Raw genomic sequence first — 121896 nt, forward strand, 5'->3', positions numbered from 1 at the left:
ATTGGTTTTGTTTTTTGTGTTTTTTTAAAGAAAGCCTTTCCCTGGCTGCTTATCGCCCCAAGGTCAGCTGTGCTGGCTGCTGCAGGTTCAGTTCTGGGGTACCCAGGGCAGTCTTCACCAGGCAGGAGGAGCCCTCGGAGTGGGGCAGGGAGAGATGGCAAAGAGATCAGCAAAGCTCATGAGGGTGTTTGGAAATGCATTTGGCAAAGAAGTGACGGTGGAGTGAGCTGAGATGGTCTGTGCTGGGCTTCCTTGGGTGGGGTGGGTGGGAGAGGGGAATGAGGGTGCCTGGCCTCAGAGGCCAGGTGGACAATGAGTCGAGTGGGGTTGGGGGGCACCAAGTAGAATTCTGGAGCAGGGAGGAGGAAGGCCGCGGAGAGGCTGTCCAGTGAGGCAGGACCAGGATGGGGGCACACAGGGGACGGGAGAATGGAGGGAGACTAAGTCTGATTCAGGAAAACAAAAACAGAATCTGGGACGAAGCAGTGGAGGAACTGAGATGGGATGTAGGCCTTCCACAACCTTTCCTTCCCCATCCCACCACGTCCTCTGTTTTCCCAGCTCCACATCTTCATACTCTATATCCACCCAGCACTAGATTTTCTTTTTGATGTCTTCTTTTTCTTCTCCTCTCCAACAGCTGTTCCAGTTCCTGCAGGCCACCGCCCAGGAAGAAGGGATCTTTCTTCCTGGTGAGTCCCAACCAGTCAGCCCAGGCTCCTGCAGGCAGTGGTGTTTGCTGGTGGCTGCTGCCCCCTGCCGGACAGTGACAACCCAACTCTAGGAAGGCGGGCTGCAGAGTACAGTCTTCTGTCCAGTCGGAGCTCTATCCCTCCCTGGGCTTCTTTAAACAAGAGGAGAGAAGCCTGTGCCCAGTGTCTCCTTGTCCTCCCTACCTAGAGCCTTCACTTCTCTCTTCTTTCCAGAGTGTGCAGACCCAAAGCTTGCCATCAGTGCTATCTGGACCTTCAGAGACCTAGGGGTGAGAGGAGCCAGTGTCACCATCTTGTCTCCCTGCTCCCACCCCAATAGAGTGGCTCAGGGAAACCCAGCTATGTCCCCATCACTCCACAGGGCTGGCCTGATGGTGCCTCATTAAGACCCTGGGATTTACTTGGTGTCTTCCAGCAATAGATGTGGTGATGGGTTGGAGAAGGTGGGATGGTTTCCTGCCTCTTGGTCTCCCAAATCACTGGCTCATCCTTCTAGGTGGGGTATTGGGGCTGCTTTGAGGCAGCATTTGCACTCAAACACTGAGGCCTAAGGGGTCAGAGGTCTCAAGGCAGGTTTCTGGGGGACAGGCCTGGCCCCTGGGCCATGTGGACACAGTCCCTGTGGTGAGTGCACTCACGGCCCATCTTCCATGGCCCAGGTTCTGCAGTAGACGCCGAGCCCTGCAGGCCCCAGGCTCCACCTGTCCCCTACTTTTGCCAGCCTGGACAATCAGGAAAAACTAGAACAGTTCATCCGGCAGTTCATTTGTAGCTAGAACTGTGAGGAGGAGCCTGTGCCGAGACTTCTGAGCCCCAGAACACAGCTGTGTCCTAGAGCGAGAAGATGGAGAGGAGGCTGCAAACCCTTAGCTGCTCTATAAATATAATCATTGAGGCTTGATTGTCCCTTGCCATCTCTTGCTTTTTCCCTTCTTTGATGTGATAAACAAGGGGACGAGACGAGTTGTCTTTTCCCCAGCCCAGCAGCATCTTTTTGGCGTACGTGTGTGTATTTGCTCTCTTCTTCCCCAGTCCCACAAAATGCCCCAACTTGTCCCATGAAACAAAGCCCAAAAGAAGACAAACAGCAGAAGCCAAGCTGCTGCTTTGACCCGACAAATTTATTGAAGAGAGCTCTGTCGTTCTCCTTTCTACCGAGAAGAGGCGGCTTGCAGGGCTGGCACCTGTCCACACCTGTCACTGGGCCTTTCCCTGGGCTAGGCTGAGTGGGAGCAAATGCCCTCATCCTATGTGCAGGGCCTGTGCAGGAGCCATCACACCACCTTGTTGATGATGACACCTAGTTCTTCAATCTCACACTGGACTTCATCCCCCTTCTGCAACAGAGCAGGCCATAAGAGTGTCAGCCCTTCCGTCAGACACACGTACACAAGCCTCTACTTCTCAAGTCTGAGCCAAGCCTGCCAGGCCTTTGGGGCCCTTGCTCTCTTTGCTTTTCGCTAACCTACCTTGAGAAAGACAGGAGGTTTCCTGAATACACCGACACCTGGGGGGGTCCCAGTTAGGATGACATCCCCTGGATAAAAGGTAACAAACCTGGATCAAAGCAGAAGGACCCGGTGAGACCAGGGGCTGGCTGAGGTGGCCACAGCCAAAGGTGGAGGGCTCAGGTCAGCCTCCACATGTGTGGCAGGTGGAGCAGGGCTGGCAGGACAGCCCCTGTCACTCACTGGGAGACCCAGGCTATCAGGTCCTCTGTCTTGAATACCATCTGGTTGGTGTTGCTGCTCTGGACCACTTCCCCATTCACTCGGCAGCAGATCTTTAAGTTGTGTGGATCTGAAATGCAAAGATGGTACCTTGGAGTTATCCCTTTTCCCCTTCAAACCCCCCAGTATTTTACAAACACAACTGTAGGGGTGCTTCGTGACTTGGCAGGTGAAAGGGCTTTAAAGTGCCCACACTGACTCAGTGCACTACATTAGAACTTTCTGTATAGACATTGGCCTTCTCAGGCCTCCCCGCATCCCCACCAAGAGCACCAGGCAGTAGTAACAGGGATGGGTTGAGAGGATGTTCCAGACTCTGAAGGGGGAGAGAAAAATGGCTAGGGTTTTTGCCTTGAAAAAAATAAGGGCATCTGTCTACAGCATAGGATGACACGTGTAGATTGACTCGGCAGGGCCAAGCATGGTGGCTCATGTCTGTAATCATAGCACTTTGGAAGGCCAAGGCAGGCGAGAACTGATTAAGCTCAGGAGTTCAAAACCAGCCTGGGTAACTTAGTGAGTGCTTGTCTCTACAAAAAATAGTAAAAACATTAGTCAGGCGTGGTGGTGCGCATCTGTAGTCCCAGCTACTAGGGAGGCTGAGGCGGGAGAACTGCTTGAACTCAGGAGGTTGAGACTTCAGTGAGCTGGGATTGGGCCACTGCACTCCAGCCTGGGTGACACAGTAAGACCATGCCAAAAAAAAAGACCCAGCATCTATAAAGCAGTGAAGCAATGGTTCTAGCCGGGACAGAGAAGCCTCATGTACCGGATGCTGGCAGGGGATGGATTACTGTAAGAACATCCTGGCTAACCAGCACTTTTAGTTGCTGGTGGTGGTCCTAGTGTTCTACCACCCTTAAATAGAGCAGCTGAAACACAATTTAACTTTGCCGAGGACTCTGTGTGGGTGCTGTGAGGCACTGGGGTCTTTGGTATCCTGGCATGGCTGGCCCATCTGGACACCCCCCACCTCCACCACAGTTGTGGGTGGCTGTGTAAGAGGCTGCGCTCTGCCCTCTGGGGCACTGCCCCCATCCTGGCGCTGTATCCTGACTGTGTGCGGTCAGTGCTGTTCTATTTCCACAGTGGCTGGGTGAGTCACACTGGCTTTCATCTCCTGTAGTGTGGAAAATGCCTCGGCCTTGGGATAACTATGCTCCATGATGCTCAACTTAGATTGTTTCAGAGGTGGCAGCCACAGGAAGCCCGATCCACCCATCAGCTCAGTGTTCTTTGTAATTTACTTCACGCATGCAGTTTCACATCCTCTGCAGTTGTGTTTCCCCTAGGGGGCCTGGGAAGGAAGCCCATGGGAGAACTTGTGGCTGAGGATAAGAGACTTGCCCTGTATGGAGTCAGCAGTGAAAGGGCGGCCAGGGAGGGCAGGTGCCACATGTACCTGAACCCATGCTCCTCCCTGAAGCACTGTTCATCTGTGCAATGGTAGGTACAAGGGGGCAGGGATCAGGAACCTACCTGCTACACTGTCCTTGGTCACCAAGGCAGGGCCCAGAGGGCAGAAGGTGTCGAAGGTTTTTCCCAGCAGCCATTGTTTCCCATTACGTCTCATTTGCCAGTCACGAGCACTCACGTCATGAGCCACAGTGAAGCCGGCCACGTGGGCCATGGCATCTGTGGCCTATGGGGGCAGGGGATTTGGCCATACAGGAGGTTAGATCATGGGTGACACCAACACCTATGGCAAGGGATCTCTAAGCTGTTATCCCATGTTAGCAGCCAGAGCCAGCCAAAGGTGGGTGAAGGGAAAGGCAGTGTCAGGGAGCAAGGAGGCTGACTGCTTCCTAGTGTCAGGGACAGCTGGCACCATGTGTTGGTGAGTGAGGTCAGAACTAGGAGAGGCAGGAGCTGGGGCCTCTGCTGCACTCTGGACTGGGAGCCCACCCTTTCCACCTCACCTTGATGTGCTTGCCTTTCTTTCCAATGACCACAGCCAGCTCCACTTCCCAATCTACCTCCTGTAGGGTGGGAGAGGAATAGTGAGCCGCAGTGGCTTCAGGGCCCACTGTCCATGCTGAGAGGCTGCACACCATGCTGAAGGGCCTCAACCTTTGTCAGTATGGCTTCGCTGCCATCCCATGTTTGCCATCACCACGAACCAGAGCCCAGTGAACGACAAGGGAGGTGTGACTTGTAGACCCATACATTTTGGGCAGTGGCAGACAGCATCATGGGATGCAGGCACAGGTCCCCACACCACTGTGACTGCAGAAGAGCAACACGTGTCTAGGGCACTGAGAGTTTAAAAGTCACTCTGGATACTTTTAACAAAGGATAAATACGAAGTAATATCCGCTAGCAATATGTAACCTTACTCTGTGTCAGGTACTATTCTAAGTGTTTTAATCTATTAACTCACTTGAGTAAGAGAAAGATTGACATCCCACAAAGGACTTGAGTAAGCAATTCACAAAAAAGTAACAGACATGGCCACAAAACATGAAGAAGTGCTCAGCCTCTCCCATAATCCATAAAATACACTATAAAATAGATATAATTTGGCCTTTAAAATTGGTGGCTCTTTCTAATAATAACCAGAGTTGGTGTAAGTACACCCGACATCCAGATGTTGGTCTCTAATACCACTCCCCACTAAGGAGCACCGGGTTCCTTGGGGAAACGGCTAATTCCAGTTCCAAGACAGACAGTACATGATAAGCCTAGAACATCTCGGCCAGAAAGCTAGGATATACTAAAAGTGACGGGAATGGAGCCAACTTGAAGGCCCCTCACTGGCCAAACTGAGGTCACCTAAAGAATGTAAATGATGAATTCCAAACAATTGAGTAAAAACAGAATTCACAGTGATATTGAAGACAGGAATAAAAAGGAGGGAGGCAGCTTTTCTTCATAGAAGAATGCCAGCCAATAAAAACAGAAGGCATGATTGAGAAGTCATTGATCTTGTCTGGGAGTGGTAGGTCACGCCTGTAATCCCAGCACTGTGGGAGGCCAAGGCAGGTGGATCACCTCAGGTGAGGAGTTCAAGACCAGCCTAGCCAACATGATGAAACCCCGTCTCTACTAAACATACAAAAATTAGCCAGGTGTGGTGGTACACGCCTATAATCCCAGCTACTCAGGAGGCTGAGGCAGGAGAAGCACTTGAACCCAGGAGGCAGAGGTGTGCTGAAATTATGCCACTGCACTCCAATCTGCACAATAGAGTGAGACTCTGTCTCAAAGAAAAAAAAGGTCATTGTTCTCTAACCCCCAATGCAATAATAGATTCAGTCAGGATGACCACAGCTTCCCTGGATGAGATGCTATGGGGCAATAAGATAGTTATGTGATCTCAAACTACCACCCATAGATTGCTTATTAATTACAAAAATGGAAATGCATCTTCACAATGGAGGCACCTAGTGAACGTCAGCTAAACCAAGTGGTCGAATTCTGGGACCACTGACATAAGCCTCCCAGTGGGATGCGATGGGAAATGTGTAACATCTGCTTTGTAGATCTCTTGATAAAAATGCTTACCCTGACACTAATCATGAAGAAACAACCAGACAAACCCAGGATGTGAAATATGCTATGAGACAACTGGATTCTTCAAGGAAAGGGCAGGGGGGATTGTTTGAGAGCAGGAGTTGGCAAACTATGGCCAGCTCAACATCTGCTATAATCAACTTTGACTGGAAACCCATCATTCATTTCTGTATCATGGTTTTCACACTACAACAGCAGAGTTGAATTGTTGCAAAACAGACCATATGACACGCAAAGCCTAATATTTACTAATTTGCCCTTGATATGGTTTAGCTCTGTGTCCCCACCCAAATCTCAACTTGTAGCTCCCATAATTCTAACGTGCTATGGGAGGGACCCGGTGGGAGATGACTGAATCATGGGGGTAGGTCTTTCCCATCCTGTTCTCATGATAGTGAATGGGTCTCACGAGGTCTGATAGTTTTAAAAATGGGAGTTTCTCTGCACAGCTCTTTTCTGCCTGCTGCTATCCACCTAAGATGTGACTTGCTCCTCCTTGCCTTCTGCCATGATTGTGAGGCTTCCCTGGCCACGTGGAACTGTAAGTCCAATTAAACCTCTTTTTTTTGTAAATTGCTCAGTCTCGGATATGTCTTTATCAGCAGTATGAAAACAGACTAATACAGCCCTTTAAGAAAAATCTATGGAACCCTGTCCTAGATTGAAACCACTAAAGAGATATAACTGAATACAGTGTGTGGCCTTGGTTGATCATGGAGCAACAAACGAAGTAACCAAATTAGAAGTCATCTTTGGGGAAGTCAGCAGTACTTCCGATTGGGAATTGGGCCAATTGGATTTCGTATTAAATATTATTCAAGTTAATTTTCTTGGTTGTGATAATGGTGGGATGGTCATGCAAGCCATTGTCCTTATTCTTAGAAGATGCCTATTTACGTTTTTATGACTAAATTGTCTTAATATTTCCAATGTGCTTTAAAAGGTCCCCTCCACACCATACCCTGCAAAAAAAAAAAAAAAAAAAAGTGTGTGTTTGCCATGTGGAGGGCAGGGAGAAGACAAGGGAGAAAAAGGATATATGGCCAAATGTTTACAATGAAACCAGGTGGAAAAGTTATCTGAGTGTTCACTGTATTATTTTCCCAGCTTTTCTATAATTTTCAAGGCATTTCTAAAATAAAAATCTGAGAGAAAAAGTAACCAGTGTTAGTAAGGGTATATACACTACTGGTGGATGTGTAAGTTGCTTTTACAATTTTTTAAAAGGCCAATTGGCAGAATTTTTCAAAAGTTTTGAAATACTGCCTATATGCTGACATATTTAAATTCCAAAGGGTTTATTCAAAGGAAATAATAACGTATTAATGGACATGCAAAGCCTTTTCTACATAAGGATGTTTACTGCAACATTTATTTATAGAAGCCAAAAACTAGAAAGAGTATCCAGCAGTAAGGTACTCAGGAATAAACTAATCTACATAACAAACTCCGTGGTAACCTAAAATACGTCAGGGCGAATACTTAATGGCATGAAAAAATGCTCCTGATGGAGTCTTAAGTAAAAGGTAAGTATATGTACAGTATAAACATATACAGGAGCAGAGAAACACCGGGAAGGTAGACAGAAAAACATTAATATTCCGAGCCATGGGCAGTGGGATTATGGGTGATGTAATTTTTAAATGTTTATCTCTGTTTTATCTACAGTGAAGGTGTATTGCTTTTGTAATCAGGAAAACATGTACATTAACTTTTTTTTCCAAGGCCAGTGTTACTACTGTGTGTATAATCCTGTAGAGTTTCTGTTGAATGCACTATTGAGCGAGAGGTGGCTCCAGTAGGCTCACTACTGAGCTCAGAACGCCCTTGTGATGGGCCCAGTGACTAGGGAGGGCAGTGGGGAGACACTGACCTGGCTCTGTGGTGGGAGGACCACCTCATCATAGGGCCCCACGATGGAGCTGGCAAACTTGCTGAAGATGATGGGCTCCTTGGGCACGGGCACGTTCTGTTCTTTGCAGTGGTCCACATAATTCATGCCCACACACACCACCTTATCTGGCCGTGTGACTGGAGCCAGGAAGGTTACCTCCAACCGTGGTAGGACTGGCAACTGGGCAGCCAAGGCTCTGTAGAGACCAGAGCAGGTGAGAGGGTCTGGCTGGGAACAGGTGGGCAATCCCGGGCAGGCTGGGCAGATCCTGCAGCAGCTACAGGTTTTGCTTTTTGAAATCTATTTCCTAGCTCTATCAACCATCAGAGTCAGTGTGAAAATCACTGACTATTGTCCTTTGCTATCAGAGCAGGGCTTTTATTTATCCAGTATTGATTTCCTCTCCCCCTTAGGTAACTCATGTCCACGTAAAAGATACAAACTGGAATACATGGAAAGGTCTCCCTTTCCCCTTCTTGTTACCCCGTTCCCCCGGCTCTTTGCAGCTACTCTATGGATATTCTTCTCCCACCCTTTTGTATGCAAATGATAGCATACTATTTACATCTTTTAAAAAAACAACTGACTTTGGAGATCTCTGCTTAACAATATGTAACAATACATAGAGAGTGTCCTCTTTATTTCTTGTGGCTGCATATTGCTGCTCTGTAGAGATATACCCAAGTCCCTAATGAGAAGCATGGAGATTTCCAGTCTTTGCAGAATATGGCAATATGGGAACATACTGTTAATACTGTGAGCTGTGAAACATTTGTATTTTTTTCCATTTTAATAGATGAAAATGACATCTTAAAGTATTTTTAATTTATTGTTCATCAGCTCCTTAGACCACATTCTATAGGGGTCCAGGCTTCAGGACCCTAATCTCACCTAATCTAGTCCAAACCCAGGAACCAACTGTCTTATAGAAAACCTCCTTGCAGTCCTCTCTCCTTGTAGGAGCTGGGAGTCTGTATCACTCCCCCAGCTGCATAAGATGCCTTTTAGGACCCCCGGGCCCAGACCCATCAGTCAGTCCAGGACTTCATTCCCAGAGGAGGCAGCGTGATGAAGTATAGAGTCCTGGTTCCAGCACCAAATGTATGGCCTTGAAATTGTTAATCACCTCCCCTAGCTCTCAGTTTTCTCCTCTGAAAACTGAAGATGTTATTATATAAGATTTCTAAGGATCTTTTAAGAGAATGGGAGAAAAGGAAAGGTGGGGTTACTCTGCTCCCTTGCAAGAGAGCTACCTGCTGGTGCTGTTTCCCAGAGCGGGGAGGGTGCAGGGGGACCAGGGCAGCCACGTCAGGGCGATGCTGCCCACTTACTTACCTTCTTGCCACTGAGAGGGTGGCCTCTCCCTGCTCTAGGAACTGCGTCATCGTCTTCGGGAGTGTGGGGTCGAAGGCATTGAGGTTGATAACGCCTCCACCATTCCCTGTCTCCAGGCCCAAGTGAGGCCCCACCAGGTGGGGTGCCTGGAACTGCACTAGTCTCATGTCTCTGGAGGGTTGAAAGGGCCACTTCTGAGCCTGCAGCAGAGCTGTGAGTAACCTTCTTTTACCAGACACCAGCATCAGAGCCTGCAGAGAAAAACACAGGATCCAGGAGATGGAGGATCTCAGAGCCATCATCAGGATCCCTGAAATTCCTAGGGCTATAGCCCAAGGCCCTTTGCCCCATCAACCGTTCCCTGCATACCACATGGGAAGTGGTCCAGGCTTGTATTTTCCCTGCTATTCTTCATAAGGTGAAACTTTTCTAGAGGAGCAACTACTACATGCTACGCAGTAAGTCCCAGGGATTCCAGCGTTCCTTCAACCAGTGCTTTCTGAAAGTTCCCACTGTGCTTGGCTCTGCTGTAGGTTTTGGGGAAACAATGTAGGTGAAACTCAGCCCTGCCATTCTCCCTGCACAGGCCACAGATGTAAACAAGTGACATAAGATTCAGCTATCAGGACTAATGCTGTGAAGATGGTCAGGGGCTCTACCCTTGTCTAGTTTCTTGAGGAAGTGATGTGAGCTGAGCTGGGCTAAATGAGCAGGACCAGGAATTAGCTGGGTGGCAGCCCAGCATGGGCAAGTGACGCTGGTGAAACTGGCTTCACAGCGGCCATAAGCAATTTTTTAAATGCTATTTTGGTCCTGTTAACCTCCTACTTAAAATGGTTTCCACTGCTCACATGATCAAGCTAGAACCTCTACCAGGCTGTCCTTGTCTTCTAGGAGCAGCGCCCCCACCTGCCTCTCCAGATAATAATTATTTCGTTTCTCCTGATAGAGAACAAGTTGCTTGAGGGAAGAGGCTGCAGACAAACAACAGGGTCTGGGCCTGACAGCCATCACTTGTCATCTCCCTGGGTCCAGGGCACATGTCTGTCTCTTTCACTGCCCAGCACTGTGCCTGGTGCACAGAAGGCTCTCAGTGACTTTCTGCTGAATGAACAAATAAATGACAGAAGCAGGGGCTTGACATTTCACTACTTGGGAAAGTTTAGTGCTTGTTAACTTCAGGAGACATGGCTGTGCCTTTCCACAAGGGCCAGTTGTAGTGGCTCACGCGTGATATCCCTAACAATTTGGGAGGCCGAGGTGGGTGGATCACTTGAGGTCAGGAGTTCAAGACCAGCCTGGCCAACGTGGTGAAACCCCGTTTCCACTAAAAATACGAAAAATTCGCCGAGTGTGGTGGCAGGCACCTGTAATCCCAGCTACTAGGGAGGCTGAGACACGAGAATCACTTGAACCCAGGGGAAGGAGGTTGCAGTGAGCTGAGATCGCGCCACTGCACTCCAGCCTGGGTGACAGACCAAGACTCCATCTTAATTAAAAAAAAAAAATCCTCAGGGCTCAGATCCTGTTTTGAGTCCAAGGCTCCACTTAAAGACAAACACTATTCTCTTGTTTTGTTCTTAATCCACGTCTGGCCTCTATTTCTTACTACATGGTGCCTTCCCTGAATGGTTCCTTGCTCTTACAACAAAGGCGGTATTGTACAGCCTTCTATGCCCAAAAATGTGGAGGCAGCTGATCCCCAGACTCTTGGTCCTCACCTGGAGATTCAATCTGCCTTGTTCAGTTAAAGACTCATTAGACTTAGGTCACCACTGTTGTGGCCCACCAGTTTGACTAGAAAACCGAGGGCTTTGACTTCCCTGCCCTGCTGTCTTACACAAGCACCAACTGTGCCACTGTCAAAAGGCTGTTCGAGCCAATGTGCACACACTCAGACACTCCACATGCTAACATAACAGTAACTGCTGCCGCTGAATGCCAGCTATTAAGTGCTCTACCTACAATGTCTGATTTAATTCTTGACAATTGTGGAAGGTAGGTACTGTTAGCCTCATTTTACAGATGAAACAATTAAGGCTTAAAGAGGTTAAGAGATTTGCCCAAGTTTACACAGTCCTAGAGCTAGGAGAGGAAGGAGCTGGGATGTGAATCCAAGTCCAGGTGACATGAAGTCCTTGGTTCAGAAGCTTGTAATGCAAGCAAAAAAAATCTGGCTTCAGCCCCCATCCCCCTACCAAGGCCATTTTAACCCAGAATGTTGTGGTGAGAAGTGGGGACCTTCCATAGGAAATCCTCCAAAGGCCCTAAAGATTGTAGTGAGAAGTAGGGACCTCCCACAGGAGATCCTCCAGAGGCCCTGCTAACAGCCATGCGTCGGGAAACTACAGGCGCCCTCTGGCTGTTGCCTCAGGGACGAGGCTGGTTACCAGCTCTCCAAGAGAACCCCAGGCCCCATTGACTGTTCCCTTCCCACATGACACACACATGCAGGTTCATTCCAACCTTACAGCAATCCCCTCAGGTAGAGCGCCCTCACCTTACAGAAGAGGACACTGAGACTCAAAGGGATGATGTCAGGTGCCCAAGGTACTAGTCAGAAAGTGGCCCTGGGGCTTCTGCAACAACCACTATGTCACACAGCCCGAGCTCAATCCAACTCTGCAAGAGTCCATAAGCAAAGGGGCAGCGACATGAGGTGGAAACAGTAGCCTCCATCAAACAAAGCCTGAGACATGGGTGTGCACGTCGGATTCCATCCCACCGTCCACTCGCCTGGAACCCGTGCCGGTCCCCCAGTTTCCCCATATGCCCAGCTCCGGCCCCGACAGTTAGTGAGAGCTCACACAGGTCCGCCCCGTCTGTGTGGTCAGAAGCGGCTGGGGATCCGGTGCTAGTTCTGCGCTCCGCGAGAGACCCGCGCCACGGACACCCTTCTGGCCTAGACCCAGCCAGGCTCGTCCTACCTGGCCGCGGCGGCCGATCTTCCTGCGCTGTAGGGTTAGGGCTCGCGGGGCCGAAGGCCAAGGGCGGCGGGCGCCTGAGCAGTGACACCAGTGAAAGCAGCCGGCCGGGGAAATGCAGCAGCTGCTAACCCAGGGCCACTCGGCCGGATCACCCGAGAGACAAGCGGGCGCGATCCTGTGACGTCACAGGCAATGGCCACTAGCAGGGCGCCAATCCCGGAGGGGCGGGCCCATCGTGGGGCGGGCGGCTCCGGCGGGTCTTCAGGCGAGTTTTCAGGCTACCGGCACAGCCAGGCGCCAGCCGCGTTCTCTGGAGACGCTCGCTCTCGGAGGGACCCTGCACTTGCCCGAACTCGAGAGTGGGCGCTGCCCGAAGGTTTGTCCCTGGGCGCTTCGCTGGCCTCATCCGGTCTCGGCCCTGTTCTGGGCCTGGCGCCTTTCCCATTGTTGGGGAAAGTGGTCTAGGAGACCAAGGCAGCGTGCTGGGTGGGAGAGAATGATTTGTGGCTTCTGATTCTGACGTATGTCGTTGAGGAGGGGAGGGATGACTGCCCCTGTTTCACTTATGGAGAACCTGGGGCCAGAGCTGTTTTCCCAGGGTGACACAGGCGGTGAGTAGTGGAGCTGGCATTCCTGACCCCAAAGCTCAGCGTTTCCCAGTCACTCTCAGCAGCCAGGCCTTCACCTGCACTGCTGGGCGCAGGTGGGGAAGTGGGGAAACGGTGCTCCATCCCCTGCAAGAGGGCAGGCGTGCAGGGAGCGGCGGCTGAACTCCACAGACAGCTACTGCTCAGCTCTTCAGCTGCCGGCTTTGAAGAGTGTGAGGGGCTCTGGGCAAGAGGCCCCCACATTACTCAAGGACCAGATCATCAAGAGCTTTACTTGTCCCACAAAGGAGTCTGGACCTTGTTTATGTGCACAGGAGACCGCTGGAAGGTTCTCAGTGGCGTGCCATGGCCCGACTTCTATTTGAGAAGTTTTTCTCTGGCCACCCGTCTAAGGAAAGGTGTCTGGGTGGGTGGTGCGGGTGAGAACAATGGTGGTGCGGTGCGTGGTGGAGAAGGTGAGTGTCCATAGATGTTCAGGAGGAAGAACTGACAGCTCTGAATGACAGGAGGTGGAAGTGAGAAGGAAGGAGGTACAAGGCCAACTCCTGGGTCTCTAGCTCGGTAGGTGCAGGGCCGTTCATGGAGACAGGGCTCCTGGAGGAGCAGCGGGTCTGGGGAGAGGATGGTGAGCTCCGATTTACATGGGACATCCAAAGGGCATTGAACGGTGGGCAGTTGGAGACATGGGTCTGGAGCTTGGGACTTCAGCGTAGCTTGCAGAAGGTTACCACAGATATTGAAATGGAACCTATGGGGGTGGCTGTGATCAGGGGGATTCGCTGAGGAGAACCTGGCACAAGGGTTTCACTAAGCCATAGCTCCCAAAGACTTTCTGAAAAGCTAAGTTACAGCCTGGAAGAAAATATCTGCAAAGGCTATATTTGATAAAAAGACTTGTATCCAGAATATAGAAAGAATACTTAAAAGTCAGTAGGTAAAATCAAACAATTCAATTTTTTAAATGGACAAAATATTTGAACAGACACTTCATCAACTAAGATATACAGACAGAAAATTGGGACATGAAGGCCGGGTGCAGTGGCTCACGCCTGCAATCCCAGCATTTTGGGAGGCCGAGGCAGGCGGATCACAAGGTCAGGAGATCGAGACAATCCTGGCTAACACGGTGAAACCCCATCTCTACTAAAAATACAAAAAATTAGCCAAGCGTGGTGGTGGGCGCCTGTAGTCCTAGCTACTGGGGAGGCTGAGGCAGAAGAGTGGCGGGAACCCGGGAGGTGGAGCTTGCAGTGAGCCGAGATCGTGCCACTGCACTCCAGCCTGGGCGACAGAGCAAGACTCTGTCTCAAAAAAAAAAAAAAAAGAAAGAAAAAATTAGGACATGAAAAGATGCTCAACATCATTAATCATTAAGGATATGCAAATTGCAAGCACAATGTGACACCATCTCACACCTACTAGAATGGACAAAGAAGACTGATTATACCAAGTACTGGCAAGAATGTGGAGGACCTGGGATTCTTGTACACTGCTGATGGGATTATAAAATAGTACCACCACGATCGAAAACCATTTGGCAGTGTATGAAGAGAATTAAACATACACCTACCATATGATCTAGCCATTTCAATCCTGACTATTGACAGTATTGAATTTTACCTTAGCCGTTTGCTTCCAGAAATAGTGAAGGTTAAGGAATCCCTCCACTCTTTTGTTCCAGAAAACCCCCTACTGGAAAGAACCAGTGACTTTCTATATAACCTAGATAAGACTCCCAGATGCTCCCTTGTTTATCTGTGACGAGGCCAGACACAGACCCTCTAAATTCCCATTCTTGGCCTCATAAATGATTAGCTGGACTGCTTGTCCCCACGGATCAATAAGAACAAAAGCCTGTAACCAAACCTTGGTTCAGATTCTCTCCTTTTCCAAGCCCTTGAGCTTTGGCCCACCCACAGCTTGTGCCAACCCACAGCCCTCCTGAGGGTCCCTCCTGACAACAGGCTGTCCGCAGGGTAAGACCTCCTCGATCGTGACACTCTTGCTCAGCCCACTTTCCCATAGCAGTTCTTTCTAGCCACGTTTATGCCTCCCTATACAAAATCAGCCCTTTGCCTAACCTCTGAGACACTTGCAGATCATATGGGAAGCCTGCGAGTGGCTGCACAGCAACGTTTCCCTATTGCAATGGTCACCCCCACACCCCCACAACAATCCTTTAGAATAAATTCGCTCCTTATATAATCCAGATTTGTTTTTTTGTTTTATAGTAATTACCTGAGAAATGAAAAAAAAATGCTTATGCAATGGCTTATACAGAAATGTTCACAGCAGCCTTTTTACAAAATCCCCAAACTGGAAACAACTCAATTTTTCATTAACAGGTGAATGTGTAAACACTCTGTTATAGCCACACTAGGGAATACCACCCAGCAATGAAAAGGGACAAATTGTTGATGCAACATGGATATATATCAAGATAATTATTCAGAGTGAAAAAGAGATTAAAAATGAGTACATATGGAATTATTTCATTTGTATAGAGTATCCTTGGGGGGTACTTTCCAAGACCCCTAGAGGTTGCCTGAAACTGCAGATAGTACCAAACCCTACATCTGCCACGTCTTTTCCTATATATATATGCCAGTGATCAAATTTAATCCAGATGAAGTTAATCTGGTGCTACACGGTTGCTGTCAATCAGAATATGTTTCTGTTCACGTCTTCCACCCACAAATCTAATGCCTTTTCCATCCTAACTAAGCACTTCTCACACACTGTAGCCATAACTTTTGCAGTTTGAGGTGTGACAGCAAAACTGGCACAAATTTCTTTTTCCTTCTTCACAATTTCATGGATAGAAGATTCGTTCTTTCTGTAGATCTTAGCAACCTCATTATGTGATTTTTGTTTTATTTCCTTAAGTCAGGAGCGTTCCCATAAAGGAAGGCTTCTCTTTGGCATATCGGAAATGCCGACACCACTCCCCTTTTGCTCTGGGGCCATTATGAAGTCAGATGATGGTGCCTTGCACAGAAGCACTGCGGTACCACAACAGTGGATCTAATCATGGAGCCAGCTCGTTGGTGACTAAGGGGCAAGGAGGGCAGACGTCATGGAAAAGCTGAACAGAGGAATGATTCTTGTCCCAGGTAGGATGGAGCAGGACAGTGCAGGATTTCATCACAGTACACAGAGCAGCACATAATTTAAAACTTATGAATTGCTTATTGCTGCAATTTTCCAGTTAATATTTTTGGGCCATGGATGACCTTGAGTAACTGAAATTTCAGAAAGCAAAACCATGGATAAGAAGGGACTACAGGCCAGGCGTGGTGGCTCATGCCTGTAATCCCAGCACTTTGGGAGGCCAAGGTGGGTGGATCACGAGGTCAAGAGATCGAGACCATCCTGGCTAACACAGTGAAATCCTGTCTCTACTAAATATACAAAAAGTTAGCCAAGCGTGGTGGCGGGCACCTGTGGTCCCAGCTACTCGGGAGGCTGAGGCAGGAGAATGGCGTGAACCCAGGAGGTGGAGCTTGCATTGAACCGAGATTGCACCACTGCACTCCAGCCTGGGCAACAGAGCGAGACTCCATCTCAAAAAAAAAAAGAAGGGACTACAGTACACTAGAAGTGCAAATGAATGTGTAGTGACAGGAAACAGGCCAGTGGTTGTTTGGGTGTAGACACCTCCTTGGAGAAACTGCTTGTACCTAGGACAAGAGATGGTGGAGAGCTGGACAAATCCAGGGTTGTAAAACAGAGATCATAAGACTGATGGAATGGAGTCTTTGTGGCTTATAAATTATGAAATTATAAATAAGACTAAGGCCATGCCAGGCAAAAGTCACATACCCCTACACTAAAATAATAAATGTTCTAACTCACCAACTGCCAGATGCTAACTGATGCCCCCAGACTCCAGACTCCATTCCACAAAGCATAACTACAGGTTTGATTGAACAAGAGACTGACTTCAGTAATTTTCTCCTGATAAGACACCACTGACCATGGCCTGGTTCTGGCCAGTTTATAGAGGCTGCGCACTGAGTACCTTTGTGTTCTTTTTTTTTTAAAGCAGGTCTGGCTCTGTTGCCCAGGCTGGAGTACAGTGGCATGATGCTGACTCACTGCAACCTCTGCCTCCTGGGCTCAAGACATCCTCCCACCTTGGCCTCCCAAGTAGCTGGGACCACAGGCACACACCACTGCACCTGGCTAATGTTCTTCTACCTTTTGACCTATAGAGCCTAATTTTAGGCATTTAATTTTATGTTTCCACCCCAAAGTGAACATGGGTTGTATGCAACACACAGGATTATTCAGTTGCATGTGCTAGGATCCCCTCATAAATATTCATAAGGGTCTCATATAACTTACTGAATATGTATGTATAGTTCCTGTCTTTGGGCATACACCTCAGCCTCTCTGCTTTTTCCTCTGAAGTGCCTGCTTTTGGTTTCTGCTAAAGGCCACGTTTCCCCACCTGTGGGATGTCCATCCTGCGGGTGGCAACCCTTTCTAAGAGATAAAGCTCTCCTGGCTAAATTTCTACATTTTGTGACTTTTTCCATTGACAATGTGGCTGAATAATCAAAGGGGAAATAAAAGCTTTTGACCCCTGCTTTCTCCATGGCCACCCTTATGATGTGGGTTGGTTTTGCCATGAATTCTTTGTCACTGCCTCAATGCACGCCCAGCCCCACAGACGGCTTGCTCCTCTCTCTGCCTCACCCTCGCTCTGGTTGGTAACTCGCATGTTTAACAGAGAAAACAGAAGCCCTCACTTGGGGTGAATGCCCTCCATTTCCTACTCCCATGCCCTCAGACCCTCCACACCGGCACCTGCCATGTGCTAGCCCTGCTGATGAGGAACGACCCCTTTCCAGGCCTCAAGTCCTGTGCAGGAGCCCCTGCACCTTGGTTGCCTTACACTGAGAATTACCCCGTATTCCTCTTGAGCAGGGCTCTGCCTCTTCTGCACGTCCTTCCCCCATGCTCAGATCTCTCTATCTTAAAACCAAGCAAAACTCTTCTTTGGCCCCACTTCCCTCCAGCTGCCCCTCCCACATCGCTCACCAACCTTCCTTGGAAAGTCTCCTACAGGAGCTTAATTCCCATATGAATCTTCGCTTTGGTTTCCTTGTCTCCCATTCATTCCTCATTCATCCTGATCTGATCTTTGCCCCCATCCTTCCACTGAAACAAGTCTTACTTAAGTCCCCAGTGATTTCCATGGTGCTAAGACCAAAAGACACTTTTGTTGTTGTTGTTGTTGTTGAGATGGAGTCTTGCTCTGTCACCCAGGCTGGAGTGCAGTGGCGCGATCTCAGCTCACTGCAACCTCCGCCTCCGGGTTCAAGCGATTCTCCTGCCTCAGCCTCCTAAGTAGCTGGGACTACAGGGGCACCCGCCACCATGCCTGGCTCAAAAGACACTTTTTATCATTACCTCTAAGCACTCTTGGCCTCTGTGGGCCATTTCCCTGTGCTTTAAATACTGCCTTCCCGTGGCTTCCCAGCAGAGGTGACTGGTTGCCCTCCAGTATTCTTTCTTTCCCTCTTCCTCAGCAGTAAAACACCATTTATTTGCTAGATACATGGCTGCCTAGAATAGAGAGATTCATTTCTCAGTCATGCTTTGAGGCTACATGAGGCCATGAGAGTTAGTCTGGTTAGCAAGATCTAAATAGAAAAGTTTGGGAGTTAAAGGAATTATTTAAAAAGAATCAGCAGGCCCTTACTCTTCACCCTTCTTTCTTTCTGCTGGCTGAAATGTGAATGTGATGGCTGGAGCATGAAGGGCCATCTCTGACCTTGAGGTGACAGGTTACCGGAGCTAGGAGCTGGATCCCTGAGGATTGTTGAGCTGCCAAACCAATGCCAAACAATGCTCTGTTGGCCTTTTATGCAAGAGAGAAAAAACAAATCTATGGTTTTAAAAGCTACCATTATTCTGGATCCCTGTTACTTGCAGCCAAACATAGTCTCTATTGATAGGTCTTCCGTCATATCACATTGTCTTGAATTTTCCTCCTCTATCTCAGTCATTTTTCAGACACTCTCTCCTCCATCCAACCTATAAATGTTGCTGCCTCTCAAAGCACGGTACTTATGTCTCTTCTCACTCAGTAGGATCCCTCAGGCCACATTTTCACAACATCAACCACAGGCTTGATGGTTTAGTTGCCACCTATAGAAAGAAGACTCACATGTGTCCATCTCCATAAACTCAACTGTTTATTGGACACTTTCATTTTGATGTCTCAAAGGCACCACAAGCTCAACATGAACTCATGATTTTTCCACATCAAATGTGGTCCTCTTCTGTATCTCAGAGGATGTCATGGCATCCTCTGACCATCCACCTGGGCAGACCCCAAGCCAGAATTCAGTCTTTGCCCTTTCCCCACGTCATTCCCATTTGCATCTTCACATCCTGGCAACTTTACCTCCCCACATCGTCTGAACCAATAGACTTCCCACCATCCAGGCCAAGATGCTATTTGACCCTGCTGGCTGCACTCCCACTATGGCCTCTGTGGTGATTTAAAAACATGTCCTCAAATTATTTGACATGTCTTCCATGTCCATTGCCTTTATTGCGGGCGGAACCTAGCAATTCACTTCTGACAAGTAGAGTATGGGGGAAGGACCCTGCATTCCTTCCACAGCTAGCCTGTCAGCCTGCTTGGCTGCTGCAAAAAGTACCATAGGCTGGGGGGCTTAAACAGCAGCAATTTGTCACCTCAGTTCTGGAGGCCAGGAGTCTGAGATCATAGTGTCGGTGGGCTGGGTTCTTCTGAGGCCTTTCTTCTTGGCTTGCAGGTGGCTGTCTCCTGGCTGCCTCTGCACATGGTTGTCCCTCTGTGCACACATGGCACTTGTGTCTCTTTATGTGTCCTAATTTCCTCTCCTTATAAGGATGCCAATCAGGTTGGATTAGTGCCCACCCTAGAGCCCTCATTTTAATTGCATTACCTCTTTAAAGGCCCTATCACCAAATCCAGTCACATTCTGAGGTACTGGGGTTAGGACTTCAACATGTGGATGAGGAGAGGGCACAATCCAGTTCATCGCAACTAGGTTCTAATCAGTGACCCAGCTGCCTCCTGGCTCTCAGGACAGTGCATCAGTCTAGGTCTGATCAGGAGAGAGAAATCACACAGGGATTGGAACAGACTGAGTTTAATACAAGGAAGTAGCAACTATGACAGGGGATTGGAGCCATGAGGGATAGGCTGGTAAGAAGTAAAGAGAACTCTAAGGACTAAGGAAGAGCTAGATATAAGGAGCAGCCAAGTTGGGCGTGGTGTTTTATGCCTGTAATACCAGCCCTTTGCAGGCCAAAGCAGGAAGATCTCGTGGGCCCAGGAGTTTGAGTCCAGCCTGGGCAACATAGTGAGACCCTGTCTGTACAATAAAAAATAAAAAAATTAGCCAGCCATGGTGGTGTGCATCTGTGGTTGCAGCTACTCAGAAGGCTGAGCTGGGAGGATTACTTAAGGCAGGGAGATTGAGGCTGCAGTGAGCCATGATCACGCCACTGCACTCCAGCCTGGGGTACAGAGGGAGACCCTGTCTCAAAAAAAAAAAAAAAAGCAGCCAAACTCCTAAGATACAAGCACCCAAGGAAGAAGCTCCCACCCCACAGACCATGAGAGCCAGATCTTGCTGGAGACGGCAGACAGGATGCTGTAGTTTTACACTGGTGAAACTCGCTGGAATCTTGCATCTATTGTAGCAACCATATTCCCCTTGGAACCAAATTTTCCCCTTGGTCATCAGGACCCATCGCTGCAGCCACTGGATCGACCCATCGCTGCAGCCACTGGATCAACCCTCTTGTTTTGCCTGTTGATTCAGTGGCATAAGGAACCCAACGTGACCAGGAAGCAGTCTTAACTTCTCTGTCTCCTGGGGGAAGCACTGTCCCTTTGAGTACTAATATCTCCAAGTCAGCAGAGCTCAAAGTAGCCAGGACAAGAAACAAAACTGCTGTAAGTGAGTTATTAGATGTACTCGTGAGAGAAGCACTCCCGCTTCTTATAGTCCATAGACGATGCTGGGCAGGGAAGTTGAAACCCTCTAGAATATGTGTCCTGTCGGGGAAAACCTCTGCCTCTTCCATGATGGAGGAGGTCCAGTGTAATCAACCTGACACCAGGTGGCTGGCCAGTTTCCATGGGGAATGGTGCCATAGCAGGGACTTGACATTGGTCTCTGTTGTTGGCTGACTGAGTCTGAGCAGTGGCGTCAGCCAGGTCCACCTTGAGAAGGGGAAATCCACATAGTTGAGACCATGCATAGACCCCATTCCTGCCACCATACTTTCCGCCATCTCTTACTCCAGACAGCCAAATATACTGCTCAAAGTTCTATCTAATGGGAGGACTTCCTTCACCACTGCCCTTCAGAGTCATCCCTGAGTGGGGCTGCCATGTGCAGTTTGTCACTTTTGGGTGGTATAAGCCGATTGTACAGATCCATTAGTAAGTCTTGCTTGAGTTTCTTCTTCCTCAGTAAACTGATCCTAAAGAACATGCAGAAAGCCATAGGCAGGGATGGAGGGAGAGGAAGCAATGCAACTGAACTTGCTGTCAAAAGAACCTGAGCCACCTGCTCCTGCAGCTTAGCTATCCCCTCCCCACTGCCTGAGCTCCAGCTCTTATCTGCCACTACCACTTGATGGCACGTCCAGCTTATGACTAGGTGGGTCAGACAATACAGATTGTTTTAGGAAGCTCAGGCCATGTGGTCGCCTGACAGCCCATGGTTAGGTTTTCAGTCTTTACCAAAGCCCAACAGCAAAGCAAGAGGCTGTTTCTCAAAAGGAGCGTGATTGTCTCCAGGAGATGGTTTAGACTGGCTCCACAATCCTAGCAGTCCAGCTGTGATGGTTCTATTAGTGCCTTCCAGAGGCTCCACAGCTCATGCCTATTGGCCATGAACACTCCAACTATCAATTGACTTCTGCCTCAGCTGCTATCTAATTGCAATCGGCATGAGAGACCGTGCCAAGAATCACCTAGTGGGCCCAGTCAAGCCCCGGCCTTGTGACATGTGATAAAGCTCAGTGGCTGTGTGGCAATAGCTAAACAGAATAGCCTCACCTCTGGTTTCTCTGCATCCACTCTGGTCCTTTCCAATCTGGTGTCCATGTTTCAGTCAGAGTGGGGTTTTAAAACACCAATTTAATTTAATACTCCTCAGTGGCTCCGTGCTGCTCTCAGGCTGAGGCCAACACCTTCAGGGTGGCTCTGCCCTGTGGGCCTCTCCCATTTCCCCAGCATTTGTGCCTGGGATCTGGCCACAGCCCCTGGCAGTGCTGTCTCCCTTCCACCCCTCACCCCTTTCCCCAGCCCCTTCCTCCTCATCCTGCAAGCTGGGCTCAAAGGCTGCTCCCTGGTGGAGCACCCAGGTCATGGCACCTGGCCCAAAGCTCTCATCAAACCATAGGCCTCATCTTCCTGATCATGACATCAGGTGTAAATTTATAGTTTTCATAGGATTTAATTTATTAACGTCTTGTCTCTGAAAAAGTGTAGGCTCCACCAGGGAAGGCTTTGCAGGTATTCCGCTATTTTATCCCCATTCCCTGGCACAGTGCTGGGTGCACAACTTATTTTTTGTTGGTTTTTGTTTCAATGAATGAAGCAATGGGAAGACGGGGGATCGGGTGGGATAGATGGGATAGATGGTTGTCCCTGCCAAACAGTGTCTTGTCGCTTTTTCCACATCTGCAGGGGCAGCGGGAACGAGGCCCTGGAGTGGGCAGGGAACGGGGTGGGGGCACGGTGGGGGTGAAAGGAGGAGACCAGTGATTCCTCTCCTCTGGGGCCCATTTGCTCTGCCCAGAACACACTTCTACCTACTTGGGAAGTTTTCTGCTGGGAAAGTTTGTCAACAAAGCAAGAAACTTGCGGATTTCTAAATCCTGGTTGGCTGTCAGGAAATAACGGATGCCTGGCTCCTTGGGGCCTTATTTTTAGTTTCTGGATGTTTTACTGTATTTGGTGATTTTTCAAAACTTGGAAAAAGTGCCACCTGGCATCACATGCTGTGTTCCTGGGCTGGGACACAGCCGGGAGAGGAAAGTACATGGAGGAGGGGCTGGGCTGGGGTGGGTGCCCAGGCTGAGGCCCTCCAGTGCAGGCAGCCTGCCAGCAGATATATCTCTAAGAGCCTTCAACCCTGGTGTAACCCCACAGCTGGCCTCACGACCCCAGAGGCTCAGGGCCCTGTGCCTGGCCCCTCCCTGGGAGCCCTGCCAGGGCCTCCCTCCCTGTGACCTTCACTTCAGCAGCACTGGCTGAGTCTTGCCTCCCCACTGGCTCGCGTAAGTGAATAGTCCAGCGATTGGAAGGAGGTGGCTTCAGGTGCAGTTGCAGGGCTGATGCTCTCCCAGGTTTTGTTTCCTCTCAGTGAGGACTTCCCCTGCTGGCTTCCTTCCATGGCTCCTCACAGTGACAAAATGGCAGCAACAGCTCCAGGACTCACACCTTTGCAGCTTCAGAGATGGGGGAGGAGGGAGCATCTTTCCCAGCCTTCCCAGCAAAGGTCTCCCTGGGCCTTAATGACGATAATCAGGTCATGTGCCCACCCCTCCACCAATCACTATGACCCGAGGGGGGCAATGCACCCAGTGGCTTAGGCCTGGCCTTGCTCTTTTTTCCTTGGAGGTGAGGGCTGACTCCAAGGCTTCATGGATGGAGAATGGAGGAGGGGTCCCCCAGTGAGACTGGGGGCTACTGGCAGTAGAAGAGGGAGGAGGCTGGGGAGGCAGAAGACTGGTGCTCGGTCAGGAGACCTTCCTCCTTGCCCTCATGGTGCCCAAGGCCACAAGCAAGAGAGAAGTTCCTGGGGGCCTTTTATCTCAGGCAGAGGGATGGGGTAGACATAGATCCTTTATCCACGGAGGGTTTGATTATGTTCAAAGCTGGTCAAGAGCTGAACAGAGGGAGCTCTGTGCACGGGTCAAAGAGCAGGAGCAAAGGCAGGTATGGCTGGGCCTGGTGAGCTCCAGAGAAGCTGGGTTTCCTGCTTGAGGAACAGAGAGAACAGAAAGGTGCGCAGGGCTGGCAGGGAGCCCAGTGCTAAGACTGATGGCCCTCGGTGGCCAGGCAGCAGTCGGGTGGGGGTGGGCAGGGGAGGCAATGGTGGTCCACTGAGTGCTGCCACCACCACTTAAAGATGGCTGCACTCTGGCGCTGTGCAGGAGGAGGCTGACTCCCTTCCAGGGCCACACAGGGCCTTCCTGACAGGTCCCCACCCGGTACACAGCTCCTTCGCCATGACCTCTCAGCTCTGGCCAAAGGCGAACAAGACCCGTATGTTCCCCTTCTAGATCCATGAGATGTTTGAGTGGCGGGGGTGTGGGTGGGGTGGGGAGAGTTTCTTCCTGGTACCATCTTGGCCTCACACAGGCATGAGGTTACTCCTGGCCATGCTGGCTCTGTCACCGGCCCTCAGTTCCCCTTCCCTGTGAAGCAGGGCCCCACCTCTCCCCCAACCCCCAACTCTCTTTCCCAATCTCTGACCCCTGTGAAGCTCACCTTGCAGGGAGCTGGACTCTGCACCTTCCCTTGGCAATCAGGTGGCTGGGACAAAGTCCAGGCCACCGCAGCTGGCCCACACATGACCAGTGATTTCCTCTCCAGGAATGCCCAGCCTTTGGTAGGGCCCTAACCCAAGGGGCTGGGGCCCAGGTGAGAAGACCAGAGGGCTGGGGGAGGGCCCAGTACCTGCTTTGGGCTGGCAGCAGTGCCTCTGGACTTGGGGGCTTGTCTGGGACACAGAAGGTTGATGAGGGCAATGAACAGATCAAAGAACCAGCTTTGGAGGAGGGCAGAACTGGGTCAGAGAGGTCCTCCACAGTAGGTGTCAAAGCCTTACTCACTCTAGACAACTCCGCCTGGAATGCCTCTGCCAGGAAGTCAGGGCAGGTGATGGGGATCAAAGGCTCCACAGTGATCTGAACACATGGCAGACATGTCCCACACCAAGGAAGGTTCTGCTCACTCCTATTCTATTCACAGTTCTAGGGGATGTATGTGCCATCCATCGCATCCCCACAAGTGCAATCTCCAGCCTGTGCCCTGAGGTCACTTCCCGCATCGCCCCATCACCATCAGGGCCTGTTCTCACTGCCTTCTGCTGTCCCCACAAGACTTGAATTTCCTGACAGCAGGAACTGCGGCCTCTTCCGTGTGGACTCAAGATGCAACTGTGCCCGGTGTGTGGGAGGTGTTTAATAAATGGAGAATGGCACCTGCCTTGCCTAGACCTGGGAACACAGCGCTTGGAAGGCGTGGGGAGTGAAGGTCAAAGCCCCGCCCGAAGCAGAGACGCAATGATTAGGCTCAGGGAGGGCGAAGCACTCTGCAGCCTCGGGAGCCTGGGAGGTGGCTGTGAACTTGAAGGACAGTGTTGGTGTTCCTGAGGGTTCGGGGCCACGGGGCACAGGTTAGAGACCACAGAGTCCCTAGAGAGTGCAGAAACCTCTCCACCTCCCTGGGGCAGGCCGTGGTCCTGCCAAAGTCCAGGTCTGTGAGCCTCAGTTATCTGCAAGGGTCTCCTTCCGTGGGCTCCTGGAAGGCCGCTGTCTCCCGCCTTCCGGACCCGACAGGGGCCTGTGAAGGGTGTGAGTGGGGTTCGCAAGCTGTCTTCGGTCCGGTCCGGAAAGCCTAGCGGGTCACGTGCAGGCTTCTTAGGAGCGCCCCGGGGAATTAGGCCGGGGCACGCGTCATGCCTGTCCCCAGCACCCAGCTTGGTGCACTCGGTGCGCTCGTTACTTGATACATTCAGTTTTGGGGGCAAACCATGTGGAGAGAGGCAGAAATAGGAACGTGTCTTTGGGGCTGTGAAGGAAATGACAAGCTCCCTCCAAGGAGCTTCCTCGGGCCGAAGGACTGAAGGAGCTGGAGGCCGCGGTGGGGCCCAGTCGCCCCCTGGCGGTCAGTGGGGGACACAGCACTCGAACGCCTCACTCCTGTCTCCTGCGAAATCTCTCCTGCAGCCGAGAAGCCTGGGACCTTCTAAACCGGAGCGGCCAATTCTCTGGAAAGCTGTGCTACAGGGCACAACGGGGAGGGTGTGGGCACGCTGGCCACCGTCTCTGGACCCGCCTTTCCCACCCTACGCTGTCGAGAGGACCCTTGTTGGGGTGAATGAGACAGGCCAGGCCCACGGGTGCCAGCGCCGGCTCTGGGCCCTCTTCCCTCCCTATTTCCGCGCAGTGAGAGTGGCCTGCTGTGGCCCGATGGCCCAGACTACCCCTCCTCAGCCTGCTGGTCCTCACACGGGCCTTGGGGTTACCAGGAAAACTGGGGACCAGCACGGATTTGTTTCCAATACCTGGAAACTCCTGAAATGTCTGTCCGCTCTCTGATGGCTTATGGGTGTGAGTCACCATTTCGTAAAAAGGGACAGATGCAGGCACACGTCAGTGGCTAGGAAGGAGGGACGCCCGTGTTTATTAAGAGATGAGTAGATGTGCATGCGAAATCACACCAGCCCTAGCAGAGGAGTTTTGTGTTGTCGTTGCTTATTTTACAGATAAGGGAAACCGAGGCTCAGCAAGGTAAACTGACATGCTCAAGATGACACAGAAAGTTCCAGAATGGAAGCGTTGCCCTGCGCCCTAGATGCTACAAGGCTTTAGAGACATGGCATATGTCAAGCAGTCACCTGGGATGTGGACTGGGGACACAGCTCTACTCTGTCCTCAGGGCAGGGTGAGGGGAGCAAGAGGACTCCCCTGCCTTTGCCCCTTTCCCACCCAGACTTCTGCGTTGATGTCTGGATGGGAGGCGCACAGTGCTGGCTCCCAGAGCGGATTGGACCAGCCCCGACCGTGTCCCATGGGAAGCCAATCCATGGGCCATTGAAAGGCTTGGCAGGGGAAAGACATGCCCAGCAGAAAGGGCCATCTTCAGTCCAGTCAACTCCTCTGGGGGAGGTGGGAGTGTGCCCTAACGGAGAGAAGATGCTGCACATGACAGAGAATCGAGGCAGAGGGCAGCCGCCTTTCGCAGAAGCAGTTCTGGGGCAGGGAATGGTCCGCTCCCAAAAGCCAGGCCATGAGATGGTCCAAACCATTGCTGGAGCTGGATGTGGTATCTGAACAGCCTGTGCTCATCTAAGCCTGATTCTGTAATGCAGGCTCTCTCCTTGTGCTTGTTTTACAGATAAGAAAACCGAGGCATAGAGAGACTGTGTGACTTGCCCAAGGTCACACAGCTGGTGAATGGTGAACTGGGGTTTGTGTTGTGGCAGATGGGTGACTATGTCACAAGGGTGCGTGGGGAGCTTCTGTCTGTCCTGTGTGCTTGAGGCTGACGCAAGAAGCATGAAGGGTGTAGAGAGCAGTGAATATTGAGGGAATATAAAGAAATGCAATGTTACTTGCAAAAATAGTAAAAAAAAAAAAAAAAAAAGTATAATTTCCAAAAATAGCTAATGCAATATTTCTAGCGCCCTTGCTCTCCCAGACTTTATCACTTCCCCATCAAGAGATGGAGACTAGTTCTCCTACGCTCAAAACTCAGTAGGACTTCATGTGACTCTTGTTGACTAGAACGTGGAAGAAGTGATGCAGCTTGACCTCTGAGGCTAGCTCATCAAAGGCAATACGGCTGGTGCTTGGTTCTCTCTTAGGACACCTGCCCTTGGGAACCGGAACCTAGTCGCCACATTGTAGGGAAGCCCAGGCCACATGGAGAGCCCATATATGTTTCCTGCCAACAACCCCAACTGATGTTCCCGCTTACTGCCAGCAGCACCGGCTATCACGCGTGTGAGTGAGTGAGCCTCACTTCTGCCATGTTCTATTCATCAAGACAGTCACATGAAGTCCTACTGAGTTTTGAGGGCAGGAAAACTACTCTCCATCTCTTGATGAGGAAGCGATAAGGTCTGGAAGAGCAGTGAGGCTAGAAATATTGCATTAGCTATTTTTGGAAATTATGCTGATTTTTTTTTACTGTATTTGTAAGTAACATTGCATTTCTTTAGACTCCCTCAATATTTACTGCTGTCTACACCCTTCATGCTTCTTGCATCTTAGAACTTTTAGCTGGGAGATCGCCTTACTTCCACATGAAGTAAAGCCCTTTTCTCTATTATCTATTGGTGGCAAAGTCTCCTAAGTTATTTATTTATTTATTTTTTGAGACTATTTATTTTTTGAGTCTATTCCTCCCCAGGCTGGAGTGCAGTGGCACCATCTTGGCTCACTGCAACCTCTGTCTCCCAGGTTCAAGCAATTCTCCTGCTTCAGCCTCCCCAGTAGCTGGGATTACAGGCACTCGCCACCATGCCCAGCTAATTTTTTGTATTTTTAGTGAAGATGGGGTTTCACCATGTTGGCCAGGCTGGTCTTGAACTCCCATCCTCAAGTGATCCACCCACCTCGGCCTCCCAAAGTGCTGGGATTACAGGCGTGAGCCACCATGCCACACTGAAAATATTTTATTTGCCTGGTGTAAAATTCCAGGTTGGTAGTTACTTTTCTCTTGGCAAACTGGACATGCTATTCCCGTCTTTCCGCATCACTATCACTGAGGAGAGCTGGCAGGCAATCTGTCTCTGGCTGTCTTTGCCATCTCTTTGTCTTTGGTGTTCTGCAATTCACCGTAACGTGTTTAGGTGAGTTCCCTTTTATCTCGCTTGCTTAGGACGTGTTTGGATTTCTTCAATCTGAACTGGTGAGTTGGGGAACCCTCCTCCTCCCTCCTCCCAGGCTTTCATTCTTGTCCCTTCCCTGGCATTGTCCTCACAGGGCTTATACTTCTGAAAATAAACACCAGGAGATGTGTTCAGGCAAATATTGCTTTCTTCTGCCCTGTGACCCTCACTCTCCAGCCAAGGGGACACCCAGAATGACTTCCTGGAACTGGGAAAGAAAAATTATCTGGGGGTGAAATACACATGGTGCCTCAGGAAGAAGTCCTTCTGCCCTGTGGGGTCTGTGCAGAGGCTGCAGCGCTGGCGCTTCCCATGAAGGCCCCAAAGGCCCACTGTGTGCATCTTGGCCTCACTCAGCCTTAGTGAGGTCACACTGTGAGCCTGAGAATTTGAGCGGCATTCTCTGCCCCCAGAGCTAGCTGTCAAACATTTACCAGCACAGCACCAGGCAGGATCCACGGCTAATGACAGCAGGGGTGGGAAGAGCTGAGCTGAAGTTCAGAGCTAGGATAAAGCCAACAGGAATCCCTCTCCTTTGTCAAGTTTATTTTATTAAAATATACAGGATTGAATATTAGTGGATGCTGAGAACAGGAACCACCCTCCCAGGCCGTGGCCAAGGGAGACGCTTCTGCCATGCAGACATGCGGCCGGTCTGTGTCCCAGCGTGGGAGGCAGACCCCTCCTGGTTGGGCTGTGCAGCCAGTCTGGCCCCAAGGCCAAGGCCAGCAGGGGTGTGGTGGTGATGCTCTCCTGAGGCCTTGGCCTTAGAGGCAGAGTGACACCAGCTGGGAGGGCTGGGCAGGGGGTGAGGGGAGGGAGGAGATCCCTGAGCCAGGGAAAGCTGATGCCCTCCTGGAGGCAGAGGCCCCCAGCCAGCCTGGAGCCTGGAGTTGGGCGTCCATGCAGCTCCGCAGGGGAGGCCAGGCTGTGTGTGAATGCCAAGGGGCCCCCACGGCCTCCGCCATACCGCCTTTCCTCTGAGGGCCCTGCTCACCCTGGGGCTAGCCTCCTGGGGCACTCGGGGACTCCCCGGGCCAGCCCTGAGTGGAGCTGGGGTGGCTGTGATGGAATGTATTATGTGGGAATGTTCCTGGAGGGGCCATGCGGCCTGGGACCGGGTTCCTTCTGGGTGAGGCCCCAATCAGGTGGGAGCAGCATCTCTCTCCTCCTGGGGGTTTCTGCTGACCACCCAGCCACAGCCCTCTCAGCCCTCACCATTGGCTCCAGCTTTGGGCTGGCATTCTCCATCCCCAGATGGAGGGGACAGCCAAGCAGAGTCCCCAGGGTTTGTGCTTTTGAATGTTGGTCAGCCGGGCTGGGCTTTGGGGCCCCACTGATCTCAGGCACAGAGCAGACCCCCAAGGTCTCTTCCCCAGGGCCACTATATTGGGGCTGCCTCAGCCAGCAGGAGGGCCTGGCCTCTGAGAAGCAGTGTGCTGGGCTCCCACTAGGGCTGCGCCTGAGCTGCTAAGGAATGCTTGTGCTTTTTGTGCAAGGCAGAGGGACGGCGACACTGCTTCAGGAGAGGGGGCTCAGCCAAGCTGCTGGGCCATGGGAGGGGCACTGCAGGAAGAGGAGGGACACGCCCCTTCCCAGACTCCTCTGAGCTCTGCCCTGGGCTCCCTGGCTGCCAGTCTCTGAACCACGTTCCTCCTGGGACCTAAGAGGACCTTGGAGGGAACAGTCTGTGCTGGAGGGTGTGTACAGCCCCACCCACTGCATTCCCAGTGAACCAGGACTGGGGCAAGGAGAGGCTCATCCCACCCTGTGGAGCTGGCAGAGAGTGCCCTCAGATTCTCCACCACGACCCAATCCCTAAGCTTGAAATCCCCCGCCTTCCTGCCATGGAGGGAGAATGGGGCCCAGTGGCCCCTCACCACTCAGGCTTGCCCCACAGTGGGTGGCCTGGTACCCAGCTCTTCCAGGTCAGTGGAGTAGCAGGGGATCCTGGGACCCCCAGGGAAGCATTTCCAGAAAGCTGCAGGCTTGGCCTCCATTACCCCCTCTCCCCCCTGCCCCCCAGCTGGTCCCTCTGGGGTCCTGAGGTGAGGGGCTTTCTAGAAGCGTAGGTAGTGGGCAGAGAGTGGCTATGGGGAGGAGACCAGGGGAGCCTGGGGCCGGCCCACTGTGTGGCAAGAAAGCAGAATGGAGAACGGGACGAGGTGGGCTCACACCAGAGATTGGACCCTCCCCTGCAGGGGCACTCGAGCCCCTTCTTGGTGACATCCAGCGGCTGGTGGCCTGCAGACCTGCTCTGTCAGCCACTCACCCAGAGGCAGCCTCGCCTCGCTGGCCTGGGAAGGGCTGGCTGGGGCTCCTGGACTTGGCCCCCAGCCAGACTCAGCCCCTCCCTGACCTCTGTCCCCTCTGCCAGCCCAGATGAATGGCTGTGTGTGTGTGTGTGTGTGTGTGTGTGTGTGTGTAGCAATCTGTTCACTTTTTGCAAATCTATTTTTTAAAAGTTTCTTGGAGGCTGCTCCTGGCAGGATGGAGGTTTCTTGGGGGTGGAGGTGGCTGTGGCCATGCACTCCTGTGGATGTGTCCTAGATGACATTCTCAAACAGCTGCATGGAGCTCATGATGTTCTCATCCTGCGTGGAGAGAGGAAGGGAGGCCTTCAGGTGCTGGGTGGGCTCCAAATCCGACCCCCTTGAGCAGATTCCCGCCAGGGACTCGGAGCCTGCAGCGACTGCCTGTCTGTCTGTCTTATTGGGTGCAGGGAGCTGGGGGACAGGGAGGTGAAGTAGCTGGTCCGAGGTCCCCAGCTGGTGAGGCACAGCCTGTCTTCAACCCCACTCCTGACTGCAAGCCCATCTGGGATGAGCTGATGAAGGCGATCCCGGCTGGCCTCCAGCGGAGGTGGGCGCTAACCAGGACTGCTCTGGGAGTGGGGCAGTAGAGGCTCTGGAGGCCCAGCGTCCTGCCCCGAGGTGCTCTCTGGAAGGGCCAGCAGCAACACTGCAGAAGCTCTGGTGCCTCCCCACAGTGACCCTCTCCCTCTGGCTGGCCCCATGTCTGCCCCTAACTTGAGGCTCTCCAGGGACTGGGCTGAGGGAGGGTGTGGGGGTAGTGGGGGATGCTGTGGGCTGCAGGGGTGGGTGGGGAGGAGAAGACTCAGACAAGAGGGCAAGTGGAGCTTGGGGCTGTCCAGGAGGTGGCAAGGGGCCAAGGACAGCTGCCACATCCTGGACTGGCAGGGGTGGGACTGGGGTGAGGGAAGGGGCGGACGCTGCCAACCACCCACCTCCGTGTAGAGCCTGCAGAGAACTGTGGCCCAGCCTCCCGTGCCACCTACCTTCTGACAGGTCTCCAGGAACTCTTCAATGGTCACTACCCCATCCTGGTTCCGGTCCATTTTCTGCAACCCAAGCCATGCCCAAAGTGAGTCTGTGCCCCAGCAGAGACAGCCCTGCCCCTGGCCTGAGGACGCAGAAGTCATGGGTGGCTGGATGGGCGGGTGGGCTCCCTCCACTCCGACTTGTCCCCTGTGACTACTCTGGATCCAGGCCACATAATCCACCCTTCATAGCCACCTCCCAACCAACTGCTGAGGCTCCAAGCATCTCCCCACTGCTCCCCTAGGCCAATTCCCTGAGCCCTCCTGGGCTTGGGTTTCCCAGAATTTGTCCCCATGCTCATCTGACCGCCTCACCTCCCTGAGAGAAAGCCAGGGCAGAGGGAGCAACTGAGTGACAGGATGGCCCGTGTCTAGTGGCCCCAGCAAGTAGGAGGCAAAGCCTGCAGCCCCTGCAGCCCCCATGCATACAGGTGAAGGCCCCCAACCTGCTCCTCTCCCAGAGCGTCTTCCTGGAGGAGCCACACAGCTCTCAGGAGGCATGGAGCTCCGGCCCAGGGCCAGCTGCCTCAGGATCCCCAGCCCTGGCCCCCAGATGAGGTCCACAGGGCAGAGCAGTGGTGTAGTTCACTTCTCAGGGGTTCTGACAACCAGCCAGATTGGAGGGGCAAGTTTAACCTCCTCATGGGGAGTGGGGAGGCTCAGAGGGGCAAGCCACTTGCCCGGGGTGGCCCCAAAAGCGAGAGCCCCTTCCTCTGCCAGGCTCCCCTCCCTAGGCAGGGCTGGCGCTCACTCACCTCGAAGAACCTCTCCACGTGCTCCGCCGGCGCGTCCTCCCGCAGGATGGGGTAGGTGTGGCGGCCCATCATGTCATAGATGGACTTCATGATGGCCAGCATCTCCTGGAGGGGGAGGCTGGCATGAGCCTGCTGCAAGGCCGGGGTGGCTGTGAGGGCCCAAAGGGAGCGGGCGGCATCCAAGGGTGCAGGGCACCTCCAAGGCAGTGAGTGCGAGGGGCCGGACGAGCTGGAGAGAGAAGCCTGTCCGCTTCCAGGGCACCCAGAGCGAGCTTCTGACTCTAGGGGAAGCTCATCTCCCAGAGAAGTGGGAGATCGATTGCTATGTGCTTATCTCCAAAATGTGACGCGGCAGCAGAAAAAGTGCTTGGACCAAACAAAACCTGTCTGTGGGCCCATGTGGGAGGGCTCCCCTCTCCACCCATGCCTTAAGGGACCGCACTGCCCCCTTCACTTGATGGGGGCCAAGGCCAGGACCTCTGGCTTCTCCACTTAAGTCTCCCCGAGGCCTTTTGTGTAAGACAGTATGACCCAGAACACTTGCTGAGCTGGACCGAGATGTGTGGTACAGGGTACCTGAGCCCACACTCCACACCGGGGTGTCCAGGACCGAGCCCAGGAGAGGAGAGCCCACTGGCTGCTGTCCCCGGGACCAGTCTCTGGATGGACAGCGGGAGAAGACAGGTGGGCAGCAGGAGCAGGGAGAGGAAGAGTGGCGGGGGGTGGAGCAGCAGGAGGGGAGGAGGGGACAATCCCTGCCCCCAGCCCCCCACTACCTCTTTGGTGATGTAGCCATCCTTGTTAATGTCGTAGAGATTAAAGGCCCACTTGAGCTTCTCGTGGACTGTGCCCCGCAGCAGGATGGAGAGGCCAACCACAAAGTCCTATGGGGAAAGGAGAGTGCGGGGCGTGACATCCAATCAATGCCCAGGTTCTAGTTCCAGTTGCTGTGTGGCTTCCACTGAAATTCACGCCTCCAACAGGCACAGAGCCTCCCTAAGAGACTGACGGCATCCATTCAGGTCAGCACCGGGTGAGTGTGTGCCCGTGTGTGAGCGCATGCACGGGTGCACCTGTGTGTGTGTGAACTTGGGTGAGGGTGTGCACCTGTGTGTGAACTTGTGTGAGGGTGTGCACCTGTGTGAGGGTGTGCATCTGTATGTGTGAACCTGTGAGGGTGTGCACCTGAGTGTGTGCACCTGTGTGAGTGCGTGCACCTGTGTGAGTGCACACGCATGTGTCTGCATGTGTGGCAGGAGTGGCATGGTAGCTGATACTGATGCCAGATAAAGATATTCAAATATATATGGTGTCCTAGACCCATTTAATGCAGTGCTGCCGCTGGAGACGCCTGGGGTACTCTTTTAATAAAGGAAGTGCTCTATGTTTATTCTGCCAAGCATCTGCATGGCAAAGGTGCTTGAAAACTTCCAGATTAAATAGCTAGAGGAATGATGCTCAGCTTTTTGTTTGTTGTTGTTTTTAGAGACAGAGTCTCAGACTGTCACCAGTCGCCATCATGGCTCACTGCAGTCCCAAACTCCCAGGCTCAAGCGATCCTCCACCTCAGCCTCCTGAGTAGCTGGGACCACTCAGAATAATCCATGCCTGGCTAATTTATTTTACACTTATAGAGATGGGGTCTCGCTATGTTGTCCAGGCTGGTCTCTAACTCCTGGCCCCAAGTAATTCTCCTACCTTGGCCTTCAAAAGTGCTGGGATTACAGGTGTAATCCCAGGGCCACCTCGCCCAACCCTGGTGCTCAACTCTTGAGTCATGACTTGCTGTGTATGGCCATCGCCTTTGGCATGGGACACTTTACTACTAATACGACAGAATATGGCTGTTTAAATGGTTTCCATGTGACAACTTCAACTGTTTTGTTACAGCAGTTGGTAGAAAGCAGGTTTTCCCCCTAACTCTTGGAAGGTTTAAAGGTGAAACCCTCCCTGCACCCTGGGGTCCTCCCAGGCTACTCTGAAAGAAAGGGGTGAGAAAAGGGTTGTACCAGCGAAGTGGGATGGAGGACGGTCAGAGTGCAAGGGACAGGGCCATGCACCAAGGCCCCGAGGCCCCTCAAGTGTTAGATTTTCGGGACTGGAAGAAGTCTGTACCATGAGAGAGACAGAGACAGAAAAAAGCGATTTGGAAGAACAAAAATTATCCCAGGAGAAAAAAATTTGACAACCATTAGGTTCAGAGATTAGAAATCTTCCATCACTAAAAGAAGAATAAGATGTCCCAAAAAAGAGGTAACTGGAAAAAAGAAAGAGCTCTTGTAAATTAAAAATAAGAAAGCAAAATGACAGACTTAAAAAGAAAGGTTGGGAGAGCAAATGGAATCTTCCATGAAGTGGAATGAGAAGGCAAACAGCTGGAATATAGGGGAGAACAGAGGATAATGAGAGGTGCACTCCAGAGGGGCCAATGCTGGGACACAGGCAGTTCAGGAAGAACAGGAGAAAACAGAGGAAAGTGGGTAGGAGCAATCAGGAAAGACGATTTCCCAGAATGGATGCAGAGATTTCCAGTGTCCACCAAGGCTTGGCACAATGCATGAAAACAGCCTGCAATTTAGCTGCAAGCATAGATCATGGTGAAATTTCAGCAAACTGGGTGCAGAGGATCCTATAAACTTTCAGAGAGGAAAGCAAAGCCAAACAGAAAAAGCAAAATCGGGTCCCATCACGGGTCAGTGTCAGCAGGGGTACCTGCTCTGCAGCAGCGCCTGAGGCAGGAGGCCCAGGGAACGAAGCGACCCCCAACTTTGAAGGAGAACAGCTCCCCCTGGGGGTGCTGGTCCCTACAATGGATCAAGCAAGAGTAAGAACAGAATAAAGACACTCCCAGGTGCTCAAAGGCTCCAAAGTTACAGCTCACATCCTCTTTTATAGGAAGCAGTTGGGCAGTAAGCCCCTGAACACACAGAGAGTAAAGCAAGAAAAGGGAAGATCAGAGATCCCAGAACCAGAAGGCCCAGCCCAGCAGAGAGGGGAGGAAGCCCCAGAGGGCACCAGGCCCCAGCGAGGATGGAGCCGTGGGAGGCTGGTGGGGGGCCCTCCTCTGGCAGATGCCGGGCAACAGGTTCAGATGACTGGAGAAGGGCCTGGGCTTGAATGAATAATGAGGTCACAGAACACAGACAAACGAATCATCAGGACCAATGTTAACCGTAGGCAAAGGAAAGGAAAAGATCATTGCAATGGACAACAAGCCTCAGCGAGGGGTCCAGTTCACAAATCAGAGTAAACCAAGGCCTTATCCAACCTGAAGCCTAGAGTCTGTTGGAAAGCTGGGCTCCCTGCAGTCCCAAACTCCTGGGCTCAAGCGATCCTCCCACCTCAGCCTCCTGGGGGATGGGTGGGGGGCTGGGGGGACAGGAACGTTGTGTGTCTGAGGGAGTCCCAAATTCTCACTCGTGGCAGGGGGTGCAAAAGTGGAAGCAAGCTGCTGGGGGACATGGAAACAAGCACAGACGACTGGCTACAGCAGAAAAGGTGGTGGTCACCTGCTGGTTTTCCAACGTGCACCCTGCGAATGTGTTGGACTCCAGTCATGTGTGTGTATAACTGAAGACAATGACTATATATATATATATGTGTGTGTGTGTGTGTGTATATATATATGTGTGTGTGTATATATATGTGTGTGTGTGTGTGTATATATATATATATACACACATATATGTATGTGTGTGTTTTTTTTTTTTGAGATTGAGTCCCACTCTGTCACCCAGGCTGGATGGAGTACAGTGGTGCAGTCTCAGCTCACTGCAACCTCCTGGGCTCAAGTGATTCTCTTGCCTCAGCCTCCCAAGCAGCTGGAATTACAGGCACCCACCACCATGCCCAGCTAATTTTTTTTTTTTGTATTTTTAGTAGAGACAGGGTTTCGCTATGTTGGCCAGGCTTGTCTCAAACTCCTGACCTCAGGTGATCTGCCCGCCTTGGCCTCTCAAAGTGCTGGGATTGCAGGCGTGAGCCACCGAGCCCGGCCAATGAAAATATTTTAAAGAAGCAACACCCAGGTGTGGTGGCTCACACCTGCAATTCCAGCACTTTGGGAGACTGAGACAGGAGAATTGCTTGAGGCCAGGATTTCAAGACTAGCCTGGGCAACATAGTGAGACCTTGCATCTACAACAATTAAAATAAAAAAATTAGCTGGGCATGGTGGCATGCACCCGCAGTCCCAGCTACTCGGGAGGCTGGGGTGGGAGGATCACTTGAGGCCGGGAGGATCACTTGAGGCCAGAAGGTCGAGGCTGCAATGAGCTATGGTGGTGCCACTGCACTCCAGCCTGTCTAAAAATAAAACAAAAAAAATAAAAATTAAAAAACAAGGAAAAACATTGTTATATTTCTACTATGCCCAAGTTTAGGGAATAACAATCACTGAAGCTTGGGCATGGTTTACACAGTAGTGAAGATTCTAAGTTATCCCTGAAGCCCTGGGTCAGACAGGCCTTCCTAGTGGGTAGCAAAGGCGTGGAGCACACCGTTCTCCTGGGGACCCTGGGCAGGCACCGCTGTCCTCCACCTTATCTTCAGCTGACATGGGCCCCTCAGGTGGTCTCTCTGTCTGCTGCGGAGAAGCCCTCATGTTCAGCCACAGAGCCTGCTGCTAGCAGCTGAGGAATGTCCCTATGCAGTATCCCTTAGCCTCTCTCTGTGTGTTGGCTACAGTAGTGACAGTACTAGGAGATGGTGGGAATGTCCCCTGTTAGGCCACTGGCTAGTCTCCATTCATAAAGGTAATACACAGATGACCCCAAGTCCAGCCAGCCCATGTCTGAGTGCACGCTGGTTCTAAATTCCTTGGCCATACACAGTGCAACCATGGCAAGTTGTAACTCCATGCTCTGAATGCCAAAGTGTAGGAACCCTGTCACATCCACAGCCTCTGTTCTATGGCTGTCCCCATGGCAGGGGCTAGGCAGGGTGAGGGCTCCAATGACACAGCACACTTCCAGGTGAAGGTGCACAAGAGTGCACAGGAGGGTCTCCCGGCAGAGCCCGGAGCAGGTGCTCAGCGAGGGGGTGGGAGTCGCATGTGGTTGCTGGGCTTGCAGGCCTGCCCTCACACGGCCCTGGATGCTGCTTGGCCACTGGCACATGGAGCAGTTTACTGTCGGGGGAGGTAACAGAGAAGCGGCCGCACCTCCAGATGCCTGCCTGGCTGCCACTTCCAAGCTGGGCCTGACTTGATCCTGGGCACTGAAGAGGCCCCAACAGTCTACGGAATCGTTTTGGAAGCTCTGCACATCCTGGCAAGCCAGATGAGTTGCACGAGAAAGGCCCTGGTGGCCAGAGCATTCAGCAAATCTGTGTGTGGCGCTGCTCACCTGGGGCTCCCTGCTGCTGGCAAATCCCAGAAGGTCCATGGGGATGGGAGCAGGAGCCACTCCGAGGTGGGGTGTGGGGATGGCATCGCCCGCTTGGCTCTGTTGAGGTCTGTGTGTTTTCCGATTTGGTCTTTTTGGTTATTCTTTTTGGTGAGCGGAGGGAGGGTATTACCTTTTACCATATCAGTAAACTGTAACTAATATGCATCTTGTCTCTAAGAATATACAGAAAGGGACAGGTTCATTGCAGACAGTGTCATGCAGGCTTGCCTTGCATTACAGACGCACGTAGGAGGCTCTGAGGGCTGGCAGTGAGGATGGCCCGGTGTTCTCCAGACTAGATTTGGTGCCTCCGTCCCTGGCAGGATCCTTTGTGACCACTGGGATCCCAGCCTGTGGGGCTCCCAGGATGGGGCCATGGGGGCTTGTGCCCTCCTCCTTCCCAGAGCAGAACACTTTGAAATCGAGAAGTTCCTCAAGGTAAATGTACCTGCGTGAAGCCAGAGGACTTCGTTTCACGTGCAGAGAAGCTGCAGAAGGCCCAGGAAGATGCCAGGGATGAGTGATCTTCTGAGAAGGTGCCCAGCAGAGGGGCCACAGCGCAGCCACTGACAGACCCAGCCCAGAGGGCTGCCACCTGCTTCCTTAAAGGGCCACAAGGCTGTCCCTCAGGACAGCGAGGTTGATGGCCACAGGAGGTGAGGGGCGACTGTGACCTTCCTGAGCACTGCCATGAGCAGGGGCTCTGCCGAGCCCCTCAGTCATCTCATTCCTGAACAAGAAAAACCACTCGCACCCCGCCTGCTCCCTTACACCGTTTCCTAAAGATGCTTTACTGCCTGAAGTGTCAAGTGCCTCTTAAAGGGCACCCCAGGAGAGAGGGGCAGGGAAAGGACCTTGAGTCCTCCCTGAGGCTCCTCCGTGCTAACCGGGTGTCTTCTGTGTGCTGTGGGGTTGGTATTTCAAATCTGAAAACAAGATTTGAAAACACGGTCTGCTTCTATGTGCAGAGCCCTCAGAGTGTGGCTCAGAGTGGAGGGGTCCTGCGGTCACAGGGCAGGCGGGGAGCGTCAGTGTGCCTGGCGGGCTTGCGGCATAAAAATAACCCGCACAGCTTATCGACAAGTTATTATTACCCCATGTGGCCGGGGCCTTCTGGCCGCATGTGCTTCTCTGTGCTTTCCTGTTAGCTGCCCTTAGCCCAGTGGAAGCCAAGCTGTCGGGGTATCGATCAAGCCAGCTCTCAGAAAGGTTTTCCTCCCCAAAGCGGTTTCAGCTTTTCGCCTGCAGCTATTTTTAGAGGCTTGGGCTCCGCAGATGGGGCCTCTCTCCAATGATCCTGTGTGGCGGGGCTGGGGAGAAGCCCAGGCCAGGACCCCACAGGGAAGCTGTCTGGGTGGGGGACAGGCTTCTCCTTCCGCCAGTGGGTAACACCAGGCTTCGCTCTCAGTGCCCAGCTGGGATGAGCCCTGGAGGCTGCTCCGGCTGGGATGTTTTCTAGATATTTTTGGCCTATTTTCTGGGTAACAAGGAGTAAATTCTGAAAATGGAGGTCTCACATCCCACCGTCAGCAAACCAGGCCTCTGAGTTAAGCCCTGATCCCTTTGAAAATGCAAATTCCCGCTGGGTCACTACCACCCGTGTGTGCCTCGGGGGCTCCCTTGACCAGGCAGAGCTGGATGCAAACTCTCAAATGGAAGAAAAGGCTGAGAACGTGGTGCCGGCCCAGCAAAGTCAAACACCCCAGAGCTCACTGGCCCAGGGCAGGGCCAGCCACATCCACTCATTCCCAGGGTGACTCACAAGATCCTTCCCACCCAGGACCATGGCTCTCTCGAAAGCCCTGACAGTGACGCCAGGGTAAGGATTCACCCCTGCAACCACAGGGGCAGGACACGTGGGAGGAATCCGCGAGGACCTACCTCAAAGTGGATGGCCCCGTTCCCGTCGGCATCAAAGGCGTTGAAGAGGAAGTGTGCATAGGTGGTGGCATCTGGGGAGGGCAAGGAAGAGGCTGGGGTGTGTCGGGGCTGCCTGGCGGCTCATCTCCCACCCCAGGCAACCCCAGCTGAGGGTGCTAACTGCGTCCTGGCTTGGAGTCCCTGTTTCCCACAGGACAGGGGCAACACCAAGCCTCCAGGATGCGAGGGGCAGCAGGAGGGTCCCCTCCCTCCACACTGGGACACAGCAGGGCTGCCCTGCCTCAGACTCACCTCCCTGAGGGAAGAACTGCGCGTAAATGAGTTTGAAGGTGTCTTCGTCCACCAGGCCCGTGGGACACTCCTGCAGCAGGAAGGCACCCCCTCAGCCCTCGGCCACCCCCAGCTCCAAGCCCGACTCTGCATGGTGCCTGGCTGGCCTCTCTCCACCCCCTTGGGGGCTGCCTGCTGCCCATGGCACTGCTGGGGCCCCCTGGCCTGAGTTGTGGAAAGCCTGGGTAGAGGTGGGGTGAGAGGGAGGAGGGGTGAATAGGAAGGGGGTGACTGCTCCCCTATACCCTCCTCCTCTGCACCAGCAGCAAAGACACGGAGGGAGGAGCATGGCGGCCTCAGCGATGCCCATTCCAGAGCCTGCCCCCGCCACACAGCTTTCCCACAACACATAAGCCCCTTAAAGGCCCCTGGGATATTTACTGTGGCATGGAGAAGTTTCCAGGTCTCCCTGAGCCAGGGTCTCCAAGGCCTCTCCCGGGGGAATGGGGAACACTCACATTCTTAAAGCCCCTGTAGAGAGACTGCAGCTCCTTCTTGGTGAACTTGGTCTGGGCCTGCAGCTGGTCCAGCCCCTCCGGCTGGTGGCGCACCGTGGACAGCTCCAGCTCACTGTCGCTGCTATCTGGAGTGGGACACAGACCAGAGAGTGTAAGGCCTGTAGCCCTGCTCCTCCATCTTGCTCCAGTGTGGCCAGGGCATGGGCCAAAATAGCAGGTGGAGGAACTCTCCTTGCATGACTACCATGGACAGCCACACAGGCTGTGCACTGCACAAACAGAGGGGGTGTGACTGAGTGGCCCACGCAAGAGCTGTGCCTCTGCTTTCCTGCCCCCCACAGGGCGGGCCTCCCCATCGCAGCCCCTGCAGTATGCCCCCGTCAGCCGCACAGTGGGACAAGGTGGGAGCTGCTCTTGTCCTAAAGAGGCACTGAACGAGGGGATATAGGAGGGGGAAAGACAGCAAGACAGGCATGAGGGACACTTGAACTTCAGGATCCAATTCCTAGACCACTTCCTCCATGTGGCCCTCCCTGACTTTCCCCAGGAATGGAGAGGGTGCCTCCCTTGGCCCTCAAGGCCTAAGGCGATGCTGTTCAGCTACAGTTGGCAGAGGGGCGTTATTCACATCTGGTTAGGAGGCTAAACCTCCAGGGCTGTGGGGGCAGGGATCAGACCTGTCCTTTAAAAACAATACACAAACTTGGCAGGGTGCGGTGACTCACACCTGTAATCCCAGCACTTTGGGAGGCTGAAGTGGGCGGATCACGAGGTCAGGAGATCGAGACCATCCTGGCTAACACAGTGAAACCCCGTCTCTAATAAAAATACAAAAAATTAGCCAGGCATGGTGGCGGGCGCCTGTAGTCCCAGCTACTCGGGAGGCTGAGGCAGGAGAATGGCGTGAACCGGGGAGGCGGAGCTTGCAGTGAGCCGAGATCGAGCCACTGAACTCCAGCCTGGGTGACAGAGCAAGACTGCATCTCAAAAAAAAAAAAAAACCACAAACTTGTTAACTAACCATGGCTACATTTGGGGGGGAGGTGCAATTTCAGGTGATTTTTACTTTTTTATTTATGATTTTTAAAAACATTTTCCTAATTTCTTTAGGTGTGACATGCATCACTTTTACAATGCAAAATAAAGCTAGGGCTGAAACAGCACTGAGTGCCCACACCTTGCTGAGCGGCATCCTCACATAATTACAGAGCGCCACCTTCCCACAGACCCAGGACTCATGGGCCCCGCTGCACCGTCACCCTGTCTCCCCTGGGCCACACAGAATGGTGGTGATCCATAATCACCCTCATGGCTGGTACTCTGGTGCTGGCTGCTGCCTCTCCCACTGCACAGCGAGCTCTTCAGGGGCAGCTGTCCTGCACAGCTCATCCTGTGCCCGTGGTGCCTGGCATGGTGCTGGGCACTGGTCCTGTGCTGAGCCTGCTCCATACCCAGGCCTCTCCCGAGAGCGTGGTGGGAAAGACAGCCTGCACTGCCCACTCACACTAACCACAAGAGCACCCTGAAAGCTGCTCAGCAATTGGGCTGTTTCTTTGGTCCACACATGCTCCCCATCTCCAAGATAACTATTTCATACCATCCTTCCCCTTAAGTTTCCAGTATCTCCTCTCCCATCCTTACCCTCAGGTTGCTTCCCACTTCACTGAGAAGACACAAGCCATGGAGGAAAACTTCCCCAAGCCCTCACCACACACCTACCCACCTGCCTGCACCTGGCCCAGACGTCTGCACGCCTGCCTGCTCCATGGCTGAACTGTGCCTGCTCCCAGCGAAGGCAAACCTGCCACTTGTGCAGTGTCCCGATCCCTCTCACCTACTCAGGCAAGCGGTGCCAGCAAGTCTCCCACTCTTTCCTCATCACCTTTTCCTCTCTTCTGGATCATTCCCATCACCATATAGACATACTGTAGTATCTCGAATCCTTAGTCATATTAAGTATAGGCAAACCCTGTAAACCAGCATCCCACGCCAGGCAAGCATCCCACATAGACTCTTCCCCTGCCCAGGGGCCTGCACAAGGATGCTCACAGCAACAGCATTTTTGGCGGGAGAGTTGGAGGCAACTCAGGGGTTTATGGCAGGCAGGATGGGTAGGCGAAATATGGAGGCTGCACACTGGGGAGAACTGTGCCGTGGAGCAGATGTACACACAGCAGCGTGGATGGATGGATGGATGGATGGTAAGAATCCTTTGATTAAGAGGCAGACTTTTCAGACTGGAAAAGCAAGATCCAATTATATCCTGTTTACAAGAGGGATACTCCTAATACAAAGATATATTGAGGCCGGGTGCTGTGGCTCACTCCTGTAACCCCAACACTTTGGGAGGCTGAGGTGGGTGGATCACCTGAGGTCAGGCGTTCAAGACCAGCCTGGCCAACATGGTGAAACCCCATCTCTACTAAAAATACAAAAATGAGCCGGGTGCGGTGGCGGGCACCTGTAATCCCAGCTACTCAGGAGGCTGAGGCAGGAGAATCGCTTCAATCCGGGAGGCGAAGGTTGCAGTGAGCCAAGATCGCGCCATTACACTACAGCCTGGGTGACAGAGTGAGACTCCATCTCAAAAAAAAAAAAAGATTTAAAATAAAAGAATGGAAAAACATTAAGAAAGCTGGATGTTTTATAATGATACAAGGATTAATTCATCAAGAAGGCAGAATAATCTAAAATAGACATCACCTAGTAACAGAACTTTAAAATACCTAAAACAAAAAATTCAGAACTAAAGAGAGAAACAAATAAGTCACAATCATAATTGGAAGATTTTAGCATCCTTTTCCAGTAAATGGTATGACAAGTGACGATATAAAAGGTTTGAAAAACACCATCAACCAATTTGACCTAATTAATATTTATAGAACACTGTATAATTGTAGATACACATTCTTTTCAAGAGCATATCCTGAGGTTACCAATATATATCAGATGCTGGAACACAGACTCTTACCACAATGGTATTAAGTTAAAATTCAGGACAAGATATTTAGAAAATCTCAAGTATTTGGAAATAAACAATACATTTCTAATTAGCTCATAGGTCAGAGAATAAACTGCAAGGTGATCACATTTTGAGATATTTTGAATTGAATGATTAAAAAACAGAGCATATCAAAATTTGCTGGATGCAGGTAAAGCTGGGCTGACAGGGAAATTTATTGCTTTCAATTCCTTTATTAGAAAAGAAGATAGGTGTAAAAGCAATGACATAAGCTTCTAGATCTAAGAGTCAGAATCTAAAAATTGCAGAGCAAATTAAATTCAAAGTAAATAGAAGAACATAATAAAAACAAGAGTAGAAATCAATGACAGGCTGGGTGCAGTGGCTCACGCCTATAATCCCAGCATTTTGGGAGGCCAAGGCAGGTGGATCACTTGAGGTCAGGAGTTCAAGACCAGCCTGGCCAACATGGCGAAACCCTGTCTCTACTAAAAATACAAAAAAAAAGTTAGCCGGGTGTGGTGGTGCACACCTGTAATCCTAGCTACTCAGGAGGCTGGGGCATGAGAATCGCTTGAGCCCAGGAGGTTGGAGATTGCAGTGAGCAGAGATCACACCACTGCACTCCAGCCTGTTGACAGAGCAAAACTTCGTCTCAAAAAAAAAGAAAAAAAAATCAATGACAAATATAAGCATAGCCGCAAACCTCATAATAAAGTCATTAAGAAACTCAAGTCACAGACTGGAAAAACATATCTCCAGTATATGTATCTGACAAAGGACTCATTTCCAGAATACATAATAAACTTCTACAAATCAACATAAGACTAATAACTCGATTTTGTAAACAGGCAAAAGACAAGGACGTGTCACAAAAAAAGATATACAACTGGCCAATAAGCACAGGAAAAGGTACTTGAAAGGACATATGAGAATTCATGCAGTGATGGGAAAACTGGAGTACTGGCTCAGCCAGAGTGGAGATACCTCCCTAACTATCTCAGGTGTTGGCTGAAACCCCAGAAAAGCTATGCTTTAGGACTGTGAACCACATCCTTGAGCAAGCGCATGCTCTAGACCCAATGACAAAGTCAAAACAAACCTACTCTGACAAAGCCTAAAATAAAGTCTGTGAAGATCACATGAGTTGGCCAATAATTTAACTACATGCCAAACTAAAATGTTAGCATTTATATTAAAACAATATAATCCATTGCCTACACTATCCCTTTCATAATGTCCAACATACAATAAAAAATAAAAAGACATGAGAAGAAGCAAGAAAATGTGACCATAATAAAGAGATGAAGGATAAGCAGAATTATTAGACTTTTGTTAGAATTATTAGAAAAGAACTTTAAAACAACTATTATCAACACTTTGAAAGAAATAAAGAAAAGAAAGCATAATAGATGAGAATCTTAATAGAAAAATTAAAAACTATAATAAAAGAACAAAATGGAACTTCTAAGCTTGAACAAAACAATACCTAAAATTAAAAGTTCACTGGATGGACTGAGTGCAGTGGTTCACGCCTGTAATCCCAGCACTTTCAGAGGCTGAGGCAGGTGGATTGATTGAGCCCAGGAGTTCAAGACCAGCCTGGGCAACACAGCAAGACCCTGTCTCTACAAAAAAATTACCCAGGCATGGTTGTGTGCACCTGTAGTCCCAGCTGCTTGGGAGGCTAAGGTGGGAGGAGCACTTGAGCCTGGGAGATTGACGCTGCAGTGAGCCATGGTCATACCACTGCACTTCAGCCTGGGCAGCAGGGCAAGACCCCAGCTCAAAAAAAATAAATTGAAAAAAAAAAGAGAGAAAAGACATAAGCTACTAACATCAGGAAGGAAACAAGGGAAATAAGTACTAACTTTCCGGAGATTAAAAGGATAAAAAGGGGATATTATGAACAAGTCTTCACACACAAATTCAGCAACTTCTATAAAATGGACCAATTCCTGAAAAATTACAGACGACCCAAATTCATCCCAGGTGAAAAAGATAACCTGAATAGTCCCAACCAATATTCTTCATGAACACAGGTGTGAAATTTCTCAACAAAATATTAGCAAATTGAATCCTTTGATGAATAAAAGGAATAATACACCACACCAAGAGGGGTTTTCTAGGAACATGAGGCTGATTCAATATTTAAAAATAAATCAACATAATCCACCACATTAATAGTCTAAAAAAGAAAAAAGCACATAATCATATCAATTGATGCAGAAAAAGCATTTGACAAAATTCAACATCCATTCATTAAAAATAACTGGGAATGAAAGGGAACTTCCCCACATTATTAAAGAGCATCTACACAAAATCTATAATTAAGATCATTCTTAATGGTAAAATACAGAATGTTCCCCCCCAAGAAAAAAAGGTCAATATACAAAAATCAATCACATTTCTACAGATCAGTAATGAACAATTAGAAATCAAAATTTAGGCAAAGGTGTCTCCGGAATTTCAGTGACAGTAAGATCCAAGAGTCTTGCTCCAGTCTCTTTGATCTGTTTTGGAGCTAAACAGGGAGAAGGAAGGATGGTGGGAGCTTTTTGTGCTACCTGGAAGCTGAGGGACAGTCAGAACTCTGATGACTACATGAAGGGTCATCAAAGGTGTAGGCTTTGCCACTGGGCAGGTGGAAATGTGACCAAACCAACAGTGATTATCAGTCAGGAAGGAGTCAAAGTGGTGAGCAGGACTCAAAGCATATTCATTCACACAGAGAAACCACTGCTGATGACAGACACTGTACACTGGTAGAGTACGTCTGTTGTTAGTCTGGATGGAGACAAACGTGTTCACATACAGAAATGGGATGGCAAAGACACACATTTTGTAAGAGAAATTAAGGATGGCAAAATGGTTATGACTCCCACTTAATTTTTTTTTTATTGGTTATTGAGGAACAGGTCGTGTTTGCTTACATGAGTAAGTTCTTTAGTGGTGATTTGTGAGATTGTGGTGCACCCATCACCCCGGCAGTATATGCTGAACCCAATTTATAGTCTTTTATCCCTCACCCCATCCCACCCTTTCCCCAGAGTCCCCAAAGTCCTTTGTGTCATTCTTATGCCGTTGGGTCCTCACTTTTGGTGACATAGTTGCTGTTTGCTACTATGAGAAGGCATAGAAAACTACCTGGCTGGGAACTGGAGATCTTCAGCTTTTCTGTTTACTCAAGTCTCAGGGTTACTCTGCTATTACAGTACAGCTGATCACTAATTAGAAGGTTATCCTTAGCATGGAGGTAGAAAATGGTGACTTAAAAACTTGTTACTCCAAGCAGCTAGCCTAGTTTGTCCTGCAACTTTATCATGTTTTATAATTTGTATTAAAATGTTAAGTCACAGGCCGGGCGTGGTGGCTCATGCCTGTAATCCCCGCACTTTGGGAGGCCAAGGCGGGTGGATCACCTGAGGTCAGGAGTTCGAGACCAGCCTGGCCAACATGGCGAAACCCTGTCTCTACTAAAAATACAAAAATTAGCCAGGCGTGATGGCAGGCGCCTGTAATCCCAGCTACTTAGGAGGCTAAGACAGGAGAATCGCTTGAACCTGGGAGGCGGAGGTTGCAGTGAGCTGAGATCGTGCCATTGCACTCCAGCCTGGGCAACAAGAGTGAGACTCCATCTCAAAAAAAAAAAAATGTTAATTCACTTTTTTATGTAAAGAAGTCAATGGATTTTGTAATTTCCTTTGGAATGCAAATTAGAATAAAAATCTTACACACAAATAAAAAAACCAAAACTTAAAAAACAATACCATTTACAATTGCTCATCTCACAAATGAAATACTTAGGTATATATCTTGCAAAACATGTATATAATCCGTATGCCAAAAACTACAAAATGCTGATGAAAGAAATCACGGAGGATTCAAATGACAGAAGAAACATAACTATGTTCATGGATTGAAAGACTCAGTGCTATAAAGATGCCAGTTATCTCCAAAATGATCCACAGATTTCATACAATTCCTACCAAAATCCCAGCAAGAGTTTTTTTGTACATACAGACAACATGCTCTAAAATTTATCTAGAAAGACAGAGGAACTAGAATAGCTAAAATAATTTTGTGAAAGAAGAATAAAGATATTGGTTTTTTATTTTTATTTTATTTTATTATTTTTTTAAGACAGAGTTTGGCTCCGTCGCCCAGGCTGGAGTGCAGTGGCATGAGCTCAGCTCACTGCAACCTCTGCCTCCCGAGTTCAAGTGATTCTCGTGCCTCAGTCTCCCGAGTAACTGGGACTACAGGCATGCACCACCAGACCTGGCTAGTTTTTGTATTTTTAGTAGACACAGGATTTCACCATGTTGGCGAGGCTGGTCTCGAACTCCTGACCTCAGGAGTTCCTGAGTGATCCGGCCACCTCAGCCTCCAAAAGTGCTGGGATTACAAAGATATTGTTAAATAAAAAGGTAAGCACAGACTGGGAGAAAATATTACCTTTGCAAACTGCATATCTGACAAAGGATATACAGAATACATAAAGAAGTCTCAAAACTCTGCAGTAAGAAATCAAAGAACTCAAATTAGTGAATGTCAAAAAACCTAATCAAACACTTCACTATAGAGGATACAAGGCTGGTAAAATAAGCACAAGAAAGAGGATTAGCATCATTTTCCATTAAGGAAATACAAATTGAAACCTCAGTGAAATACTGCTATATACCTATGAGAATTGCTTACATAACAAATATTGACAATGTCGGGCGCTTGCGGTGGGAGGATGCAGAGCGACGGGAACCACTCTATGTTGCTGGCAGGAGAGAGAAGTGGTACTGCCATGCTGGAAATCATCTTGGCACTTTCTTATAAAGAGGCTCTTCCCATAAGACCCAGCAATCCCATTTCTGGTTATTTACCCAAATGAAATGAAAGCTACTATATTCAACTTTAGGCAAATGTTTAGAGCAATTTTATTCAAAATTGCCCCAAACTGTATATAACCCAAATGCCCTCCAACCGGTGAGTGGATGAGCTGTGGTACATCACACAAGGAAAGATACTCAGCAACAATACGGAACAAACTCCTGACACACGCAAAACATGAATGAATCGCACATGCAATGACGTGAAAGAGTCCAGGCTCCAGAGGCAGATCATGTCTGACAACATCCATGGGACAGTCTGGAAAAGATAAAAGGACAGAAAATTACAGGGAAAGAGAACAGATCAGTGGCTGCCTGGGGGCTGACTACCAAAGAGGCAGCATAAGGCAATTTTTTGTGGTGACGACATTGTTCTATATCGCCAGGTGCCCGGTGTGGTGGTGCACACCTGTAGTCCTACCTCTCAGGAGGCTGAGGTGGGAGGACTGCTTGAGCCCTGGAGTTCAAGGCCGCCATGAGCTAGGATCACATTACTGCACTCCAGCCTGGGCGACAGAGACCCCATCTCCAAAAAGTAAGTAAGTAAATAAAAATAAAAATTAAATTAAATTAAAATAAATTGTTCTACATCTTGATAGTGGTAATGGTTACATGACTATGCATGTATCAAGATTCGTAGAACTAGACAGCCAAAAAGGTAAATTTTACATTAATTTAAATTAGAAAAAATGAGAATACTTAGCTATGGGGAGGAGGGAAATAGGGGTGTAAAAGAGGAAAAACAAATGAGAGGCTGTAAATGGGTCAAGGCTGATGATACCCCATGAACTACAGAGTAGGATGAACTTAATCCTCTTTCCCGAGGGCCAAGAAACAAAATAAGACAGAAACTCCAAACCTGCTGCTATTTCTTCCATTAAAAACAACAAAACTCCTTGACCATATTTTCCCCTAAGCCTTTTTCTCACCTCCTGTAACTCCCTGCTTTCACTTCCTCTCCTCCTGTTCTCCCTAGAACTTACTCCACTCCAAGAAAACTGCTCTTACAAGGATCGTGGATGATCTCCATGTGGTCAATATTGTAATTTTGATTAAAAAAATGACATAAGGGGCCAAGTGTGGTGGCTCATGCCTGTAATCCCAGCACTTTGGGAGGCCGAGGCGGGTGGATGACCTGAGGCCAGGAGTTCAAGACCAGCCTGGCCAACATGGCGAAACCCCGTCTCTACTAAAAATACAAAAAGTATCTGGGCACAGTGGTGCACGCCTGTAATCCCAGCTACTTGCGAAGCTGAGGCAGGAGAATTGCTTGAACCCTGAAGGCGGAGGCTGCAGTGAGCTGAGATCATGTCACCGTAATCCAGCCTGGGCAACAGAGAGAGACTCTGTCTCAAAAAAAAAAAAAAAAAAAAGACATAAGAGCAAGGTGTTAATCCATTCTTGCATTGCTAGAAAGGAATACCTAAGACTAGGTAATTTTTTTATTTTTTTGAGACAGGGTCTCACTCTGTTGTCCAGGCTGGAGTGCAGTGGTGCAATCACAGCTCACTGCAGCCTTCCAGGCTCAGGTGATCCTCCCACCTCAGTCTCCCAAGTAGCTGAGACTACAGGCACACACCACTATAACCAGCTAATTTTTTTTATTTATCATACAGACAGGGTTTTGTCATGTTGCCCAGGCTGGTCTCAAACTCCTGGGCTCAAGTGATCCTCAAGACTGCATTATTTATAAAGAAAAGATGTTTATTTCACTTGTGGTTCTGCAGGATGTACACAAAGCACAGTGCTGGCATCTGCCTCTGGTGAGGGCCTCAGGAAGCTTCCAATCGTCATGGAGGGTGAAGAGGGAGCAAGCAGGTCATGTGGCAAGAGTGGAAGCAAGAGACACAAGGGAGGAGGTGCCAGGCTCTTTAATGTATTATATAAATTGTATAAAAGTCAGATTTCACATGAACTCAGGGAGAGAATTCACTCATTACCATGAGCATGGTGCTAGGCCATTCAGGAGGGATCTGCGCCCGTGATCCAATACTTCCCACTAGTCCCCACCTCCAACATTGGGGATTCATTTCAACATGAGATTTTGGTGGGGGACAAACATCCAAACCATATCAGAAAACGCAAGAGTGAGAGTGAACAACGTATGCCTAATGCCACTTTTGAACACAGATGCAAAACCCTAAACCAAATGTTAGCTAAATGAAGACAATGGCATTTTTTTTACGTACATCATGATCAAGAAGATTTTATCTGGAAGAACATAAAGAGGAAAAATCCCATGAAAATCTTAATGCAGAAAGGGCATTTGATAAGCTTTCATGTCTATTTATAATTAAAATAAACGACGACCAAAAAAAACTCTCAGCAAACCAGGAGTCAAAGGGAAGTTCTTTAACGTGATTTGCTTATATTTGCAAATCACATATTTACAAAAAAAATTACAGAAAATATTGGATTTAATGGCAAAAGCTTAGATACATTCCCTTTAATATTTGGGACAAGTTTGGCCACAGTCCCCACTAATCAATGTCCTGCCAATGCTCTTAGGAAATTTAGAAAAGAAATAAATAGTGTACGAATTGAGAAGTAAAGGATAAAATTAACATTATTTAGATGATAGCGTCCCTAGAGGGACTAAAAGAATCAACAGACAGGAGAGTTCAGGAAGGTTGCCAGATATAAGATTAATCGATACAAAAATCAATAGCAGTTCTCTACACCAGTAATAACCATCTAGAAAATATAATTAAAAATACCAAGATAAACACTCACAATAGCAATAAAACTAAAGAGTATCTCTAAGTAGTAATAAAAACTCAAAGGACCTCTACATGGAAAGATATTCTGAATACATGAGACATTCCATCTTATGGCCACATATTAATGTCATTTCTCCCCAAAGTAATCTGTAAGTAAATTCAGTGCAATTCCAATAAAAAATTCAGTTGGATTTTTTTTTTTTGGAAAGCTTGATAAACACACACTGAAATGTATATGGAGAAACAAACAATTCATAAAAACCTAAAAAGAAAAATAACAAGGGAGGAGTTTCTCTCAGACACTAGTACATGTTGTATAGTCATTGTAATAAAAATTGTATGGTTGGTACAAGAACAGACAAACGTACCAACAAACAGACCAGAGGGCTCAAAAAAGAGAGTGAGGTGTAGGAGGGAATTTCATGAAAGCTATGGGAAAAAAGGTCAGAGTGTTTAGTAGATGGTGTTAGGAAAACTGGATCACCATATAAAGAAAACAATCTAGACTCCTTCCATATCCCACATGCAAATGTAGGTTCCAGGTGCATTAGAGACCCCAATGTGAATGGTAAATGATAGAGCTATAATAAAATGTAAAAGAGCCTCCTGTTAACCTAAGATTGTGGACAGATTTCTTAAAACTCCAAAAGCTCAAACCACAAGGAGAAAAAAGGATGAATCTGATTACATCAAAATTAAAGATTTCTGTTCAACAAAGGTCAGAGTGAGACACTCAACAGAATAGAAGAAGATAGCGTAGAGTGTTCACAAATGATGAAAGAAGAATCTCTAGAGCAGGTAGCAGCAGAAAGGGAAACCAGAAAGATGGATACAAACCCGAAAGATGGCTCAATTTCAGTAATAAATAGGAACACGTAAATTAGCATGAGAATGCAGTACCTCCTAGATTGCTAAGAGATAATAATAATGAAAAAATAAGTTTTTTGGCAAATATGTAGATCAATGGTAATTCTGAAACACTCTAGTGCAGGGGTCCTCAACTCCCTGGGCCGAGGACCAGTACTAGTCGGTGGTCTGTTAGGAACCGGGCTGCACAGCAGGAGGTGGGCAGCAGGTGAGCAAGTGAAGCTTCATCTGTATCTACAGCTGGTCCCCACTGCTCGCATTCCTGCCTGAGCTTCACCTCCTGTCAGATGAGCAGCGGCATTAAATTCTCATAGGAGCGCAAACCCTACTGTGAACTGTGCATGCGAGGGGTCTAGGTTGCACACGCCCCTCATGAGAATTTAACTAATTCCTGATGCCCATTAACATCCCCTCCCCCAGCATCATCCGTGGAAAAACTGTCTTCCACAAAACCAGTCCCTGTTGCCAAAAAGGTTGGGGACCACGGCTCTAGTGAATGTGGGAACTGGTACAAACACTGTGGAAATCTATTTGCAATTTTCATAGTAATTATGTATTATATAAACTGTATAAAATTAACACTTTGTATAAAATTAACACTGGGCCTAGGGCCCAGGAATCATCTCCTAGTACACATGCTAAATCCAAGTGCCCAGGAGACATGTACAAGAATAGCCATTGGCGTACTCTTTACAATAATGGCTTGAATCAACCAAATGTCCACTGACAACAGAGCAGATAAATATACTGTGGTCTAGGCCGGGCTAGGTGGCTCACACCTGTAATACCAGCACTTTGGGAGGCCAAAGCAGGAGGATCGCTTGAGCCCAGGAGTTTGAGACCAGCCTGGACAACATGGCGAAACCCCATCTCTACTAAAAATACAAAAATTAGCCGGGTGTGGTGGTGTGCGTCTGTGGTCCCAGCTACTCAGGTGGCTGAGGTGGGAGGATTGCTTGAGCTGTGGAGGCAAAAGGCAGCAGTGAGCCAATGGTCACACCACTGCACTCCAGCCTGAGTGACATGGTGAGACCCTGTCTCAAAAAATAAATAAATAAAAATGAAAAAATAAAAAATATATATTATGTTGTATGCACCTGATGAAATATTACACAGCAGTGAAAAAATGAGTGAACTATATTAACACACAGCAAGTTACATATTGCTGAATGAAAAACCAGTCCTAGGAAACCAATATAAGTCCATTTTTCATAAAATTCAAAGCCAAGAACAACCGAATCCTATATATGTAGGGAAGATAACAGATAAAATCATAAGAACAAAAATCAAGGAGTGACACACACAGATCTGGCTATGGGAACCTCCACGGGGCTGGGACAGGGGAGAGTGGTTCACTGGTGTTCAGTATGTTATTCTTTATAACTCACATATCAAATATATGTTTATTAGAGGTTAATTGAATTGGTTACAATTTCGTTTTCCCAGAGCAAGAGAAAATGAGAGCGTGCGGGGTGAAGTGGAGGCGTGAACAGATACCTTTGGTCTGGATTAAACCCTGGATGCCTGGACCAAAAAAAAGCAGACAGCAATCCCAGGAGAAAGGGTCAGAGAATGTGAAAAGGCAGCTGACAGAGGGGGAAGCTGGGAAGGCCAGCAGGCACACACAGACGTATTCAAAATCATTAGTACGGAAAATGCACGAGAACAATGAGAAAAAAATGTTACTCATTTAACTTTCCAAACCTGAAAGTTACTTGAAGTTTAGCCTTGGTCAAGGATGTGGGCAGCTTCTCCCGAGTTCTGGGCTCACCTGCGTCCTTGCCATCTGCACTGGATGTCGCGGAGGTTTCTAAGGGGACATGTCCCAAGTGAGCTCCTGAGCGTCCCCCTAAACCTGCTCCACCCACAGCCGTCCCCCTCAGTTGATGCAACTCTATCCTGCCAGAGCTCCACGGGGCGCACACTCAACCCATGTGCAAATCCTGCCAGCTCTACTTTCAGCATATGTTCTGCCTCTGACCCCTACTCTCACCTCCCCTCCCTCCACCCAGGCCCAAGGCTTCTACCCTGGACCCTGTTAGTCTATTCTTCAAATAGTGCCAGAGGAAGCTGCTGTAAACATATCTCATACACCTCTGCTCAACAACCTCCCCCAAGCTCTCAGTATAAAATTCAAAGTCCTTAGATGGCTGATAAGTGTCCCCAGTCCCCCAGCTCTGACCTCTTCTCCCATGTCTCTCTCTTCACTGCCTCCACCTTAGCCATGTGGGTGCCCCTCAAACCTACCAGGCACGCTCTTCCCATAGGGCCCCCCTATTGCTGGCCTCTGCTCAAATGTCACCTCCTCCTCAGAGGGACACTTTTATTTCCCTCTGTCCCCATCTGTTTCTCTCTTCATTTGGCTATCACTCCCTGGCATATGCAGATTTCTGTTTACTAGTGCATAGGATTGAACTGTGTCCCCTCAACTTCATCGTTGAAGTCTTAACCCCCAGTGTGACTGTATTTGGAGATAGGAGGTAACCAAGGTTACGTGGGGTCACAAGGTTGGGCCCTTATCCCATAAGACTGGTAGCCTTATATGAAGAGTAAGAGAGGCCGGGTGTGGTGGCTCATGCCTGTAATCCCAGCACTTTGGGAGGCCGAGGTGGGCAGATCACCTGAGGTCGGGAGTTCGAGACCAGCCTGACCAACATGGAGAAACCCTGTCCCTACTAAAAATACAAAATTAGCCGGGCATAGTGGTGCATGCCTGTAATCCCAGCTACTCGGGAGGCTGAGGCAGGAGAATCGCTTGAACCCAGGAGGCGGAGCTTGCAGTGAGCTGAGATCACACCACTGCGCTCCAGCCAGGGCGACAGAGCAAGACTCCATCTCAAAAAAAAAAGAAAAAAAAAAGGGTAGGAGAGACAGCTATGTCTGCCTCCACGTGCATGCAGCAAAAGGCCACATGAAGACAGAGCAAGAAGGCAGCCATCAGCACACCAGGAAGAGAGCCCTCACCAGAAACTGACCCTGCTGGCACCCTCTTCTCAGACTTTCTTTCCAGAGCTGGGAGAAAATACATTTCTGTTGTTTAAGTCCTTCAGTCTCTGTTATTTTGTTATGGCAGCCAGAGAAGACTAAGACATCTGGTATATTGTTGGTCTCTCCCCCTACAGGGTGACCGCAGCAGGGATTCGGGTCTCCTCGCTGCCGTACCCAGCCCTGGAACAGCGCCTGTGCATGGGAGGTGCTCTGGAACACACGCTGGGTAGGATCCTCCCAGCTATGTTTCCTAGGGTGAGTTTATGGAGTACTGGCGTGGGCTTTAATTTTAATGTCTCTAGGCAGAGCCTACCTCCTGCAGATTGTCCCAGGCCCCAGCATTCCCTGATGTTTACACCTGTTGGGCACAGAGTGGGCAGGAGAATCAGAGAAAAAGAGATAATACTCCAAGACTCAGGTCCAGTGACAGCAGGTGAACTGGGGTCAAGGGCACCCGGGCATGGAGTCTAAGGTGAGCCGAGGCACATGTAGGCATGAGAGCTATCGAAGGGTCCAAAGCAGAGAAAGGGTTGTCTGATTTCCACTCCAGAATGGTCACTCTGGCCACAGGGTGTCACAGTGACGTGAAGAGAATGGAGTGAAGGGAACTGGCGGGAGATGTCAGGAATGAAGAAGCCAGAGTTTCTAGCTGCTGACTTGACCAGGATGGGGCAGGCAGAGTCCAGAATGACTCCGCATATCTGACCTGGGAAACAGGGTGACTGCTGGTGTCATCCACCAAGACATGGAAGAAATTACCCGGAAATGGAAGAAAGGCAAGAAGATGGCTGCATGGCTTTTCAACGTAACATTAGAGCACTGTCTATAGGAAACTTGGGCTTTTTACTATTGATCAGCGCTCCAGCTCTGTGTGTTTAGATGTTAACTTGTAGAAGACTGCTCAGGGCAAAATTGTGATGCCAACGAACTCAGCCATTTCCCTTTCTACCTCTCCCCCAGCGTGGCTCTCTTCCTCCTTCTCCAGGGGCTAGTACTGGGCCACCTCCTCCCCATCAAAGTCTCCATTTGCTGTGGTTTGAATGTTTGTCTCCTCCAAAACTCATGTTGAAATTTAATCACCACTGTGACAGTATTAAGAGGTGGAACCTGTAAGAAGTGTTCAGGCCATGAGGGCCCCACCCTCACGAATGGACTAATACCATTATCACAGTGGTGGCTTTGCCCCCTCTTTCTCTCTCTCTCTTTCTCTCTCTGTCTCTCTCTCTCTCTCTCTCTGTCTGTCTGTCTGTCTGTTCTTCACCATGGAATGATGATTCAGTAAGAAGGCCATCCCCAGATGCCGAGCCCTCGATCTTGGACTTCCCAGCCTCCAGAACTATGAGCCAATACATATCTGTTCATTATAAATTACCCTGTTTGTGGCATTCTGCACAAAACAGCCTAAGACAGAAAACTGGTACTGAGAGTGGGTGTTGTTATAACAAATACTTAAAAATGTGAAAGTGGCTTTGGAACTGGGTAGTGAGTAGAGGCTGGAAGAGTCTGGAAGAGCAGACTAGAAAAAAGCCTGTCACCATGAACAGAACATTAAGGGCTCAGAAGATGAGAAGAGCTGTAGGAAAAGTCTGAAACTTCCTGGAGGTTAAAGTGGCTGTCATCAGAATGTTGGCAGAAATATGGATGGTGATGAGGTCTCAGAGGGAATTGAGGAATAAGGTATTGGAAACTGGAGAAAAGCCCATCCTTACAGTGAAAAGGAACTTGGCTGAATTGTGTCCACACCCAGTGGCTTTATGTTTATGGAAGGCAGAATTTTTTTTTTTTTTTTTTGAGACGGAGTCTCACACTGTTGCCCAGACTAGAGTATGGAAGGCAGAATTTAAGAGTGATGAACTGGGATACCGAGCAGAAGAAATTTCTAAGCAAAATATTGAGGTGCTGTGTGGTTTCTTTTAATATCATATAGCAAAATGAAAGAAGAAAGAAATGACTTAAAGACAGAACTTATCATGAAGGCATTTCAGGATATTCCAAGCTGCCCCTCTCATCACAGGCCCAGAGCTCTAGGAAGGGAGAATGGTTTTAGGGGATGGGCCAAGGGCCCCCTCCAAGGACCTGCTGTCCTGGACTACCTTTGGGACTCTGCTCCTCACATTCCACCACAGTGCTCCTTGGCTGCCCCAGCTGTGGCTCAAGTGGGCCTGGGTGTGGCTCAGGCCACGGCTCCAGAGGGCAAGCAGTAAGCCTTGGCAGCATCCATGTGGTGCTAATTCTGCAGACACACAGAGTTCAAGAGCAGTGGAGGTGTGGCTGCCTCTGCCTGGATTTCAAAGGCTGGATCAGACAGCCTGGGGGTCCAGACAGAGACCTATTGCAGAGGGAGAGCCACTCCAGAGAGTCCTTGCTAGGACAATGCCTTGTGGAGCCACAGGGGCTGGGCTGCCCTTGAGACTGCAGAGCTACCAGCCTGACCGGCTAGCAACATCAACCTGGGAGAGCTGCTGTGGCTGCCCAGCCCACCAAAGCCATGGGGGTGGGGCTGCCCAGGGCCCCAGTGTGTCCAGGAGGTGGGATGTGGAGTCAAGGAACATTATTCCCGAGTCTCAAGATTTAATGTTGCTCTTCATGGTTGGTTTTGGACGTACTTGGGACCAGTTACCCCCTTTTTTCTTGCCGGTTTCTCCCTGAATGGAAATGTCTATCCCACAACTGTCTCACCATTGTATTCTGGAAGCACGTAACTTGTTTAATTTCACAGGCTCACAGCTGGAGAGGAATTTGCCTCAGGATGAATCATGCCTTGAGTCTCACCCATATCTGATTTAGATGAGACTCTGGGCTTATGAGTTGCTGCTGGAATGAGCTAAGACCTTTGGGAGCTATCAGGATGGAATGAATATATTTTGTATGTGAGAAGGACATGAATTTTCCGGGGGTGGGCTGGGCAGAATGCTACAGTTTGAATGTTTGTCCCCTCCAAAACTCATGGTGAAATTTAGTTGCCACTGCAACAGTATTAAGAGATGGGACCTTTTTTAAAAAAAAAAAATTTGTTTGGTTTTTGAGAGGGGGGTCTGACTGTGTTGCCCAGGCAGGTGTCCAACTCCTGATCTCAAGTGATCCTCCTACCTCAGCCTTCCACGTAGCTAGGACTACAGGTGCACAGCATCATGCTTGGCAAGAGGTGGGACCTTTAAGAAATGTTTAGTTTACGAGGGCTCTGCCCTCGTGAATGAACTAGTGCCCTTACTGCAGAAGTGGGTTTGTTACCATGAGAGTAGTTTTGCCCCTCTTACTCTCTCTTGCTCCCTGTGCCCTTCAGCCATGTGATGCTTTCCACCATGTTATGACACAGCAAGAGGGCCCTCGCCAGATGCCAGCCCCTCAGTCTTATACTTCCAAGCTTCCAGAACTGTAAACCAATACATTTCTGTACAATAGAATTACCCACTCTGTGGTATTCTGTTATAGCAGCAGAAAACAGGCTAATACACCATTGATAGCCAGGGGGGCTGCAATCAAGTTTGAATTCCTCTATCCAACAAGCATTTTGCCAAAGGAGTAAAAGCATGAGGACTTTTTGATGTTTAAAAGTTGTACAGCAGCCTGACAGACTACAAGCGGGGCTTTCTTCCCAGTGTGTAAAAGTCTCAGTCCAGGTCCTGTCCTATACCCCATGTAGTCCTCTCTGTGCAAAAGCTCAGCAAAGTGGCTCCAAATCTTTAATTCACTAAGCTGAAATGCACCAGGTACTGGGCAAGAGGCACTTTTTCGCCACCCCATGGGTGAAGCCTGTGAAACCTCTCTGAGCTGCACCAGTACCTCTGCAAAGCCCCTCATAGGCCTCCTGCAGCTTGCCACATAGGAGAGAAGCAGAAGCAATGGAAGATTCTCTAAAAACCTCTCGAGCCTATGTCCCCTGCCAGCTGTCACCCATCCTGTTCCCCTCTGTGGCAAAACTCCGAAGAGGTGCCAAGTTCCCCGGCTCCCATCCCTCCTGAACACACTCCATTCAGATGCTCCCCCCACCAGTACTCCCCAAAGCTGCTGGTCAAGGTCCCCTTGGTGCACTGCAGCACATTCATGCCCCTGTGTGACACTGCACACAGCCTGTGCCTGACACACACAGAAGCCAGGGGTGGACACAGCTGGCTCAGACAACAGCCAGCCAGTTCCAGCTCCAGCCACAGCAAGGCGAGGCCAGCAAGGCGAGGCCAGCAAGGCAGGGCACCAGGCTGGGGTGTGACTGGATCTGATATTTCCAAAAGTACACATGTGGTCACCAAGGGGAACACTCATGGCCTTCCTGACATAGATACTGCATTTCAATACTAATTTAACTTAATGATGGGAAGCCCCGGAATTCCTGCAGTCCTGGGTCCACTGAGAGCCTTGGTGTGGCCCTGCACTCATGACTTCACATGATACCCTCCTTAGTGACTGTGCACTGGGCAGGAAGGCTGCCTAATCCCCATAAGGCCTGTGGGGACCAAGGAAGAAAGCAGCCCTAACCACCGCCCCAGGGGTCTGGCCTCTAGACGACCGGAGCTCAGCTCCTCAGAGGCGCAGTTAGCCCTGGAAGTGCCCACTGGTGCCTCTGGCTGACAGTCCATGAGGGCTTGGGGAAGAGGCAGGCAGGGCATCCAGCACACCATGAAATGGGGCTCCCTACCCCTGTCCCAGGCCGGGGATCTCAGCCTTCACTTAGTCTCTGCTGCTCAGGTCACTCCTAAACCATAGGGTCCCACAGAAGGTCCAGGAACTGCCGTGGGGTGAAGGGAGGACTTTGGGGCAAGACTCCCTTTGAATCTGAGCTGAGCTGTCCCTTTTATCCATCAAGGGGCACTGGACTTGTAAGACTTATTGGAGAGTCTGTGGTGAGACTGCTGTGATGCTACCACCTGTGTCTAGGTATGTGACAGTAGAGCTGCTGACCTGGGGAGGGAGTGGCCTTGCCCAGGTTCCCAGCCTAGAGCAACATCAAGCATCCGGCTCCAGCCCACACTGTCTCCTGCAGAGGCCACCCACGCCGGCGAGCATGGCCCAGCAGTCCCTGGGCCAGCAGCCTCTGGGCTCCTGACCCTACAGGGCACGGAATGAAGAAAGCCCAACACAACCAAGTGTGGGCCACGTGCATCTTCCCTTCCCACTAACTCCTAGGACGCAGGTAGTGATGTGTAGCTGTGGGGGAATGTTGCCTGGGTCATTTCGGGCAAGAAGTAAGGCGAATGTACACTCCGAAAGTGCCTCCTCCTAGGCATCATGCTACCTGACTTCAAACTATACTACAAGGCTACAGTAAACAAAACAGCATGGTACTGGTACCAAAACAGATATATAGACCAATGGAACAGAACAGAGGCCTCAGAAATAACACCACACATCTACAACCATCTGATCTTTGACAAACCTGACAAAAACAAGAAATGGGGAAACGATTCCCTACTTAATAAATGGTGCTGGGAAAACTGGCTAGCCATATATAGAAAGCTGAAACTGGATCCCTTCCTTACACCTTATACAAAAATTAATTCAAGATGGATTAAAGACTTAAATGTTAGACCTAAAACCATAAAAACCCTAGAAGAAAACCTAGGCAATACCATTCGGGACATAGGCATGGGCGAGGACTTCATGACTAAAACACCAAAAGCAATAGCAACAAAAGTTAAAATAGACAAATGGGATCTAAGTAAACTAAAGAGCTTCTGCATGACAAAATAAACTACCATCAGAGTGAACAGACAACCTACAGAATGGGAGAAATTTTTTGCAATCTACCCATCTGACAAAGGGCTGATATCCAGAATCTACAAAGAACTTAAACAAATTTACAAGGAAAAAAAACAAACCACCCCATCAAAAAGTGGGCAAAGGATATGAACAGACACTTCTCAAAAGCAGACATCTATGCAGCCAACAGACACACGAAAAAATGCTCATCATCACTGGTCATCAGAGAAATGCAAATCAAAACCACAATGAGATACCATCTCATGCCAGTTAGAATGGCGATCATTAAAAAGTCAGGAAACAACAGATGCTAGAGAGGATGTGGAGAAATAGGAACGCCTTTACATTGTTGGTAGGAGTGTAAATTAGTTCAAACATTGTGGAAGACAGTGTGGTGATTCCTCAGGGATCTAGAACTAGAATTACCATTTGACCCAGCAATCCCACTACTGGGTATATACCCAAAGGATTATAAATCATGCTGCTATAAAGACACATGCACACGTATGTTTATAGCAGCACTATTCACAATAGCAAAGACTTGGAACCAACCCAAATGTCCATCAATGATAGACTGGATGAAGAAAATGTGGCACATATACACCATGGAATACTATGCAGCCATAAAAAAGGATGAGTTCATGTCCTTTGCAGGGACATGGATGAAGCTGGACACCATCGTTCTCAGCAAACTATCGCAAGGACAGAAAACCAAACACCGCATGTTCTCACTCACAGGTGGGAACTGAATAATGAGATCACCTGGACACAGGACGGGGAACACTACACATCAGGGCCTGTTGGAGGCTGGGGGGCTGGAGGAGGGATAGCATTAGGCGAAATACCTAATGTAAATGATGAGTTGATGAGTGCAGCAAACCAACATGACACATGTATACCTATGTATCAAACCTGCACGTTGTGCACATGTACCCTACAGCTTAAAGTATAATAATAATAATTTAAAAAGAAAGCGCGCGCCTCCTCCGTGCCAGACGCTGCCTTACAAGCTCTGTGCACACTCACACATGCAGTCTCCACAACAGCTCAGGGCAGTGGGTCCTCTCACTGTGGACTTGGACCAGGGCAGCTGCCTCCACTCTGGGCTCCTGACACCTGTCCTGTAAGAGGCTGGGACACACACAACCATCTCCGGTGGTCCCCAAGGCCCTGCAGCTGTAGATGCATTCAGGGCAGGTGTGCCGGTGTTCAGAAAGGTCCTGACTCTGCCGCTCCCCGGCCCTCAGTTTCCTCGTTGATGAAACGAGCCTGCTGATGAGGACAAGATTGGGATATGCATAAAGTGCCCCCAAAGAGAGAGCACTCTCTAGAGGTTGGTTCCTATCACTGTCATCAGCATCCCAGATCTGGAAAGCCTGCTCAAGGAGCTGCACGAGACCTGAGGGACTGGCAGTTTACAAAGGGCAGCAGGCCCAGCCAGGGAACAGGGCACCCAGCACACCCACAGCATCACCACTGGCCCCAGCAAAGGTGGGAGAGGGCATTGGGGGGAAGGAGAGCAAGAGAACGAGCAGGAAGGATCACAATGGCCCCTTGGGCCTGCTCCAAGCCAAGAGGTAGCTGCAGACCCAACAGGCCCCAAGGTCACCTTTGTAAGACCAGGCCCCTGGTAGTCCCCTTGGCCCCGCAGTTAGAGACGCTTTCAGGGCAGGTGCGCAGAGGGCATGTGCAGTGTTTGGGGTCACCACCCAGGACGGAGGAGCAAGGGCAGTGGGCCAGACCCTGCACATCCTGGTTCTAGGCATTCTCCTCTTCCCCATCACACCTCACACCTCTGCTGTCCCCAGGCCCACAACCCAGTCTCCCTGCCTCCGCCCCAGCCAGAGGGACCCTCCCTGCAGAGGGCACCGTCCCAGAGCTACTGTAAAGGTAGGGCCAAGACTCCATGTTACCTGTGCTGCCTGGCATAAAATGCATGTCCAGTAAGTGCGTGCTATGGTGGCATATAACTTACATTTACTGAACACCCGATGCTTGCCAGGCAGTGTTGGGCATACCGTGAAGCCCTAAGTGTAGAGACACACGCCCCTGCTGCTCTGAGAGCCCACGGCAGGGCAGGACAGGAACACAGAAAACCTGAGGGCAGTGTTATCTAACACAACCTGAGGGGGCAGGGAGCGGGCAAGGTCCGGGAGAGTTCCCAGGGGAGATGGTACCTCTGCTCCCCACCCCTCACTTACAGGTGAGGAAACCACTCAGACAGAAGTGACTTGTCCACGTGAAGTGGCACTCCCAGCCCTTGGCCAGCGTTCCTTTTAGAACAGCATCCTCCACTTCCGTGCCACTGACATGGGGTCAGACACCTCTCTGTGCTGGGGCCGTCCTGTGCACTGCCGGATGGTGAGCAGCACCCCTGGCCTGTAACCCCCAGATGCCAGTAGCACCTCCCCAACTGTGACAACCAAAAACGTCTCTTGACGTTGCCAAACGTCCCTGTGGGGTAAAACTGCCCTTGGTTGAGAGCCGCGTGGAAATCTGAGCTGAGCTAAGAGAAGCAGCAGCCAAAGCCGAGCCTCATGCCACAGATGTGGTCACAAAGCTCTGGGTCGGGCTGCATCAGCCTCACAACAGCGCCCAGGCTCGCCTGCCTGCACCCACTTCTGCTTGCCCTCCCCTTCTGAATTTCTGAGATCTGAGTTCCTCTTTCAACTTTTCCAAAGTGTTTTTGGCTCAGCACCCCCTCTGGCTAAAGTGGATACTGGGAGGTATTATTATCCCCATTCTACAGATGAGGAAGGTGAAGTTCAAGGAGGCTAAACGTAGAGAAGTCACCTGGTAAGCAGGTGGCCAAACCGGGCTGGAACGGAGGGAAACGTAGTGTGCTAGACCAGGCAGGGCCTGCGGGTCAGGATGCCCGGCTCCAGCCCAATGCTGGCTGCCTCGCGCTCTGGCCTCTGAATCCGATCTGATCCCAGAAGGCCCTTCATGGGGGAGCTGAACTGGACCACCCAGCCGCATCCAATGAGGGGCCTGGTGTCAGCTGCTCTTCCTCTGGGATCAGTTGTGTAGGGAGTGCTGGGAGAGGCCCCCACCCAGGTTCTCTGCATGGAAAGCATCTCTTTCTCTTCCCAGGGCCTTGCCTCCTGTACAGTCTTGGCAACTCACTCACTTTGTGCATAGGGCTCAATCCTCCCACTAGGAGACACTCCTGCCCCAGCCAGAATCCAATCCTGCCCAGCTGGGAGGCCCTTACAGCCCCCAACCCCAACACACACTCTCAGTGTTTGCTCGCTAACCCATATGGCTAATGGTGGGACTATAGGCATTGGGATAGAGTGCCAGGTTTAGAGGGCAGATGCCTGGGAACCCCCAAATCACTGAAGCAACAACCTGACAGGCTGCACACCCTCTTCAGCCATGGACTGGAGGCCTCCTGCAGGGTGACCAGGCTGTTATCAGCTCCACACAGGAAAGCATCTGGCCTTCCTGTCTCCCTCCTGGATATGTCTGGTCACCAGTTGTGATGACCAAGGGAGGCCTGGCATGGCCAGTGGGTCAGGGCCCTGGCTGGCCCCCTGGCCAGCCCCTAACTGGCAACAGGATGTCCCTGAACTGGAAGGCAGGGGAGGAAGGGCTGGGGGGAAAGGCAAGGGAGGGAGGACTAGGGGAAATGGCAGGGGAGGGAGGGCAGAGGAAGTTTACAGGCCACTGGCAAATGTGGGGACACAGCACTGTGAGACTCCTTCGAGAGGTAGGGAGGGAGAGAGGGCTGGAGAGGGAGGGCTAGTGGGGAAGGCTGGTCGGGGAGCATGGAGATTCCAGGAGGGGTTGCTAAGTCCAGTGCTGGGTCTTGTTCTCAGGTGACCTGGAGCCTGGATATTCGGGGTCCACAACCAGCTTGTCAGCAGCCTCTGACCCCAGGGTCACTCCCGCCCTCCCCAGCTACCCTTCCTCCCCTGGCCTCCAGAACACAGCTCTCCAGTGTTCCTGACCCTGCTCTTTCTCCCTGACCTGCTAACAAATGCTGGAGGGCCCCAGGGTTGGGCCCTTGAATCTGGTCCCCTTTCTGTCCTACCCACTTCTTGTTTGTTTTGAGACAGAGTCTTGCTCTGTTGCCCAGGCTGGAGTGCAGTGGCGTGATCTTGGCAAACTGCAATCTGGGTTCAAGTGATTCTCTTGCCTCAGCCTCCCAAGTAGCTGAAATTACAGACGCCGCCACCATGCCCGGCTAATTTTTGTATTTTTAGTAGAGACGGGGTTTTACCATGTTGGCCAGGCTGGTCTTGAACTCCTGACCTCAAGTGATCTGCCCACCTCAGCCTCCCAAAGTGCTGGGATTATAGGCCTGATCCACCACACCTGGCCTGTCCCACCCTCTTCTCTGGTGACTCCCCCAGTCTCACAGTGCTATATCCCTACATTAGCCAGTGGCCTGTAAACTTCTTTCTCAGCCAGACTACTCCCATAAATTCCTGACACGTACACCCCAACACCTCCTTCATGGCTCCACTTGGATCTTTTTTTGTTTTGTAGAGACAGGGTCTTGCTATGTTGATGAGGTTGGTCTGGAACTCCTGGCCTCCCGTGACCCTCCCGCCTCAGCCTCTCAAAGTGCTGGGATTACAGGCATGAGCCAGGGAGGTCCCTGCAGACCTCTGAGCCACAGAGCTATACGACAGTAAATTTGTTTTGGTTTCAGGCATGACATCTGTGGGAATGTGTCACAGCAGTGATAGAAAATTAATACATCCCAAACTTACCAGGTCCAAATGGAGCTGCTGAGCTTCCCACAAACCTGCACCCCGCCCCAGGCTTCCCCATCTCAATAGATGGCCGCTGCACCTTCTAGGTGCTCAGGCCAGTCTTCCAGACTCCTCCCTTCCTCTCATGCCCCACTGCAAACCAACAGCTCTCCCCGGGAAATGCATCTGGAACTGGCAACTTCCCCCAACCCCAATGCTGTCTCCCTCCTAAATGGCTGCAAATGCCTCTCATAGGATCTGCTTCCCCTGGTGCCTCGCACCCCAAGTCTGCTCTCAACACAGCAGCCAGCGGGACCCTGCGGAAATGCAAAGCCACTTCACTCCTCTTGTCAGGACCTTCCGATGGCTCCAGGTTTCTCCCACAGTAAAAGCCAACGTCCTTGCGGAGGTCCACCCCTGGCCAGGGCAGTAGTCTTCAGGCTTGAGTATGTCCCTAGCACCTGGAGCTGGGGAAGAGAGAAGCCGCTGGGCCCAAGCCCAGACTTTCTGAGCCCGCAGGTTTGGGGCAGGGGCCTGAAGATGCATTTCTACCAAGCTCCTGGGCTGCTGCTGCTGCTGACCCAGAGCACACGTTGAGAGCCCCTGCCCTCGAAGGCCTTGCACCCAACTCCCAACTCTGGCTTCAGAGTTTGCTCACCCCTGATGACACTGAACACTGCTCAGGAGAAGTGGCTGCAGTGACTCCCCCATGAAGTCACCCAGATAAAGGCACTGATGGGGGACCCAGGACAGAGAGTCCCCCAAGAAACTCCTAAAAATCCCAGTGCCTGGGTTCCACCCAGAGATTTAGAGTTCGATGCCCCAGGGTGGGCACGGCGGGTATTTTTTAAAGTTCCCAGGTGATTACAATGATAATGTACAGCTCGATAAAGAGCCCACTGGCCCCCCACCTCCACTGCCACTGCTCCTCACTCACTCGGCTCCACCCGCTTACCCTGATGACACCGAGCACACCCCACCTCCAGCCTCTGTGCTCTCTGCAGCAGCCCCCACCCCTGCTGCTCCGGGCCCCCTGCTCGGTGCCCATCCAGGCAGTAGCTCTCACAGGACCTGGCCTCAGGTTCGCCAGCAGGAGGTGGAGCAGAGGGGACAGGAGAAGGCTCCAGTTCTCCCTCTTGGTCAGCAGGTTCCCTCATGAATTTAACAAATCCTCCCCGAGCTGCTGCCTGGTGCCAGGCACTGTTCTAGGCACAGGGTGCTAACGTGACCAGGACAAAGTCCCTGCCCTCATGTGACCCACAGCTGGGGGAGACAAACCACAAACTAATGATAAAGAAATTGAGATACCCAGTATCTTAAGGGAGTGACAAGGCTGTGGAGAAAAATCAAGTGTGTAAGGGAGTCTCTGCTACTACAAGGAATGTGCTAGGAGCCCGGAGCCACAGAGGGACAAAGAGGACCTTTATGTCACCAGCACATCAGGAATGCTGCCTGCCGGGGCCCACCAACACCCTCCACCAGCAAGGCTCCAGGGAGAGCCACAGGGGCGAGCCTTTGAACACTTTGGGAACGCAGATCCCCTTGAGAACCGTATTTCAGCACTCCAGGAAGAAGCACCAAACACACAATCTTGCCCATAATTTCAGGAGCTTTATGGACCTTCTGGGCTGGGACCCCACTGTGTTAAACATGGAGTGTCAGGCACCATAGCCCTTCAGATGCAGACCCCACCCCCAGCCCAGCCCTACAGGGTCCAGGTCCCAAAGCCAAGATGAGATCCCCTTGATGGCCCTCGGGGCCGTCCCAGCAGCTCCAAGCTCTCGCACACTTGCCGAGGCGAGGCTCGTGGATGGCAGGCAGCTTCTTCATCTCTGATATCCCGTAGGTCACCAGGGAAGGAGGAATCCTAATTAAGCAGATAGGATGAGGACTTCCTTTCTGCCACCCAGGGTCTGTCACACTGAGGCTAGCCTGGCCTCTGGCCAGGCCCATGCCCTGCTGCCCACTGATTTGCCCTGGTGGTCAGGACAGCCATGCCACCACCCCGGGCTCAGCCCCCTTGTCCATGGATCAAGGGGCGAGCTTCCTGCTCCATTACTGCTCAGGAAAAGTGACTGAGGTGACTCTTCCATGAAGTCATCAAGGGAAAGGGACTGATGGGGGACCCAGGGCAGAGAGGAAGGCTTTTTGACTGCTGCATGTATTTCTAGAAGGCTGCATCCCCAGAACCCAGATCCATTAGTTCCTAACAATCCCCAGGGCACCATAACTCTGGTCTATTACAGATGAGAACCACGGAGGCTCAGAGAGGACAAGAGACCCCTCTGACTGCACACGCACAGGCTTGGAGCGGAGCTGGGGCAACAGTCCCCTTCCGGCCCCCAGCGGCACGAGGATAGCTCACATCCAGGCTGGTGGGACAGCCTGGGCTCCTCACAGCTCATCTGACAGTTCCTTAGACACTGCCTGGCCAATGGGAGCTTCCAGGCCCTTGGCTGGCTGACACCATTCCCCACCAACAGAACATCTGGAACTCACGACGCCCTCCCTCTGACGGGGGTGGGGGTGTCTGAGTGAGAGAATGGCTGCAACCATGAATCAGTGCTGTTATTGTGAGTACCACTCACATACTCATTGCTAATATCCCTGATAAGCACGGCTCACAAAGCCTGCACATTTATTATCCATGCAAGCCCCACTGACTGGTTCAAGCCTGCCACAGCCCTAGGGAGCAGGAATTCTTATCAGCCCCACTTTACAGATGGTGAACTGAGGCTTCGACTGTTTAAGGGATTTTTACAGCCAGTTTATGAAGGTGACAGGATCTCAGCACAGGCCTGGCTCACTCTGAGGCTCTGAGCTCCCCCAACTGGATCAAGACCCCAGAACTCCAGGGGTATGAGTGGGCACATACCCACAGAAAACGGAGACTCATGGGAGCCTGAATGGGGTTTTTGGCAGGTGGAATAAACCATCTGTCATCTTGTGCATACTGTCCACCTTGCAAAGAAACCTCCTCAGAAATCACAAAGGCAAACCTCACACTGCCCCCAACTGTGGGTGAACCCGCTGTTAGGAAGGTCTGAGGTACTAAGTGAAGTGAGGCTGGCTGTTGCTCCTGGCCACTGGAGGCCCCGAGGATCAGGGAAGAGCAATGGAGAGATCACGGCTTCCCTGGGCACCAGCCACCCCCCACGCCCACCGCAGGCTCCAGATGGGGAAAGAAAATGGGGCAAGGGGACAGGGGATGGCAATCCCTGCAGGAGGCACGGTCCTCTGAGGCATAGCAGCACAGGACGCTCACCCCTCCACACTCTGCCCCAATCCCAGCACCTGTATGTCCCACGAAGTTCCCTGTCACAGATTCCCCCTGCCAGGGCCAGCATCCGGCCGAGCGAAGGCCCAGCCTGGGCCACTTTCTCCCCCATCTCCAGTCCAAAGCTCCTGGTGGCACCCCTCTGAACCACTTGGAGCAAGCCCTTTCTCTCTGGGCCTCACACACTCACCAAGAGAGAAGGTGTGGCAGAGCCCAGTGGCTTCTGAGGGGCATGTGGCCGTGGACTTTGGGAAAAGAGCCAGCCCTGGACACCGAAGGTAGAATGCAGGGAAGCCTTGCTTCCTGCCCCTTCCCGCCCTCAGCAGCCCTTCGCAGGAACTCGGGGCACTTCCCCATGCCCGAGGGGCTGGCTGCTGGGCAGCTCCCAGGCAGGGGCAGCCTCGCTCTCTCTCATTCTCAGGCCTCTGGGTCTCAGTACTGAGAGTTGGAGCCCGGCAAGGTCAGCAGAGCGCTGGGGCAGGCAGGATGCCCATGTCCTCGGAGAGGGCAGCAGGGACGAGAACAGGACGAGCTAGCCCCTTCCCCACGGCCCAGAGGTGCAGGGCCTCTTTGAACAGGGGAAAAGCTACATCCTTGGCTTCAGGGTCCCCTTCAGAACCAGGTGTACCATGGAAGGGCCCCAGGGGGCCGTCAGTGTCTGATCCAAGTGTGGGTCTGTCTCCTCAGTTAATATTTTATTGAGACAGAAATGTGGCGCCTGCGGGTTTGGTTACTGATCTCATGGGCTTGAACCTTGCCTGGGGAGGGGTAACTGGATACCAGGTGCGGGGCGAAAGGGGAGGCCCCATCACACGGCAGAGGCCTCAAATCTCTCCCCACCGCCGGCTGCCAAGTGCCCTGGGCTGAGGGTCCTTCCTGTCATCTGCACCCTGCGCCACCTCCCGCTACAGGGCGACCCAAGCCGGTGTGCTCACCAGGGGCGCCCGGACTGCAGGCCTAGGATGGCAGGGTCTGTCCGCTCAAGGTGTCACCAGGCGCCTCACACCCAGCCCAAGCGCTGCGGCTTCGTCCCCTCTGGGGCTTCCTGGAGCCCAGGCTCTCTACGTCTCCTTAGTCCCAGGCCCAACCCTCCGGAGCCGGGAGGGGGCGGCGGCCCAGGCCGCTCCTCGCCAGACCAGTGCACCCCGGCGTGCGGGTACTGGTCCCTCCCTCCAGACCACTGGTCTCCCGCGGAGGCGGCGGAGGAGCAAGTGGCCACGCGTTACCTTCCATGGATATGGGCTCCAGGATGCCGAACTGCTTGAGGACGGCGATGAACAGCAGCACCACCACGGCCATGGCGCACAGCTCCATGCCCTGGATGCCCATGGCGAGCCGGGCTGCCTGGGGCCCTGGGGCCCGGGCGCACCCCTCGCCCACGCGCTGCCTCGGAGGCGCCGGGGCCCCTGCAGCCCGCACGGCCTCTCGGGGGCGGCGACGGCTCACATACCCCCGGCAGGCGGGGCTGCGGGGTTGGCTGGGCCGGGGCCCCGTGGAGGGCGGCGGCGGCGGCGAGCGGGTCAGGCCGGAGGCTGGAAGCGGCGGCCGAGCCCGAGCGCAACTTTCCGAGTCAGCCGGCAAACTTCGAGGCGCGGCGGCGGCGGCGGCGCGAAACGCAGCGCGGACGGCCAGCGCGGGCCAGCGGCGCCTCCATGCCCGGCGCGGGCGCTGCGCCTCTGTCGCCCCCTCTCCAGCCCCGCGGGCGCCGGGGCGCGGGGGCGCGGCGGCGGCGGGGGTCCCGGGCGCTCCCGGCCGCCCCAGCCTCCATCGCCGCTCCCCGCGCGCTCATTGGCCTAGGCGCGGCGGCCACTCCGGGAGGCGTCCCTGCGGCCCCCCCGCGCCTGCCCGTGAAGGGCGGAGGGAGCCGGCCCCGCCCCGCCCGGCACGGGCCAGCCCAGGACGGAATCTGGCGCGTCGCCACCGCTGCTCCGCCAGCCCCTGGAGGCCGCGCGGTCGGCGGTTTCTCCCACGCGCAGGATGGGGGCCGAGGGGCTGGGGAGGGGCCGGGAGCCCGAGAGGAGGGGGGCGGCGGCTGCGGTCTCCCGGGGAGGCGCTGAGCCCGGCCCGCCCAGCGCCGCTGGCCCGCGCGGAGTCGGCGGCGGGGGATCCGGGAAGCCCTCACTCCCCGGCGCATTTCCCGCAACCCCGGTCCTCCGCCGGAGATTAAACTGGGCCCAGGCTGGCCCCCTTTGAAAATGCAGAAGTTGGTCTCCAAAGTTCTCCCGTTCCGGAAACCCGCGTGCACTCGGGGCTTTAGGGAAAGTGTGGGCTTTGGCCCTGGCGTCTGCGGAACAGAGCTTGGTCGCTGACTTTTCTGCGTGACCTTGGTCGAGTCACGGACTCGCAGCCGCCGCCGCCGCCGCCGCCTGCTCTGCAGAGAGGGGGAGACGCCCGCCTTCGGGCGGCGGGGAAGAGCTAAGCGGATGCGGAGTGCCACACACGGGCAGGGCAAGGGCATGCTTATTCGTTTGTGGGTGGCTTTCTTCCTGCCGGGTCTGGTAGAGGAGGGAAAGCCGCGAAAAGGAAGGAGAAAATAGGGGAGGACGAGGCGTGGCCGGGCGGAGCCCGGGGTCCTCGGAGCCGCGAGGCCGGAGACCTGAGCTGGGAGCCTGGCCCTCTGCTGCCCTCCAGCGGGCGCGGCGCACTATGGGCATCTCCGCCAGACGGACTCAGCGCGGCAGCGCGGCTACGGCCCGCACCTCATCCTTCCCGCTGTGTTAGCCAAGGGAGAAATCCAGCTCCGCTCCACGCCTATAAGCGCGAGTCCTGTTTGGACTCACGGCCTGAGCAATTGCAGCTTCCATCTAGGGAGCCTCTGCCACTCACTCGGCCATTCATTCAGCTGATGTTGAGCGTTAACACGGTGCTTGGTCCCAGGCACAGAGCTCGCTGCCTGGGTGGGGTGGGAGCCGCGGCGCGTGGCTGCGAGGGCCCCCTGGAGCGCGCCTACGTGTGCCAAGCCTTTGAGCTTACGTGTGATTCTTAAAGGGCTCCCCCCGTGGGCTTTCCTCTTCCTCCATTTTACGGGGGAGGAAACCTAGGCTAGAGGGCTAATTACGTGAGGGGCACAGGGACAGCCAGGCCTGCTGGAGTCCGGAGCGGGGACTTTCCCGTGACACCAGCCTGTTTCTGGTGGGAAATGACCGGGAGAGGGGCTGCGCAGTGCAGCCTCACTGTATCACATGCCTAGTTAAATGTCTGAGCCGTTGGCGTTAGTTTTAAAGAACTGTAAATGCACAGCTTTTAATTCTAGTTAATTGGGATGTGGTGATTCTCCACTGACCAAAGGCAAAAGTCCTAAGCAGAGAGGCTAACAATCCCCAGAGAAAACAGCTCTGTTGGAGCAGAGCTTTTAAGGTTAAAGAGCCTCCTGCAATGTAATTTACACACTTAAGTGCTGAGCAAGATCCATCCTGTGCCCAGGTAGTGCCGGCTCAGCCTCCATTAGTGACCTGTAAAAGTGTAGTGGTACATAACCCCTCTAAGCCTCAGTTTCCTCATCCATAAAATGGGAACAATAATCCAGCCTCTCCGGGGGCTTGAAAGGATGGAATGAGATGCAGGCTGGCACGTGGCAGGGGCTCCAATGGCCCCTACAATGCACCCTCAGAGCTGCATGTGCCCAGCTTCACATGGTGACACGTGTCAGATGAGAGAGAGAACTGAGCATGCAAAGGAGGCCATCTTGGGGGTCCTGAGGCTGGCCTCCAACCCTCTTCTCTGCCTCTGTTTCCCTGGATGCTTCTGAGCATCTTCCCAGTTCCCAGTGAGAGCTTCGATGACTGCCTATAAACCCTGAGCTATAAACAAGACATCGATCCTCTGGCTGTGCCGTGTAAAATATTAACAACGCCTAAGTGGATACGAGGCCTGAGAGCAGAGTGTCCACGTGGCATTAGCCGCCTGGGCTACGGGCCTAATGGATGGGGAGCTGACTCCCAGGCTCATTCACCAGCGTGGGCCCACTGAGGCTGGGCTGAGGGTGTTATCACACTCCCCTTCCGTGGGACTTGGAGAAGGAAGCCAGCAGGCGAGCCCTGAGGCCCCATGTGCCCCCCCCACCCCGCCACCCATGAAGTGCCTTCCCAGGCGACTGTCTGCCCTGGCGTACATTTCCTTGGTCCCCAGCACACCCCAAGTGCCTCCATGTGGCAGTATGCTGTGTATGGGTGGCACTCATTGCTTTGAGGGAAGCACAGGCTGGAGGTGAGGGACATGCAAAAAAACCTCTTCAGGGCAGGGAGTTAGGGAAGGACTGCCCCAGAGGTGGGGACAAGTTGAGGGGCAATGTGGAGGGAGCAGTTCACTGGCCCTTGGGGTGATTGGAGAAGGCTGGGGCCCTGAGCCTTGTCCTGAAGTCCTCAGGATGACTAGGAGACAGGGGTGTCCTGCATCTTGCTCTAGTTTAGGAAGTTTTCAGAGGAAATTGCTTTGGGGTCGGGGTGGGGGGTCACTCCAAACCTGGACATGCACCCCACACCTGAGGTCACAACCATGGCTGGAATATTGAAGCTGCCATCCAGTTCTGTCTCCAAGAAGCCAACCCAGATTCTAGCAGCCCTGTCTTGACTGCCTTTGCCTATGAACTAGCACACACCTGCCTGGGCCACACTCTTCCTCCCTGCATTTTGGCTCTCTGCCCCGGCATCTTCCATCTTGTTACCACAGCTGCACTGGTAGTTCCCAAGGCCTGGGACTCTGTGAGTTTGACCGACATTCCCTGGATGTCCCATGCTAACTGTTCCTGACCACCTAGCTGCCCAGGGATTTCATGAGGTCTCCTGACTCATAAGGGCGGGTCTGGGCTGGATGCATGCTGTTTGAGGGACCCATTCCGTGAAAACAGCTCAGCACACTGGTCCAGTCCCAACTCTCCGGAGTGGGGCTGGGGGAGGCCTGCCTTATTCTAGTTTAGTTCTAGTGCTTTCTACTGGGCAAAGCAGGCATTATTCAATTTATTTATTTTTCCCATATTTCATAGAAACCAGACAAGAATGCCCAGGAATGGAATTTCACACTCTCAAGGCTCCTCAAACTCAGCACCTCCAAAGCTGACCTCTCCATCCTCTCCCAGCCTGCCACTCCCCAAGTCTCCCCATCTCAGCTGTTCAGCCAAAACCCTGGCTCTTACCTTGGAATATCTGCCTGTCCCCACCCCGTCCAGCCTGTCACCACACTCTCGCCCTGTGCCTCCTCGTCCATCTCTGCCCCACTGCCACCAGCCCAGCCACAGCATTGTTCTCCCTCCTGGACTCCCAACATGGGTCCCCAGTGCCTCTCCCCACCTCCACTGTGGTTCTCCTCCTACCTCTTCTCGGTTCAGCAACCAGCATGATCATCTCAAGACAAAAATCAGACCGTGCCCCTTCCCAGCTGGAAACCACCAGGGGCCCCCTGGTTCAGCAATGGCCGTGTTTGCCTGTGTGGCTGGTGACCACACCCCAATTTCCTTTCCCAGCCTCAGTGCAGTGACTTTGGAGGTTGGCTCAATCAGTATCAATTTCTCTTTTCCACTCCATACCACCCCTCTGCTGCCACAGTGATTGGCTTTGGGATGGCCACCAGACGGGAGCCAGGATAGTGAGAGCCCTCCATGAGACTGGCCCTGGGGAAAAGCAGGCGATTATAGTAGATAAGTGGCCAGGCTGCCACCATGTGGGAACAGCGGGCCTGAGAACGGAGTCACCTCAGGAGAAAACACAGCGAAAAATGAAGACAAAGAGATCAAGTCCAGCTGGCAACGCTGCGTGCCCCATGACACATCTAAACCTGTATCTTTCGGACATATGAACCAATCAATCCGCCAACTGTGGCTTAAGCCAATGTGAGTTGAGTTGCTGTCACCTGCAGCCAACAGGGTCCTAACTAATGCATTCTGCACTTCTCACGGAACAAAGACCACAGTCCTAAGAAGGCCCCTAATCCAAGCAGCTAAAGCACTTACTATGTACCAGGTGTTTCAACATGACTTATCTCTTCATTCCTCATAGTTCTGATAAGGTAGGAACTGGAAAGGAGGAAGAAGTTGAAGCACAGAGTGGTTAATGCTTTGCTTAAGGGCACACAGCTGATAAACCAGAGTCAGGATTTGAACCCAAGCAGTCCAGCTCCAAAGCCTGTGATTTCAATTCAATCTTGCCCCTCATGGCCGGGCCCCTCCTCTCTCTTGCTCGTGTGGCTCTGGTCACACTCGCAGCTACCAGAATGAGCCCAGCCCTCTCTCATCTCAGGGTCTTCGCACATGCTCTTCCGTGAACTGTGAACACTTTTCCACCTCCCTGTCTTTGCCCAGTTTATGCCTCATCATCCTTGGGGTCTGCACTCTAATGTCACTTCCACAGAGTCACCTTCCTAGATCTCCTCCATCATCAGTCTCCACCCCGCCCCCGTCCTTTTCCCTCCTTGCAGTTACTGCAATGGGAATGTAGATATTTGCTTATGTGTTTATTTGTTTCTGCTCTCCCACTAGACTGCAAGCTTCCCGAAGGGATGGCTATTGCCTGCCTTGTATAAATATTTATTATAATTGATAGGGTTCACATGACACCTTTTCCCAATTGTTTCAGCACAGGATGCCCTGGTGTCACTAGCAAGAGCACAGGCCTGGGAGTCCAGGAGAACCAGGGCTGAGTTCCTGGTCCCAACCCTAGCCTGTTCAGGGACTTGGCCACAGCACATTGCCTCTTTGAACCTTCCTTCCTCCTTGTAAAATGGAGTCACTTGGTGATATTTACCTGCCTGTTGCACAGTGAGCTATGGATATGAAAGCGTCTCAAGACGTGCAAGAGGGACTTTGTTTCTGGAGAGCCTGTTTCCTCAGAGCCAGGACAACCTACGAAATGACACCAAGGGAGCCCAGCTATCTTGACCTTAGAGTATTGACCAAGCCCTCTGTATTAGTCCATTCTCACATTGCTATAAAGAAATCCCTGAGACTGGGTAATTTATAAAGAAAAGAGGTATATTCATCTCATGGTTCCACAGGCTGACCAGGAAGCGTGGTGCTGGTATCCTCAATCATGGTGGAAGGTGAAGGCGGACCAGGCACGTCTCACGTGCAGGAGCAGGAGCAAGAAAGAGAGTGAGGGGGGAGGTGCCACACACTTTTAACACCCAGGTCTCACAAGAACTCACTCTGTATCGTGAGAATAGCTCCAAGTGGATCGTGCTAAATCATCAATGAGAAACAACGCCATGATCCAGTCACCTCTCACGGGACCCCACCTCCAACATTAGGGATTACAGTTCGACTTGAGATTTGGGTGGAGACACAGACCCAAACCATATCACCCTTGAATCAGACCCCCAGGGGCCGCACAGAACCCTTCCACACAGCCTCTGCTCTGGCCCAACTTCACATGAAATCTGGGAGGCTTATGGCTACAGGTAACAGAAAACCCCATTCCTTGGCTTAAATCATAAGGAAATGTACTATGTCACACATGGGAAGTCCAGCCAGAGGGTGGCTTCCAGGAGCAGCCAGCTTAGATGCAGTGGTATCAGCAAGAACCTGGGCTCTTGCATCTAACTACACTACCAGCTTTAGAGCATCTGCCTTAACTACAGCCTGTTCCCATCATGATCACAAAACAGATGCCTAATTCCAGATATCACATTCTGACACGATACTGTCCAAGGGGAGAAGAAATCATCTCTTCCGGCATCTCTTACTGTGAGAAAGGCTTTCCCATAAACTTCTCATGAAAAATCCCCTCATGTTTCATTGGCTATGATTGTGTCACATGCCATGCCGAAATCAATTGCTGGCAACAGAAAAGAGGCCACCACTGTGGCAGAGACTGCCAGCTTGCCACCAAAACCCATTCTTCTCTCTTCTACAGTAACAAAGTCTTAGCTACACGTGTGACCATCTAGCAGGGACTGCATTTCCCAGGCCTCCTTGTAATTAGTGTGGATGTGCGTTGTTGCCAAAGGAAGCTATGAATGCTGCTTTGGGGATGGAGGTTTTGTTGTTGTTGTTTGTTTGTTTGTTTGTTTTTGAGATGGAGTTTCACCCTTTTTGCCCAAGCTGGAGTGCAATGGCACCATCTCAGCTCACTGCAACCTCTGCCTCCCGGGTTCAAGTGATTTTCCTGCCGCACCTCCTGAGCAGCTGGGATTACAGGCATGCACCACCATGCCTGGCTAATTTTGTATTTTTAGTAGAGACAGGGTTTCGCCATGTTGGCCAGGCTGGTCTTAAACTCCTGACCTCAGGTGATCCACCTGCCTCAGCATCCCAAAGTGCTGGGATTACAGGCATGAGCCACCGTGCCCGGCCTGGGACGGAGTTCTTAAGACGGTAAGTGACTCTCCTACTTGTTCTCTCTTCTCTTTTCCCACTGGCTGGAACTCACACATGTTGGTGACCAGCCTCACTCATGCAGATCTTAGGGGTTAGGGGAGAACACAGCCACAGGGTAGAAAGGGCCTGGGTGCCTGAATGGCTGCATGGAACAGAGCCTCCCACCAATCTAGAACTCTCACCTAGGGAGAAAGGGAGAAAGAAATATACTTTTTTTATGCCTTAAGGAAAGAGATGAGATCAAGTAAGAGCTATCGATTTGGAAATAGAGGTGGAAAGAGAGATGGAGATACCAGGTATTGAAGGCTTATTCACAGTGTTGGAAAAGCCAATTGCTTTTGGACCAAACAGAAGAGATAAGACTGATGCTACTGGGTTTTGGGGGTCTCACTATTACAGCACCTGGTCTGACTTCATTATTATTATTATTTTCAATCTTTTTTTTTTTTTGACAGGGTCTTACTCTGCCACCCACGCTGGAGTGCACTGGCACAATCTCAGCTCACTGTGACCTCCGCCTCCTGAGTTCAAGTGATTCTCCCGCCTCAGCCTCCCAAGTAGCTGGGATTACAGGCATGCACCACCATGCCCAGCTAATTTTTGTGTGTGTTTTTTGGTAGAGACGGGGTTTCACCATGTTGGCCAGGCTGGTCTCGATCTCCTGATCTCAAGTGATCTGCCCGCCTCAGCCTCCCAGAGTGCTGAGATTACAGGTGTGAGCCACTGTGCCTGGCCTGACCTAATTACCACAAGCATGATGATCAGATCAGTCAGGCCTGGCTCCCCTTGTGGCTGAAGGAGGAGGGGGGACACCTGAAATTGGGGCCAAAAGCAGAGCTTGTAGAAGAGGAAGAAGAGAGGGATAGATTGGGGCAGATAATCAGCAGTGTCTGCACTAACTCCCAGCTCCTTATGATATTTAGGCACAGGGCCCAGAGCCTCATCCTCCACCCACTGAGTCAAGATAGCAAGTAAAGAGCATTAGCTTCCTCCAAGGCAGGGCTTTACAAAGGCTCCAGGCTGTGTCCCATCGGCCTGTACAGATGGGTCTCTCTTTGGGTGGGGCTTAGACAAGTCAATGCTGCAAGCGCTTATGAAGCCTTTTCTCTGGGGATGGGCCTTCGAGGGATCATTAGAAAAGTTCCTCAGACTCAAGAATACCTGTTGCCATTTGCTGAACAAGTACCTGTTAGGTGCTTTACACCAATGTCTTGATTTCCTTCTCACATCAACCTCACAGATAAAGGAAGTGACATCATTTACCCCTGTGGCAGAGACTTCTGGTTGCTGATTTCACGTCACCTCTCTCCTTCCTCCGCTCGAGTAGACTCCTTATCTTGTTGGAATTGCTTCTCTGCCTTTTGGCTAACATCAAGTCTAATTTCATTGGGGGCGACAGTGTTCTTTGCCACAGAATTACATTTCCCGGGGTCTTTATGGCTAGATGGCCATGTGATATAGTTTGGGCCAATGGGTCATAAGTAGAAACCACTGGGTAGGGCTTTTAGGAAACCATCTTTATGGAAGTGGGAAGGACTCAGCTAGCATACTCTTGTTGCCATTTCTCCCTCCTGATTTCTGGGATGGGCTTATGATGACTGTCCCTGGAACCATGAAAGAAGGACACAGGTTCCTGGGCTCTGATGGCTGGAGCTGCCAAGCTAAACGTCTGGATTTCTCATTGCTTGAGAAAGCTAAACTCGTCTCATTTAAGTTGCCATAATTAGGTGTTCTATTTCACGAAGCTAACGTCAACCTCAAATGGAGTCTAAGGTGGAGAAACTGAGCCTAAGAGATGTGCCCAAGTGTCCACAGCTGGTGAGAGGCAGAGCTGCGGTTTGAACTCAGCCTGAAGGCAGTGCCACAGTGACATGCTGCCCCACAGCCCCTGCCTCCCCACCTACCTCCTGCTCTGGCTGTGCCGATGCCTCGGGGCCTCTGCCTTGCCTGGTGTCTGCCTGCTCCTCGTGGGCCATCAGTCTTGGGCCCGTGTCTCCTCCCACAGGCCTAATCCCTGACTGAGAAACATTCACTGTTTGTTCTCCTGCTTCCCCCACCACCTCCAGTTTCCCACACTGTAGCCCCGTGGTTGGGCCTGGACTTTCTTGGCCCCAGTCCTCATCAGCACCCCCAGCCTAGCTGCCTGCTTTTCTACTCTGACCCTGCTTATCAGAGAAGTCTAGAAGCAGAAAAGCCCATCATGAGGACAGTGGAGAGCTTGGGTGAAAGATGAGGGTGGCCTGGACTGAGGTAGCGGCAGAAGGACTGGAGAGGTGAGGACATCATCGGGGGAAGTAATAAAGCCAACAGACCTTGGGCAAGTAACTTAGCCTCACCATCACTCGATGTCTGCAACTGTAAAATGGGAATGATAGTAGTGCATATGTCTCAGAGTGAGTGGGAAGGTGACATCAATTAGATGTATAAAGCACTTTAGAATAAAGCCTTGGTCCATTTGAGGTACTCAATAAGGGCTGTAGCCTCAACTGTTATGACAGAGAAAGGATTCATTTTATATCCCAATGACACACTCAGAGACCTAGCAGGAACATAGATAAGTTTGAATAAATTTGTATTTTTAACCATACAAACATCATTCACTCCCCCGCCCCCTTGAATCCAGGAAAGAAAGGTTCCAACCATGTTAGAGTAGGTGGCATCAGACTAATCTGCCCACTGAAAACAACTCTAGGACCTGGACAGAGTATTTACAGCAACTCTAGGAGGGCACTGGACAGCAACAAACAGAGGGCAATGATCCTCGAGAAAAGAGAATCGCACTGAATGGACCCCACAGTTTACTTCATCTTTATCCTTGAGTATATTCTCCAAAATGCTGGGCATACAAGGTCTCCTAGCACTGGTGGTCACACTGGATAAAGGAAATAGAGCTCAGAGTTCAAGGCTGCTAAGGCAGCTAACATTTGAGTTGATAGGGGTCTGGAAAGGAGGGAGCCACAGAGAAAAAGTAGTCCCCAAAATCTACATGAAAAGATCCTTTGGGGCCTTGGCTAATTGCTAGGCTCTGCATTAGCAGGGAGAGACTCTGGAGTGCTTGCAGGAACAACTGCCGCGATGTTGAGAGCAGAGCAAAGATCCCAGGGGTCAGACAGCACTGAGGAAATATGGAGGTTCAGGCCCACCCACGCACTGGTGAACACCCTGGGATTTCTGTTGAGACCTCAGAAAAGCCATTTGTTAGGATTAAGATCACGCCTTAAGAGAAGAGCTATACTCTATGAATAAGGAAAAAAGCTGAAACAGACCCTCCCTAACAAAGGCTAAAAGCAAACTTTGACAGGAACGGTGTGATTTGCCAGGAATTTAAATGCCCGCCAAAACAAAACTCAATGCTCTTTATAGGGAGGTAAGTAAATCCAGGGCCTGTATAACATATCACTCACAATTTCCAGCATGCAATAAAAAATTGTTAGACGTGAGAAGAGGGAGAAAGTGGCTGATTATGAAGTCAATAGAAATAAAATTCAGAGATGACTCAGATGTTTAAGTTAGCAGATAAGGACATAGTTCAAAATAACTATGATAAATATGTTTTTAAAAATAGAAAAAAGAAATGGACAAAGTAATGAAAAGATGTGTTTAAAATTTAACAGAGAATTTGGATCTTGTATCATTGAAGGCTTGATCAGAGACATGGAACCACTATGACTGATATGGAGTCTGGGCTTTGTTATAGGAATGAGACTTTGTATAGTTGTGGAAGCTGGGGAAGAAGTCTTATTGAGGGCTGTTGCCTCTGCATATGCCTGAAGTTGCTGTAGGTTGGCAGGACCAGAAATGGGAAGAAAGACTGGACATGAAGTAAGATAAAGTGAGAACAAACTGGAACTCAAAAGGACAAACTAGAATCCACATCTGTCTCTCACTGCCCCCAAACCTGACAACATGGGTGACCTGCAAAAGAAGTTCACACTGTCTGTCACAGAGCTACAGTGTTCAACTAAAAATTACAAGACATGGCAAGAGACAAGGAAGTGCAAATACAACAGATGATAATAACGGAGGAACAGAGGAACAAAAAGGCATGTGACAAATAGAAAACAAGTAGCAAAATGGCAGTGTAAATCCCATCATATCAATCATTACCTTAAATGTGAATGGACTAAAAATGAATGGAAGAAAAAAACAGAAAAGAATTTAAGGGGATGTGTGGGTCGAAGTAAAAAAGTCTAACAAATGTATAACTAGACTCCCAGAAGAAAAGGAGAGAGAGAAAAGCATGGAATTAGAATTAGAAGAAATACTTAGAACTTGAATAAATTATGATAATAATTAAAAAAATAATTTAAAGAAATAACAAGAGAATTTGAAGAAATTTTCCAAAACTGTTGAAAGATATCAAATCACGGGTTTAATAAGCTCAATGAACCCCAGGCAGGATAAATACAAAGAAGACCACAGGTAGGTACATCTGCTATGGTGTGGAGATTCTGACATGTGCATGGTCAAACTGCTGAAAATTAGAGGTAAAGAGAAAACCTTAAAAGCATCCAGAAGGAAAACAGACACATTGTACTCAGAGAAATAACAATACAAAAATGATGGTAGACTTCACAACAAAAACCACAGAAGCCAGAATACAATGGAAGAACATTTTTCAAATGTTATTGCTCAAAGAACAGTAACTGGCCATCCTAGAATTTATACCCAGCAAAAATGTCTTTTAAAAAATGAAGGGTAAATTAAGGCATTCCAAGTTAAGTAAAAATTGTGAGAGTATATCATTAGTAGATACATTCCACAAGAAGTACTGAACAGGTAAAATTTCCCATGTGGGAACCACATTCTGGGAATAGATCTTTTCCCATCACAGGAGCTGTGGGATCTCTTAGCATCTCAGGCCAGAGTCAGGACCAGTGATCTGAAAGGAAAGGAATTTCATGTTCCTTAATTAAGTAGTTCTGGTTCCCATGGTTCTCATGGTCAGGAAAGACTTGGAAGGTAGGAGAAGACCAAGCTACTTGGCCAAGTGGGGACTTGACACATGCCCAAGTGTTATTGTGGTAGCAGGCACCTCACTGCATAGCTCTGGGAATATTCTCCTTTGAGCGCTCAGTGACCTGTTTGATTCCCCCTTGGTCAGGGGAACGAATCTGTCTTCATGCCCCCATCCCCTTACAAGGCATATCCATGTCCCCATCTGTTCTGCCAGAGGTCTGCAAGTATCTAGTAACATTGAACAGGCAATGGAAGGGGAACGTTTGAGGCCAGCTTGTCCTGTGAGCCCCTCACCCTGCTTCCTGGTCCCCAGTGATGAAAGGTTCCCATTTCCTCTCTCATGTGGAGGATTTCTCATCCCATCTTGTGTCTTTTCATGCCCCTACCCAGATGCGGTGCAGGGGAGCTGACCAGTCCCAGCATGGCAGGACGGGGTAAGGCCAGCTGTAGCTCTTCTCTTCATACTCTTAGAGTTTGTACAAGGCCCACCATGTTGGTTTGTGAGTTTCTCTGGGTAAATTTCTGGGTTTTGGCTGAACGTGGCTTTCCCACCTCTCTCTGCTGGCAAGAGGAGAGGGTAGTGATGGTAGGGAGATCCAAGGCTGTGTGACCTCAGCTGCCTGGCTTCGCACCTCCTTGAGCCTCAGTTTCCTTCATCCCCAAAGTGGGGAAGCATTCCTTAACCCCTGCCCACCCTGCATATTTTCATGAGAACCAGGTGCACACATGCCCATGCAAGTGTGCTGTAAACAGGGTCCTATGGGACATGCTAACTAGCGCGGCGCTATTCTAACCCGCCCCCCCAGTCTAGGCTGGCACCCTCTGCACAGAGTGTACGCAGGAAGCACGGCCGGCCAACTCAGAGCCTGCGTTCCCCTGGCACTCACCCCACTCACACGGGTCATCAATCCTCATGTTTTATAATGCTGACGCAAAGTGTTCTCAAGTCACATCCTCGCTGGTGATCTGTGAAGATCTCTGAACATAAGCATTTCTTTGTTTGAACTTGAGCCGAGGGCCCAAGGGTGTCTTGGGGAATTTCCATCTGGGACGCTTGATGCCAGGATCTCAGCTTCTGCAGTGTCTTCTGACAGCTCAGAGAGGTGTGGGTCTTGCAGATGGCCTGTGTCAGCTGAATGCAGACGAATGACTTGGGAATCACAGCCTTGGGGTCTGAGTCAGAAAGCAGCAGGGGAGCAGCCAGGGTGCTGGGCAGGAGTGAAACGCCCCCTATCCAAGTCCCACCTTTGCCTCAAGGAAGCTGGGAGGACTCAGCCACCCATCATGCCCTCTGCGTTCAGTGAGGGAATTGGGTAATAATAATGGATAGCAGCAGTGTCATTCATTGCTGCTTACCATGTGCCAGGCACTGTCCTAGGCACTCACTGACATAGTATCATTGAATCCTCACCATGCTCCTACGAGCTGTCACAATTGCAACCAACAGAGGCTACAGGACTTGCCCACACGGTCTCTAGAAGCATCAGGACTCTATCCTGAGCACGTGCTCTGAGGAGTCTCTGGAAACACCCAAGCATTCCCTTCTTCGAGGCTAGGTTGACCGAGGGCGGGCCCTGGTGAGGCCACCACAGGGGAGGAGTCAGGGTCCAGGGCAGTCTGTTTCCCGCAGCAGTAGTGGTAGAATGGCTTTTGATTCTTTTCTCAATCCGGAGGGATGTAAGATTTCAGAGTTAGAAGAGGCCTAAGTTCATGCATTTACTCATTTGACAAATACTTCCCAAGTCGACTCTGTGCCTGCCAGATGTGGCATTACATGCTGCAGCTGCAGCCCTGGCCTCAAGGAGCTTACACTCTAGAGGTGCAGGCAGATAGTCAAACAGTTATAAGGGCATGGCCAAGTCTGTGGCCGGGGATTTATCCTCAGAGCAAGGGAGCATTCGTTTGGTTTTTGTTTTCTCTATAACAACCACTCCAGCTGCAGCGTGACTGCATGCAGAGTAGGGGAGCTACAGTGATTTTACCCCAACTCCCATTTCACAGGTGAGACAAGTGAGGCCCAGCCAGAGGCTGTCACAGAACTCACGCGAGACAGGGCATTTCACATTCACATAACTTTACATTTTATTAAGCATCTTCACATTTGTCTTGTCCCTTTGTCCCTAAGTCTGGAAGACCCCCAAGGATGTAATTGTGATTCCCATTTAACAGATGAGAAAATTGAGGCCCAGAGGGACCAAAGGTCTTCCCAAACACAGAGACAAAAAGAGGCAGGGAAGGCTTGAGAACCCAGGTCTGAGATTCCAAAGCCAGGCCTCTTCACCACCCCCACGTTGTCTTGAAAATATAAAGGGTGTATAGTAAAGGTTCTGAGAAGTTCTGTAGTGAAAGAATTTGTGTAGCCTCATCTGACTAGTACTCCCCAAATGTGTTTGCCCACAAAATACCTTTCCACATGACACATATTAATATGCCATGGCCCACACTTGAAGATGAAATGAAATAATGCTTACATTTGTTCTCTTTAATATTAAGGAACACCTCCTCCTCTCCATCCCCTCACCTGTTTTCTGGGACTCCTTTTAGATGAAAGATGAGCATGCTGAACTCTCCTCCATGACTTTTAAGTTCTTTTTGATATTTTCAAAATAAGAGATGGCGTTCCGCCATGTTGGCCAGGCTGGTCTTGAACTCCTGACCTCAGGTCATCCACCCGCCTCGGCCTCCCAAAGTGCTGGTATTATAGGCGTGAGCCACCAAGGCGGGCCAGCCTTATATAAACCTTAAAACAGTTGACTCAGAATAAAATCAGATCATCAATACGTTCTCCTGTTGGTATGCATCTGCCCCGGAGCTCCAGGGCCATTTGTGTGTCACATGCGTGTTCTCACCTGGCTCTGTGCAGTCTGGTTGAGGGCTCAGGAGGACCAGCCTTTTGCCTGTGCTCCTGGGCCCCTGGATTCCTTGGCCTGTGCCTCCTCTCTCTGTCTGAATGCTGAGATGCTGTATTAAGGCTAACTTGAGTGAACTTGCTCAGTCAAAGGGACCTGTTAGCCCTTAAACCAAACCACGGGAAGAGAACGGGACGGGGATGACCAGAAAAGTCCGCTCACACCGTGTCCTTCACCTCTCACATGCAGACGCTGCATGTCAGCGTCCCTACTCAAGTGCCTTCTTCCATGTGGCTTCATGGTTGGCTACAAGAAGTTGCCCAGGCCTGCATGTCACAGCCTCTGCATCCCAGTCACAGGGCCTCCCACTGTCAAAATATCTGGGAAGGGATCTCCTTGGCCCAGCCTGGGTCAGGCACCTGCCCTGGCCAGTGGGTATTCCTGTTGTGACTGGCCAGCTGGATCGGGTAAGAAGCTGGGAGCCCTCGTGGCTACCGATGGCAGAACAGGATGTGGGGCGCTCTTTGGAATGTGGATAGGTGTCTTTCTGAACAGAAGAAACAATAGCAGCCTTCTGCAAATGTCCAAGCCAAGCTCTGAGGATGGGCACAGGCAGCAGGGGGCAAGGAGGCCTTTAGACATCAGCGTGCACGACTGGCTCAGTCCTGGGCCTCTTCTGCTCAGTCTTTTGGCTTCAAATCCGTCTATGTGCTGATGACCCCCAAATGTATCCCTCCACTTCCAACCCTTGCAGATCCCACCTGCCTGTTTGAAGCCTCTGCTAGGATCTCTTTAGATGTCTCAGACTTGAAATGCTACCACCAAGCCCCCTCCTCCCCTCACACAAGGCCAGCTTCTGTTTTTCCCACCACAGTGAATAACAGCTTGGTTCTTCCAGCAGCTCAGGACCTTGGCCTGACTCCTCTCGTTCTTACGCAACAGACACCCAGGACATCTGCAAATCCTTTGGGTCCCATCTTCAGAATGCCTCCAAATGTACCGCTGCTCCCTCCCTCCTCCACTGCCACCCTGGACAGCCACAAATCCCTGCCACTCCCTCGCCTACCCCTCGGGCTCAGCCTCCACCCCTCATCAGCAGGAGGGGCCTCTCCCGCCAGCTCACCTCACCCTGAGCTCTGGCCCTTGCTGCCCCTCTGCCTGCCTGGACAGCTTCCCTTTCACTCTCCCTCACCCCTCGGATCTGTATTTGAACGCCATGTGCCCTGCAGGCCCTGCCCTAGGCACCCCTCCCTTCTTCCCAGTCCTAGGTAATTTCTGCAGCCCTATTCCCTTCCAATATATCGTTTATTCATCAATCTCATTTTATAGCCTATAAGCTGTAGGGGGTTTTATTCTGTCTGGTTCCCTGCCGTGTCCCCAGAGCCTGGGACATTGCCTACCAGAGGAGGCAAGGAGACCCACGGCTTCACAACGGGATGTTCTCAGACCAGAGAGCAGAGGAGGGATCAGTGCCAGCCCAGTAACCTGGGATTGGTAGCCACAGCCCCGGCATCCTGGCTGAAAGGGCCCTCTGCATCGGTGGCCACTGGCTCCAGGCCAGCTGCAGTTCTAGTGACTGTGTGCCTGTCCTCTCACGCCCCTTGTGGTGTTTGTCCGGCTGTGAGAGTTTTACACTGGGCAGCTGCCCTGGGGGGCACAGACGGGTGAGTCTCCCTTAGCACCGATGTGTGACCCGGACTGGGCCTCGAGGGAGAGGGAAGTGAAGTTGGTAGTGGAGCTCTTGGGAGCGCCTGGTCACCCTGCCCTGAGAGCAGGGCTGGGACACAACGCAGTCCCCTAGACTCCACCCCATATGGGATGGCCCTCAGAGGCCGCTGGGGAGCAGCCCCAGCCAGGAGACCTGGTGCCCAGGAGATGCTATAAATATTGATTTGGCTTCACCTCCACCCCCAGCCCTTGGCAGGGGAGGTCTGGGCTGAAGCCTGTCCAGGGACCCATTCAGAATCAGCCTCCTCTGTCACCTCGAGATGCCCCAGATCCCTGCCCCTCCCTGCCCAGTATCACTTCAGGGCACCCTGGGGAGCCGCGGCCAGACCTTCCTGCTCCTGCCTCTTCTCGCCCCAGCCCTGCAACTCAATTACTCCCAGCTCACTTCTGCTGCGGCAGCTGGTGGTGGCTGCGGCCAGAGGTGAGGGACGTCCTGAGTCCCTCCTAGAAGTGGTCAGAGGCAGGGCAGGGAGGCCAGGATCTGCAGCAGAAAGGGGGAGAGGGGCCTCCGGCAGAGGGGACGAGAGGGGGACCAGAGCGGGGGCGAAGGCCCTGAGTTGGCATTTTCAGGTTTGCGTTTGGAGACAATTAGGAGTTGAATTATTAAAGACGCGCAGGGAAGAGCTGTTTTTAAGAAAGCATGAGTAAGCAGGGGCATCTCACAGCAGCGCCCAGGATCGAAGGCGATCAATGGCCGTAATGGCTGTAAATATTTACTCGGCTTAATTGGGAACGTGCGCGCCAGCCACAAACCTGACGCAGGGGTCCATGCCCAGCAGACCCCCATCAGGCCAGCCAGAGGGCACAGCTTCAGCCTGCTCCCAGGTCCCCCCGCTCCCGGCAGCCAGGCCAGCACTGTGTGAGACCAGCGGTGATGGAGCCCCAGCGGTGCAGGTGCCCTCAGGGCACGGGGTCTGGAGTCAGATACAGGGGGGCCCTACCAGCTTGATCACACCAGACAGGCTGCTTAACCCCCCTGTAGGATGGTCTAGTGATGCCCACGTCAGGGCATGTGAGCAAGCCCAGTGCAGTGTCCAGGGTGGCCAGTGCCCAGCGAATGCCAGTCCTGTTGGCCTGGGGCCTGGTGGTCCAGAGGTGGAGGGCAGGTATCAAGGGAGACGCATGGGCCTCTGCTCTTACCCCAGACCTTTGGCTTAGTTGAAGTACAGGATCAGCTTACTCTAGAAAGTGGGATGTTCTCCATAGGAGTGCTATGGGATAAGAAGGTTGTAGGGCCACTCTGAGGCTTGGCCCCGCGCTGGGAGCCACAGCACTAACTAGGCGCTTACTGTGCACGGAGTACTCCTGGGCTAATCGCTGTGTTCTATTTAATCCTCGAAGTAACCCAAAGAGACAATTTCTTCTCTCATCACAGCCCATGTTAAAGATGAGGAAGTGAAGGCCAAGAGAGGCACGGTGACTTGCCCAAGGTCTCTGCAGTCCAAGCCATCCCGCCTTTCCTAGGAACCGCTGGGCTACACTGAGACCCATCCATTCTCTGCCCTCCCCTCCTCCGCAGCTCCCCTCTTCACTCCATGGGTCACTGAGAGGAGTCCCTGGCCCCAGCCAGCAGCCCGCATTCCTGAGGGCATAGCTAAGGCCCAGCAAAGGCCAGAGCTCGGAGGCAGCTAGAACTGAAAGACATCTGACCTGTGTTTCTTCCTCCAAGGTGTGTGTGCTGGGGCACACTCTTCCCCACCCCAAGAGTCTGGTACTGGGGAGCAATGCCTGCTCAGGCCAGGCTCCCTGGCGGTCAGTTAGCAGATCTGACTGTAGACTGAGAATGCTGCCCCAAGAATAGCACCCGAGCCCCACCCCAGCACACAGGGACGGCAGTCACAGACGACCTGAAGGTGGTGAGCACGCTCACACACACAGGAGTGTGCACACACATGCATGTGCCACACACATGGGTACACGCACCTAAGCAGGCACGCAGCGGCGTCCAGCACACCCTCCCCAGATTCACCACTTCCTTTGTGAGATCAGTGCTTGGAAACAGCTCAGCTGCCCGCTGTCCGCCCCACCGCTCTCCTCCAGGCACTCAGACAGAGCACACAGCCTCTCTGAGCGGGCTTCACATTTCCCAAGCAGGATACTGTGGCTCAGACAGTGTGTGGAGCAGCAGCAGCACTGCTCTGGGAGTTAGACCTAAACGACCTCAGACAGCTCACATTCTTTCTCCAGTCCTCAGTTTCCTCATTGGTGCCATGAGAGCTCAGAAGGTCTACGATGAAGGCCAGAGGGGCCGGGGGAGGGGGGAGAGTGTGCCATCATGTTTGGCCCATTTTCCCAGTCCCAGGGAAGCTGGTGGGGGCTGGGGGTGGTGCAGGCTTGCGTGTGTGAGATCCTTATGGTGAAGTCCCCATGGGGTGAGGCTGAGATAAACTGCACACGGGCCCTTGCCTCTGCTCTCTTCCCCTGAGAGGGTGTGGGGGCCACGGAGCCCCAGGTCTGTCCAGTACAGGCTGGCAGCAGGTCTGCAAATCTCCCCAGCTCAGGTCTGTCCCCGACAACCCAACCACAGCAGATTCTACGGCAAGTTTAGCATGGAAGTTTGGGGTGAGTGTTTGGGGTGAGATTGGAAGGGGACCGGTAAGGTGGGAGGCAGAGGGGAAGGCTTCCCTGGCTCCTTCTTCCCTCCCAGCTGGGCTGAGTCCTGCTGCGTGTAGCCTCTAGGGTGCCTCATGCTGTGTGTTGGACGGATGGATGGACAAACAGATGGACGGACAAACCATTCCCTCTCTCAGCCTCAAGCTCTTCCCCTGGAAGATGGGGGCGATGGTGACGCCCCCTTCAGGATTAGCATGAAGACTAGCCGAGGGCACAGGTGTGGGCACCAGCACCTGCCCAAGACAGAGAAGGTGTCCTGCCACTCCAGATCCTTCCTCACAGTGGACATCCCCTTGCTCTGGCCCCAGGAGGTGCTCAGAAGCCACATCAACTGTGGCTACAAATGAAAACAACAGCCACTGCTTCCAGGTGCACGTGTGTGTGACAGAGAGTGTGAGTGTGCATGGTGAGTGTGCGTGTGTGGGTGTGTGCGTGTGTGGGTGTGTATGCGTGTGCATGTGTGAGTGTAAGCGTGAGAGTGTGTGTATGTGTGCGTGTGTGTGAATGTGTGTGAGTGAGTGCGCATCCAGGGTTCTTAAAAAGCAGGTAGGGTGGCCTCAGCCACTGAGCTGGGATCCCTAAGTGCAAGGGGACAATGAGGTCCTGGGGATGGGAACTAGGGGCAAGTGATGCCACTCATTACAGACAAGGTGGACATGGTTAGTGTAAGGCACCATTATCAGGACTCGCAGAGACCTTGGGAGTCGGCCGGTTGACCTAGGGTTCCTAGAATGGAGCTAGGTGGTGACCTACTCAAGCCTTCCTTGTTCCGTAGACGTGGCATAGTCTAGGTCTAGTGAACAGTCAGCCTTCAGTCCTCCAGCAAGAGAGTGACTTGTCCCGTGCAATCTGACTGGGTAGCCGGCACATGCCGAGCACCGTGGTGATAAGAGAGAGCAAGTCTTCTGAGGAGGCGACCTGTAAACCGAGGCCTGCTGAGGAGAGCGGCCACGAGGTGCGGGTGCTGGGGGCAGCGAGGGCCCGACGCATGAGTGCCCTGCCGAGGAAGGGCAGGGCGAGGGGAGTTCCAGGCGGAGGCCTACTGGGGCCGAGGGGCTCAGCCATGTGGGCAGAGCCAGGTCCCACGGGGCCCTGTAGGCCGAGGTGCATTTGGAATTAATTCGAGGACCAACGGAAATCACGGTTTGGGCAGGAGAGTGGCAGACTCCAATTTACGTTTCTGAAGCTGCCCCTGGGCCAGGTGGCCAGAGGAGGCCTGTCCTCTGGGGAGACCGGGGAACAAGGAAAAGAGTCAAGAGCAACCCCCACCATGGGCGTTCCCACCGCCATTCACAAGCACAGCCGCAGTGCAGCAGGGGGTGTCCTGTAGGGCTTCCCATTTGAGAACAGGGCCGGCAGGCCGGTCCAGTTACACAGGCCCTGTTGACCATGTTGGGCGCTAAGAATTTGGGAGCTGCTGCCCTCCCAGAGCCCGGCCTGATGCTGTTCTTGGCCCTCCCGAGTGCAGTGTGTGAATGTGTGTGTGCGTGTATGTGTATGTGAGTGTGTGTACTGGGGTGAGTGTGTGTTTATGTGTGCACGTGTGAGTATATGTGTTTACACATGTGTATGTGTGTATGTGTATGTGTGTATATGAGTGTGTATGTGTAGTGAGTGTATGTGTGTATGAGTGTATGTGTGTGTTATGTGTGTATGTGTGTATGAGTGTATGTGTGTGTGTGTATGAGTGTGTGTATATGAGTGTGTGTATGTGTGTATGACTGTGTATATGTGTATATGAGTGTGTATGAGTGTATGTGTGTCTGACTATAAGTGTGCATGTGTATGAGTGTGTATATGAGTGTGTATGTGAGTATATGAGTGTTTAGTATGTGCATGTATGTTTGTATGAGTGAATGTGTATGTGTGTATGAGTGTGTATATGAGTGTGTGTGAGTGAATGTGTGTGTCTATGAGTGTGTGTGAGTGTGTAGAGTGTATGTGTGCCTATGAGTGTGTATGTGTGAGTGTGTATGTGTGAGTGTGTATGTGTGTATGAGTGTGTATGTGTCTGAGTGTGTCTATGAGTGTATGTGTGCCTGTGAGTGTATGTGTGTATGAGTGTATGTGTGTATGAGTGTGTATGTGTGTGTATGAGTGTGTATGTGTGTATGAGTGTGTATATGTATGTGTGTATGTGTATGAGTGTGTGTATGTGTATGAGTGTATGACTGTGTGTATGTATGATGTGTATGAGTGTGTATCTGTGTGTATGCGTGTGTATGTGTGTGTGTACGTGTGTATGAGTGTGTGAGTGCGTGTGTGCGTGCATGTGCCCTGACCTGCCCCCTGCCCTGGGCATCTTGCCTCACTCCAGGAAACCTGTTTTGGGGGTAGGGGACAATGGCTGCCTTGGCCCCCTGAACCTCCTGCCTGGCCGGGACCCTCCTCACGGGATACCCAGCTTTCAGCCAGACCCCAAGCTGCTGGGACGTCCCCTGACTGTCCTCTTGTGTTCTTTCTTAGGCTCAGAGGCGGGCACAGGTTTCCACACCCCCGCTCCTGCTGGGCTGAGCTGCAGCCAGCACTCCCTGCCACAGCCTCCCTGCTGCTCAGGTGAGCTCCTGCACCGTCTCCGCCAGGCCCCATTCCAGTCCCAGGACTCCGGTCGATGCTCAGGCCCAGGCCCAAGCCCAAGCCCTTCCCTCTCTGGGAGGGCCAGCTCTCAGCCACCCGAGTGGGAGTCCAGGCCTGTGGACCCCACCAGCATGGCTGCACCTTGCTCCAAAGGCTGGCAGGGGCCCAGCCAGTACACTTCCCTCCTCACGCTGTCCCTGTCCTCTGCCTGTCGCTCAGCCAGCAAGGGACTGGAGCCCCCTTCTACCCCCCAGCCCAGCCTCAGCCAGCCAGGGGTTTGTCATCGTGGTCCTGGGCTTTTTGCATTTCCTCCCAAATTGGAAGAGGTCATAAAACTGTCTTTTGTTTTGTTTTGTTTTTGAGACAGAGTCTCGCTCTGTCACCCAGGCTGGAGTGCAGTGGCGCCATCTCAGCTCATTGCAACCTCAGCCTCCCAGGTTCAAGCCATTCTTCTGCCTCAACCCCCCGAGTAGCTGGGACTACAGGCGCCCGCCACTACGCCCGGCTAACTTTTGTGTTTTTAGTAGAGACGGGGTTTCACCATATTGGCCAGGCTGGTCTCGAACTCCTGACTTTGTGATTCACCCACCTTGGCCTCCCAAAGTGCTGGGATTACAGGTGTGAGCCACCACGCCCGGCCAAAACTGTCATTTTTTTTATTTTGCAAAGCAAGGGCATGAAAAAAATGTTTTTTAAAAAACTACTCACGTTATTTTTATTGATTTATTTATTTTGAGACGGAGTCTCGCTCTGTCGCCCAAGCTGGAGTGCAGTGGCGCAATCTCGCTTACTGCAAGCTCCGCCTCCCGGGCCCACGCCATTCTCCTGCCTCAGCCTCCGGAGTAGCTGGGACTACAGGCGCCCGCCACCATGCCCGGCTAATTTTTTTGGTATTTTTTAGTAGAGACGGGGTTTCACCGTGTTAGCCAGGATGGTCTTGATCTCCTGACCTCGTGATCCGCCTGCCTTGGCCTCCCAAAGTGCTGGGATTACAGGCGTGAGCCACCGCGCCCGGCCCTCACGTTATGAAGAAAAACTTCTCAGCATTATTTCAAACAAGAATGAAAACCTGAATCTGTGTCAGGGAATCCGTTTAGTTCACTGACCAAGTCAGCCCAGCGCCCATCTCTCCTCATTCCCCGCAGAGGCCCCACCAGCCCACGGAGGGGAGGTGGGGAGCCCCGGTCTATCTGCGTGGGTGGGGATTCCAAGGCAGTAGCCGCGGGCTCCCTCTGCCTCCCCGCCCCATCAGGTGCGGGCCCCGAGTGTGGATGAGGCACCTGCAGTCAGAAGCCCTGCACGTGGCCCTGGCGGCCCTCCCCTCCCCTGCCCTCAGGAGCTGGCCCCTCATCCATACAGGAGGACAGGTCTTCCTAGACAAAACCACCTGCCTCCCGAGGCCTCTGGGATGACATGGGACGAGGCCACTGCCACCCCAAGGCCTGCGGGGCCCTAGGGACCAGGGCAGGGGCTGCTAGGGAGAGGTTCCCAGCCTGTCCGGGGCTTAGCTTGGGGCATCGGGAGCCAGGACACATCCTGGAAGACAGGTGGCATCCCGGGGATGCCAGATCCTGGTGCCTTTAAGCCCCAAAGTTGTGACGGGGTGGGAACAGAAAACGCGGTGGAGCCAGTGACTTGAAGGAGTGAAATGGTCCAGGGAGGCGGACGCGTTGGCACCTGCTACCCCCTGGTGGAAGAGGAGGGAATGCCTGCAGAGAGCGCTCCTGCACCCGCAGGGAGGGGCCCTTTCCTGGAGGCGTGGCCGGACCTGCGGGCTCCAGCCTGGGAGATTGTGCCACGGAGCCCAGAGCACTGACTGCCGTCTCTGCCACCGCAGTTCTGCCTTTTCCTTGAGTAGCCCTAAGCACACAAAGACGTTTCCTCCCACCCCAGAGCATCTGAAAGCTGCTCCTGTCTCCTCTCCCCACCTTCCCAAAAAACTCCCAACCTCCTGCACCGCAGAGGGCAGGGATGTGGGCCCCACATGCCCAGCATACTGGGGAGGGGCCTGGCGCCAGGAAGGTGGCCATGGGGCCAAACGGCCCTGTGCCTGGGCAGGTGGCTCTGCACCTTTCTGGAGGCTGCCCTGCCCACCTCACCAGTCATCATGTCCTTCTGCTGACCCTCCCATAGTGTTCCTGTTCACCCCCCTCCTACATGTTCTATTTGGCCGTTAGGAGGCAGACAATGGGGGAGGCTGGGTGGGTGGAGGCCAGAGCGGGGGCCAGGACCACAGCAGCCCATTCTTCCTGGAGAATCCCAAATTCCTGGGTGAAGAAGAGCATGGACCTGCTCGCGGTGGCTCTTAATGAACTCTGCCTCATTGGCAAGGCCCTGGGGAAGTGTTTGAGGAGTGCTCTGAGCAGAGGGGCACAGGGCCTCGCAGTACTCAGAAGCGCCAGGGAGAGCTGCCAAGGGCTGGGGTTGGGTGGTGTTTTGAAGGCAGGCCCCGTCCCGTGAACAGGAGCCGCAAGCACACCCCAGGCTCCCTGGCCCCTGTGCCGGGATAAGCGGGGTGGGGAGAAATCACGGGATAGACATCTGGTCTAGACCTTGAAAATCCTTCTCTCCAGCCTTCACTTCACAGACAAGAAAACCGAGGCCCCAACTCAGGGCCTTGAAACCAGTCCAACTATCACCAGCCCTGCCCTTGTGGCCAGGGGCAGCACTGCCTTGGCCCTTTATGGACACTGATAGAATCCTTAAAACCACTCTCCATTGTGCGCATTTGATGGATGAGGAGATTGAGATGCATGGAGACCCAGCAACTTGTCCAGGGTCACAGCAAGGTGGGGAGGGCAGCAGGCTGTCCCACGGGGACAGGGCTTTTCACGTGCCTCTGACAACGCTCCACAGTGACCTCATTCTTTTTTATTTTTTTCTTTGAGGCAGGATCTCACTCTGTTACCCAGGCTGGAGTGCAGTGGCACAAACACAGCTCACTGCAGCCTTGACCTCCCGGATTCAAGCGATCTGCCCGTGTTCCCTGCAAGTAGCTAAGACCACAGGTGTGTGTCACCATGTCCGGCTAATTTTTGTATTTTTTGTAGAGATTGGATCTCACTGTGTGCCCAAGCTGGTCTCGAACTCCTGGGCTCAAGCAATCTGCCCACCTCGGCCTCCCAAAGTGCTGGGATTACAGGCATGAGCCACTAGGCCCTGCCAACCTCATTATTCTTATGGCCATTTTGCAGATGAGGAAACTGAGGCTCAGAGAGGTTAGAAGCAATTTGCTTCACACAGAGCTATGAGTGGCAGAGATGAGATGCTTAAGAGTAGTGGAAACGTGGCCTGAGGAGAATTGACTGGCCTTTGAGGTCCCGCCAGGCACTGTCTAGCATGGCGGTCGGGGGATCTGACTCTCGGAGGGGCAGAACTAAGCTGCACGATTGATTAGAGCTCCGACGTCTTCCAGGCCTATAACACAGTTACAGATGCCATGGTGTTCTCTTCCCTCTGGCAGAGAAGATAACCCTGCAGGCAGTGGCCTCACTCACCTGGGTCTTTCTCAGTTTCATATCCCTTCTGTTTAACTGAGCAGTCCTGTCTCTGTGTGCCTTTTGTTCCCACCCTCTCTAAAGAGCCCTGTGTTTCTCTTAAATCAGCTCTGTCGTTCTGTTAGTTCCCTCATTAGGGAGTTCAACAGAACCTTGACACACACTCAGTGTCTATTTGCAGAATGGCATTTTTAGTGCGTCAAAATGACGCTTTGTCAATTCAAGCCAGATGTGCCCAATTTTGTGTGTAACTTCTGGTCTCTGCTGCCTCCGTCGGGTGCCCCAGCCCCAGCCCTGATCCCCCTTCTTCCACTGCACCCCAGACTTGTCTCTGGGGCTCCATCCGGGGCGCCTGCCCTGTGATAGGGTGAGTGACCCAGAGCACAGGGCTGACGCTCTCTTGACGTGAACTCCATGCTTATATCTGGTATTAAATGTAACTTTTCCTGTTGAGTTTGAGAGAAGTCCCAACAGCCAGGAACAGCACGAGAGATACAGGACCAGCTCTGCAGGCCACACTAAGGTGCTGCGAAACCGGCTCTGTGACCCACCCCTTCATCCACAGAGGGTGGCGTAGGGAAGGCTGTGGGGGCCGGGGAGGAAAGGGTCTAGACTTCCCTAGGCTTGGGGAACTGGGGAGGGGAGGGCCTAGGGAAGGCTCGGGGGCAGGGCTGGGGAAGAGAGGCTTGGGGTGTGGGGAGGAGAGGCTGGGGGTGTGGGGAGGAGAGGCTGGGGGTCAGGGAGGAGAGGGCCTAGGGAAGGCTGGGTGGAGTGCTGGGCATTTTCCCTTCTTCTCCCACCCTGGGGAGCTTCAGTCCCCTCCTCCCTCCAATTCAGGGACTTCTGAGAAGCCCATGGTGATCTGAATGTGTCCCCTGGAGTCTGGGGGATGCCCGGCCAGTTGGGTCTGACGTACTCCTGGAGGAGGTCGGGTGGTGACTGTGGCTACACTGGCCGGTGGCCGCCAGGGTGAGGACAGTGAACTGGACACCCACCCAGAGGCCTTCATGGAGCCGGAGGGGATGCTCCCAGGGAATCCGTCTTCAAAGTCCCATCCTCCCCACAAGAAAGACCACGGGAGAGGGGCAGGCTCAGCACCTGGGAGACAGGCCGAGGGGTGGCAGGGGCTGCTGAGGGGTGGCAGCCTTGGGCAGGTCTGGGAAGGGCATAGAGACCTGGGACCCGCCCACACCCCACCACACCCTGCCTCCTCCTCCCCGACCCCTCCAGGCTGCTGTGAATGGCAGGAGGGAGTCCTGAAGCAAAGGAGGGGTGCCGGGCTGGAAAGGATTCCCTGAGTACTTGCTGACACCTGAAAGGTGACCACAGGATCTGCAGAAAATTTAATGCAAATGGCAGGGAAGAGCAGCCACACCGAGTGGACTAAGGGTCAGAGGCCACAGCGCCTCAGGCTCCCTCCGTGTGGTTCCATACCTTGGCAGCAGGCAGTGGTGTTTTCAGCAGCACCCACCTCATTCTCAGCCGCGCCTCCGGGTCCACACCCAGCCAGCTCTAGCCTCCTCACCCCTACTCCCGGAGAGCACCTCCCTGGCTTGCTGAGAATCCCAGAACTGGCATCTCCAGAGCTGGGAGGAGCTCAGAGGTGGACCAGCAAGCCCCAGCCCTTGGTGCCAGGAGAGGCACCTGGGGCCCCGGGCAGAGGCAAACCTGCCGCTCTTGCCCTCCCTCTCTTGTTCTGAGATGGGGCTCAATGGCCACCTTGGGAGCAGCCCTCCTGGCCTCCTAATCCAATACGAGGCTTATGTCTCACTCTCCCTAAGGAAGGCAAGGAACATGGACTGAGACAGACGGCGCAGCGGAGGGAGCAAGAGGGAGCACCGTGAGCCCAAGAGCCTGTGAGGCAGGTAAAAGGCATGACACAGGCGCCCGGAGCTCCAGACAATACGGACTCTTGCTTATGGCAACATCATGGCAATAAACTGGCCCTCTGGGCCACCCAGCGGAGGAGGCACTATCGCTGTAGCCCCCCCAGGGAAGATGAGGAGCCAGGCCAAGGGCGGGCAGGAGGGATGCTCGGGGTCACTAGCCAGGAGGAGCAAGGAGGAGCACCCAGCTTGGAGGGTCGTGCCCAGCAGCTCAGTGACCTCAGGTACATTCCTCTCCCCCTGGGCCTGGCCCACCAGTGTCTCACCTCACAGAGAAGCAGCCCAGGGTCCACTGTCTTCAAAGTTCTCTCCTTCCCCAAAATAACTTCCTGAGGAAGGGAAGGCTTGGGAGCCTGAGGCACCGCTAAGGCACAGCACATGTAGCCACAGCATTCCCCTGTCTTTTGAAAAACTGGAAGGCCCAGGAACCCTGGGCTCTCCGAGTCCCCACTCAGAGCCACCGAACTTGCCACCTGGGGCTAGACTGAGCCCCCGGCTCCACCAGCCTCCGCACAGCAGGGTCCGCCTTCCTCCTGCAGACTCTGTGCTGCTCTACCGCTCTCCAAGCCCCTGTTATTCTACTTGTTTGGGGATGCGTGAGTGTATGCTCAATCTTACATTTGCATGCTTCTCAAAATGTCATGCATGAATTCGACAGGTATTTCATGTGCCAGGCTCTGTGCGAGGCACTCAGGACAGGGCAGGGACAAGATGGGGGGATGAGCCCCTGGTCCCTGGAGAGGCTGTGGCAGCCCAGCCCTGCCGGCGGCTGCAGGTGACCTCTCAGCATGGGGGCAGCATCTTCTGGCAGCATAGGCAGCTTGTGGCACCAGGTCCTGGGATGTACATGTCACATGTCTACACCAGCTCATCTTTGTTTTAGGGACTTCATTTTATCTCTCTTTGGAAATCACTTGACTTCTTTAGCCTACTTTCCTCCACGTCCCCACAGCACTTGCTCAGCACTCCAAGCTGCTGATGGTCACTCCTTTCAGGGTCTGAAGCTCCTGATATCAACCCTTCCCCAGTGTCCTTCCCAGCAAATGCCAGGTCCCCCCATGCAGGGCGCCACCCCTGTGCCTGCTTCCTAGCCCCATGGCCGAGACTTGGTCTTGGTCCTGCTCAGCCCCGGGTGCAGGCCGAGGAGGGAGAGCTGAAGCCTGGAGTGGAACTGGCTGGCTGTGGATCACCCACCTCCCGGTTCCCCACAGGCCTGGGCCCACAAGTACAGACTCAGGGAGTCCCCTACATCCCTGCCAAGGCCTCCAGGTTGCTTAGGTTTCATAGGTTTTGGGAGGTGGCTGTCATTAACTGAGCTCTTTCTGTATAGAGGTCTTAATACACACTTGCACATTTTTGTTAATCCTCATCACAGACACCACTTCTGCCTTTGATGGAAGAGGAGAGGGTCTCCAGTGAGGGAGGGAGATGGGGAGGGCCTGGGCGGTGGAGTCAGTGTGCACAGGAGGAGGACTGGCCTGAGAGCCGCCCCACTCTCTCCCAGCCCAGGCTGGTCCTGAGTCTGTGTACCCCATGGAGAAGCCAGCGGCTCCCCATCTGCTCTCCCTCCCTGGGCCCACGAGTCGGGGATCCCAGGCTTGGCATTCACTGTCCCCAGGTCACAGTGGGGAGGGGTGGGCTGCAAAGACTGCAGTCCTTCCTGGTCCTGCTCCCAGGGCCACTGCCCACGCCTGCCCCCTGTCATCCCTGCCCCAGATAAGGCAGGCCCAATCCTTGGCCCGGCCCAAAGCTGTCCCTTCTGTAGCCCCATCCCAGCCCCACCAAAGCAGCCCTCACCTCCAGCCAGGTTCCCAGAGATGAAGCGGAAGAAGACGCTGATGATGCCTCCCAGGTGCTTCCCACAGCCATGCTGGCACTCCTGCAGCCTCGGGCCAGGGCTGCACCCTGCCATTCTTGGGCCTGGCTTAATCCGCCTGACTCCTGCCCTCAGCTCTGCCCTGCCTGCCACTGTGCAGGTGGTGCCCCCACAAGCCTGCTCCCTGACCTCCTCTGCCAGCCTCTCCTCAGCCTGACACTCAACACCTTTCTTTTTCTAGGACTCCCCACTCCTGGTCTGTCTGTCTGTCTCTGTCTCTCAAAAGCAGCATCTCTCCTCTTGGTCTCGGCTTGTCCCCAGTGTCTTGGGCGCTCTGGGCCTGTCCTTCTCTCCTCTGCTCTCTGTCCCTGCCTCTGGCTCTCCCAGCCTTTCCGGGGACTGCCTGCCCCTCAGCCCAGAGCCCCGGGGCAGCCAATGCGCACTCAGTCCCCCGCCTTGGGTCTGCCTTCTCAGGTAGCCCCTGCCCCTGCCACAGGGCTGGCCCCTTCACCTGGTGCCTGGCCTCAGCCTCCAGGCCCCCGGAGCTCACTGTTCCTGGAGGCAGAAGGGCCCCTGCGGCTTCCTGGGCTGGGAGGCGTGGGGATGGGGTGGGCGTCACTCCTGAGCTCCCAGCACCAACGGAGGAGGTGACACTGGTGTGATTATCAGCTGAGGGTGTGATCTCACTGCAGAGGGGCCTCACCCGGGCCCCAGGGCTTCTCTGCAGCCAGAAAGGGAACAGCCTGCTCCCACACAGTCCCCTGCCTAGGAGGCTCGGGGCCAGGGGCCCTGAGTAGAACGGGGGCATAGGTAGGGCCCTAGCCTTAGGCTGTCTCTTGACCTCTGACCTCTACCCACTGGCCTCATCCCTCAGCCCTGCTGTGCCTCTCTAAAATGCAGAAGGGGAAGTGGGAAGCGGTTCCTCTGCTGAGGAGCAGAAGGGAGAGCCAAATTCATGACTGGAGGTGACCAACCCCCTGCCCTCCACATTTTTGAGCACCTAGCAATAAATAAAGGCGATAACAACCAGGCAGCTTGCTAAGGTCTTTCTGGGTGCCAGTGAGTGCCTTCAGTCATCAAAACAACCCTGCAAGCCACATGTGGCTGAGAATGCCAGTTCTGTATTCATTCTTCCTGAGTTTCACCAGCAGGGTTCAGATGCTGTTGGAGATGGAAATGCGCCCAGCTGAAAACTCCACCATTCCCCTGCCTTCCTCGCAGTGAGGGCAGCTTATCTCTGGCCAGTGGAATGGAAGCATCCGTCTTCCAGAGACTTCTGTGAGTGCTGCCTTCCTGACATGGGGACCACCACTCTCCCCTTCCACGTGGGTTCTCCTTCCTGTTGCCTGAAATGAGGCTGTGTGGGCTGCAAAGCAACCACAGTGCCACAGTGAGGGGAACGGTAGAAGAACCAAAGACATTGACAGTGACGTCCCCCAGCTGCCAAACTAGTGCCAGCCACTGCCTCACCCCATATTTCCCATATAGGAGCCGATGCACCTGTCTTGATCAAGCCACTGTTATTTGGGGTTTCTGTTACATGCAAGTTCAGGCAAGCCAAGGGATCCCTTGCAGAGGGAAAGACAAGCTGCTGCGCCTCGCACCCCTGCCAGTAAAGGAAGGTGCGGTGTCCGGCGGGCCTCTTGTGCACCACAGTTAAATGTGCGGCTCAGAGGCTGTTCCGCAGGTGCAGGCCAAGTACAAGCAGTGCTGCCCCTTGGGCCTAATGACCCAGAACATTCAATGACACACGATGAGTCTAAGGCAAGTTGGAATGCTCTGCGGGGCCATGGCAGGCCCCCAGAGGGGAAATCTGTGGTCTCTTGGGTTTTGAGCAATGCCAAAAATCTCTCCTGTTGGCATTCAGCTAACTTCCCACTGCTCGGCTGCCGTGGGGGTGGAGCGCCTGATGGTGAGAGAGACAGAGACAGAGAGACAGAGTAGGTGGCCACGAGCCCCGAACCACCCACCAGCAATCGAGTGTCAACCTCTTGCCCAGCCCCACTGGTATCTGCATGTGCACACAGTGCTCTGTCGTCATGCCCAGGTGCTGTGGATGGGGCCCGAGGCAGGGCAGGTCTGGAGGGCGCAGGGAGGCTGTACCTGCGGGGGCTGCGACTCCCACAGTACCTGCTGCATTGCCGCTTTCCCCACAGCCCACCCGCCCCCTACGGTCTCGAAGCCGTCTGAGGAGGAAAAACTTTCGGAGGTGACTTATAGACAGAGCTGCAAGCAATGTTGGCCCCAACTCTAGGTGACATTGAGGCCCACCTAGGGGAAGGACGTGGAGAAGGGACATCTTCCTGGTACATGTGTTGCCCACATTGTCTAAAGAAGAGAGGGCTGAAGGCACAGGTTTACACTGATTCATGGATGGCTGTTAACCATTATTCAGGGGTCAGGGGGGTGGAGGGGCAGGATTGGGGGAGTAAGGGCTGGGAGGCCTGGGGAGGAACCACCCGGAGTGTGGGACAGCAAGTGCTTCACAAGTGCCCTCCGAGGGGCGCTGGGGCCGAGGAGGCACTGGACGATCAGGTGGGCCAGTGGTCCCCTCTGTTCACCTCACAGCCTCTGTGCACCTCACAGCCTCCGTTCCTGGCCCCTCTGGCATTTGCTTGAGAACGAAACACCGTAGGTTCAATAAAAGAGCTTCTCCCGGGGCCGATCAGGCTGCAGCTGCAGTTCAGTGCCCAGCCAGCCACCAGGTGGCAGGTCAGCCACTGTGCATCCCTGCCATCACTCTGGGGCTCCCATTATCCTCATGGGAGTGATGGTCACTCTGGGTGTGACCTTCCCTCTGGCCTGCCCTGGTGCTGCCAGCACCTCCCCCCATCACGGTGCCCCCACGCCACAGATCCCGAGCAACAGACTCATTTCACCGCGGAATAGAGCAGTGTGATCAAAGACCAGGGCTCACAGGCTCCCATCCCCGTCCTGTGCCCACCCCCAGAGGCAGCTGGCCTCACAGAACAGTGATGAGACCCGCTGAAGACTGGTTCTGGCAGCCGTTGCAGGTTCCAGGGCTGCCCTGTCGGGTGCCAGTGACACTGCTAGATGTGCTGCCTCTCCCCCCGCCAGAAGAACAAGCCCGGAGCCCGGGAAAACATGCAAAGGCCCCTCCCTCATCCAGTGCCTGCTCACCGGACCTCTGCTGCTCCTCACCAATACTCCAGGCTCTGGATTAGAGGGTTTAAATTCCCATGGGAGAATGGGTCCCCAGCAGGAGGCAGCAGGGGGTCTGCTAAACTGGAAGCTGGGACAGCCGCCTGGCCATGCTGGGCCCCTCACACCACTCAGACCAACTGGCATCAAGGGCCATCGGCCAGCGAATGACCCTATTATCGAGGGGAGCAGGGAGGACTCTGCCTCAAATCCAGTGAATTCTCCACGGAGCCTAGCAACACTGCCAGTTACAGTGATGAAAGTCAGTGGGGGCTTCTAGCAACCCCGGTGAGGCAGTACCATCCAGGACTCAGATCCCTCAGGAATGGGGGTTTGGATCACTCCACCAAGGACTCAGCCACATCTTTGTGGCTTTAATCCATCTTTAATCCATCTTTAATCCATCTTTGTGGTGGATTAAAGATGGCCACAGATGTCATACTACAACCCCATGGAAAGGGGTTAATTCTCAGAAATTCTTGAAAATTTGCACTGATCTGACATCTCACTTTGATATCATGTATCTTGATGCTTCATGATGTCAGTTGTATCCTGTATCTTCAAATACGCGAAAATTCTGTTTATAGATCTTTACGTATCAGAGACGAGTTAACTCACCTTTTGTTCTGATGCCTTTCTGCTACCCCTCTTTCCCAGGAGCACTGGTGGTGGTGTCTTTATGATTTTATGTGGGGTTGCCATGGCACCCCGGGGAGAATGAGCATCTCCCTGGGATGCATCGGCGACTGAGGAGGATGTGGGTCTTCTCCCTGGGGGAGGGGCATGTGAATGCGTGTGTGTAAGTATGCGTGTGTGTGTGCTCATGTGTGTGTGTATGTGTGTGTGCTTGTGTGTGTGTGTATGTGTGTGTGCGTGTGTGAGGAATGGCTGCACCATGTCACACAGAAGCGTGCAGCAGCTGCTAGAGTGTTCCTGCCAGAGTGGTCCAGGGTGCCAGGCATCTCCCAAGGCAGTAGGTGGGGCCCTGGCTTCGTCCCATTCAGACCTCGTTCTCTGGTCCTCCAGAGTTTCTGTGAACTTCCTGAGGCCTGGAGCCCACCCTGTTTCAGTTGTCTGCAGCTAGGACCCCAGGTTATTTGTGGGTGACATTATTATTCCAGTTGAAGAAACCCAAGTCCCACAGCCCTTGTGGGCATCAAACTTGAGAAACAGGTCTGTCCAGTTGTGGCACTGGCCATGCCTCTGGAGAGGCGTCCTGCAGGGAGAGGCTTTAGATGCAGGGGAGGCATGCAGGGCAGGCCAGAGTCCCAGCTTCCGGGTCATGGAAGAGGGTCCAAGGAGCTTCTAGGCTGAGGATGGGGCACCTCTCCTGGGTAGGGTGGGGCCAGGCTGCCTGTGCTCTGAGTCTCCTGGGCTCCCCTCTTAGAGGCCCCACTGCTGGCCACCTCCTGACTCCATCCTGGGGTCTTCACACCCAGAATTGGCCACCCAGGGCCCAGCCACAGATGCTCTAGCCCTTGCCCACTGTCTCCAGGACCCTGGGTCCTGTCCACTCCTTGCCGACATTCTACCTCACCCAAGCCTCCAGGACTCCCAGGCTGGGCCTTGGCTTTCAATCCCAGCTGTTCCCGACATGTGTCTCTGGCCCCACTTCTGCTGGATGGAAAAACCCCAGTACAAGGGCACAGTGTCTGGGCCGCCCCCCTCCCACAGAACCCCAAGGCTCAGGACACCGTGCTGGGCCTCGCAGAGCACGCAGTGGGGCTGCACTGAATGGGCCCCATTGTTCTTTGCACCCAGAGCCTGTGCCAGCTCCCAAAGAGCGGGGATGCCTCATCTGCACACCGCGTAGCACTTCACACGTGCACAAAGCCCTCAGTGTGACCACACCAGCCCGGCCTCCTTGCGGGACACACATGGGACGTGTTTGGACTGAAGAGAGGAGACCCGGGAGCTATGGCCAAGGGAGACAAAGGGCACATCGGAGTCCCGGCTCCTCTGTCCATGAGGTCCCTGGGCTCCCTCGTCCCTCGGCTCCCACCAAAGACGCTCGTCAGGGTGGGCACCGTGGAGCTCTGGGCCCGAGCCTCCCCCACCCCAACCCCCGCTTCTTGTGCCATCTGCTGAGTCACGTGACCTCTCTGAGCTGCCGTGGACGCTCTGGTAAATCAGGGTGATGAGCTCCACACTGCCTTCCTTGCACAATCAAATAGGCTCTTGGATGTGTCGTTCACATCTGCTCCCAGTGCCGGCACAGGGTCCGGTAAACACATCCATGCAGGGGAACAAACCCATCGCTGGTGCCCTGGCCCTGCCCTGGCCCTGTCTCCTGTGCGCCTTTGACAAGTTGTTCAGCAAACGTGTCCTGACAGCTGGGTGTGGAAAGGCCCTGCCCTCTAGGAAGCTTCTGTGTGGTGGGATGGGGCACGCAGGGGTGGGCCGTGCAGGGGTGGTCCCCCCCGCCCTGACTTGAACACGCCATGCCAGCCCCTCTGTCGCCTTTCTCCCCGTCCACCCCACTCAGCATAGCTGCTGCTGTCACGGGTGTGCAGAAAGCTTCGGCAAAGGATGCACACCAGCCCCACCCGTCCTGAGCCACCTCTGCCTGCCAGAGAGAGATGGGAGGATGAGGCTGAGCATCTGCAGGACCTGAGAGATGGAGGGAGGGTGCCACTGCAGCACCCCTTAAATACTTGTTGCCACCAAGAAAACCCTGGAAGACTGAAGTGGAGGAAATCTGAGTCTCGAGCGACCTGAAGCTGTGCCGGTCAGAGTGGAGCTGAGCCGCCAGCACATGCGATGGCCACCGTGCTCTCGCCCCCACCCTAAGGGAGAGCAGGCGCATTTTCATTCTGATGCAGAATGAACAGTGCCCTGAAGGCGGTCCTTCCCGGTCGAGCTATGCACATGTGCTTTTAGTGACCTCATCATGTTTCTGCCACCTGCAAAACCTGCCGCCCCCATCCCCGAGAAGTTGGGGGTGCATGTGGACCTCACTCATGCACTCACAGGTGCTAGCGCTTCCATGGGAAGGGGTTAGGGACAAGTCTCAGCCAAGGTGACAGCATCACAGATAGGTAGGGGTTCTGTGGGGAAGCACAGGTGGTGGTGGCAAAAGGGAGGGGGCTGGAATCGTGCTGGGAGCACCCTGGAGTGGCATTTATGGGTAAAGGACAGGGATCTGGTGCGTAGCAGCCAGTCCCTTTGTGCACAGGCATGGACCTCTGGCTGTGGCTGTCAGCCACTGTGCCTGCTGTTTGCCCAGACCCCTCAGTTGATCCCCTCCACTCATGACCCCCATCAAGCCTAGGAGGCTGGGACCCCGATCATGCCCATTCTCCTGGCCAGGGGACCAACGCTCCCTGGAAATCACACAGCTAGAGAGGGTCCAAGACAGCAAACAAAATGCAGCTGTCAAGGGCAAGTCTGCACCTTTTCCTTAAAGTCAGAGGCAGACTCTTATACACATCATACTCACATGTGTGATCCCATGAGTGTGCATGGTGTGTGGGTGCCTGCATGTGGTGTGTGTATGTGAGTATGCAAGTGTGTATGGTATGCCTACCTATGTGTGCATGATGAGTGTGCAAGCTCGTGTGTGGTAGAGGCACCGGTGTGTGTGCATAGGTGTGAGTGTGAAGTGTCTGAATGTGTGTGTGAGATTGTGGGGGCCACATGAGGCTGCCATTGCCTGTTCAGCCCTGTTATACTCGGCAAACACCAAATATCACCCATGGCAAGCCCAGGGCAGTGATTTCTGCCCGTTCTGTCGTTAACACACCACCAGAATGCAGCCCAAGGCAAAGAGCCAGCACCAATCCTTGGGGTGCACTGAACAGGACCAAGGAGGGGCTGAGGGTGGGGCCTCCTAATCACCAGGCACTGCACACATTATTTCCCATCTTCAAATGTGCCCTGTGGACAGGTTCCAGCCTGCCTTCTCACCGAGGGCTTAGAAAGGATCAATGAGGTGCCCCGGCTTACTCAGGGTGTGAGCAGTGGGCAGGGTGGAGCCTGGTTTGTTGGACTCTGCAGCCTGGCTCTGTCTTCCTAGCCAACTGGAAAACCGCAGTGTGGTCCCAGCTCTCTGTACCCATGCTCTGTGGGTCCCACTGGGAGCTCAGTGGCCTGTGTGAAGCAGGCACTCAATGAATGGGGAAGGGTGTGAATGAATGAAAACACACCTCCAATAGAGACAGGGGTGATGTGGCCCAGGCTGGGGTCCCAGGCTGGCCTTTGAGCCCTCAGAAAGGACAGTGCTCAGAACAGATCTCCCCACCCCCACCCTTGACCACAGCCCACCCTGGCCCCTACCTGAGCCCTGTGGGGCTGTGCTGGACAGGATCCACTTGACCAGGCAGCATCTCATCAAAGCCTGGCGGCTGAGCCTCGGCCTCTGCCACTTGACACCCTCCTTCTTGCTAAGTGGTGTGTGCCCGAGGTCCCCCAGGAGGCTGCCATCCGACGCCTTTGTCACTTCCTGCAGTAGGAACAGGCAGAGCAGCCCTGAGCCCCTGCTCAGAGGGGGGACCCCTGGATGGTCCTGAGCTGCCCTGATATCCTAGATGAGGCCAGCCTGAACACAACAGAGGGCTCACCTTCCGGGGCTGCATGCCTAGTGCCCCTCGTCCTGGCCATTCCTGCCAGACCTGGGGAGGTTCCTTTCACTCTACACCCTGGCTATGGTGTAAGATGGGACCCCTGGAAGAGGGGTGGACAGGGGTGCAGAGAGGGGATGTCACCAGTGATCCCAGACTTACTCATTGGATTCTCCACCTTGGCACAGGCCAGGTTGTCTGAGCTGGACGGCCCCTTAGAAATCACGATCCCAATCCCTCATCTGCCTGAAGACCAGAGAGGCAAGTGGATCTGTACAGGGTCACACAGCCACGTCTGGCTCCCTCACTCCCCCAGCAGGGCCCCTGCTCTGCCTGAGTTTTCATGTTGAGGCAAGCTGAGAATGAATGAAAGGCTGGGTGGTGACCCCAGGAGGGCTGCACTGGTGGAACCCACCACTGAGGCTGGCAGGGATCTGAAGAAATGGCTCCAGCTATGGGCAGGAGAGTCTTGGGAGGAGAGAGTCATGGGTGGTCATTAAGAGGCAGTGGATCAGCCGGGCGTGGTGGTTCACGCCTGTAATCCTAGCACTTTAGGAGGCCGAGGCAGGCGGATCACCTGAGGTCAGGAGTTCGAGACCAGCCTGACCAACATGATGAAACCCTGTCTCTACTAAAAATACAAAAATTAGCCAGACGTGGTGGCATGCGCCTGTAATCCCAGCTACTCAGGAGGTTGAGGCAGGAGAATTGCTTGAGCCCGGGAGACGGAGGTTACAATAAGCTGAGATCATGCCACTGCACTCCAGCCAGGCCAACAGAGCCAGACTGTCTCAAAAAAAAAAAAAAAAAAAAAAAAAAAAGAGGCAGTGGGCCATGTGCCTGAGTCAGTGTGGATCGGAAAACAACCTCCTGGGGTCATGGTGGAGGACCCAGGGCAGCAAGATTTGCTCTCCTACAACGTATTTCAGGCCCCCCAATCCTGACATCCAAACTGCCCACCATGCTCAGTTCCCATGCTGGCAGCTGGCCCATGAGGCACAGAGGAGGGAGATGCACCGCAGGCTGCCGCTGGCCACACCTCTGTGCACCTGCTGGGTCTAGTTTGCTGCCTTTGTGCTGTCCCCTCCTGCTCGCGGTGGCAGGGGGACAGGTGTGGCCTGGCCAATTGGACCACAGCCCACCAATGGCCTTCATGCCTATTTTGTCTGTGACGCACTGCCTGACCTCCAGCTGTGGCAGTGGCACCACCCCCACATGCATATGTGTTCTGAGCGGTTGGGTTCCTTGGCCAGTAAAGAGGGCCACTCAGGGGGTGGGTTGGCCATACCCTTCCCAGGTCACAGGGTCTCGTGTGTGCTACCTTTGCATGGTCCTGAAAAGTATTTGGTTGTTCAAAGTAAATAACAGATGGACGGGGCCATCAAGCAGCTTCTACAGAGGCAGCCCTGGAAGACAGCCCCTGTGCTAGTTGGACTGTCAGGTGCAAGAGCCAGAGACTGACCCAGGTTGATTTGAACTGGGAGAATTGGCAGCAGGGAGCCCGGGCCAGTCACAGCCTGCAGGGAAGCACAGAGAGCCAGTCCTGGAAAGCAGACGAGATCAGAGAGCAGCGCCGGACACCAGCCCTGGCCATGCCCGTCCACACAGAACCCAGTGACAGGGCTCCGCTGCTGCTGCAAAGGCTGGCCCCTCTCCCGAGGCATGGGCCTGGCACCCCCACTGGTCTCTGCACACTGCAGGCTCCAGCTGGGGGAGGATTCTCTGGGCGCTTCACTGGCTCATGGTCCCCTGAGGCCTATCCACATTCGGGATGGGCAGCCGGCCCACTAGTCAGTGTTCGATGAAGTGGTCCCCTAGGCAGGGAGATGTCCAGTTCCCTTATCCTGGCTTTTGGGCCTTCCCCAGCTAGGTCCCAACTACCAGTCCTCCAGCTCACAGTCATCATCCATCCTTCCTCCGACACACCCTTGGCAACAACCCCGCACGTCCCTCCCCTTCTCCAAGGCTCACCAAGCAATGAGGGGGCTCAGTGGTGCCCAGAGCTGCAGCAAGAAGAGGCACTGACCATGCTGATGGAGCAGAAACAGGGGGAGAGCTGGGAGTGGACGGGTGCCTGGGGTGCTGAGGGAAGCTCCCTACGTGCACACACATGCACACATACAAGTACACATGTTCATATGCACACACAAGCACACATGCATAGGCACACACACGTACACATGCTCATATGCACATGTGCTCACACATACATATGCATACACGCGTCCTGTCGGGCTGGGTCAGAAACGCACTTTCTCCATTATTCATGATCTTATTCAGGAGTCTTTATTTTGGTTAAGGAGGGTCGTAGGGGAGAGAGGGGCAGCAGGTGCTTCATTACATCACAAATTCTTTGCTGCAGGCTCTGCATGGGGGGTGAGCAGAGGACATCAGAAGAAACTGAGGCGGCCTCGGAGCCCCTGGCAGGAGCTCTTCACTGGGACCCCCAGTCCCGTCTGCAGCCCATCTCAGAACAGCACTGGCTTGGCTGGCAAGGCTGCTTCTCGGGGCCCAGGGTTAGTCACAGGGATTCTGTCTTGAAGCCCCAGGCCCAGGTCGTGCAGGAGATCCCATGGGTGTCCTGGGTTCTAGCTCACAGGGCTCAGTCCTCCCGGGAAGGCTGGGTGAGCCCAAAGGGCAGGCTGAGCACCTCCCAAGTGGATGTCTATGCTGAGCTGAAAGTAATCTCGTCACGACAACCCCCTGCAATCGGTAACACGATCCCCATTTTGCAGATGAGGAAACTAATTCCCTGAGAAGTTTTGGGACATCCCAGGGCCACACTACACATATAGTCTTCTGATTCCAAAGTTCACATGGGCTTGACCATGGGCTTTGCTGCTGAGGCTGTTTCTCGGCCTGGGTCCCTGGGGCAGTCTCTGGAGCTGGGTGTGTTCCAAAGCCACTCAGGCACATCAGCAGCCTTCCAAAAGTATCCGTTGAGGAGTGCTGTGATGCCCTCCTCGGCTAGGGGGCCCCAGTGTGTCTTTTCTCCCTGTGGAGAGAGTCTGGGTGGAGTGGTGGTGGGGGTTCCGGGCCAGGCTCCTCCATCTGGCTGAGGGGCCAGAATCCCACCTGTGAGCCCCACAAGGCAGGCCCATGATGGGCACCCCTCTTTGTGAGGCAGGGGGTGGGTTCTGAGAAGAGAAGGGAGGGGAGGGCCAGGGAGAGGAGGGCAGGGAGACCCCAGCAGCTGAGCCTGGGAAGCTGGGACTCATCAGGCTGCGGCCTGGGCCCTCAGGCTGTTGGGGAGGCGGGAGGAGGGAGAGTGACCGGGTCATCCTCATGAATATTTGACACTTGTCTGTCTGGAAGAGGGTCTGACTGAGCTGTCAGGGAATGTTAAATAGCAGCCCAGGCACCCTCCTGCTGGTTTGGGAGGCTCACAGCATGGAAGGGAGGGCGTCCTGAGAGGCGGCCCCATGGCCCCTCACCCCACAGTGCCTTGGTGCTGGGAGAGAAGCTGGGGCAGTGATGAGATGGAACATGAATTAGATGCCCCAACCCTGCCGGAAGCCCCAGTGCCTCCCTGCCAGGCCCTGACAGCCCCACCATGCCCCTCCAAGTCTGCTCCCACACCACCGCCTTGGCACCTGCTGCTCCTGGCACTGGACACTTCTGCCCCGGGCGTTTAAGGCCTCACTCAGGGCTCAGGTCCTGGAAGAGCCCCTGCCTGACTACCTAGGCCACCCTCCCCCATGCACGTCCATCTCAGCACTTCTTCACAGCACCCAGCCCTTGTGAACTGATCCTATGATTGTGTTTTCTGTCTCTCCCCTTTAGCGCATCAGCTCTGCGAGAGTGGAACCTGATCCTCATGTGACCTGCTTTTCCTCGTGACACAGCCTGGCACCCAAGAGATCCTCACTCCCAAAACTCAACAGTAAAAGAGCAAACCATCAGGTTAGAAAGTGTGAAAGACATGCACAGACATTTCACCAAAGAGGACGCGTGGATGGCAAAGGCGGCGGGAAGAGATGTTCGCCGTCATTAGCCATTCTGGCAACGCAGAGGAGGACCGCTGTGAGACACCACCATGTGCCTGTCCGAACAGCTAGAACCAAAGATAATGACAACTGAACGCTGGTGAGGATGTGGAGAAACGGAATCACCCCTCCATTGTCGGTGGAAAGGGAAAACGCCTTAGCCACTCTGGAGAACAGTTTGGCAGCTTCCTATAAAAACTAGGCATGCGCTACCACAGAGCCCAACCACGGTATTTTTGGCTGTTTATCCTGGAGAAACGAAAAGTTATGTTCAAGTGAAAACCTGTACACAAATGTTCATGGCAGCTTTACTTGGAATGGCCCCAAACTGGAAGCAACCCAATGCCCTTCAATGGGAATGATTAAACAAACTCCAGTGCATCCATACCACGGAATTCTGAACAAGTAAAACAAACAAACTGTTGGCGCACACCACACCTGCGTGAACCTCCAGAGAATTACGCTGAATGAAAAAGCCAACCCAAAAGGTCACATTCTGTGTGATTCTATTTATATAACATTGTAAAATGACAAAGTTTTAGAAATGGAGAACAGATTAGAGGGCCAGGGGTTAAGGATGGGGGGAGGCAGGCAGGAAGGAGAGGGATGTGGCTCTCACAGGGCGGCAGGAGGGGCCTTGAGGGGACAGAGCTGTTTTGCATCTTGATGGTGCTGTTGAGTGCCTGAACCTACACATGTGATAAAAATTGTAGCAAAAAAATGCACACGGAAATGAGTGCGTGTGAACTGGAAATCGGACTAGGACTGGTGGGTTGCATCATTGCAGACACTCCGGTTGTGCTATTGTGTTGTAGTTTTGCAATATGCTGTCATTGGGGAAACCGGGTAAAGTGTACATGGGCCCTCTGTGTGAGCTCCTACAACTGCATGTGAATCTACAACGAGCTCAGTAAAGATTTCCATCAAAAAATACTCTCATGCACCCAAAAAGAGGGTGTTAAAAACACAAGCATGCACAAGGCTCTGAATAAATATTCACGAATGATCAAAAGTCCCCTGTGCTCTTCACAATTCACCTGGGACTCTCTCCTCCCACTCCTGCTCGATGCCGGCCTCATTTTAATGGGTGACAGAACTGTCATTGTCTACCAGCTTTAGAGGATGGCCAGGGTTGAGTGGCAGAGACCAGTGAAGCCAGAAGATCTGGGCCCTGGGTTCAGGCAGAGTCCCTGGTGGCATACTTGGCAGTGTGGGCATTTAGGGCTGTGTCCCAGAAACGGCCCTAGGCTGGCCCTGGGGACCTGCAGCCTTCTCAAAGGTCACAAGTTTCCCTGAAGGATAGAGGCTGCTGGTGAGCCAGGCAGGCCATTCTCTGCCAGTCACCTGGTGGCCGAGATCTGTAGCTCCTGCCCAGCCAGGCAGGCCAGGACCAGGCCTCAACTTCCTTCTAAGTCCTCCTGGCCTGTGGGGAGCCAGGGAGGGATGGAAAAGGATGGCGTGGGTGATGCCCCTGCTGTGTGCTGGTGCTGAGTTAGTTGTTTGGAGGGGTTATCATATTTAATGGTCACACCAACTTTTTGAGGTTCCTTAGAACCTGAAAATTACCCAAAGCACCCAACTGAGCCCCAAATCCGGTAATGGATTCTAGCTCACCCGCTCTCATGCAGCTTGCCAGGGTCCCTGGGGTATGCGTTCTCCTGTTATTCAACAGGGGTAAACCCAACCTGTTCTGAGTCAGCTGCGTCCTGGGGGCTTTGGCCTGAGGTCTCTGGCAGTGGGGAGCTGCACCTACGAGGTGCAGGAGATGACTTAGACTCAGGGCCAGCACACTCTCCAGCTCCCCACTGCCATTCTCTTTACAAAGGGAGGGCACGGCCTCAGCTCAGAGCCTCAACAGGCCACAGACCATGGGTGGGAGTTTATCGCTGCTGCCTTATTTCATGGCAATGTGGTGGTTACCTTCCACTTCTGCTCCCGGCTTCCCACTTACAGTACTGATTTAAAGATTCCCTTTTAAATGAATTCACTACAATTCAATGCATGAGTTAATTTAAAGAAAAATAATAAGAAACAATAGCACAGGTCACAACAGATACAGCAAAATGGTAAAGGCGGGAAGTGTACGTTTCTCTCTGTGGCTGAGGCTGGGGGCCTGCTCGACTCAGCCAGGCGACCCCCCAAGTCTGAGTGACGGCGGCCTCTCGCCACACAGGCTGCTGAGACTGACGTGTGGCTGGTCCACATTGAGACGTGCCCTCGTGTAAACACACACTGGGTTCCAAACGTTTACTTACTAGACTATCAAATAGCTCATTAAAAATGCTTTATATCAATTGCAGGTTGAAATGATAATCATTTACACTGGGTTTAATAAAACACATGGTTAAAATAATTTAACTTTTTTTTCTTTCTTTACTGTGCCTACTGGCACATTTTAAGTGACATCTGTGGCTTGCATCATGTCTCTGTTGGACAGGACTGATCCGGATGGTTCTCAGACCTGCCAGCCGGCAGGCTTGGGGCAGCATCCTCCTGGCAGGGCACAGCCGCCGCAGCTGCTCTCTGCCACTCGAGTCCAGCTGGAGTCGGAGCTGCCTCAGAAGGGTGGCCTGGTGGAATGTGCAGATCAGATTGGGGGTTCGATGAGGCAGGCGGCCATCTGGGGGAGGCGAGGGGTGCCCAGGCCCAGGAGAGTGGGGGAAGGCTGAGCCAGGCGGAGGTCATGGCTGGGTGCTGGGGATATTATGGAGACAGGTACTCAGGACCTACTCTAGATGTGGCCAGTGAGGGAGGGGCGGTGACTTCCCAGTGCCTGAGAAAACTGTCACTGAGGGGATGTAGGAGGCAGGGCTGTCCCCCATGCCTTCCTCTCCCCCTGAACACAGTCCAGTCTCTGCCGCAAACACCACACCATCATCCCGAGAGTTTCCACACCACAGACAGAGGCTGAGCACTTGGAACAAACCTCCAGGACCTGGACCAGACATTTTGCCTCGTGGCTCCCTACCCTGTAGGTCCCCTGAGAGGCCAGGTGGCCCACGGAGCAGCGTCCCACTCCTTGCCCCATGCCCAGCATGGCACAGCTTCATCTTGAGGAGGCCCATCTGGCTGAGAAGATGGAGTCAGACTGTCAGGAGTGTGCCAAGGTGAAACCCTCGAGCCGCTAGTTCAGTCTCCATGGTTCTCATCAACTGTGCTCCAGAGAAACTCCCAGAGAGCCGTCCAGAGCGGATGTGGCAGAGGTGACTGGGGGGCACATGACGGCCTGTGAGAAGTGGGGGTCCTGGAAAACCTGCGTTAAAGTATCCAGGCTCCGTTCCCCAGAGGTGGCGTTCTAGGAGTACATGCATGGGCAAGATGCATTGCTGACTCCTCCCAGATGTCTACAGACTTAATGGATGCAAAACAGAAGTGAGTGGCTTCGTATGTGCCACCAGGGCCCCTGGGTGTGGGCTCAGAGGGCACGGCTAGTTGGGGGCAGGGAAGGAGATCAAAGGCAGGTGGATGTGATTTCCAGCAGCCGAGGACAGTGGGAGGGGTCTGTGGCCAACCAGTTACATGAATCCCGCACCCTCGCTTCCCAGCTGGGTGACCCTGACAGAGAACTTGACAGCTCCGAGCCTCAGTTTCCTCATCTGCAAAATGGGGGTGACAATGTGCCCTCACAGGGTTAAGTGGAAGGCAAGGTGACAAAGCCCCCAGTGGGGGAGAGTCAGTGTTCCTCGCCCTTCTGATCCCAGGGAGGGTCTGGCTGTCGAAACCCACAGCCTAGCATGCCTGGCAGGGAGGCCCAATGTGCCGCTCTCAGCTGCCACATGCCAGAATCACGTGGGGAGGCTCCCACCATCTGCCTGCCCAGGAGCTGGATTGTTTGATGCAGAGAGGGCTGGGCTACTCTGTTCTTATAAAGCTCCTCAATAGATCTGAAAATGCAGCTTGGAGAATTTGTTTAGAGTGTCTGTCCCTCCAGATAGAAAATTCTTGGCCTTGCCTGAAAGGCGAAGGGGGTCCCCCAATTCTCACCCCCTTCCTTTCCGGAAGGGCTTCACCGAGGCCAGGGCCAGCATGAGACATCCAGGCTGCTCAGATGTGGGGCTCCCCACCCCCCACCCTGTCCACGGCTGCTGCGGTGAAGACTGGCCCACCCAGCACTGCTTGCTGTCACTGGCTCTATTTCCATCACTCGGGACAGATGGCAGGAAGCAGTGGTGGGCGTTGTGTTGTGCAGGCCCCAGGGTATGGAATGGGGAAGCTTTGGGGAGCCTGGATTCTCCACCCACCCCTGGGCACAGACAGACATAGGCAAGGCAGCTTGCCTTGTCGGGGGAGCCGAGGTTGTCATGAGTCCCTGAAGATGCATGCATGCACATATGCACATACACACACACGTACACATGCCTGTGAACACACCTATGAGCGCACACACACACACACACACACACACACACACACAGCCCTGGGCCCCAGCCCTCTCGCAGCACCGGAGCAGGAGAGCTGGGCTGTCCACCCCTGCTCTGATGGCTGCCACCTTGACAAGGACAAGCTCTCCATGCTGCCTGGCAGTGAGGGTGTCACGTTAACCCAGGGATGAACTTGAGTTGCCCATGGCCAAATTGCCTCTTGGTGGCCTTCCCAGGCTCTCCTCAACAGTCAGAAGGGATGGCATAGGTATTCCCTTCATGTGTGGAGGCCTCACTCTGTGCCAGGGGCCAGGCCAAGCTGGTTGGTATAGGATCACATTTATCTGGGGGTTCTGTGATATTCATACTTCCCCCAGGAAAATGAGGAGACAGTGGCACAGATGAGCTAAGTAACCTGTCAGAGGACACACAGCCAGTGTGTGACAGGGCCTGGACTGAGCCCAGGTCTGCTGGTGCAGTCAGGGCTCACAGCCAACAAGGCACAGCCATGATGCCTCTTGGCCATGCCTGTCTCCTGCCCGGGGTCCTTCAGTCCCGCACAGTGAGGATCCGGGCTCTGCACAAGACCCATGGACATTTGTGTGCACATGTGGGGCACTGCTGGCAGTGGCCCTGACTTGAGTCAGCGAGGCCCGTGCCTCCCAGCCCTGCACTGCTCATCACAAGGCCTGGCAGATGCTGTGAGCATCTCTCAGACCCAGATGGGAAGACTGAGGCCCTGAGTCAGTGGGGCAGAGGTGGGGCTACAGTTTGGTTCTCTGGAGCACTGTCCAGAGTGCCCATCTTGAGAGAGCATCCCACGACAGAGCTGGGCACAGGGGCATGTGGCACCAGCAGCAGAGGACTGGGATGCAGGGGACTTGTCCCTTGCCTACCCTGGCATCTGCCCACTGTCCATGTGATGAAGGCTGGGGAAGGCTGGGGGTGTTGGGCAGGCTGGGAGGTGAGGCCAGAAAAGACCAGCAGCTGCTTTTCCTGGCTGAGCCTGGCCCAGGCATGGCCAGGCTGATGGAGAGGGCATGCTGGGCAGAGAGCTGAGGTGGCAGGTCAGAGGGGGAGGCTGGGCCGACTCTAGTGTGGGACACACCACCCCCACACTGCCCTCCCGTCTCGGCTCAGCTGCTCCCTCTCCAACTCTGCAGGTCTCCTTGCTTCTTTCCCTGCCACAGGGCTGCTCTGTGGCCTTCTAAGGCATGGGCTGATCTCAGATGACAGACGCACCTGCTCAAAGGCAACATCAGTCAGCTGAGGCCGGGAGCCCTGGGCAGGAAGCAGCACGGGACTCGCCCCATGCTGTGCCCTCCCCCACTCTCAGGCTCCTCCCTGCCCCAGGTCTGGGCACTAGGTCAGCAAGACGTGCTAACTTCTCTCTCCTCTTCTGCTTCACCTTGGAAACTGAGAGTGCCTTCTTCCCTGCAGAAGCCACATTGGCTGCTCCTGGAAGTCACTGGGATGCCCAGGGGTGGGCTGGGGAGGGCAGGGGGCTCTAAGCCCCCTCTGCTAAGTCAGTAAAGCAGTTCTCTGCCTCACACAGAAGGTCTTGATAAGACAAGGCAGCCTGAATTTAAAATGTTGGGGTCCTCTCCTTCCTAGCTCTGGATCCACAGTCCAAAAACGGGAGGCAGCTAGCTCCAGGTCACGTGGCTAACGCAGGGGATGCGGCCAGGTGGAGGCTGGCTTGTGTGCACTCACTAGAGGGCTCAGAGGGCACAACAGACCACTGGCCCAGGGAACCAGGCCCATGGCTGGGATGGGCCCCTCCTCTGCCATCTGGTTAAAGGCATGCCCTTCTCCTCCTGCGTCTTCTTCTGCAACCCCCAAGCCCTAGGGACTTGCTGCGCTCTGGAGTAAGACAGAGCAGGGTTCAAATCTCAGCCACAACTCTTGTAGCCTGCAGTCTGGGGCAGGCCTCTGTTTCCCCATCTGTGAAGTGGGGATGATACCAACAGCTGCCTTGTGGGCTGCGTGAGGGTCCAGGGAGATAATGCAGGAGACAATGTCCTAGATGGGCGTTGGTACCCTCAGGCTTCTGGCTCTCAGCCCTGCCCTTCTCCTGGGCTCTACCTGGAGGGCTGAGGCAGAGCCCCTTTCTTCCCAGTGCAGCCTGGGGTCTTTTGAAATGTGGGAGCAAATTAGGGCCCATCTTGCACAGTGCCCTGCAACAAGGCTGGAAGCCAGGCAAAAGGGGTTCCCAGTGCACGGGCTGGGCTGTGAAGATACCACAGCCTCAACACCGTGACAGCAGTGCCTGTAGCAGAAACTGCGGGTCTTTCGCTCCTTTCTCCTAAGAGCTCATGGGATCAAGCTCATGGAGTCCTGGAGCTGTTCCAGTTTTCTGAGCCTCAGTGTCTAGAATGGGAATGGCAGTGCCTCCCCGCCTCCCCATAGGAGTGAGGTGAGAATTCATGAATGGCTGGGGAGTGTGGGGAGAAGGCTAGGGAGCCGGGCAGTCATGGGGCATTACTGGGGGACAGCCACTGACCGTGACCCTGAGGAGTCAGAACACCTCCCAGCCTGAGCTCTGACTACAGTCCCTGCTGCCACAAGAGAGGAAGGTTATTTTTCACAATCTCCCATTGATCTTGATGAGAAACCTAGTGGTGGCTTCTCCTAGGACCACTGTCTTTGCTAGGCTCAGCACCAGAAGGTGTGGGTCCCACTCCCCTCCCTGGCCAGGCCAGTCACAGGAAGGCCACTAGCAGACATAAGGACAGTGAGACCCACTGGGGCCCAGGAGCTAGTTGTGGGAGGGTGGAGCGCAGTGTGGGGTCACAATGGCCAAGGGAAGAACCAGATGTAAGTGCAGGACTCAGGCCACCCACTCTGCCAGTCTGGCAGGGGCAGGAGTGGCCAAGCTCCCAGAGTGACCTTTGGCAGTTAAGGCCCGCAGAGGAAAGGCAAAGGAGGGGAGGACTGTCTTCTGCTGGAGGTCAGAGCTGGCTGTGTGCACATCTGTGTGCAGCCTGACTCTGGAAATTCCCATCTCTGTAGTCATGCAGGGTCGCTCAACATGTCTCTGCCTATGGGCACGGTTGCACTGTGCACCCTGACGCTGTAGTGTGTGAGCCTGGGACAAGGCGCTACATTTCTCCACTCTGCCCTGCCTGCATGGTGGTTGCTGGGGAGACTTGAGGTGACAGGACAGAAGGCACATTTTCCATGTGTAGTGTTGCCATGCTCAAAGGGCTTCATGCCATCACCTCAGCTGATCCTCTTGGCACCCTGGAAGATGGAGCAGATAGCACAAGGGAGGCCTGGGGTTTGGGGGCAGTGTGGTCCAAGCCAGCCACCCGCCCATGCTTGGATGCTTGTCCTCACAGGTGAAAGAGGCAGGAAGCCATCTGTTCAGGGCAGAGACGCTGAGGTGCCAACCCCATATCCCTTCTTTCCTACACTCAAGACCCTGATTGTCTCTGGGTCCTTTTGCCCTTCTTTCTTTCTCCTTCCTGCTCATATGTCAGTATGAGCCCATGTGTGCTGGCTGGAGCTCCAGCAGCTATTTTGCACCTTAAGGTAACCTCAGGAGTGATACGGAGCAGGCCTGAAATGCTGCTGATCAGGCGGCCTCCAAGCCAGCCCTCCACTGCCCCTCTGGACTTCTGCATGAGAGAGAAACCCCGCTAACCTTGTTCCATCCACTGTTATTTGGGGCGTTCTGTTATGAGCAGCCAGACCTAGTCCTGAACTATCCTGAATGTGTGAGCAGCTCACAGGGCATCAGGCCAGACCTTTTGAGAGTCAGCTAGAGGCTGGAGGGCCAGCTTATTTCTCCTTCCCTCATTCCTCCTTTAATTCTTCACCCTTCCCCGTTCCCCACCACTGTTTCTCAAACTCTGTGCCAGGCATTTTCCTTGCATTCTCTCTCTGACCTCCCCACAGCCCTACTGAGAGGGAATGTGTGGGAAGTGCTCTTGTTAGGGGCTCCTAGCCCTTTCAGAGGAAGTGGGCACTCATTCGTTACTTGATTGCTTGATTAGAAGATGCGTTCATTGACCAACCTCCAAGCACAAGTGACTCCCTCCCAGGCTCACCCCTCCCCCAACCCTGAAGGCTGTGGGGCCCGGGCTCAGTGTCAGCCACGCTGGCACCTGACCCAGGGACCTAACTGAGCAGGATGAGTCGTGGGCTGACCCCAAGCTCCTCCTCTGTCCAGCTTTTCTTCCGCAAACACTTAAAACCTCTCCCATCCAAAGGGAGCCCTAGGAGTTCAGCCTCCCAGCCAGGATACCCCAACACCAGCCAGGACATTCCAACGCCAGCCAGGACACTCCAACACCAGCCAGGACACCCCAGCGCCAGCCAGGACACCCCAACGCTCACTTTCCCCAAAGGAAAGTGGAACAAGAGGGGACAAGGGTCAAAGAAAAAGGCTTCCTGGTCCAGAGCAACCCCCAGAAGCCTCCATTCCTCCCCCCAACACCCCTCCAGAGCAAGACCCCATTCCCCCAGCACCTACCTTAGCCGGCTGCATCCTGGGCGCTGAAGAAAACTGTTGCCAGCCTCCCCACTTCACAGCCGAGGCAGACAAGACTGCCCAGGCCGGCTGGCAGCTGCCTCATGTTTGCTTGGACCCAGACGTAATTGTCAACGGCGGCTTCTCGCCCTCCCCCTGCCCACCCCTTCCTCCCTGCCGGCTTCTATCGCTCCACCCCTCTGCCTCCTCGCTGCCTCCCTTTCTCTCTTTCTCTCTCTCTCTCCCCTTTCTCTCTCTCTCTCTCTCTCTCCCCGCTTTCTCTCTCTCTCTCTCCTCTTTCTCTCTCTCTCTCCATGGCCCCTAATCCTGGTCTCTCAGAGCCTGTCCAAGCCTCTGTCTGGCTCTCCTGGCCTCTCCCCTACCCTGTCACCAGCGTCTCTCTGTGCCTCCCCTGCCGTCTGCCTCTTCCTCTGCTCCTTGCCCTTTTTGGTCACCAAGGAAGAATGGGGGTAGAGGGTGCAGGGAGCTGGGGCTGGGGAGAGGGGAGTTCAGGGCAGGAGTTTCTGTCTCAAGAAGTGGGGAGGAGCAGCAGTTGAACCCAGAGTGCCCAGGAGGGACTGTGGAAGTGGAAAAGGAAGGGATCATTCCTGGAGGCATTTTCCAGAAGAAGCCAGGACACCCCCACCGCCCCAGTCCTGCCTGCCACTCTTCACAGACACAGGACAGTGCCACCGTTATGATAATCTCAGCCCAAGGGGCCCCCAGGACAGCAGGGAGCCACTGCACCCAGCATCTGAAGTGTCCTCTCTCAGGGTCCTGGCCTGAGGTGCTGGTCTGCAAGGTGCTGTTCTGGGGCTCACAACCCAGAAACAGCGACAGCCACCAGGGCTACATCAGCAGGGTGACACTCAGGGGTCCTTCCACCTCTTTCATCTGTCCCTCATTAACTACCTCCCATTCACCCATCCTAGGGCCTCGAAGCACGGGTGTCTCCCCAAAGCATGAGCCGCTCATGCTCTCCAGCTGTGCTGGGTCCCCTCCCAGCTCCCAAGTCAGGAAGCATCCAGGGTGGCTGAGGACCTGATAGGATCTCCTGGGGTGTGAGGGTGAAGGATGGGGCCGAGGGCTCCCAGGCATCCCTGAGAGAGGGGGCTCTGTCCTGTCCCTCAGGCGGGCAGCTCCTGGGCATTTGCTTGGCCCCCAAGCAAACCACTCAGGAGCCAGGTGCCTGAAACCTTTGCCAAGTTTCCCTTTTTGGAGCCCAGAGGAGCCAGCCTGTGCCAGTAGTTCCCATGGAGACGAAGCCCTAGGATGCCTCCCTCCTTTGCAGCCTGCACAATTGTGCTTGCATGCCCTTTTCCTTTTTGTTTTTTTTGTTTTGAGCCAACCAATTACCTCCAACTTTCAGATCCTCAGGGGAAGAAAATAGCCTGGAGCTGTTGACCCACCGAGGCAAGGACTGTTTCCAGAGGGGAGGTGGCAGCCCAGGTGTCTGGCCCTGTGCGACTTCAGAACAGGCTGGACTTCACACTGGGAAAGGGGCTCGGCAGAGCCCGGAGGACTCCCTAGCTGCCCCCGCCCCACCCACACTGCACCCTAGGAAGTGGGGGAGGGAGGCAAGCGCCTTCATGGCTGCCAGCTCAGGGCCGGCATCCTGGGAGCTCATCCGCTTTTTTTTTTTTTTTTTTTTTTTTTGAGACAGGGTCTCACTCTGTCACCCAGGCTGGAGTACAGTGGTATGATCATGGCTTACTGCAGCCTTGACCTCCCAGGCTCAAGCAATCCTCCTATTTCAGCCTCCCAAGTAGCTGGGACTACAAGGCGCATGCCACCATGCATGGCTAATTTTTGTATTTTTTCGTAGAGATGGGGTCTCACTATGTTGCCCAGGCTGGTCTCAAAGTCTGGGGCTCAAGTGATCCACCTGCCTCTGCCTCCCAAAGTGCTGGAGTTCCAGGCATGAGCCACTGTGCCCAGCCCCATCCTCCTTTCACTGCCTGAGACAGTCCTGCCCTCCTGACTCTGAGCAAGCCTCGCCTCCGCAAGCAGGGACGCATTGAGCATTTTGAGTCCTCATAGCGACCTTGGGAGAAAAGTGTAATTATCTCACTCTACAGATAATAATGGTGAGACCCAGAAAAGCTAAAAGACTGGCCCAAGTCACAGGCTAGGGAGTGGTAAAGCCAGGTCCCAAAGCCTGTTGCCTTCTTCCTAGAGTGAGCACCGCGGATGCTGAGATCCCGCTGGCGGCTCTATGCCCAAGGCTTACACAGCAGCTTGGAAACTTGGTGACTGCACTGCCGTGATGGGCTGGTCTTCCTGACGGCCTGGCCGGAGGAGTCAGGAGCAGAGGAACCCACTCGTCACAGCAGCACCCCCAAGAGCTGCTCACCCCTGCTTGGCACACTCGCTGACATCCCACACTCAGATGCGCTGTCCTCGGAGTTCACCAGCTGTGACACCGCAGGCCTGGGACAACTGCCCTGCTCTGCTGGACCCACCGGCTGTTCGGGCCTTGCGAACCTCCCACTGCAGCTAGCACCTG

General features: G+C 52.9%; 2 protein-coding genes and 1 long non-coding RNA gene across 6 annotated transcripts in view; 1 reads left to right on the forward strand and 2 right to left on the reverse strand.

The window, feature by feature from the left end:
* The window catches only part of LOC101146690 (fumarylacetoacetate hydrolase domain-containing protein 2A), a 13957-nt gene extending 1656 nt beyond the window's left edge, over positions 1–12301 (reverse strand). Inside the window, exons 1-8 of one of the 3 annotated variants that reach the window (XM_063695520.1) lie at positions 12113–12301; positions 9186–9436; positions 7830–8046; positions 4363–4422; positions 3923–4085; positions 2405–2513; positions 2183–2250; positions 1814–2050 (exon numbers count right to left, since the gene is read on the reverse strand). In XM_063695520.1, the coding sequence (XP_063551590.1) occupies positions 2040–2050; positions 2183–2250; positions 2405–2513; positions 3923–4085; positions 4363–4422; positions 7830–8046; positions 9186–9430 (873 nt within the window). In that variant the 5' untranslated portion in view covers positions 9431–9436; positions 12113–12301 and the 3' untranslated portion in view covers positions 1814–2039. Of the gene's footprint in view, positions 977–1813; positions 2051–2182; positions 2514–3922; positions 4086–4362; positions 4423–7829; positions 8047–9185; positions 9437–12112 lie in introns of those variants that run through there. The other 2 variants (XM_031008256.3, XR_010129864.1) reach the window with 2 other exon arrangements.
* Positions 12302–28904: 16603 nt separating this feature from the next.
* KCNIP3 (potassium voltage-gated channel interacting protein 3) lies at positions 28905–119476 on the reverse strand. Of its 2 annotated transcripts, XM_019021491.4 has the most exons (9): positions 119394–119476; positions 106286–106451; positions 40525–40649; positions 40028–40097; positions 39737–39807; positions 33245–33352; positions 32469–32573; positions 31672–31734; positions 28905–30967 (listed from the first exon to the last, which is right to left on the reverse strand). In XM_019021491.4, the coding sequence occupies exons 1-9, from the start codon at positions 119406–119408 to the stop codon at positions 30920–30922; spliced, it is 771 nt and encodes a 256-aa protein (XP_018877036.1). In that variant the 5' UTR covers positions 119409–119476; the 3' UTR covers positions 28905–30919. The 2 variants fall into 2 exon arrangements, with proteins under 2 accessions (XP_018877036.1, XP_004031452.1); XM_004031404.5 differs by lacking the exons at positions 106286–106451; positions 119394–119476 and adding an exon at positions 69845–70406.
* On the forward strand, positions 31430–33369 carry LOC129531860 (uncharacterized). Its single transcript, XR_008677304.2, has 3 exons — positions 31430–31757; positions 32434–33152; positions 33282–33369. It is a non-coding gene; the product is annotated as an uncharacterized lncRNA (long non-coding RNA).
* Positions 119477–121896: the final 2420 nt, after the last annotated feature.

Source organism: Gorilla gorilla, chromosome 12 (genome assembly GCF_029281585.2).
Source record: "Gorilla gorilla gorilla isolate KB3781 chromosome 12, NHGRI_mGorGor1-v2.1_pri, whole genome shotgun sequence".
In the NCBI taxonomy this organism is placed as follows: Eukaryota; Metazoa; Chordata; class Mammalia; order Primates; family Hominidae; genus Gorilla; species Gorilla gorilla.

Coding starts and splice junctions, on each gene's coding strand:
- KCNIP3 (XM_019021491.4), bottom strand. Junction 39,808..40,027: donor GCAGTTCTTCCCTCAGGGAG/GTGAGTCTGAGG, acceptor TGCCCTCCCCAG/ATGCCACCACCTATGCACAC. Junction 31,735..32,468: donor ACGTGGAGAGGTTCTTCGAG/GTGAGTGAGCGC, acceptor CTTGGGTTGCAG/AAAATGGACCGGAACCAGGA.